At 39.5% G+C, this 143,416-nt stretch overlaps 1 protein-coding gene across 1 annotated transcript; it reads right to left on the bottom strand.

Annotated features, from left to right (window-relative positions):
* Positions 1–22,135: 22,135 nt before the first annotated feature.
* On the bottom strand, positions 22,136–72,692 carry LOC147463308 (uncharacterized). The gene is made up of 5 exons (XM_086496211.1): positions 72,409–72,692; positions 31,999–32,217; positions 31,250–31,551; positions 27,746–27,827; positions 22,136–22,409 (listed from the first exon to the last, which is right to left on the bottom strand). Exons 1-5 carry the CDS (start codon positions 72,690–72,692, stop codon positions 22,136–22,138), a joined length of 1,161 nt encoding a protein of 386 aa, XP_086352337.1.
* Positions 72,693–143,416: the final 70,724 nt, after the last annotated feature.

The following is a 143,416-nucleotide window of genomic DNA, read 5'->3' as shown; positions in this document are numbered from 1 at the left end:
AGCTTGGAGAAGAGGAAGGAAGCTCAAGGCACACAACAACAAAGAGTGTATTATTTAGTGTGCAATGGAAAGATAGTAGCCCTAGAGTGATGGGCATATATACAATGCACGTTTTTGAGGTTTATATGGAACTGTAAATTAGTGTTTTATCCCACGTCTAGCCAAAAATGCATTCAATTCATGAGACATATATCCCCCCCCCCCCCCCCCCCCCCCCCCCCCCCCCCCCCCCCCCCCCCTCCTCGATCAAAACAGAGGGTGTCCATAGTACATTTCGAGACATTTTTAGCCATAGCCAGAAATTTCTTGAAGCATAAAAACACTTCGGACTTTGCCTTAAGTGGATACATGAATCATCAATGAAAGTCACGAAGTAAAGGTAATTGCCTAAGGACGGAGTTTGCATGGGCCCACAAACATTACTATGCACAAGCTGCAACTTGCATGTGGCCCCAAATGAACCATCCTTTGGAAACTTTAAATGTTTCATCTTACCCAAAATACAGCCTTCACAAACATGTTTGACAAGTGCTTCAAGAGGCGGCAAAGAAGCAATCGTATCAGATTTCTATAACCGCAGCAAACTGGCAAAATTTAGATGTCCAAAACGTGCATGCCAAAGTTTTGCATCTATAACAGCCTTTGAATCCACAACAACATTTGCAAAATCTTACCCATAATTGTCATACAAAGTGAGCTTATACAACCCACAACATAAAATGCCAGATGCAACAATTTCATCACCAAAACTGAGATCATGTATTGTCATCCATAAATTTGACTACAAGACCAAGTCTAGCAAGTGAAGATACAAACAAAAGATTCTTCTTGATTCCAGGTACATACAACGCATCAACAAGTGTGAAAGAATTTCCATTTGCAACAGTAAGCACAATCTTTCCAACTCCCTTGACCGGATAAGAGGCATTGTTGGCACAAGTGACTGAATTCCCATGAGGGAGATCCTCGAGAGAGAGATAAACAAGTGAGGATGAGAGGTAATGTACTTTGTAGCACCAATGTAGCATCTGCAACAATTGACAAACATGCATCATGGACAGAAGGATCATAAGTGCACTTTGAACTAAAAGCCCATTCTACATTAGCATCAACATCACAGTCTCCTTTCACAAACAAAAGACCCAACAATAGCTGCATTTGTAGTGAAACCAACATTTGTGGTGGAACCAACCTCTTTCTTCTTAGGCTCTTTGGCCTTCAACTTAGAACAATGCTTGATTAAGTGATCATTCGCTTTACAATAATGGCAACACATCTTTTTTTCGCCCTTTTCACCAGAATTTCCAGACAAATTGCTGTCAGCAGAAGCATTAGGAACATATGATTTACCACTCGTAAAAGAACCATGAGAAGTGGCTACTACCACCTTTTCTTTGAGCAGCAATAAAGGCATGTTCAACTACATGCTATCTAGTCCTATTTTTTCTGGAAAGTGACTCTTGCAACAACAATGTGCATAATGCATCAAACTTGACAACTTCTGGATTTTCTTGGGTCATAAGTCTCCAAGCTCTAGCAAAAGTCTCGTAAGAATCTGGCAAAGCATTAAAAACAGTCTACATAAGGGAACCGTTCGAAATTTCTTCACTTACAAAAATAAGTTGCTCAATGATATCCTTAACACTAGCAAGGAAAGTGTCCATATCATCTTTCTCTCATGCATAATCTTCCACTCCAGCTCTTTATGTAGCAATGCAATTTTTGTTTCACTGCAACTTGCATAAAGACCAGCTAGAATATCCCAAGCCTATTTTCCAAATTTTGTTGAATGAATGTGAGGAGTAATAGTGTGCTTCACAAACAATGCAATCAACGCATGAACCTGTGCATCTTTTATATCCCAACGAGATTGCTCAACTGTAGGCAAAACAGCTCTGGCAGTAGCAATCCTGCCACCAAAACTTACAACATCCTCAACATTGCCTACATCCTCAGAACAAGACGTACATCAATGCCCTGCACAATATCCTAGATGCCCTTTGACACAAGAACATGTTGCATCATATAAGCCCACATAGGGTAATTGCCCCCATCCAATCTATCCTCAAACAATAAACATCTAGAACACATCTGTGTTGTTGTCAGCCATGGCAAATGCTGCCCTGATGTGAAAACTGCTCGAAAAGAGGATAAATAAAGCGGGAACAACACGTGCTATATAGCACAAATCATAGAAGAATTTAAGGGACATGTTATGCAAAAAATGGCACTAACAAAAACTACATAAAATGGCATAATTGCCTGCGTATCACTACTTGTAGTGGAAATGGAGACATAAATGAGCCGAATCAAAAATCTGAGCAGACCGAGCTCTAAGAGCTCACCCGGTATTTGTCGACCTGTTGACGCTCGCCAAAGCTCAGAGAAATCGAAGAAAGTGAGCAGGCGTGTGCTGGAGCTACTGGCGACTAAGCCCGGAGGACGCAACCTTCTCTGATACCAATTGTTGGAACTAGGGTTGTAGAAAAACACACAACTTGGAGAAGACAAAGGAAGCTCAAGGCACGCAACAGAGAGTGTATTACTTAGCATGCAATGAAAGATAGACAGCCTTAGAGTGATGGGCGTATATACAATGCACGGGGAAAAAAACCTCCTAGTGAGGAAAAATATGCCCCAATGGTCCTAAGTGTGTTCACACACATCACTACCACATATACATGGTAACATACAAGAGCATGTGTTGAATAAGAGCATAATTTTGGTCTTCCAAAGGTCCCCTCATGGAATTGGGGCTATTCTAGGTGCAGTTTGATAGCTACAAATGACTTTATATGTTGAAACCAAGAAACTACGTATTTTTTCGGCTCCTAACTCAGTTAAATCTCGTTGCTTGAACTCTATCTTGAATTTTTATTGTGCAAAAACTCTTAAAAATATTGAGTTCTCCAAAATAACATTGAAACCAAAGTTTAAGGAGTCCCAATTGTGTATGTACCACTCACGTACTTTGATACATTTAATTGTTCTACGTGGAAAGTTTGAAATTATTTGAGGTTTTGAATGTTTATATATCAAGAATGAAAATATCAAAGTTTTCTCTTACGCCGTTTTGAAGATTTGAAATGATCCAATAACTGTCGTATACCAAAGCCGTTCTACTTGCCACCTTGAGTCCTCAATGGAAAGGGTAAGCAATGTATCACTTTCTAATACTCACAAATACATCAAACATATTTTTGTTTGTATACAAAGATATGCTTGAAATGGCCATATGAAACACCTAGAAATTTCCATTTATTTTATATACTCTAAAGTGATTTTTTTTGCACATGAAACTTTCAATTATCTACAACACAATTGTAGAAAGTGATGTAAATTTTTCTACAAGGTCGCTTGATTTTTGTTGGAGCTTATGAAGTCGATTTCTTCAAAGCATCAATCACAGTCTTACGAGGGTCAACTTGATGAGTATAGTTCTTGATCATGGTAGATTCTAAAATGCAAGGCTATATTTTTAAAAGACCCTTTAGCTAACATATTTAAGCATATCAAGAGGGTTTTCTTAAATACATAGTCTAATACAAGTAGCATTTAATTTAAATTTGTAAAAAAAGGACATTTAAGTGTCCTGTTTTGGTACCAAACTAGTGTTAAGGACTTGTTATGTGTTTAATTAAGACTTGCATTATTCTACATGCCTTCAACCGTAGTTGGAGACAAGTCTTTGCTTTTCTTCCACAAAAAATAGTGCAAGCGTCTTCCATTTCCTTAACTAGGCATATCTTGCAAGCAATACATTCAAATTGATTATATTCTTGAATAGAAGTTTGTCAAGGACTTGTTATGCATTTAAACAACAACTTGCTTTGTCCTGCATGTCAACAAATTATAGTATGCCACATGCCTTCAATTGCACAACTCAAGAGAAGTCTTTGTTTAGCTTTCACTGAAAATAACCAAAAGCATCTTGTCTTGCCCCAATTAGTATAATAGGCAAGGAACACAATCCCATGAGATCACATCCAACCATACTTGGCATACAATGTGAGCCAAGTATTTCCAACAAGGTTTGTCCCCATTTGCTCTAGCATACATTCAATGTATCCCAAGAGATCACATATCAACCACATTTGGAATGCATGCTAAGCAAAGCAGAAAATCTACCTCTATTGGTCTCAAAGACATCTATGGGCATTGATTCTCTATCCTCAGCCTTCAAGGATAAAGGGGCTAACCATATATGATGACCTACAAGATTTGGATTCTTTTTTGTCAACCTAAGATTCTCAAGCTCATAATAGTTTCCTTCTAATGCTTCGTGACCATGCAGGCATGCTAGAGACAACATTCTCCATAGTTTCTCACATTAGAGGTGCAAGTATCTATGTTAAAGCACCATGTACCCTAAAAGAATCATGGGAAAGAATTGGATAAAAGATACCACATGTTGGGATTTGTGGGCTTTGTGCAATGTTTTATGCTTGTTGGTGCATATCCTAACTAATCTACTTGAAACATATGTGGCTGTCTAGTCAGTGAGAGTGATGTGCTTTATGCTTAGGTATATGTGAGGATTGATGAGATGGAGAAGGGGTCAAAGGAATCCCCTACAAAGAGGGACAAGTCCACATTCCTAGGAGGTAAGTGAGGAGGTACTTTGGGTCCACATTCTTTGTACTACACTCTTGATTCCTAATGCTAGCATAACGAGAAACTTTGTAGTTCATCTTTTGTGATTATCTCTTGCTCAATAATGTACTTATCAATGTCAATACCTCTTTTGCTCTCTCCACCCTAGCACTAGTAGACCACACATGCCTTATTTTAAGATCCTCTAGCCTTGTCCTAGTTTCGTATTGAAGGAAAAAGCAATGTCACATCCGTCAAGGTCCGAGGTCGAGGGGCAGTAGATCATAGACATCCAAGCCGCTTGCTTTCCCTCGCGGAATTGGGAGCTGCACTCGATGGATGGCAGCCAGCTCAGCCTACAAATGGAAAAAACACCGTTGACGGCTTGCTTTACAGCAGCATGTGCCACCTTAGTAGGCGGAATTTCTGCCACCTCAGTATTCGAAAAGTCCTCCAACCAGTTGCAATCAAACTACAGCACATAAGCACACAAAAAGCTTATGTGCTTCTACCACCTCAGCATGCATAATGCAAATTCTCCACCACTACGCAATCATGTGAACACTACAATTGATCAGAGTTTGCACGACTATGTGCACCTGATCCTCCTCCTCAAAATATCATGTTGCCTCTATTGGCCCCCCTCCCCCGGACCCTTGACGGTTGAGAATGGACACACTGTGTCTATTCCTTCATATACCTGCTCCCAAATGGCTCCCATTTTCTAGTTCCAGATGCCTTCTTGTTCTTTGATAGTTCATGTGCACTACCATGGAGACCAACACTCGATAGAATAGCCTCAAGTTCTCTTATACACTCTTCCCTTGTTTTTGCAAGCTCCATATTTCAAGAATAATTAATATGGAGCATTAGTAATTTGTCAAGAATTTGTAGACGAGCATGAAGGGTGTACACATACACATTTATCAGTGGAATATGCAGAATAGGATCCCAATTTGGATCGTCCATGTCTCGATTAGGGGGTACACTTTGGTCACAACTAATGATACCTTGAAACCATGTTGTAGTGCTATAATCACTGTTTGTGTAGTGGGTACACCTTTTGTAGAGTTGATGCAACTTTGCCATCCTTTCCTTTGCCACCCTTTGACTTGCTGGCCTTTGCACCCTTTCCTTCAGTTCCCATCGAGACTTTACTATGGCAACAATAAATGCATGGAAAGAGGGTCATCGCACTTTGCTTGCACCCTAACATACACTTAAGTTTCAAGTCTCTTGCCAAACACCAAAAAGTACCCAAACCTGAAACCTGCAATCTTTCTCCTTCCTACTGTTGCCAAATGATGTCAACTATTGGCGTATGATTGAAATACCATTTCAGGGACTCATGTGTCTCATGCGGGACATGAAAAGCTGCCAGCCACCAAATATTCTTCTTTGACTGAATCCCTAAATACATTTTTCCCTTTTTGTTAGCATTTAGCTCAACAACAACAACACCCACCAAGGCCTTGTTCATCAATGTAGTGCTTACTCTTTCGAGACGTTGACCTTTGATAATTTGACACTCACATCAAGCTTCATAACAAAGATAACTTTATCATCACACTCTTTTTGTGTCATCCCATAGAATTTGATCAATGACTCATTGTAAGGTTTTCAGTTTCTGAAACCTTAAAGATTGTATAAAGCTTAATCAAATTGATATGATTATTGAAAAAGCAATGTAGAATTGTCCGACCGTGGCAAATATTGGTATTTCTGAAATCTTAAGCACAACAAACCCCGGGCTAGAAATTTTCAGATTTAAATTCGGACAAAAACTGACCCCGCTAGTCCTTCCGGAAGATTCAATGTAAATTAAATTATTAAGAAAAATTGAAGGGTTGCAGTAATCATTTAAGCATAGACTTTATTAAAGGCCTCCCAGATATTTACAAGATATTTACCAATTTTAAAAAAATAGGTCAAAATATAGCAGAATTGATATTTTAAAAGCTGGCAGGTAATGGGAGGGTCATCACTTACCTGCCAGGGACTCATTTAGCAGCAAGGGGTGCCATTTGGAGCTGTAGGGCTGCTTGAGCTGCAAGCAACTGCTTTTTCCAGCCTGTGAGAGCTTATGAGTGCCAGAAAACTATAAATAGGATCCCTTGCTTCACAATTCCGGGGAGACTCGGAGCCTTGGCACACTCTCTCTCATCTAGAGAGACCTCTACGCAGAAATCACTAGAGATCAAGCCCTAGTTGGTTAATTAAACGATAATTAACCCTAATCTTTCTTAATTAGCAAAGTTAGGTTAACCTATTTTCTTAATAAGTTGAAGATTAATCCTATGTATACTAAAAAATATTTTTTTAATTAAATATTCTCTGCTGATTATTCTGATTAAGCTTAGGGATATTAAGCTAGTTAATTATTATATCATATTAGGGCTGAAATTATCCATTTTAATCATAAATTAATGGGAATTATACTAGTTAAGTTTAGATTAAGATGAGATAATTATCAGAGCTGTGTTAGACTGTAATTAATTAAGCAGAATTACACTATTTTTGAGAGAAAAATAAAGGGGAAAATGATCAAACTATTTCAAAATGCTTTAAGATAATTATCAGAGGTTAATTATATCTTAGGGAGCCCGTGATAATTATGTTAACCTCAGATAATTAGTTTACCTAATTATCTTAGCAGAATTACACTGTTTTTAGGACAAATTAAAAGGGGAAAATAGCAAATTTATTCAAAATGCTTTAAGATAATTATCAAAGGTTAACTACATCTTAGGAAATTCGTGATAATTATATTAACCTCAGATAATTTGTTTACCTAATTATCTTAGCAGAATTACACTGTTTTTAGAACAAATTAAAAAGAGAAAAATAGCAAATTTATTCAAAATTCTTTGAGATAATTATCAGAGGTTAATGACATCTTAGAAAATCCGTGATTATTATGTTAATCTCAGATAATTAGTCTACCTAATTATCTTAGCAGAATTACACTGTTTTTAGGACAAATTAAAAGGGAAAAATAGAAAATTGATTCAAATTGCTTTAAGATAATTATCAAAGGTTCTTAGGAAACCCGTGATAATTATGTTAACCTCAGATAATTAATCTACATAATTATCTTAGCAGAATTACACTGTTTTATGACAAATTAAAAGGAAAAAAATAGCAAATTGATTCAAATTGCTTTAAGATAATTATCAAAGGTTAATTACATCTTAGGAAACCCGTGATAATTATGTTAACCTCAGATAATTAGTTTAACTAATTATCTTATCAGAATTACATTGTTTTTAGGGATAAATTAAAGGGGGAAATTAGTAAATCATATGCTATGATAACATGCTATTTATGAGAGTTAGATTATAGGAAAAAAAGATCGTGATAATTATGTCAAGGTTAGAAAAGTAGTATAGATATTTATCTAAGTCAAATTATACTAATTCTAGCTAAAAACTAAAGAGGGAGTAAATCATGCTATATGATTACATGCTATTTACTAGATCTAGATTGCACAATGAAAAGGCCGTGCTAATTATGTCAAGGATAGAAACTTAGTATAGATATTTATTTAAGTCAAAATATACTAATTCTGGCTGAAATTTAAAGGGAAAAATTAGCTAATCATGTCATATGATTACATTCTATTTATCAAAGTTAGCTTATATTATAAAGAGGCCGTGATAATTATGTCAAGGTTAGAAAATTAGTATAAATATTTATTTAAGTCAAATTATCCTAAGTTTAGTTGAAAATTAAAGATAGAAATTATATAACTAATAGAGGTAAAAAAATATTCTTATCTACTTGTAATAATTATGCCATAATTTATTAGTAAGTTTACAAAATTATAATTGACCAAAAGTCCTATTTTTAGTAAAAGATTAATTAAAATAAATAGACTTTGCGGTCAAAAGTTTTTAAGAAAATTATAATAAGTATAAACCTATGATATAAGTGGAGGAAATGAACTCTTTGAGAGAAAATAAATAGAATAAATATTAAGCTCAAAATAAACAGATTCCAAGCTTAAAATTCGATGGAAAAATTAGGAAACAGATATACAAAATTATAAGAAAATTAGGATAGCTTAGAAAACCCTTACGGAAGCTATGGAAAAAGTTATCATGCCTATATAGGAAAATAAGAAATTACTAGGTCAAGAATTTACCAATTAAGACTATAAATGTAACTTAGATTTGGGTAAAATTGGATACAAAGGTTAAGTTTAGCTTTTGGATAATTTACCTAATGATTAGACGTCCTTTTTATAAGGAATAAGAAGTTATGGCATCTAAAAGGACCCGAGCCAATCCTACATCTGATGATGAGGGCAGAGCTCTAAAAAGAACTAGAGCGTCACACGACGATGAAGCTGGGCCTAGTAGTAGGCCTACAGAGGAGAGTCTTCAGGCGCCAGCGCAACAGCAGATGGACGATCAATCCCAGGTGGGTTTCCCATTATTCAATTAAGTCTTTTAATATTTTAAATTCTTTCATTGCATACGTAAGGAGTGAGTATGAATTGAAAAATGAATAATTAACCAAAAATGGAAGGTAACTTTCAACATGCATTTATTTATAATGTAGGAAAGAATTGTTTGGGTTAAAATTGGTTGAATTAGGAAAGATATGATTGATCATCCTTAAGACAACTTGTCTCAAGACACCTCCGACTCCTTGGTATATTTTGATGATAATGATGTCTTTCCAGCCACGAATAAGTCGGTTATCCCCATGAACGTTGAGTTTCTACTCCGTGTCATGTCTTAATGTTTCTACATAAGTTAGGATACCGTTTTTTATCCTAGGGGAGCCGCCCGGTTGTATGGGCAATTGGTTTGGTGTATGGGCACCCGGAACCTTTGGTGGGGGTTTATCCACTCCGGATTATGAATAAGGAATGGGTGCCGTTTTTTCACCCTTAGGTGATCTTGAGACATGAAGAGTACTGGTCATGGTTATTATGGACAATGTTTTGATTGACAGTACCCTGTCTTAAGTTTAAAGATGTCTGTTGCTAAAAAAATGTTTTCAATACTGTTTTCAAGGGCTGTTTTAATAAAATTTTGTTATGAAGGATAAAAGGAATCATTGTTTTCATTGTGATAAGAACGTGGTAGTAATTAAATAACAAAAGAATCATGTGTGAGTCCGGGGTGGTAAGTGGGGATTGACTAAGGTTGTCAATCATGGACGGGTGGACCTGATTAGTCAGGTAATTATCCATCCCTGCGCACTAAAATGTTTAGAAACTTCTTCACTTGGAAGATGAGTCTACCAGCGGTTGTGCTCTCACATCTATTAGGGAGAAAAAAGCGTTGGTTGAGGATACCTTAGCCCAATTGTGGTAGTTCTAGGGCCGAAATAGTTTTTTGGACTTTTAATACGTTGTCCCGTTTCCATGGCGAGACAGGACTAGGTCTTCTTCTAAGGCTATAGACCCAAGCCATTGTCAATGGTAAAGGTCCATTCCTTGGATTTTTCTTGTTTAGAGACTCTGATTGTTATCAGACCTAGAGACCTGTCAAGGATCCTATCCTGATCTTGGTATTGGCGGGTTGGGGATCTCACACTCATGGAGCTTCAACAAGTCAACATATACATTGCTGAACTTTTGGTAGCAAAAGGATTTGTCGTCTTCCATAGACATGACATCCTCCACATATTATAATCCACCTAACAAGCTTGCAAAATCATTAATGGCACGTCTTTTTGCAACAATCATAAAGTAAGGTGTTGGCATCAACCTAAACAATCCCTTTGCCATGTGTCCTAGCGTGAAAATTTTGTACAAAGCTTTATAAGCCTACATTGTCACATTGAAGAAAGATGAATACAATCTCTTGCAATAGCCAAATAGGTTGTCTCTTCCATCTCCTACAAAACGCGGTAGCTTAGTGACATTTTGAAAGGGTGGTGATGCATTGGTTAGAAGATTTCCCGGGTAAATATGGCCACCAACCAATAAGTTGATTTTCTTGCACCCAATCTTTTGTAGTTGATCTACAACATTGGGATTGTATGTACCAAGTTGCACAATAGCGTACTCCTGCTCCAAATCAACATGCAATTGATACCATTTGGCTTGTTAGTAATGTCTTGCAATTGAAGAGGATTGAATTGGATTTGGGTTATCTTATGAAGAAAATTAGAGAGAGAAGGTGTAATGGTGAGTGCTACAAGTAGAGGATGTTGGCTATGGAGGAAAGAAACCGAGAATACTCAGAGATATGAGAAAAGGATTATGTTGTAGAGGGAACAAAGAGAGGTGGTTGATCATGAGTGTGTTAGAGAGAGAAATGCTGCTGCACATAGAGGTAATGGAGTATCCCATTACTCTCAATTGGAGTTTGAGATGGAGAAGCATGAGAGAGAGAGAGAGAGCATATCCGCAATCTTGGAGGATCTCCACTTTTTGTCAAAAGTAGGCAACAAAGAATATTTCTTCAATGATTGGGAGAGAGAAATAACAAGAGAGAGAGAGAGAGAGAGAGAGAGAGAGAGAGAGAGAGAGAGAGAGAGAGAGAGAGTTGTTTCACATTTTAGAGAGAGAATACAATGAGAATGTGAAAAATCTACTTTTCTGACAGAGGGAGGGTTGAAAAGTGCTTCCTTTAATGCTCTCACTATGATTCCTTTAATGCCCTCAAAGTGAGAGAGAGTGATTTTAATGAGAGAGAGAGAGAGAGAGAGAGAGAGAGAGAGAGAGGACAATATTCACCTCTCTTTTGGGTTAAAATAGCCTATTTTCACAAACAAAATATATAAATCGTATTTTTTTAAAAGTCGAGTACACGTCGTTTTGCCCTGTCTTTTAGGATTGATCAAGCTTGGTTTAAGCCTCAAGAATTATCTTAAACTGCCAAATAAAGAGGCCCTCCTTATTGTTGGATTAGTGCCTGTGCCTTTCTTTGCGATGAATGCCTTCTTGGCAACAAGAGAAAATATGTGACCGACCAACCTCTTGCACTTCGGCCCACTAGGTGATACCGGGCTTGGACTTTGGCATCATGTTGAAGTGCAGTGGGCAATGTAGTGACGAGAGAGTTAGGGTCACTTGGGAAGCTGAGATCTCCTTATACTTTTAGGAGAAACCAGGAAAAATTACATATTGGAATACAACAAAATGACATAGCAAACTGGTTTCTCCTTAAACTTTTAGGAGAAACCATGAAAAATTACATATTGGAACACAACAAAATGACATAGCAAACTGCATACTAAATTGCAAGATTGTTTTTCAAGTTTCTTATTGTGATTCTCTTTTGCTATTGATTTAAATGAACAACATGATTTCCTCGTTTTTGAAAGCTTAGTATCACAGCTTGTTAAAATTTCTATTTTGTTTGTAATAAGCTAAAGATAAAAAGCATCAGTAGAATTTGTTAGGAATTTCTTTTTTCTTGTTGTTGCAAACATTTGAACTCAGGTACTTGCAGGATTGAAGGCTCTTGTGAGTACATCAACGTATCATTTTGATGCAAAAAATCAAGTTGCAAGTCTGATACTGGAAAAGTGTGGAACGTACACAAGAAGATTTAGAAATTTTCTCATGTAGGAAAACAGAGTCTTTCTCATTGATTTTCATACGCTGCATAGCATCATGAGCTTTTGCTCGAGAGGGACCGCATATCTAGCTAGGTACGATTGGGGGTAGGGGACCACTGGCCCCCATTGTGACTTACCTCAACATCATGAGCTTCTGCTCGAGAGGCACCGCATACCTAGCTAGGTACGATTGGGGTAGGGGACCGCCGGCCCCCCCATTGGGCCGACAGTCCCCTACCCCTAATCGTACCTAGCTAGGTATGTGGCACCTCCCTCACAGAAGCTCATGATGTTGAGGTAAGTCACAATGTGGGAAATATTGTGAGAATTTGTCCAAAACTTCTTGTGGTACAGCACGTTGATTTTTCTTAAATTTTTGAAAACAAGATGTAAACTACTCGTTCTTTTGATGTACCAATGATAGTGTGTGAGCTTATTAACATTTTTATTCAAAATTATATTGCATTTGAAATAGAACATTCAGTTGATGTTGTTACTTTTTGTCTGGATTCTGGGGAGAGAGAGAGCATGCACAAAGTTTGAAGTACTATTATCACAAGAAGATTTAGAGATTTTCTCATGTAGGAAAAGGGAGACTTTTTCAGTGTTTTTCATAGAATGCATAACATCATGAGCTTCTGCTCGAGAGGCAGCGCATACATAGCTAGGTACGATTGGGGGCAGGGGACCCCCGGCCCCCCCACTGGGCCGGCGGTCCCCTGCCCTCAATCGTACCTAGCTAGGTATGCCGTGCCTCCCGAGCAGAAGCTCATGAAGTTCAGTTAAGTCAAATGGGAATTATTGTGAGAATCTGTCCAAAACTTCTTGTGAGTGGTATCAAAACCCCTCCTCAGCTTGTACTAATATTAAAACTCTCCGCCCTGTTATCAAAAATAATAAATACATAAAAATAAATCACACTCCAATCGGGGAAAAAACAAACTAAATTTTTGTTTACAATTCAAAGCATTGGTCAGTATTTACAGTATTTCTTAAAGATAATCTTTAGAAACTGGCTAGCTTAAAATAAACTATACCTCAGTTTCTTAAAAATACTACGATTTTGCATGTTCCTCTCTGCAAAACTTTCCGTTACACAAAACTTCTTGTTCTAATGTTGGGACTCGACCCAATTTTGGTGTTTGAAAACAACACCATTGCTATAGATCGGGGCAGGGCTACAAAAATACATTTTCCCCAACCGATCAAGGCGAAAATTGAAATTCTCTCGGTTTTTAGGCAAAAATTTGAAGCTTTTGCCAGTAATTACACTAAAACTTGTGTAAATTTGCCGGTTTTCTTAAAGGCAAGCTCAAAATCTAACCGAGATTTTCTAGTTTCAGCCGATTAAAATACACTAGACCCTGGTCTTTTTCCAACACTGGATCGGGGGTGAGTTTGCCATTTTATATGCACCATGTCAATAATATAAAATGCGGAAGCATTTCTTTGAATAAAAAGAGGAACCATATTCTACACTGACTTCTTCATGCAAAGAACAAGACATGCACCCACACCACTTGGAAACAACCATTTTGGACATTTGGTGTTCACAAGCTACGCATGTTTCAACTACACTGTAAATTCACCGGTCCACATCTACACTCCTTGGAGAAAATCTTTTGTTCTCGTAACTCAAGAAAACGTTGTTCTTACACTATCTTTAGCCAATTTAAGTTTCTTCTAGACATCATATAAGAGCTCATAAGCTCGGCATTTGTAACAGTTAATGGCCTAGTAGCTTGTGTGTAGCGGAAAATAGCATAGACATAGTGAGCATTTCATTAGAATAGATTCCTAATGAGCATAGCAAGAGTGCTTGGGTGGAGAGAGCAACAAAAAGCATAACACCTAGTTAGATAGGCATGAACAATACTTCAAAAGAGAGAGAAATTAACCTACTGACAATAGTTGAGGACCGGATTTTCATGGAGCCGGTCCCCCCTCCAAAAGGCTTTGTAATATAGGTTTCCCCATCAAGAGAGACATTTTACTATACAATCCTTTGTGTTCCTTCAATAGCTAGCTAGTGCATTGAGGATGGAAATTTCAAGCACTAAGAAAACACTTATAAAACACAACATCAATTCCCTCACGGTCTCAGACCCAAGACCTCACACACCTTTGAAGATGGTGAAGCTAGCAGGGTATGAGAGTAAATTGAGAGGAAGAAGGAGTATTCTTACGAGAAAGATGTACATCTCCTCGCATAATCACTCATATTAGCATAGCATAGCTTAGTAATTAGCATGGTAGAGGAGATGAGCATGCATTGAATCTTGGCTCTTGGTTGGATTTGCATCACAAAGCCAAGAGTTGTTGGTGTAGGCCTCCCTTCTCACAAGCTTGGAGTAGGTGATAAGCTTTCCATTAAATCTTGAGAAGGAGAGATAGAGTCTTTTTGCTTCACACATGAGCTAGTGTGAGTGTGTGTGGAATTATGACTTGAGAAACTCAGTCCCCCTCTCTCTCTTCGTCGACCCCTCATGCAATTTACTCATGCTGACACCCCATTGGACCTCTCCCAGCTCAGCCAATGAAAATTAAGTAGCATAAGTGATAGCCTTCTGACATGTGTCCCCCTAACCCCTTTTGTGAGAGCTTTAGGTAATTAAATAATGCAACTATACCCTCATTGGACCCCTTTGTCTTCTGGCCAATAGGAATCAGGCAAGCCATTGGGCTGTTGAATGCTCATTGGACCCCTTGGGAGACTGTCCAATAGTCTTCTAGAGAGCTTAATTCTTATTGGTTCTTTTATTAAGTGTTTTTAAATTAATTAAACTAGATTTACTCTAGCATAATTCTCATTGTTCCACCTCCATGGCCATCCAATAGGATTTGAGTGCACCTTCTAGGCATCTGGACTAATAAGGAGCTGACATGTGTCCCTCATTCCCTTTGTGTAAAGGAATCTTGTGAGTGTGTGTGTTTCTCTCTCATCCCCTACATGCAAGGCTCACCCCCTCCTGTTTAGGACTCATGAAGACTTTTTGTACACACACAAAGCATCCAATTTTCCTAAGCTTGACCATTGGACATAATCTTTGAATTTTGAAACCTTAGCATTTTGGAAGTCTTAATGGGATGAACCTTAGGGTCTTTGAAGCCCATTGTTGCACATTGCTCTTTTGCAGATGACCCCCCCTTTGGATCCCTATTTTCCCTCCTTTGGATGCCTACTGTGGCCGGTTTGCTAGCTTAACCAATATTCTAGCCTTTTCTCCCTTGGCACTTCCCCATATTAAATGATCAATTTAACATGAAAAAATCATTTAGGAGAATTAGATATTAGTTATGACATTACCTCTCTCTTGAAATCATAGTCGTCCTCGACTATAGGGTAGAGAAGATAAAGCCTATTCATTAGTCCTTTTTCTAGCAGGTATAGGATCCCTATGTTACCCTACGACATCGTTCCAGAATGGATGACTAGTCCATTTGGTGCTTGAGAGCCTAAGCTGTCGCAATCATGTCTATACATTAGTCCTATCAATCTTCCATAGTAGAGTGACAAGCTCTACTTGGTGTTTGGGAGATGTCGTCTCCGTAAACTTGATTCTAAGCATGTATACTTCTTCACAATTGTGCACAATAAAGAAAAAGAGAGTCTTTTAAGACAAAAACTTTGTTCATTTTAAACATTTGTACATTTGATTACTCTAGGGAAGCATTGTAAGCACTGACAAGGTTTAGGTTATCCTTTAATTGTATGCCTTGCATCCATCTAGTGTCTTCAAAAGGATAATTCTTAAACTTAATAAGATATCATCGGATAGTCTTATCGCCTCTTAATACCTTGTCTTCATGTCGGAGAATGGACTCGGACTGCAACACCTCTTCTTGGTCCTCGATCTCTGGTGGGTCTTCAATAGTTGGTTCTCAAGGTGGCTCTCCTTTGTAAGGCTTTAGTAGGCTCACATAAAAAGCATTGTGTATGAGCCAATGGTTGGGCAACTTGAGTTGATAGGCCATCTCATTGATTGGTCTAAGAATCTAGAAAGGACCGTAGTACCTTTTTGCTAACTTAGCATAGTACTTTTGGTTTCCCATAGGATTCTTGCCCGTCGTGTGACTTAATCGAGCCTTGGGGAATTTAAGTAAGACCCAATCATTTTCTTTAAAGGCGTGGGCTCTTCTGTGCTTATCAGCAGCAGCCTTTTGACTTTGCTGTGAGATAGAGATAGCATCCTTAATCTTTTGGAAAGATTCTTGTAGTTCTCGTCTATACTCATCTATAGAAAAGATCTTCTCGTGTACCTTAAGTAGCAGGGGACTTTTTGATCTTCCTCAATTACCTCAAAAGGTGCTTTTCCCATGGAAGTATGTACAGTGTTATTGTAGGAATACTCCACTAAGGGTAAGTACTTCTCCCACTGGGACCTTTGATCTACTTCCTTTACATAGGCTTTTAGTAGATCAAGAATTGTTAGTTAGCTATTTCACTTTGGCCATCCGTTTGCGGGTGATAGGCCAAAGAGAAATTTAGCCTTGTCCCTAAATTCTCAAAAAACCCTTCCAAAAATTACTAGTCATTCTAGGATCTCTATCCGACACTATGGACATTGGCAAGGCATGGTACTTGAAGATTTGTGAAATGAAGAGAGTTGCCATTTGATGGGCTTTGATAGTCTTTTTGATAGGTATAAAATGAGCTTGTTTACTGAACCTGTCTACGATCGTCCATATTCCCGTATTCCCATGGATAGACTTAGGCAATCCAAAGATAAAATCCATAGATATGCTCTCCCATGGTGAGTTAGGGATTGGCAAAGGTTGAAGCAATCCAGGTTGCTTCCCTCTATCAAACTTCATCTTTTGGCATGTCACACATTTAGAAACATAGTCTTGTATGTTTGCTTTCATGGTAGGCCAATAGAAATATGTTTCAATCTCTTTTAGGGTAGACTGAATCCCTCTATGCCCCGCATAAGGAGGAGCATGAGATTCATACATTACTTTATCACGTAGTGAGTTAGTAACACATAGTCTATTGCCATAGAGAAGATAACCATCTTGTAAAGTAAATGGTTCCTCTTTCTTCCCTAATGCAAGGGCTGAAATCACATCTCTAAAATCGAGATCAATAGCATACTCACCTATCATAGAAGATAGGTGAGTTGCTATGGAAACCGCAATCACTCTTGGCCGTCTTGAGAGTGCAGTGACTACTTGATTATGCTTGCCAAAAATGTGAGCAATATGAAAATGAAATTGCAAAAGAAAATTTTCCCATCTCATTTGTTTGTCGGAGAGCTTGGTCTATGTCATGAAGTATTTAAGGCTTTGGTGATCCGCACAGAATGAAAGGAGTCCCCAATAAGTAATGCTTCCATGAGTCTAAGGCATGTAGAACTGCGAGGAGTTCCTTTTCATATATGCCTAGAGCTTGCTCAACAGGGTCAAGACTTTGACTCTAATAGGCTATGGCATGCCCTTCTTGGAGTAAAATAGCTCCAAGGCAATCACCACAAGCGTCACATTGGACCTCAAATGGCTTTGGAATCCGGTAGTGTAAGCACAGGTTGTGAGATAAGCTTTTCTTTAAGCTTTTCAAAAGCATTGTTCTCCTTGGTAGACCATGTATACCTAATGTTTTTCTTTTTTAGGTCAAGTAATGGTCCTGCTATTAGTGAGAACTTTTCTATGAAGTGTCTATAGTATGCACACATACCTATAAAGCTTCTTAGTTTATGAAGATTCCTTGGATTAGGCCATCCGTTTATTACCTCTAACTTTGATGGATCCATTTGGATGCCATCTTGAGAGATAATGTGACCTAAATACTGAATCTCTTGTAAGAAAAACTCACTTTTCTTTCGATTAACATAAAGTTTATTCTCTCTTAGAACTTGAAATATTACCTGGAGATGTTTCTTGCGTTCATCTAGTGAATTAGAGTAGATGATAATATCATCAGAGAACTCCTGTAAAGGTTCGGTGAGGGTAATCGGTTAAGGGCATACTAATGACTTTTTAGTACATGGATTTTGTAAACTTGCTAGACATGTATAATTACTTAAGGGGTCGGAGTTTAATATCGTACTTTGCTCTGGCTCTTGCAATGTTTTGAGCCCGGTTGCACCATCCGGTTGTTCTTACTACCTAATGGGCTAGGTTAAGCTATACATTGCATTGCCTAAAGGCTAACTGTGTTGTTCTCTATCCAGCTGCGCTGTAGTTTGTTTTTGTAAAAAATGTTGGGCCGATTGTACCATGGCTGCACTAAGGACTATACTGTATTCATTTAGGATATATTTACTTGGGCTAATGGTGCTCCTCTCATAAACTTTGAGTACTTAGAGATGGTAAATAACATGACATATGGGGTATATTCTTTTCAGTGAAAGAGAAAAGATGATTAAGTTGTAATGGTTTCTTCAGAGATCATTCTACCGCAATGGACTTCTGACCTGTTGTTTTTTTTTTACTAAAGTTTGAGAACTTGGATTTTTTTTTTTGGGAAAATCTTCTCACTAAATGATCACTTTAACATGAGAAAATCATTTAGGAGAATTAGATATTAGTTATTATGACAGTATTCCTTGACCTTCTCTAGGATAGCAAAATTGGAAGTTCAAGAAAAATTTTCCTTGATGAGCACTCTAACTTGTTGTTATGTATGCAAAAAAAGATGGTTTTCAATAGCACTTGTGAATATGATAGAAGCTACATCATGGAAGAGTTTTGCAAAGAGGAATATGAAATGCTCACATTGAAAAAATCATTCTCGGGAGTTTTCTACGGTGTACGCTCGCTATAATTTTGAATGTCAACAATCAATGTGCCTATTAATGATGAAGACTATAGATTACAGCTGAAGCAAATTACTGACTTCTAGGAAAAAAAGATTCAGGCGGTCAAGGAGGTATTAATACTCAATATCTTAATCTCCCATGGAAAAAAAAGAACTCAGAGAAAAAGAAACCGTGCTTATAGTTTATGATCCCCGAACTACATTAGATTTAATGTTAAATGACACAAACAAAACAATTGGTTTATGGAGACTCCTAAAGATCAAACCTCTTATTCTAGTTGAACTATGTGTTGGAAACTATGACATAAATGATGGACTTGTGATTGGAGCCGATGGCTACTTTCTAACCATAACCACTGATAATAACAAGAAAATCAAGTGGATTGAATTTTCTAACCAAATAACATGACAAGAAACATACCTAAAACATAAATTATTATATAGTTTAAACAAAAACCCACATGGACATGTACATTTCCAATAGCTAAAGAATTCCAAGCAACTAAAAATACAAGTAAAAAAGCACACAAAAATTAGTTCTCAATTCAACAACCCATTGCATGAACCATACACAATTTGCTAATGAAACCACTTGTCGCTTGCCAATGAATGAATGCCACTTTTCTTTGAAAATCACTACGTTTTTGCATCATCACCAAATCTTGGAGCTACGGTGATCCAAACGAGCCAGATCAATGGTGTGTTTTTCTCACACCATCGGTAGATGATATCCAACACCACTTGCCAAGATCGGCTTTCCTTATAGGCCGTCGCAACCTTAATCCACTCCCTCTGAAACACACTACATTTTTTCCTCTTTGATCAACATCTAAGGGTTCTAGAAGTCGAACCACCTTGACACTAAACATGCCTAATCAACACTCTAGAAACATGCAATGCATGTGATTGTTTTGCCAATGAAACCACTCCTTGGTTGCCAATTAGAGGAATGCCCATTTTCTTTGAAATTTACCGTGTTTTTTGTTGTCGTCGACTCTTGGAGCTACGGTGATCCAAATGGAGCTAGATCAACGACGTGTAATGCTCACACCATGGGTAGATAGGATCCAACACCACTTGACAAGATCTTATTTCCTTATAGGAAGACACAGCCTCACTCTAACACCTCTAAAACGCACTGCTTTTTTCTCTCTTTGACCAACATTTTAGTGTTCTAGATGTCTGACCACATTGACACTAAGCGTGCCTCCTCAACACTCTAGAAACATGCATATCATGTGCTTTGTTTGCTAATGGAACCACTTGTCACTCACCAATGAGAGCGATGAGTGGATGCCCTAGGTTATTATTAGACAATGGCTCTGAATCATGTTTCTAGGGTGCTTAGCATCCCAATCTGCTGAGGGGTTGGTACCTCATCCACATCCTTGTCCTCAAATTCCATCCCCACCCTATGGACCCCCTAAACATGAACCTCACTCCCATTCCCCCTACATGCCCTCTTTGATGAAACTCCTAGCCCCTAGTTGTAACTCATAACAAAGCTAGTAGGTTGAGGGAAACTCATGTCCTTCAGACGGACTTTCGAGACAAATTCACTATTTATTGCAAATTATACCTTTATAAATTTTTGAAATTGTGGTGGTATTCCTCGCTCATATATTGATGAGCATTGGATGGAGTTGTTGTTACTGAATTCTTGGAACTAGTATGTTTTTTTTGCCCGTTTATGTTCATTGTTTTTCAATAGTTTAACCCTTCTAATTCTAAATCGTGAGTTGACCGAAGACCTTGGTTTGTTGGTTGCGTTTCACACCATCTAGCTTAATCACTATCGATTCATCATACATATTGGAGAAGACCAAGCTCCAAATGCAGCCAGCTAGTGTTTAAAGAAAGTGGCTCATGTAGCAAATATGTATTGTGATTTACTCAATCAACTTCGAACCACCAATTGCGGCCTCTTTTCTTTGTTGTGTCTTGGTGGAAGAAGAGTTAAAGATTATTAAAAGTAGCAATATATGAGTAGCTCTTACGGCACGCCAATCGAAAGAGCAGGCAACATGCACATATTTTTTTTTAAAACCATTGTAGTGCAAAATTGTTATTCGCTTGAGAGCGCAAAAGAGTTTTTAGAGCTTCTCCCATTCAAACTATGATACAAATAGGTTTCATAGATTTTTTGTTCGTATTTACTTATACCTAGGTTTACTAATGCAATTTTCGATATATATATATATATATATATATATGTATATATACATATGTGTGTGTGTGTGTGTGTGTGTGTGTATATATATATATATGTATATATATATATATATATATATATATATATATATATATATATATACACACACACACACACACACACACACACACACATATATATATATATATATATATATATATATATATATATATATATATAGAGAGAGAGAGAGAGAGAGAGAGAGAGAGAGAGAGAGAGAGAGAGAGAATTAAGCTACTACAATCCTTTTGGGGGGAGGGGGTGAAATCCACAAATGCAAGAACATGTGAGTCTCTTTCTTTCTCTCTCTCTCTCTCTCTCTCTCTCTCTCTCAAATTACATTAATAAAGGTCTAAGTCAATAAAGACATACCCATACACACAGAGAAGCTTCCTCTTCACATATAAAACAAAGGAGTAGTAGCAAAAGATGCCCTTCAAGGAGACAAAGACATAAGGATGAGATGGAGAAAGAACCTACGCCATATTGAACTTGGGAGAGAACTTTCAAAGGAGCTTTGCAAGTGAGATTTTTTGGTTGGGAGTGAGCTTTTTGCAAGTGAGATTTTTTGGTTGGGAGTGAGCCACATGGCATGAGGAAACTCAGAAGCTTCCTCCACATCTCACTCACAAAGATCACTCTAAACCTACACTCTATCACATGGATTGACCCTTTTGAATGGTCTTGAAAGGAACTACTCTTCAAGTACCATCATTTTCTTCCCTCATATACATGGTGCTAGCACTATGGATTATGTTCTAGTTCCCACATTACTTCCACCATGCATTCTCAGCTTATCGATCTTGCCCATACTTGCTGGAGTGGTTGTAGATCATGCTCCTATATCTTTTGATTAGATCTTACTTACACTATTGGTGGCTCTCATCACCTACTTCCCTCATAGACGTGGTGATAGCACTATGGATTATGTTCTAGCTCCCACATTACTTCTACCATGCATTCACGACTTATCAATCTTGCTGGAGTGGTTGTAGATCATGATCCTATATCTTTTGATTAGATCTATGTTATACTATTCATGGATTTCATCATGTAGTGCATCGCCATCTAGGATACCACTTTTGCAGAGATATAGATAAAGTGTATGAAGAAGATCTATATAGGTTTCTAGCATGGAGGAGCCCCCATAGACCCTTGTTAGAGCCCACCAAAATATTGACAAAGATGATACACAGAGCAATAGGGCCGGTTTTTGTTTGTGTTTTGTTTTTTTGGGGGGGGGGGGGGGAGAGAGAGAGAGAGAGAGAGAGAGAGAGGAGAGAGAGAGAGAGAGAGAGAGAGAGAGAGAGAGAGAATTTACGACTATGTGGTCAAAGCTAAATGGCACCATTTTCAACATGACGTATATTCTTTGGCAATAAGGATCTGATTACATGGGGAAGAACCGAAAAGAAAGAGATTGGAATGAGCTACCTATATTTTCAACATGAGCACATTCTTTGTCAATAAGAAAGATATGCTTACATAGGGGAGAGATTAATAGTTAAAGCTTAATTCATTCCAATATGTGTTAGGATCAGTTTCTTTAGAAAATCTTTTTGTTTACACTAAGGTTTTGGAAACTTAAGTTTTTCTAATTATAAAAAAAGCTTAAAAAAGCTGCATGTAACCTAAATAAACTAAACACAACTCTGACAATCTGTTTTGACATTCATCCCCTATATTGACAATGGATGCCTTTCCTTCCTTTTTCAATGCACACATACAACATCCGCTGCAATCACAAAATACACATGGATTATGATAAAATTGGACTCCAAAACCCTAAACCCTAAAAAGATGAGAGGCAATAGATACGCAATAGTTGTGAAGTTGGGCATATCATAGAAGAGATTCCTAGTTGCAAGATCCTTCTATTCACCAATTTCCTTACCTATGAACCTTGCTACACTACAAGCCTTCAAGATATATTTGTTGATCAACCCCTTCCGTAATCATGCAATGCCAGAGCACAACTCATGCAAAAGACTCACCCACTAGCATAGCTATTGGTCTTCTTCTGTTTGTTGCACACATTGAAAAAACACATGAGGAGAGAGAGATAGATAGATAGATTTTATTATCGTCCTCGGAGGTCAAATATGACCTATGGGACCAAAGTTACATGTGATGTAGTATGTGTACGGCTGATGAGTGACTCTCGATGCTCCAAAATTGTAGTGATGAGAGTCGCAATGGAGAGCCCACACTTTGGCTGGGAGAGGAAAGTGTGTAGGTCTAAGTTATGGCTGAAAATGTGAGAGAAGCAAGTTCGGATGTGATCAAAAGCTGAGCACTCTAGTAGTGTGTGGTACTCAGACTCTCGAACTTGTAGTGAGCATAATGTGCACAATCGATTTGACTCTTCTCCATTGCCCCAACGCCCTATCTCGCATCGAAGGAAATGGGAGCTAAGCCGAATTGCTGCGATAGTGCGTATCGCGGACAAGGGAATAGGCTCAAGCATGTAAGTGTGAGTACGGTTTCCTCTCTCAGCGAAGAACATGGTTTTGTAGTTGGGGGCAATATAGGTGGTGTAATGTATGAAGCGTGACCCACCGGATTTCTCCCAAGCCGTAATACATTGGCGTTGTAGAAAAGCTTCATTCACTTGAGAGTCAATTGAAGCATCATGTAGCAAGTGTAATGCATCCCATCTCCCAAACCACTTCTTTATGTCTTGCATCCATCCCGTGCTCAAGATCTTGCTTTTATGCGTCTTTTGAACTTTTTTGCTTGCTTCCCATGCAATTGTAGGAAGTCGATGTGAGGGGTTTTGACGCATCTTTATCATGTACTCCACAACCCTTTCCATGCCCATAACCTCAATTGGAAGAGATCCCGACTCAAGAAGTAGGAGCATATATGGTGTTTGTGTCTTAACTTGGAGAAAGTTTGTAAGAAAACGCTTTTGGACATTCTCAAACTCTTTCCAAGTAGACTTTGAGATGCTCCCACCCCACACTTCAACTCCATAAAGAAGAACCGGTGTCACCAATGCATCAAAAAGATACTTCTTGAGAACCCAACACTTGATGTTTCCCGCATTACACATGTTCTCAAATGCATAATATGCTCTCTTTCCCGCTTCCAAACGATGCATAGCACATTCATGCCACTTGTGATTGGATGGAACCTCAAGGCCAAGGTACTTAAAGCTCTCAACAACTTCAAGTGTCTCGTTGTTGTACACAATGCATGGCTTCTCCTTATGGTTGGTTTTCACAAGCATAACCTTTGTTTTGGATTCATTTACAATCAGCCCACTATGCAAGCAAAAGTTCTCAAGGACAACCATAAGCTTTTGTGCATCTTCTAAAGTGTGTGCTAGAAGCACTACATCATCCGCATACAACAAAAGCATGATTACCGCATTGCAAATAGTGACCTTTTCAATGCCTTCTTCTTGCATAAAGTCAAGTACCATTTGTTCCAATTGATCGATGCATAGACCAAAGAGAGTTGGTGACAATGGACATCCTTGTTTAACCCCAATAGTGCTTACAAAAATTTCTGAAATTTCTCTTCCCATACGCAATTGACAAATCACCTTCTCATAGATTCGAGAAACCGCAAGCATAAACTCACTTGGCACTTGGAGTTCTTCCATCCTTCTCCACAAATTGTTACGTGGAATCATATCAAAGGCTTTCTTAAAGTCCACAAAACAAAATACAATCGCTTGCCTTTCAACCGACTTTCCTCCATGAGAACACGAAGAGTGACAAGATGATCAATGGTGCTATGGCATCGACCAAAACCCGCTTGTCCCTTTGCACGCTTGTCATTCTCTTCAGCCCAATCACTCAATTTCATCTCCATTATGCACCCAAATAACTTTGCCATAAGAGACCCAATCATTATAGTCCGGTAGTTGCTTACATTCTTTACATCCCCTCCTTTATGCAAAGGCTTAACCCAATTAGTACTCCAATCATAAGGCATACCATGTTGAAGTGCAAGGTTGAACATATCACACATCCACTCATGGGTAAAATCTCCCGTCCATTTGATCATCTCCGGCTTGATACCTTGAAGATCTCTCGCTTTGCGAGTGGCCAACTTTTCAAGCCCACCGCATACATCCTCAATAGTAAAAAAAGACGGCATACATGGGAGTGAACCATAAAATGGCATTTTTTCAGTATTTTCTTGCTCATATAATTGCCTACAATGTGTGTACATATCCACTAGACTCAAGTTACCAAAATTCTCAACCCGCTTGCCTCTCAAGTTTCTCCAAAATCTTCCACATGCATGTGCCTTTTCTTGGACTTGAAATTCTTGTTGCTTTACTTCCCATCTTCTTCTCTTCTTTTGAATCAATGCCTTGTATGTATGCAAATGACTTTGATAGTTGTATTTGTCCATAGTTGCATCAAGCTTTATCAAGGACTTTCGAGCATCTTGACATTCTTTATCAAACCACCTTTTGCGTGATCTATCTTTGTTGATACCATGGAGATGCTTTATGGCAAAGCATTCTTCCGCACAAGAACAAATAGCTTTCTTAAAAGCTTCCCATTTAGTTTCCAATGGTGCATCACATTGAAGCTTTGTCATCCATAATTTTTTCTCAACCATTTCAATGTACATTGGTGCCCGTTTGAAATCCATACATAGTGATAACTTCTCTTTCCTTTGGTTGAGATTATCATGCTTAGTTGCTTCTCCACATGAAAGGTCAATACATAAGGTGCGATGGTCGGATTCCGGGGTCCATTGACCAAACATAAAACTCTTTATGCGATACATGATGGCTTCAGAGAGTAGCATATAGTCAATCACACTATCCCCATTATGTCTTTTACATGTAAATCCATTGGTTCCACTCCACAAAGATACACCATTGGCAATGAGCATGCCCGTGCTATTACACATGTGTAAAAGTAACTTTCCATAGTGATCCGGCTCTTTCTCATCCATTGAAGTACGATCATACAAGTGAACTTCCTCCAACTCCCTTGAAATGTATGGCATATCAAATTGTTGAGTATCATGTTGCAATGTTTTTGTGCGAGCATTCATATCCCCAATACAATAACATCACCTTCACCTTTGAAATAAGCAATGTCCTCTTCCAAATCAGAAAATGGTTGATCTCTATCCATGCAAGCATAAAAGGGAGAATCATGATGAGGAATGTAGCAACCGGCTACAAAAATGGGTGCTCTTTTTGGTGTCATAATTTTCAGCCATACATAACGTTTGTACTTGTCATCTTTCACAATTGATACAAAATCTTCCAATCCTTTCTTAACCATACATGCTAACCCTCCTTGTCCTCTTCGTTGCTTGAGATTCTTTGACCACATCAATGAATGTACATTGTAATCCTCCAAGCCGTTAATCCTTTGTGTATCATGCTCCCAAGTTTCAACAAGAAGTACAACATCGGCTTTGCTTGTTAGTTCATCAATGCCAACCCCCGCATTCCATGGGTATCCATTACAATTCCAAAAGCATATTTTCAATTGTAACTCGGTCTCATAGGTCACGCATCCCTATTTGCTTGAGAGACTTGCCTCCTCCTTGGGCACATTTTCTTCATGAGAGATTTCCTTGTTTTTATTATTCTTTTCCTCATATGCCTTGCGACGCATATTTTGTTGCTTAATAGTGCGATCTTCACATACAAAACATTTTGTATTCTTCAAATAGATCCAACTATTATCAAGGATAATCTTTTGCTTGGTCTCATCCGACATGGTGCATACAATTGGCCGTTCTCCCGAGCGAGGAGCTCCTTGCTTCCCCACTCTATGTGCTCCATAGACCATAACTCCGGACATGCCAAAGTGGGTTTTGAAGAAATCTTCAATAACAATGGCAAGAGAAGGAGGTGTCTCTAACTTCTCTTCGGGAATTCCACGAATAACAATGTTCTTGGAACGTCGCTCCCGTTCCTTCAACTCCTCCACATCTACATTCTCAACATTCTTTGTTTGAACCATAGCTTGTGAACCATAGCTTGCATGAGTGAGGAATTAGAAACCACATTGCTACCACATACATCAGCCCAAGACTTGTTTGTGCATACATTTTTCATGTCGCATACATCCCGGCTCATAGTGTCAAATTTCTCCTCTTTCAATACATGGTCATGCTCTACTTTGCTCATCCGCTCCTTCAAAGCATTCAAGTCCACAAGAGAGCGTTTACATTCCTTGACTTCCTCTTCAAGTTGCATCAAACGTGTTGTTTGCATCTCAAGTGTCCTCTTGAGATTCTCATTCTCAACCACAAGTACCCTTAGTGTGTCATTCTCCATTGCAAGTGCTCGTAAGTCTTCGCCTTGTTTGTTTACGGTCTCTTGCAATGATACCAAGTACGCCATGATCATGGTTTCCGATGTCGTTGGTTGGGTGGTTGTGTTGCTATCTCCACACTTAGGAGATTTTGGATCATTTTCCACAATGGTTGTGGACCTTGTTGAAGAAGAAGAACCCTTGCGAGTGCCGGAAGACATTGTATGTAAAATAGGAGATGAGAATCAATTTTGTTGAACCTGTTCACTTCGAAAATGCTGCTACAGAAACGCCTTCCATGACTCTGAAAATTTCTGTGAGAGATGGCAGAATTGCCATTGCGAGTGATCTCAAGGTAAACCCAAGGTAGACCACCATATTGTAACTTATTATGTCCTACATATGTAAAACAATAGATGAACATGTGGAGAGAGAGAGAGAGAGAGAGAGAGAGAGAGAGAGAGAGAGAGAGAGAGAGAGAGAGATGGTAGGACTGCCATTGCATGTGACCTCAAGGTAAACCCGAGGTAATCCACCATATTTGTTACTTGTTGTGCTCTACACACGTTAAAAAAACATATGAACACACACACACACACACACACACACACACACACACACACACACACACACACACATTCCCCATGCCTTCACACTCTCTCCCACAAAAACACTATCTCTGACAGCTTAGGGTTACCCTCTACCTAGTTTATGCTATAGCTACTAGTATAAACACACTCACACTCACAACAACTTTGATTTAAACCATGCTTTTATAAAAGTTCTACCAAACACTGAGCAAGATTTATCGAGCAAAGAAAAAGTCGAGCAGATCCTATCAAAATAAATAATTGGAAATAAAGAGATTTAAGGAATTTGTGCAAAAAAAACTCTCAAAAGGTACTTTGGGCAATTAGGATGATATGTCTACAATTGCAAACTCCTTGAACACAATTTTTCTCTAGCATACTTTCCACCAAATTGAAGGATTTTTTTATAGATTGTTTCATGAAATATCGGAGTCCATTAAATCATTTATTAATACACTATGGTGTTGCTTGCATTATTGTGGGGCTTGTGGGGCATGTGAGGACAACAAAATGTGTTTTTTCTTGTATGGAGGCCTAGCTAATATTGGAGGATTTTGGCCTCAAACATATTGGCTAGGCCTTAAAAATACAGAATTCCCAGAATCTGATGTTGTAGTAGGCACCAACCACAAATAGGTGCAAGCATGCAAGAGTGATTGGGGTGCATTAATGTTACTAATGGGGGTATACCACTAGCACTAATATGTGATCATATTGGTTGCAGCAAAGTCAACGTGTTTGTTGCTGGCTAATGTTTCTAAGCTCCCAGAATTAAGGTGTTTTGGCACATCATCATGTAATCCTACAACTCCCACTACAACTAGCAAGTAAGCCAACTTTTGTTAGTGTAGGCATTTTGCCCTAGGCATTGCAAGTCAACAACTAATTAACATAGAGTGGCAAGATTTATAATGACATAACTCAACTACAATAAATGAGACCACACAATCTCCACCATTTAGGGCGAAATAATGTTGGTAATATTGAGAGCCATGAAATGCAAGAATGATCATGGTAACAACATTGTCTCCACATATGAGGTGCTTCTACAAGACATGAAATGAGTGCTCTATTAATCATTCTGCTAAGTTGCCTAGTGGCTCTACTTTTTAAAAACAACGTTAAATTCGCGTCGGAAGTCAATCTGTGACTGTTTGTGAGTGACGTAACCCAAAATCACCTCCCTCTGAAGTCTGGCTCTAGTTTGGCGGCACTCCTCATCGTACTAGCTGTTCTGAGGCATGCTCCCTGATCGGTGGCTCTACTCAGGCTGGGTGTGTGGGTATGCCTCTGCTGCTGCATCATGTAATGTCTGTGTCAGTATAGTAGTTAGCTCCTCCAAAGGTCGCCCCGGGTCCTCAGTGCATAGGCATCTGTATATCCCGTCCATGTATACAAAATCCGTCTCCCGTGTGAAGGTGTAGAGAGTAGGGGCTGCTACCCATGGCCTGTGTGTTACACTGAACTGGAAGGAGATGGTCATCGACACCAGAGCATGATCCATTGCCACCCCAACCGTTCTGGGCCCAACTGTGAGATCTTGGATACCGGAGATGAGATTCGGCTATGCCATGACATAGTCCTCTGTGCTGGCTCCATGTTTATGTGGGAAGCATGTAAAACCTCCCGCAGCACGAAATCTCTATAGGCCGTTCAAGATGGCCAATCCATGTGCGGTGCCCATGTCTATCAGGTGTCGCCCATACTCAGTATATTCCACATCTTGTGATACTCTGGACAGGCCCGTCTCTACAACATCTAGCTCTCTAAGCATCTCCTCTGAAGTATCATAGAACAATGCCTGGTGATGGGCAGTCCTAGCATTGAAGTCCCCTAGGATGATAATGTCACCATTCCTAGAGAACTCCCATATATCATCATCCAAAATAGAGAAAGGGGACTGTCCTCTGGGTGATGCATAAACTGATGTACTCGGGGGAAAGTAGCAAATAGCAAGGTAGAGATATCTGCCTGTCTCTGATTTCAATCTCACCCACATGTACCTAGCCTGCTCATCCCCGCGGGCTATATTTATCAATGGCTGCAGATCCTCTCTAAATAACACTGCCACTCCCCCCGAGCCCCTTCCTCTGTGCTTTGAGCGTGTCTCCTATCTGTAAGCTGTCCCACTTGTATCCACTGATGTGAGGCATGGATTGCCCAGGGGCCTGGTGTGTCTCAGAGTAAAAGATGATGCCTCTTCCAGTAAAGCTATCCTCAAAAGCACCCACATCAAGACGCATAGATCCATTACAGTTCCAGGTAGCCACTTTGAGTGTGGTCCCATAAGTCTCGCACCATCATGTGGAGCGCCGCTCTAATATTACCACTTTTCCATCTTGGTAAAAGGAAATCTTGCCTTTTCATCTTGACGCTCTAATCACCGGCTTTCCTTCCTGCATATGAGCGATCTGCGAGAGGGTGAGATCATCCCCGAGAAAGATGCCAGTCTCTTTAAGAGTTGGTCTTTTCTTCAAGAAGGACTTCTTCGCTTCCATGGAGGGAAAACGGAGGATGAGTGCTCTTTCTCTTGAGGTTTCTCCACTGCTTCCATTTTTCTTTATGTTGCCCACTCTCCATGCCCTTGTGTGCATCGGCTCATGAACCCCCATCAAGGCTGTGAGTTCTTTTACTTCATTCATCCACATTGGCTTTGTCTTTAAGACCGCAAATTCTCACATGTAAAGTGTGCACCTGTCTTCTTTGCTCCTCCTCTAGTGTCTGATTAATGATAGTGGGTGTGGATGTGGGTGTTATCTCCTTGCCTTTTCCTTTCTTGGCCACCTTGATCCATTTCTCGGCTTCATCCGCCTTTGGTTGAGTTTTGGTAAGAACATCCACCCAAGAAGTCGTCATTTCTTTGTGTTTCTCTTCTCCCTCTTTGATGGCCCGTACTTGCTCTTTGATCGTGTTGATTTCTTCAATTACTGAGGGTTGCAGCTCGCCCTCTTCCAGTGTGTTTCTTGATCGTGCTTCGGTGAGATCTTTCTTGAGTGATGCAATCTCTTCATCTTGAGTCGTCACTCGGTCTTCCAGCGTATTTATCTTGCTCTCTTGGATCAACACGCGTCCTTCGAGCATGTTTACTGTGCCCAAGAGATTGCGGTTCATCTTGGTAATGGTCTCCGTCATTTCCTCTTTGCACTTTTGAATGGCATCGTCTAGAGGGTCGGCTTTATCGTTCAGCTTCCTCATGCTTGATCGCCGTCCGAAAAGGAGTCACTAAACGCACGAGTGCACCCACACTAGCAACGGGCGCGGTGGCTGGGCGAGTGGGGGAACGCGAGGAGGTATGGCAAGGGAGGGGCAGTGATAGAGTACGGACGAGAGAGAGAGAGAGAGAGAGAGAGAGAGAGAGAGAGAGAGAGAGGAGAGAGAGAGAGAGAGAGAGAGATGAGAGGAGAGAGAGAGAGAGAGAGAGTACGGGAGATAGTGTTAAAAAATAGAGTTAAAAGGAAAGGAAGCGATAGAGATAGAGTACGGGCGAGACAGAGAGATACAGAGAGGGAGAGAGAGAGGGAGGGGGGGTAGTGGGGGGGGGGGACAACACGTGGGGTAGGGGGGGGGGGGGGGGGAGAGAGAGAGAGAGAGAGAAGAGGAGCAATAAAGGGGGGGGGGGGGGGGGGGGGGGGGGGGGGGCGATAGGCGATAGAGTTAAAAAGGGGGCGATAGGCGATAAAGTTACAATGCAGAAAATGTAAGGAGTCTAGGTGATAGGCGATAGAGTTAAAAAAGGGGGGGGGGGGGGGGGGGGGGGGGGGGGGGCGATAGGCGATAGGGTTAAAGGGTTAAAATGTAAAATGTAAAAAATATAAAGGTAAAGGGTTTAGGCGATAGGCGATTGGCAGCACGATAGAGAGAGAGGGGGGGGGGGGGGGCTATCGCGATAGAGAGAGGGAGCGGGGGGGCAGCGCTATAGGGAGGGGGTGATAGAGAGGGGGAGTAGGGGGCCGCGCGCGGGGTAGTGGGGGCGTGGGGGACGCGGGTGCGAAGCGGGAGAGTGGCGATGAGGGGGGCTGTCTGTAACAGTGCGCACGCAGCCGCAGGCAGCAACAAAGCGCGCGAGGGCAGCAGAGCGCGCGAGGCAGCAGAGAGAGAGAGAGAGAGAGAGAGAGAGAGAGAGAGAGAGAGAGAGAGAGAGAGAGAGAGAGAGAGAGAGAGAGAGAGAGAGAGAGAGAGAGAGAGAGAGAGAGAGAGAGAGAGAGAGAGAGAGAGAGAGAGAGAGAGAGGAGAGAGGAGAGAGAGAGAGAGAGAGAGAGAGAGAGAGAGAGAGAGGTTTCCAGTTTTCGAAACCTTAAAAATTGTACAAAGCTTGTAAAATTAAAGTGAAAACCACTGTTGAAGGATTCAAACACGGCTAATATTGGTATTTTTGAAATCATAAGCAGAGCTTTACTATGGTTAGCAATTTTTAGAATCAGAATCCGATAAAAACAGGAAAAGTTACAGACCTTGGAAGGTTACAATAGGAATTCAATTAGTTAATAAAAATTGGATGGTTTCAGTAATAATTATTAAGAAAGACTTCTAAACCCAAGGTTCTAGAATTAACTGATATTTCAAATTTTCATCATTAGAAATCTGCAAAATCAACCAAAATCGATTCTGGAAGGTATGGGGACTGTGTGGAGCTAAGGGGAACCTGTCAGAGACAGGTTTAGCAGTAGATGGTGCCATTTGCAAGCTGGGGGCCTGCTTGGGGTGTCAAAACCTGCCAGAAACTGCCAGGTGCCCAGAAAAAGCTATAAAAGGACCCCCTTCTCTTCATAAAAATTTAGACTCGGAGCCTTGACACACTCTCTTTCTCTCATCTAGAGAGAACACTACGCAGAAATCACTAGAGATTAAGCTTTAGTCGATTAACCTAAATGATAATTAGCCTAATCCTTCTTAATTAGCAAGGCTAGATTAATCTATTTTGTTAATAAATCAAAGATTAGGCCTATATATACTCATAAACCCTCTCCTAATTAAATATTCTCTTCTGATTATTGTAATTAAGCTTGGAAATGTTAAGCTAATTAATTATCCTATCATATTAGGACTGAAATTAGTCAAATTAACCATAAATTAATGGGAAATAGATTAATTAAGCTTAAATTAAGTTGAGGTAACTATTAGAGCTTCATTAGATAGTCATTAAGCTTTGAATATTATCTTATATTTTTTTGAGTAATTTTCATAATTAATTAGGTAAAATTACACTATTTTTTTGAGAAAATTAAAGGAGAAAATAATCAAATTGATTCCAAATGCTTTGAGTTATTTATCAATGTTTAATTATATGTTAGAGAATCCATGATAACTAGAAGAAGCTCAGATAATTGATCTACCTAATTACTTTAGCAAAAATACTTTGTTTTTAAAACAAATTAAATAGGGGAAACTAGTAAATGGATTCCAAATGCTTTGAGGTATTTATTAATGGTTATTTATATGTTAGGGAACCTGCGATAATTAGGATAAGCTCAAAAAATGAATTTATCTAATTACTTTAGAAAAAATACTCTTGTTTTAAGACAAAGTAAATATGGAAAATTATTAAATTGATTCCAAATGTTTTAAGTTATTTATAAGTGGTAACTTATATGTTAGGGAACCAGTGATAATTAGGAGAAGCTCAGATAATTAATTTATCTAATTACTTTAGCAAAAATACTCTACTTTTAGGACAAATTAAATAGGAAAAATTATCAAATAGATTCAAAATGATTTGATTTATTTACCAGAGGTAAATTTTATATTAGAGTACCCATGATAATTATGTGAAGCTCAGATAAATAATTTACTTAATTACTTTAGCAAAAATACTCTGTTTTTAGGATAAATTGAATAGGGGAAATTAGCAAATGGATTCATATTGAATTGTGTTATTTATTAGAGGGTAATTACATGTTAGGAAACCTGTGATAATTAGGTGAAGTTCATTTAATTAATTTATCTAATTACTTTAGTAGAAATACTCTTTTTTTAGGACAAATTAAATAAGGGAAATTCGCAAATAGATTCAAAATGACTTGAGTTCTTTATCAGAGGTTAATTATATTTTAGGAAATTGGTAATAATTATTTAAAGCTCAGATAATTAATTCACCTAATTAATTTAGCAAAATTACTCTATTTTTTGGATAAATTAAATAGGAAAAATTATCAAATTGATTCAAAATGTCTTGATTTATTTATTAGAGATTAATTATACCTTACTAAAATTGTGATAATTATGTTAATCTCAGATAATTAGCTTATCTAAATATCCCAATAAAATTACATTATTTTAGGGAAAAATAAAAGGGGGAATATAGTAAATTAATCCAAAAACCTTTGATATAAATATCAGAGGTAGAACACACCTTGGGGATCCATGATAAATATCCCAACATCAGATAAATAGTTTAGGTATTTATCTTCAATAAACATAACCGATTTTGCATATAAAATAGACAAGGAAAATTAGTAAATGAATTTATATAATTACAAAATAAATACCTGAGGTCCAAAATCACTATTGAAGGGTGGGAAAATTACCTCGGCATAAATGGATGGTATAACAAGTTACTATCAGTAAAATCTTACCTGATTTAGACCATAAGTAAAGCAGGGAAAGGTTATAAATCAAATTTATGAAAATTCCTAAAGATAGAACATATTCAATTACAATTTAGGGAGAGTAATCCATTAGCCATAGAAATTTATAAGTTACTAAGGTTAAAATGAAAAATAGACTAAGGAGAAACCTAGAAAAAGGGCTTCCCAAATTAAACGATAATTATGGCAAATTACTTATAGCATAAATAAGTTATCGGAGGAATATCTCATCAAATTGACTATTAAAGATACCTACTTACTCCAAAAATCTTTAGTTTTGGATAAACAAGGAAAAAGAAGATTATTCAATTAAACTTCTAATGGATTAAGTCTTTTTATAAGGCTACCGACATGGCTCCAAAGAGGACTAGGGAAAATCCTCTTACTGAGGAAGAGGATGTTAGCAACAAGTGAAACAAAGCCACTAATGACCATGAGGCTGGGCCTAGCCATAGGCCAATAGAAGAGAGTCTACGGGCACCCGCCCCACAGCACATGGACGAGCAGTCCCATGTGGATTTCTATTTTGTTCACTTAAAATCTTTTAAAGTTCATTTTTAAGTTAACATTGCATACATAAGGTTAGGAAGGATAAACTGGCTGTAAATGGAAGGTAACTTTCACGAAACCAACGAGCAATGATTTTAAATAGGAAAGAAATGATTGGGTTATGACTGATTGACCTAGGAAAGAAATGTTTGACCATCCTTAAGACAACTGGTTTCAAGACACCTCTAATTCCTTGGAAATATTTTACTCTACATAATGAGTAATGATGGAGATACCATCATAAAAGAGTCGGTTTCCTAAGCACGTGTGGAGTCCTTATCCCGTGCTTGTTTATGTTTGTGGATAGTACTTTCAAGTTTATCCTAGAGGAACCGCCCGATTGTATGAGCAACTGGTTTTGGCGTATGGGCGCCTGGACTTTGGGTGATGGTTTTTTTTTCCACCCCGGTTTTTATAAATAAAGAATGGGTGCCGTTTTTCACCCCTGTATAGGTGGTCTTGAGACAAGCCAGTACTGGTCAGAGATACTTCAGAATGACAGTACCTTGTCTTAAGTCTAAAGATGTTTGTCTACTGAAAGAATGTCTTCAAAGGTTGTCTTAATGAAATGCAGTTGTGAAAGAAAAGGAATCATTGTTTTAATTGTGAAAAGAATGTGGTAGTAATTAAACAACACAGAAATCATGTGTGAGTGCGGGGTGGTAAGTGGGGATTGACTAAGGTTGTCAATCATGGATGGGTGGACTTGATTTTGTCAGGTAACTATCCATTCTTGTGTACTAAAATGTTTAGAAACTTCTTCACTTGGAAGAGGAATGCACCAATGGCTGTGCCCTCACATATGTTTGGGGGGAAAAAGAGTTGGCTAAGGAAACCTTAATCTGAAGGATGAAGATATAGGGCCGTATTTTTTTCTATGGTCCCGTTTCCACTACGAGACAGGACTAGGTCTCTTCTAGGGCTATAAACCTAAACCATTGTCAATGGTAAGGGTGAATTCCCTGGAATTTTTCTTGTTTAAAGACTCTGACTTTAATAGGCCTAGAGACCTGTCAATAGTACCATCCCGTTTATGGTGTCGACGGGATTGGGGACCTTACAAGTGGTATCAGAGCATGGTTTAATAAAGTCCTAACCTTAGGAGGATAAAAGTTAAAAAATAGGCACAAGTTGTATTGCATTTCTAATTATGGTATATTGTGAAATGAGAATTTCCCTATCAACACAGGAAAATATCCGCCAAGCTTACCAAAAGTTTATGATTTTCAACATCATGTTCGAGGCTGCTTGCAGCTCCAATAACTTTGTACTTTGCAAGAGCATCATGCAATTGTTAGATTTAATGTTTTCCCCTCCTCCTACATGGGAAATCAGCTGGTCACAGTTTGGCGGAATTTTCCTGATTGATGCGGGACAGTTAGAAGGATTGACACTCAATCTGAAAAGACTCAAATGGGCAGAAACACCTCGGACCATCGAAGTTTTCTTTTTCAGTGGGATTGAAGATCCAGATGAGACCATTATTATAGATGGGGTAGAAGTGTCACAAAATCAATGGGTATATGATCAGGTAGCCACAATAATATACCCAAGTAGGATCAGGCCCATGAGGGTAGGCCCAAAGTTTAGGGGACCAAAGGATGTCATATTTTTTGATCCCCTGTCAAACCCACAAGTGGTGAAGAGAATGTTGATTTAGGGAATCACACATTGTATATAGCATGGGTCCATCTTGTATATAGTATGAGTCCATCTTGTATATAGTATGAGTCCCTCTTGTACATAGTATGAGTCAGTGTTGTAACAACCTTTGTATATACCATGGTTTTATGAAATTCTTGTGTAGTTTAATTGAGATGGTGATAATGATTGTCAGATTTCTGTTTTCACTGTTTTAAAAGTATATAGATTAGAGAACTTGCATGACAAAACAAAAGTAGTGTAATCACTAAAGCATTTTCATTAATTACAAACCCAGGGAAATGCAAAAAGTCTCTATACTCCCACCCAGGAAAAGAAATTACTGTTAAAATAAGTTCAACTCCCAATTTTCAAGGGAGAAGGAACCAACTTAGAACGTGATGCCGAAGCATGGCTCGATGCCATGGATGATTATTTCTTGGCAGCAAGAACTGCTTCAGAAAATCAAGCAATGTTAGAAATGTTTCGACTCACCGGAGATGCCAAACTCTGGTGGAAACAATACTGTAGAGATAACCCTTCCATTAGTCCCTCCTGGGAAAGAATGAAGCAGGTAGTGAAGGAAAGATATCTTCCTCCAGCTCACCAAGCTATCAAAATGAATGAATTCTTCGCCCTCAAATAGTTAGGGCTTACTTTGGAAGAGTACTGCACCAAATATGTGTCTTTACGATGTCACGTCCTACCAATGACTATGGAACAATAGATTGCTCGTTTCTGTCAGGGTCTCAAAAAACCTTTAAGTAACCGTTTGGAAGCTATGAGACCCATATCTATTCAAGATGCTCTTCTAAAAGCTAAAACACTTGCAGTTGAAGGAAAACCCCCTGCAAGGAGCTATTACAACTACAATAACTTTAGAGGAAGAGCAAGGGGAAATTATAACCAAGGAAATCAACGAAGGGCAGTGTCAGCTGCAGCCACTATAGAGCAGACCTTTCCAAACATTAGATGCTATGGATGCAATAGAATGGGACACTACAGGAGTCAATGTCCTGAGGGGAAAAATCCCCGAGTTGCTACCAGAACCACTCCTTAGACTCAGATAGGACAAGGAAATAATCAAAGAGGTAGAGGCAATAGAGGACGAGGCAGAGGAAGAGGTAGAGGAGCCAGAGCTTATGCTGCAGTAGGAGAGCCTACCTTACTGGATGAGGAAGATGAAAGAGCTACTCTTTTTGCCGCCATTGATAACCATGGAGCTCGGAAACAGTATGCTGTCATCCAAACCACTGCAAACAGAGAAGGTGAAAACTTTGAACTACTTATAGATTGTGGCAGCACACACTCTTTTCTCTCCCCTAAATGTTTAAGGAAAATTAAATTGAACCAATATCCCACCAAGAAATTAGTGGTAGAATTAGAAAATGGGAAAGAGGTTCTATCTCAATTTACAGCTGGGGAAGTTGAGTTTGAACTAGGGGGAACCCTGACTTCATCCTACTTTCAGACTCTACAAGTAGGAATCTATGATGGTATTCTAGGAATGGATTGGTTAATCAAAAATCAAGCCCAAAATCACTATGCTCAAGGGAACTTAACCTTCAAAAATCACTTAGGTGAAGAAACATTAGTACAAGGATTAAATGAAAAACCTAAGGCTCATTTAGTCAAGGCTAGTCGATTTTTGAAGGGGTTACGTAAGGGGCAACAAATCTTTGTAGTAAAACTTAATAAGGCAGATGATTCAAGGGATGACACAACTCCAGAATGGCTTAAAGAATTCTCAGATATATTTTCGAAAGATCTCTCAAATTTACCTCCTCCAAGGGATATAGACCACGAAATAGAAACCTTTCTAGGTAGTGAACCAATTTCAAAAAGACCCTACAAAATGTCCCTCCCTGAAGCTATTGAATTAAAAAAACAGCTTCATCAGTTTATTGAACATGGATTCATAAGACCAAGCATTTCACCTTGGGGAGGGCCTGTTTTATTCCAAAAGAAGAAGAATGGATATTTACGTCTCTGCATCGATTATAGGGGGCTTAACCAGGTATCAGTAAAGAATAAGTACCCTATTTCTCGCATTGATGAATTTCTTGATAGATTACATGGAGCCAAAGTATTCACAAAAATTGATCTCAGATCAGGTTACCATCAAATCCGGATTAAGGAGGCAGATATTTACAAAATTGGTTTCAACACCCGGTATGGGCATTATGAGTTCATCGTGATGCCTTTTGGTCTTACGAATGCTCCAGCTACTTTTAATCGTCTCATGCAAGATATATTTAGAGAATATCTAGATGATTTTGTGTTGGTGTTTTTCGACGATATCCTGGTATATTCCAAGGATGAAAAAGAGCATGAAGGCCATGTACGTAAAGTACTTCATCTTCTACGCCAACATCAGTTATATGCCAAGATGAGTAAATGTGTGTTTTTCACGCCAGAAGCTAGTTATCTTGGTTTTATAATAAACCCTGAAGGAATTTCAGTAGACCCCGCAAAGATTAAAGATATAATAGACTGGCCACAACCCAAAATGGTCAGTGAGATTCGAGGATTTTTGGGCATTACAGGATGGTATAGAATCTTCGTCAAAGATTATGCACTTATCGCCACACCCTTGACGCAGCTACTTAAAAAGACAGCCAAACTTACATGGGGAAAAGAACAGGAGGATTGTTTCCTCAAACTAAAACAAAATTTCACATCAGCCCCTGGACTGAAACTTCTCGATTTCACTCAAGAGTTTGAAGTAGTAACAGATGCCAACGGTCTTGCTATAGGAGGAGTTTTAAATCAAGAAGGCAGACCAGTCGCCTTTACTTCGCAAAAATTAAGAATCCACGAGCTGAATTATCCAACTCATGAACTGGAACTCCTAGCTGTCATCCATGCTCTAAAACTCTGGAGGCACTATCTTCTAAGAGGAAAGTTCCAGTTAATCACCGATCATTAGAGTTTAAAATGGATTTTCTCACAAGAAACACTCAATATGAGGCAGAGAAGATGGATAGAACTCTTATAGGAATATGAATTTGACATAAAATATAAACCAGGGAAAGAAAATGTGGTTGCTGACGCTCTTAGTCGAAAGGTCTTTCTTGGGGCTATTTCCACAGTGGACAATCCAATTCTAAACAAGGTTAAGGAAGCTTCCCTGGAAGACAAGTATTATCAAGAACTTCTACAGCTTATCAATCAACAAGACCTAAAAGAGAAAGAGAAAGACAGAATCAAGGATTATTCACTTGAGTATGGGCTTCTCTATTATAAGTATCATCTTTAAATTCCTAAAAATCCAACATTAAAGGAGTTAATCCTTTATGAAGGAGACAACGCTCCAGTTGCCGGCCATCCTGGCTATGCAAAGACCCTTAGTTCCATAAGGAAAAGCTATTTCTGGCCAGGGATGAAAGGAGATATACTTCGCTACATTAGACAATGTCTTTCCTGTCAAAGGATTAAGGCTGAACGAGTAATGATGCCATAAAAACTTCAACCTCTGGACATTCCTCAAATGAAGTGGAAACTCATTAGCATGGACTTTGCAACAGGCCTTACCATTGTTCAAGGGGGTTACGACTCCATTATGGTGGTAGTGGATATGCTGACTAAGGTCTCCCATTTGATGGCTGTAAAAACAACTTACACTGCATCATACATAAGCCGTCTCTTTATCAGCGAGATCTTCAGATTACACGGGATTCCGAAGAGAATAGTCAGTGATAGAGATGCAAAATTCACTTCAAAATTCTGGAAAGCTTTATTTGAATCCTTAGGAACTCAGCTATGTTTCAGTACATCCTATCACCCTCAGATAGACGGCCAGACAGAAAGAGTGAATCAAGTTATAGAAGAAATCCTTAGAGCCTATTGTGGTAGAGAACCCCGAAAATGGATCCAATTTCTTCCTCTGGTGGAATTCGCCTATAACTCTTCCTTTCATAAAAGCATTGGGATGTCACCATTTAATGCTCTTTATGGGCATGAATGTATATCACCCCTAAACTTTTCTGACCCTACTACAAGAGTAGAAGCTTCAAAGCAAATGTTGGAGGAGATGAATGCCCAGACCAAAGCCATAAGACAAGACATTCAGGAAGCAAAGGACCGCCAGAAACAGTATGCTGATCAAAAACGATCCGATCGGGTTTTTAAACAAGGGGATAAAGTATTCCTAAGGGTACGGCCGAAAAGAAGCACTCTATCCTTGGGAAAATACAAAAAACTAAGCCCCAGATATTGTGGACCTTATGAAGTGATTAAAGTAATCAGTGATCAAGCTTACAAATTAAAATTTCCTTAGCACCTCAAGGTCCATAATGTATTCCATATCAGTCTTCTAAAACCCTACATCCCAAATCCTGTTAGGAAATAAGACGTAGCTAAATAGATAATTGAGTAGATTACTTAATGGAGAGAGACAGATTTATATACACGAGATTATAGAGTAGAGAGAGAGAGAGAGAGAGAGAGAGAGAGAGAGAGAGAGTACACACGATATACGTGGTTCACCCAATGTGGGCTACGTCCACGGGAAAGCAGCCACTCAATGGCTTTAGTACTTCAAAACAAGAAGTAGTTTACAAAGGGATTATACCCTTAATGGAGCTCCCGCCTTGCTTCACTCTCACCACCTCACACTCACCTTGTTGCATCAACTTCACACTATCAAATGTGTGTAGAAATGGCCTCCTTTTATAGGCCAAAAGGGCTGCCCTCTCTTATGAGAGACAGCCATGTGTAGCCGCCCTTGTGCGAATAAGTCCAAATCGGACCCTCCAATCCGCCCATGTGTGGCCGCCCTTGAGAAGACAAGTCCGCTTTTGAATTCGGCCACCGGCCATTGACTTCCGACCACCGGCCATCGGCCATTGACTACCGGCCACCGGCCAACCGACCGATTGTTTTCCGACCACCTTCCGGCCGCCGTCCGGGCATAATATTCCGGCAAAAAAGAATATTCCGCCGTCCGGGCCTTTAAAGTTGCCCCTGATTCTTGTCCGTGAAAATTTTGGTTTCCGGTGAGTGATTTTCCTTCATGCACGATGGCTTCTCCTCATAATGGGGGCCTTACAAATGTGCACTTTTACCACAGAGAATTACAAGGGTAAATCAGGCTCCATACTTAACAATCTCCCACTTGGAGACTGATCTCCAAACCAAACCTGTGACTGCTTTCCATTCTGGCTTCTTATCCTTGAATGCCGATTGAAGATGAGCAAAAGCTCAACTTCTCCTTGTTGACCACCTTTGTAAACATGTCTGCAGGATTTTCACTTGTATGCACCTTTCCTAGCTTTAGTTGTCCCTCTTCCAAAAGAGTGCGTATGAAGTGATATCTCACCTCAATGTGCTTTGTCCTTGAATGAAAGGCTCAGTTCTTCGCAAGATGGATAGCGCTTTGGCTATCACTGTACAAGACACAATTGTCTTGCTTGAATCCAAGCTCTTCTAAGAATCTGTGAAGCCACAGAATTTCTTTGCTTGCCTCCGTCATTGCTACATACTCTGCTTCCGTGGTAGAAAGTGAAACCACTTTTTGCAGCTTTGAAGCCCAGCTTACTACTGTGCCTCCAACCGTGAACACATAGCCAGTAGTGCTCCTTCGAGTATCTTTGTCACCTGCCATATCTGCATCAGCATACCCTTCTAGAAAAATATCATACCCTTCTAGAAAAATATCAGTTCCTCCAAAATACAAAGCATTTGTTGTTGTCCCTTTTAGATACCTAAGTATCCACTTCACAGCTTGCCAATGCTCTTTACCTGGGTTGTCCATGAACCTACTCACAAATCCCACTGCATGTGCAATGTATGGCCTTGTCCAGACCATAGCATACATTAGAGAACCTACCGCTGCAGCATATGGAACTTTAGACATATAGGCTATCTCCTCTTGTGTCTTTGGACACATATCCTTCGTTAGTTTAAAATGACCAGCCAAAGGTGTAGAAACTGGTTTTGCATTTTGCATTGCAAACCTTTCTAGTACCTTCTTGATGTAATCTTCTTGAGATAGCTTTATTGTCTTCTTCGTCCTGTCTCTTGATATTTTCATACCAAGTATCCTCTTTGCAGCACCTAAATCTTTCATTGAAAAAGATTTGGACAGCTCCTCTTTTAGGTCTTTGATGTCCAGCATGTTAGCACTTGCAATCAACATGTCATCAACATACAACATTAGGATGATGAATTTCCCATCTCCCAAATTCTTCGTGTAGACGCAGTGATCGGAGTTGCATCTTGTGAATCCATGATTCAACATCCATCGATCAAACTTCAAGTACCATTGTCTTGATGCTTGCTTTAAACCATACAAGCTCTTCTTTAATCTGCAAACCATTTTCTCCTTACCTTTTACTTCATACCCCTTTGGTTGAAGCATGTAGATTTCCTCCTCTAAGTCACCGTGAGGGAATGCCGTATTTACATCCATTTGCTCGAGATTTAGATCATGAGCAGCCACAAGCCTAATTGAGTTCATTTTTACAACAGGAGAAAATATTTCATTGAAGTCAATACCTTTCTTTTGAGAAAAACCTTTTACCACAAGCTTAGACTTGACCTTTTCTTCCCACCTTCTTCTTCCTTTAGCTTGTACACCCATTTGTTTTGAAGTGCCCGCTTACCTTTAGGCAAATCAACCAACTCCCATGTTTGGTTGCGATGTAGTGAGTCCATCTCCACTTTCATGCTCTTCGTCCATTCTTCTTTGGATTCATGTTGCATAGCTTCTTCATATGATTTCGGCTCTCCAGAATCTGAGATCAAGAGATGGTTGAAGGAAGGAACAAACCTTTCTGGAGGTCTACTTGCTCTTGTAGATCTTCGGGGAATAGGTTGAGGCTCCTCATTTGGTTGACGTTGTTGCACATTGTCACCATTTGCAGTCCTTGAGTCTTCACCGTCCTCAAGCTCCATATACTCATCACCTGTTTCTTTTGTTTGTTTTCTTTCCAAGTAATCTTTGTACATATTTTGTTCGTTAAAAATTACATCCCTACTCCTTAAGATTTTACCATCTTCAAGATTCCATAGGCGATACCCAAAGTCTCCTTCTCCATAGCCAATGAAGAAACACTTTTTGGACTTTGCATCTAACTTTGATCTTAGGCTTCTATCTATGTGCATGAAAGCCTCACACCCAAACACTTTGAGAAATGCATAATTCACAGGTTTACCTGTCCATGCCTCTTCTGGAACTCCCCCATCCAATGCCGTTGAGGGTGACCGATTGATTAAGTACACAGACGTACTTATAGCTTCCGCCCAAAGCTCAAGCGGTAGGCCTGCATGTAGCCGCATGCTTCGTGCTCGTTCCATGATTGTCCTGTTCATCCTTTCCGAAATTCCATTTTGTTGAGGTGTCCTTGGGGTTGTCCTTTCCCTCCGAATGCCATTGCTAGCACAAAAGCTTTCAAAAGCTTGGCTACAATATTCGCCTCCATTGTCGGATCTGAGGCATTTAACCTTGGTACCTGTTTCATTCTCCACAAATGCTTTCCACCTTTGAAATATGGAAAATACATCGGATTTATTCTTCATGACATAAACCCATGTTTTTCTAGTCTCATCGTCTATGAATGTTACATAGTACAATGAGCCACCAAGTGATAGTGTACTTGCAGGACCCCAAACATCAGAATGAACCAACTCAAGTTTTTTATTTTTTCTTTCATTTCCTGATTTTTGAAATTTTACCCTTTTTTGTTTACCATAAACACAATCTTCACAGAACTCTAAGTCCACTTCTTTCAAACCTGGTAGAAGCTTCTTTGTTTGAAGGATTTGCATTCCTTTGGCACTCATATGCCCAAGTCGGTAGTGCCACACCGCACTGTCAACTTCTGTAGTTGCTGCACAAGCTGAAGGTTGCGTGCTAACGGTACACAAGTAAAGTGTACCGACTTTTTCACCCTTGGCAACCACCAAAGATCCCTTTGAGATCTTCCACCGTTTGTTTCCGAATGCAATGTTGTGACCTTCATCGTCCAATTGTCCTGTAGAGATCAAATTTTTGCGAAGAGAAGGAACATGCCTAACATCTTTAAGCTTCCATTCATTTTCGTTAGCAGTTTTGACAGAAACTGTACCTTTGCCGACAATCTCACAAGCTTCATCATCTCCCAAGTATACATACCCAAAATTACCTTTGATGTAATATTGAAAATGTTGCTTGTGTGGTGTTGCGTGACTTGCTCCGCCTTGAGCGATCACGACCCTTTTGGTTTTTGAACCTCTCCTTAAGCCTTCCTCTTGTTTCCACTGATAGTGCAGCACTTGATGATTCTCCTGTGCTTCTCCTTCGCATTTCCTCGCTTAGGAGAACACCCACAACATCATCAAACTTAAGAGTATTTGTGCCAGAGATAGAATTACTTACAGCCATCACAAGGCTGTCCCAACTATCTGGTAGAGATGATAGTATAAGGAGAGCTCGCACTTCGTCATCGAAATTGATTTTCACTGATCGAAGTTGACTTATGTTTGTGTTAAAGTCATTTAGGTGTTCTGCAACTGAACCATTCTCTGCCATCTTTAGATTGAACAAGCGCTTCATAAGAAATACCTTATTGGATGCCGATGGTTTCTCGTAGAAGTCGTCAAGTGACTTCATCAAGTCCTCCGTGGTCTTCATCTCCGAAACATTGAAGGCCACCGTTGACGCCAAGCTTAACCGGATTGTTCCCAGTGCCTTTCGATCAAGGACAATCCATGCTTCATCTGCCATTGTTGCGGGCTTCTTCGCAAGACCGCCTAGTGGCAAATAGAGGTCCCTCTGGTAGAGATAGTCTTCAATCTGCATCTTCCAATGTTGGTAGTTTTTGCCGTTGAACTTCTCAATCTTGAGCTTCCCTTCCTCCGCCATAACTCCCACTCAATTCAAGGAATCCTTTCCTTGAGATAATTTAGCTACGAGCAAACCTTGCTCTGATACCAGTTGTTAGGAAATAAGACGTAGCTAAATAGATAATTGAGTAGATTACTTAATGGAGAGAGACAGATTTATATACACGAGATTATAGAGTAGAGAGAGAGAGAGAGAGTACACACGATATACGTGGTTCACCCAATGTGGGCTACGTCCACGGGAAAGCAGCCACTCAATGGCTTTAGTACTTCAAAACAAGAAGTAGTTTACAAAGGGATTATACCCTTAATGGAGCTCCCGCCTTGCTTCACTCTCACCACCTCACACTCACCTTGTTGCATCAACTTCACACTATCAAATGTGTGTAGAAATGGCCTCCTTTTATAGGCCAAAAGGGCTACCCTCTCTTATGAGAGACAGCCATGTGTAGCCGCCCTTGTGCGAATAAGTCCAAATCGGACCCTCCAATCCGCCCATATGTGGCCGCCCTTGAGAAGACAAGTCCGCTTTTGAATTCGGCCACCGGCCATTGACTTCCGACCACCGGCCATCGGCCATTGACTACCGGCCACCGGCCAACCGACCGATTGTTTTCCGACCACCTTCCGGCCGCCGTCCGGCCATAATATTCCGGCGAAAAAAAAAAGCCTCGGGGGCCTCCGCCCCCGAGGCCTTTAAAGTTGCCCATGATTCTTGTCCGTGAAAATTTTGGTTTCCGATGAGTGATTTTCCTTCACGCACGATGGCTTCTCCTCATAATGGGGGCCTTACAAATGTGCGCTTTTACCACAGAGAATTACAAGGGTAAATCAGGCTCCATACTTAACAAATCCAAATCACACTCTAGATGACAAACAGATTGTGATGCAGAAGCAGGGAATTCTTGAACTCCAACCAGATTGTATTCTTGACACTAGGGAAAGAAGTCTGAGAAACAGAGTTATCAGAGAATATTTAGTAAAATGGAAGGACTACCCCACTGAAGACGCCACCTGGGAGGATGAAATATCACTTCGCAAAGATTTTCCCAATTTCGATTGAGATGAGGACATCTCAATTCCTTAAGTTGGGGTGAGGTTTCCAGTTTTTGAAACCTTAAAAATTGTACAAAGCTTGTAAAATTAAAGTGAAAACCACTGTTGAAGGATTCAAACACGGCTAATATTGGTATTTTTGAAATCATAAGCAGAGCTTTACTATGATTAGCAATTTTCAGAATCAGAATCCGATAAAAATTGGAAAAGTTACAGACCCTCGAAGGTTACAATAGGAATTCAATTAGTTAATAAAAATTGGATGGTTTCGGTAATAATTATTAACAAAGACTTCTTAACCTAAGGTTTTAGAATTAACTGATATTTCAAATTTTCATCATTAGAAATCTGCAAAATCAACCAAAATCGATTTTGGAAGGTATGGGGGCTGTGTGGAGCTAAGGGGAACCTGCCAGAGACAGGTTTAGCAGCAGATGGCGCCATTTGCAAGCTGGGGGCTTGCTTGGGGTGTCAAAACCTGCCAGAAACTGCCCGGTGCCCAGAAAAAGCTATAAAAAGATCCCCTTCTCTTTATAAAAATTTAGACTCGGAGTCTTGATACTCTCTCTCTCTCTCATCTAGAGAGAACGCTATGCAGAAATCACTAGAGATTAATCTTTAGTTGATTAACCTAAACGGTAATTAGCCTAATCCTTCTTAATTAGCAAGGCTAGATTAATCTATTTTGTTAATAAATCAAAGATTAGGCCTATGTATACTCATAAATCCTCTTTTAATTAAATATTCTCTGCTGATTGTTGTAATTAAGCTTGGAAATGTTAAGATAATTAATTATCCTATCATATTAGGACTGAAATTAGACAAATTAACCATAAATTAATGGAAAATAGATTAATTAAGCTTAAATTAAGTTGAGGTAATTATTACAGCTTCATTAGACATTCATTAAGCTATGAAAATTATCTTATATTTTTTTGAGTAATTTTCATAATTAATTAGGCAGAATTACACTATTTTTTAAAGAAAATTAAAGGGGAAAATAATCAAATTGATTCGAAATGATTTGAGTTATTTTATCAATGTTTAATTATATGTTAGAGAACCCATGATAATTAGGAGAAGCTCAGATAATTAATCTACCTAATTACTTTAGCAAAAATACTTTATTTTTAAGACAAATTAAATAAGGGAAATTAGTAAATGGATTCCAAATGCTTTGAAGTATGTATAAATGGTTAATTATATGTTAGGGAACCTGCGATAATTAGGATAAGCTGAGATAATGAATTTATCTATTTACTTTAGAAGAAATACTCTATTTTTAGGACAAATTAAATAGGGGAAATTAGTAAATTGATTCCAAATGTTTTGAGTTATTTATGAGAAGTTAATTGTATGTTAGGGAACCCGTGATAATTAGGAGAAGCTTAAATAATTAATTTATCCAATTACTTTAGTAGAAATACTCTATATTTAGGACAAATTAAATAGGAAAAATTAGCAAATAGATTCAAAATGATTTGAGTTATTTATTAGAGTTTAATTATATGTTAGAAAACTCGTGATAATTATGTGAAGCTCAGATAATTAATTTATCTAATTACTTTAGAAAAAATACTTTGTTTTTAGGATAAATTAAATAGGAAAAATTAACAAATGGATTCAAATTGAATTGAATTATTTATCACAGGTTAATTATATGTTAGGAAACCTATTATAATTAGGTGAAGCTGAGATAATTATTTATCTAATTACTTTAGGAGAAATACTTTTTTTTAGGACAAATTAAATAACGGAAATCAGCAAATAGATTCAAAACGACTTGAGTTATTTATCAAAGGTTATATTTATGTGAAGCTCAGATAATTAATTTATCTAATTACTTTAGCAAAATTACTCTGTTTTTAAGAAAAATTAAAAGAGAGAAATTATCAAATTGATTCAAAATGTGTTGAGTTATTTATCAGAGGTTAATTATATCTTAGGAAACCCGTGATAATTATGTTACTCTCAGATAATTAGCTTATCTAATTATCCTAGTATAATTACATTATTTTTAGGGGAAAATAAAAGGGAGAATATAGTAAATTAATCTAAAAACCTTTGATATAAATATGAGAGGTAGAGCACACCTTAGGGAATCCAATATAAATACCCCAACCTCAGATAAATAGTTAAGGTATTTATCTTCAATAAACGTAACCAATTTTGCGTATAAAATAGACAAGGTAAATTAGTAAATAAATTTATCTAATTACCAAATAAATACCTGAGGTCCAAAATCACTATTGAAGGGTGGGAAAATTGCCTCGGTATAAATGGATGGTATAACAAGTTACTATCAGTAAAATCTTACCTGATTTAGACCATAAGTAAAGCAGGGAAAGGTTATAAATCAAATTTATGAAAATTCCTAAAGATAGAACATATTCAATTACAATTTAGGGAGAGTAATCCATTAGCCATAGAAATTTATAAGTTACTAAGGTTAAAATGAAAAATAGACTAAGGAGAAACCTAGAAAAAGGGCTTCCCAAATTAAACGATAATTATGGAAAATTACTTATAGCATAAATAAGTTACCGGAGGAATATCTCATCAAATTGACTATTAAAGATACCTACTTACCTTAAAAATCCTTAGTTTTGGATAAACAAGGAAAAAGAAGATTATTCAATTAAACTTCTAATGGATTAAGTCTTTTTATAAGGCTACGGACATGGCTCCAAAGAGGACCAGGGGAAATCCTCTTACTGAGGAAGAGGATGTTAGCAACAAGCGAAACAAAGCCACTAATGACCATGAGGCTGGGCCTAGCCGTAGGCCAACAGAGGAGAGTCTACGAGCACCCGCCCCACAACACATGGACGAACAGTCCCATGTGGATTTCTATTTTGTTCACTTAAAATCTTTTAAAGTTCATTTTTAAGTTAACATTGCATATGTAAGGTTAGGAGGGATAAACTGGCTGTAAATGGAAGGTAACTTCCACGAAACCAACGAGCAATGATTTTAAATAGGAAAGAAATGATTGGGTTATGACTGATTGACCTAGGAAAGAAATGTTTGACCATCCTTAAGACAGCTGGTTTCAAGACACCTCTGATTCCTTGGAAATATTTTACTCTAGGTAATGAGTAATGATGGAGATACCATCATGGAAGAGTCAGTTTCCTCAGCACGTGTGGAGTCTTTACCCCGTGCTTGTTTATGTTTGTGGATAGTACTTTCAAGTTTATCCTAGAGGAACCGCCCGGTTGTATGAGCAACTGGTTTTGGCATATGGGTGCCTGGACTTTGGGTGATGGTTTTTTTTTCCACCCCGGTTTTTATAAATAAAGAATGGGTGTTGTTTTTCACCCCTGTATAGGTGGTCTTGAGACAAGCCAGTACTGGTCAGAGATACTTCAGAATGACAGTACCTTGTCTTAAGTCTAAGGATGTTTGTCTACTGAAAGAATGTCTTCAATACTGTCTTCAAAGGTTGTCTTAATGAAATGCAGTTGTGAAAGAAAAGGAATCATTGTTTTAATTGTGAAAAGAATGTGGTAGTAATTAAACAACACAGAAATCATGTGTGAGTGCGGGGTGGTAAGTGGGGATTGACTAAGGTTGTCAATCATGGACAGGTGGACCTGATTAGTCAGGTAGCTATCCATTCCCATGCACTAAAACATTTAGAAACTTCTTCACTTGGAAGAGGAATCCACCAATGGCTGTGCCCTCACATATGTTAGGGTGAAAAAAGCGTTGGCTAAGGAAACCTTAATCTGAAGGGTGAAGATATAGGGCCGGAAATTTTTTTTTAATGGTCCCGTTTCCACTACGAGACAAGACTAGGTCTCTTCTAGGTCTATAAACCTAAACCATTGTCAATGGTAAGGGTGAATTCTGTGGAATTTTTCTTGTTTAAAGACTCTGACTTTAGTAGGCCTAGAGACCTGTCAATAGTACCATCCCGTTTATGGTGTCGGCGGGATTGGGGACCTTACACACACACACACACACACACACACACACACACACACACACACACACACACACACACACACACACACACACACAGAGAGAGAGAGAGAGAGAGAGAGAGAGAGAGAGAGAGAGAGAGAGAGAGAGAGAGAGAGAGAGAGAGAGGAGCACGCACATCAAGGATTGAGGGGATTTGACGAGCAAGAGCTGAGCTAGGAAACAAATAGGTAGGAGATGGACAAGGTGGGAGCAAGAGACCTAGCAGTTGTGGGTGGTGAGCTTTGATGAGACTACGTACTGAAACAAATTCTACATTTTAAGCTTCCATGGTGGTGAGCAGCTCGGATTGCATGTCCATCGTGGGAGTTGTAAGTGCCTTGCAAGGATACCCATTAACATTATTAGAGGGATCATCTGCCAATGATAGTTTACAGATGTTGTCACTTCAATTGCAGCTTCCATGGAGACCTTTCCTACACCTACTTAGCAAATATCATGTGTTCCCCCATTCTATCCATGGGCCCACTCCTTCTCTCTCCTTCTTCTTCTCTAGCACGACGTTAAAATTCTCTTGTTCTTCTTCTTCTTCTCGATGCACCCATTGCTACCTTATGATGTCTTTGCATCTGCTCCTTCGTTGTCTGCTACAACAATTATTTTTTTGCACAACTCTCAAATCCCAGCCCGCCATCAACCTCACCTCTTTCTCACAGTCACAAATTTGTGCCTTTGCCATTCCATCAGAACTGGTTGCACACCATGCGTGCCTGCCACTGAGCCTCTAATTCATTCGCTTCCATCAAAGGGACTCACAACAGTGCATTATTTGCAAGATATGTCCAGCAACAGGGTCAGGAAGCTCTGTATGTGTGCGCATGTGCGCGCGCGCACACACACACACACACACATAGAGAGAGAGAGAGAGAGAGAGAGAGAGAGAGAGAGAGAGAGAGAGAGAGAGAGAGAGAGAGAGAGAGAGAGAGAGAGAGAGAGAGAGAGAGAGACAGATGGACTGTGATTGTTTGTTCCCTAAATGGAGTCTAGACTAGCCCCTTACCGTCTAAATCATAAAGGTTTCCTACTACTGCAATGCCCTCATGTGTGCAACAACTACTAGCCATGGTCAAATTGTAGCTCTCGGTTTGGATCTTTCTCTTTTGCCGCACTCACATGACTACCGTCTAGCATTGCAGGCAATGGGAAGTCTTAAAGGAGGTGTTGTTTCCGAGGCAATGATGCTAGCTTCCAACAAGGCATTAATGCACGCAAGCTAGCAGGTGCAACTAAAGCAAGAACTCATGTATTCTCCTTCCCTATTGGGGAGGTTGTTTCCATTGTCTCCCCGCTTGAGGGTGTAACGTACAACAATGTACAATTGTAAATACATGATATGTCTAAAGTTTTTCCCTACGAACATCACCATGCTCAATGGTTTTCTTTTTAAAAAGCAAGCACTCTTAGTCCCCCATATCTCTCTCTCTCTCTCTCTCTCTCTCTCTCTCTCTCTCTCTCTCTCTCTCCCAAGTGTGGTAGATTGGTATGCCATTTCCCTCTTGAATAACAAGTCTTGAGTTCAACTCCTCGTCGGCTACATCTTTAAGGTCTCTTGGGATAGTTTCCTACGACGTTAAAACTCTCTTCTTCTCGGGTGTGTGTGTGTGTGGGTGTGGGTGTGTGTGGGTGTGGGTGTGTGTGCTAATAAAAAGAGGAAAATTGTATAACCTTTCTATCACCCAAGTGTGATAGATTGGTTTTTCCATTTCCCTCTTGAATAACAGGTCTTGAGTTCAACTCCTCATCAGCTAGATCTTTAAGGTCTCTTGGGATAGTTTCCTACGATGTTAAAACTTTCTTCTTCTTCTTCCTCTCCCCCCCCCCTTTCCCCTTCCCCATGTATGACACCTTTATATTTACAAACAATATATTGTTTATAGATTAATGTAGGCTTGGGTCTCATTTTCTATTGTTTCCTTAGAAGTATGTCTAGGACATGATTTCGGTGCCATCACTAACATTCTCCCACTTTCCCTTTTGCATCCCTTCATGGGCTCATGGAAGGACTTGAATGTGTTGTTTGGCTCTCTTGCTTTGGCATCCAAAATATCCTCCGAATTCCTCCCAAATGCAAGCATGCCTTTCACCTAAAGTGTCTAGAAAGATTTCTTAGTAGCCACTCCACCTATTTATGTTGAAATAGAGTTAGGCTGACCATCTATTTACTCTATTATGAAGAAGCGGATACAGGGAGTCCACGTGGAGGATGGAGCCATCTCGCATGAGATTGGTGGAATGAGAGATCGACTGAGAAAGAAATCAAAAGAACCTCTCACTGGAAGGCAAAGAGGCATGTGAAGCCTACACAGGACCGGATCACTGGAGTGCTCTTTCTCTATTGTTGATATCAGCCCACCAACTCAATCTCTCTCTCTCTCTCTCTCTCTCTCTCTCTCTCTCTCTCTCTCTCTCTCTCTCTCTCTCTCTCATATACTTATTTGTGGAGTTGTGGGGAGCTCGAGATCTGAGGGTGAGGTGGTGATGAAAGATCTAAGTCCAATTGCTACCACCATGATCGCTCACTACTAATACAATTCCATCTCAAGAATGGCAACAATGATTGGAGAATATTGATCCCTTGCTATCGCCTAATCTCTCTCTCCCTCTTCCTCTCTCTCTCTCTCTCTCTCTCTCTCTCTCTCTCTCTCTCTCTCTCTCCTTCAGCTGCACAAGGAAATGATACCTCTAATGTGTGTGTGTGTGTGTGTGTTAAATCTTTGAGGTCTCTTGGCATTGTCTGAATGATGCTAAATTAAGTTAATTGATTCTTCTTCTTCTCTCCCAGTCTTTTGGCAAGTCACAAATCATATACACACTTAGAGTTCATATTGGCGAAGAGGCTACGGAGATCAAGTAGGGCTAAAAGTGGTAGGTCCACAATAGCTCTCAGCATAGAACATATGGCGATAGGAGACTTGGAGTTGTGATTCCAATTGCTCGGTGTCAACTAGGAGCATGCTTGCTGATATGCGCTCTACCCCTACCAAGTCAGCATGAGATGTGCAAAAACGCTGCGTTTAGTGGCTTCCTGTTTTGGGAAGAGACCACCCCTTCAAAGCTCAAAACCAACAAACATTGTACAAAATTGTAGCTAATTTTTCCTCCATAATTTTCTCCTTATATCTATCAATTCCCATAATGGAAATCCCTTTTCAAGCTTGCCACATGGCTCTAAGAAAACTATCCACGTGGCACAAAAAAGTTGGCGGAATCAAGAAGAGATGGGGTTGGTGAGCGGGTAGCTTGGGTGACCTATGGAAGCTGAAGATCCTATGGGTGGGAGGCAAAGAGGCACAACCTCTTGGGGGGGGGGGAGAGAGAGAGAGAGAGAGAGAGAGAGAGAGAGAGAGAGAGAGAGAGAGAGAGAGAGAGAGAACTATATCACCTACATGAAACGGCCTACACTTTGGTAGCCTAAAAAGGAGGCACAGAGTGTAGAGAATTTGCAAGAAACTCCTTTTGTGTGATCAAATTTCTATATGAGGCATGTGGCATCACAGAAGACATTGACCTTGGTTCACTTATGATTGCAATTTGAAGAGTTCAGGAAGATCTTGGCCATTTCAACAAATGGAGAGTCAGATGACTCTTCAAATGTGATCATCTATGCTTGCATTTTGAAGGCATGTGGCATTATGTAGGATATAGACATGGGAAAACACAAATTCATGCAGACATATGTAGTCAAGGATTGCTGAAAAACATTGTCCTGCTTGACAATGCTTTGGTAGACACGTATGCCAAGAGTGGTGTACAATTGAACAAAAAACTACTCATCGAGCTTCTTATCTAGGAAGTGGCCTCTTTGGACCCTACTTATTGTAGGGAATGCGCAACCTAGAAAGCTCTATTTCCAACAATATAGAGCAATTGGGTCCACGGGTGAGGAAGGTTTACTCTTTTCAACGATGTAGATCAAGGGAGGCTCACAATATTAGTCTCCTTGAATGTACATATGGGAGGAGCTACAAGCAAAAGCTAGCCGAGGAGGCTCTAGGTTGTTTTTGGTGGATGAACGGATTTGTTCATATGCAATCGCTTTTGTTTATTGTGTTAAAAGCATGTGTTGCTCATGTTTACAGAATGAGGGCAACTAGGTCTCTAGATGAGCTGTTTTCTTGAACTCCATTTATTGCAAGGTATGTCTGAAATGAACACACATGGGAATAACAAAGGAGCTCTAAGTTGTTTTAATCATATGCCAGGTGAGGGCCACTCTCTAAGTGTGATCACCTATTCTTGCATCTTGAAGACATGTGATAGTATGCAAGAAGGTAAAAATTTATGAAAAAATGGACAAACCATTTGTAAATGAGCTTCATATGTGTTTCATCTTCTGGATATGATCTCTTCCAATGCATTGATTGCTCAACTTGCATTTCCTCTCTCTCGCTCTCTCTCTCTCTCTCTCTCTCTCTCTTTCTCTCTCTCTCTCTCTCTCTCTCTCTCTCTCTCTCTCTCTCTCTCTCTCTCTCTCTCTCTCTCTCTCTCTCTCTCTCTCTCATTTGATGCCATCCATTTTCCAAGGAATAGCGAGACGTTTTTGGACTACTTTTAGTGGGTTCAATAGGAGGGCATTCCCAAGATGTTGTCAATTCTATTTGTAGTGCTCTTTACAAGTAGTTACTCATAGTAGATGAGGAAAAATATACTTGCTATGACAATGCTCATGATAAGGCTGTCTACATGTCACTTGCTGCCATCTAAGCACTTCAAGGCTTCCACTTAGCTCTCAAGGATGTGACATATAACATATCCTCTCAAAACCTGTGCATGATGATGCAAAATGTGGGCATGCAGGCCCATAATGTGCAAAATGTGATGTGCATGCAAGCTTATAACTAGCTGTTGCAATGCGTGAATCAGGTACTAGTGAGCACTCTTTGCGTTGCACAATTTGCATTGCAAAGAATGCACAACCTATGAGCAAACCGCTTGGAAACAGCGCACTACCTCATCGTTTGGGAAACACGTGGATCAAAAACCAAACATACAGCACAATCACCAGCTACTTGTGGTTGAAATCGTCGTTCAAAAGTCATGCCCATGGGAAAAATTACTTCAAAATGGTCCATTAGAGATGCTATGCATTGGTGTGTGTTGCCAAAAAAGGGTTTGTCAAAGCCGAAAATGCTAATTGAGGCGGGCATGTCGGGGAAAACCATCATAGTCAAATTGATCTAGATGAGTGTGGGAGGGAAGTTGTTGGCAAAGCTATGCTATAGTAGAGACAAATTGCTCTCACCTCACTCTTGCTATGTCGAAGCCAAGAAAAACCTGGTCAATGCCGTCTTTCGCCACCAAACGAAAGCGATCGATGATGCCGTAGCCGTCGATGCTCGAAGCCAAGGCCAAACCGCCAATGCAAAACTAAGAAGAAAACCGTTAAGAGCCGAGTCGATGTTGAGCCATAGAAGAATGCTGAGAAGAAGAAGTCCGGGAGGATCTCTCTCAACCAGGATGTTTGAGCTCTCCGATGCCAAGAGAAAATGCGAATTGTAGATGCTAGTCCAAGGCGAAGCAAAACCACCAAATCACCGAGAAGAGGTCAGTGTCACCTCTTGCCTCCAAACACGAGTTTACCCATCCAAGAGCTACACACTCTCTTACACTTTATCCAAAGCCGGGGGAAAAAATCCTCCTCTCTGATAGAAAGAAAAACGCTTTGTTTGCTTCTTGATGTCGGTACTTTACCTATCTCTCGCTTGTGTGTGAATGCCCTCTTAGAGAGGTTTTAAAAGAATGTTTAATTCTTTCTTTTTTCTTTGGCTCTCTATTGATCTCGCTGCTCCAAGGCCCATGATGGTGGCTGTACATACCACCACACAAGAAATTTGTTGTCAAATTCAACCACTCTAGTCCCCAAGTGCTTTTGATTTCTCACTCAAACTATGCAGCACTACTGCTGCTCGATTTCCACACACAACGTGTGTGTGTGTGTGTGTGTGTGTGTGTGTGTGTGTGTGTGTGTGTGTGTGTGTGCGCGCGCGCGCATGCGTGCACCATCACAAGAATTAATTCCCACATTATGACTTACCTCAACGTAATGAGCTTTTGTGAGGGAGGCACGACATACCTAGCTAGGTACGATTGGGGGCAGGATACCACCGGCCCGGTGGGGGGGCCGGTGGTCCCCTTCTCCCAATCATACCTAGCTAGGTATGTGGTGCCTCCCGAACAAAAGCTCATGATGTTATGTATGAAAAACACTAAAAAAGGCTCCCTTTTCCTACATGAGAAAATTTCTGAATTTTCTTGTGCATTACACACACTCAAAATCTTAATAAAAGTCACAACGTTGATCTGCTTGGATTTTTGAGGCTACCAATTCTCACTACATTCTAAGCCTTGATTGCCTAGTATTGCATGATCAAAAACTTGACTTGCAGAGATTCAAGCTTTGAGGCTTCTTGATGCTCTGCTTTATAGCGAGGCTAGCTTTACTACAATTCTATATAGTGCTCTTGTCATGCCTTCAACTCTGCTTCATGCTTCAACTTGCTCAGTCTTGCTCACTTGCTACAAGATTTGCAGTGTGTGTGTGTGTGTGTACACACAGAACCTCAAGCTCAAGATAATGACTCCCCTTTGCTCAATTTCCTTGCTTGACGAGCTTGATTCTTTGTTCAAGAGCTGCTCATTATAGCAGAGCTCCAAGCATTTGATTTTCCATGATCTCCTCAAGGACCACACACACAATGTGTGTGTACTCCCCAAGGTTTGCAAGTTTTCCCCTTCTCTATTCTTGCAGATCCCCATATCCTCTATAGATTCCCTTTGATATTCTCCAAGCCCGAGAGGGGTTGTGCAAGCTGGGACCTCTGAGATATGAGATCCACCACGATCCAATTTTTCCATGTCAGTTCTACATTGCCAAGCTCAAGTTTGAGCTCTGTCACTTCTGTGCCAATCACCAGGAAGCCATCGCGTGCACGCCAATCACTATCATTGTTGCTATGATACTAGTTAAAGTGCAGTTCACAGAATGCATGCGTGCGGTGTGGTGTGTGCATGGGAAGTGGAGAAGGAGAGAGTGCAAGGTGTTGTGTGGGTGGAGCAAGTCTCAAAGTGAGCTACCCATTATTCTATATATATGTACAAGAATAAGGTTATTGGGCGATCGAACACTGGATGTTCGGCCCCGTGCAAAGGCACATTGCCTTTAACCCCAATAGTTTTGTCAAGGAGGTTACATCAGGGTAGCACCCAAAGTAATGACCATCTTCATGTAGTAGGTGTACCTTATGATTGAATGGGATTAGCTTACCATATTGCATGTGATAAGACAAGTTGTTCTTTTGAATAGAAAACCATAGCCTCTTCTTTTAGTGTGGCATGTTTGTGATTCAATCACTTGTCTCCAAAAGGTGTAGCGATAGGTAAATTATCGGGGCAAGATCCCATGTTTTTACAGAAGGAAATGAAAAGACTGAGGGTATGAAACAATTATTGGGGGAATCAATAGGTAAATCAAGTTAAGGTAGTTTCATCTTTGAAGAAATGAGCTTAATAGTTCAAGGGGTTAGTTAACCAATAGTTTTGATTAGGAATGGATTTTGGACATGTCACTTAATACATGGCCTAGTCTCTAGAGTCTGATGTTGTCTTCCTCTTGAGCATGTGTTCGTCTTCTTTTTTTTTTTTTTAAGTGCACAGTTGAGCTTGAATTGCATTAATCACAGAAAGCTACAAACAACCATGGCATACCCAGGTCGCACCTCCCCGGCTACTCTTTCTTGTGTAGCTTGCAATGCTAATTCCTTGTACTAAGGAGTTGCCACCAAAATTTTTCCATGACTAAAATTTTGTCCAGAGGCTCACACCTCTTTTGAAAGAGTAATGCATTTTTGAACTGCCAAACTGATCTCAATACTGTAGCTCTCACTATACAACTGTCATCTCAAGATCCTCATTGTGTCAATGAGGATCTTGTGAGTAATGCATTTTTGAACTGCCAAACTGATCTCAATACTGTAGCTCTCACTATACAACTGTCATCACAAGATCCTCATTGTGTCAATGCGTCTAGAGCCCATAGCAAGGGCACGGCTAAAGAAGCCTGAGTTTCTAAATGTGTATACACCCACCTGTAGTATTGTTAACTGAGTCAACGTCAGTTAACAGAAGGTGCTAAAGACGAAAGACGTGCGAATGCACATCGAGGATGAATGCAAAGAAGCAGTAAAGATTGGAGTTACACATTTTCCACGTTTTTCAAGCCATTGTAATATCTAATGTGTTACGGGCTCAATGGGAGTTCCAAGTTGTAAAGAATAGGTCACTTACTGTCCCTAGGTTGCAGATTCGGTAAGTGGTGAGCCCTAAACGCCTTGGGCGCCCGGACATTGCATATTTTTACCCTAGGTATATAAGGTAGTGTGTGAAAGAAATTAGGGTTCTCAAGCTCATTTGTTGAGAGCACTCTTTGGTGAGAGCTCTTGAGGTGTGTGGCTATGGAGTCCTTGAGATTCTCTTTGCTCATGAGACTTGATTAACACTAATCAATGATTCATTCTCTCTCACTATGCCTCTCTCATGCTTCTTTATGATTGCCCATGATGCTTAGATTAGCTAGATCTACACTAATTAGTGGTTAATCCCTCTCTAATCTTGTGTGATTGCCATCTTTTGCTTGTGTGTGCATGTAGGTTTGATTGGAGTGTGGTGCTCGATAGATCTATGTGTGTGTGTTTGTGATTAGTGTATTGCATGATAGGATTAGTGTTGTGTGCGTCTTGCAATCATAGTATGTGTGATTGGGTTGATTAGAGGTGAAGAGAAGTGGATATGGAGATTGCCCTTCATTGCAGCTTAGCTCCTCCATAGGCCGAGAAGCTCACCTCGTAGAGTTAACCATTTGTGTTGCCATGATTAGCTCACTAACCGTGTGAGTGTTTCCATGCCCTAGCCGGGTAGCTCATCCCTCCGGATTGATAATTTTGTTGGTCATTGGAGCTATTGTAACGATGGGACCCCCGACATTTGGCGTCGTTGCCGAGGACGGTGGCCTACGCTAGTGTAATTGTGGCATAAACAAATGCGTTCCCTCACTAATTTCACTACTAATTTCACTTGTGTGTTTATGTTTTTGTGGATTTTGAATGTGTGTGTGTGAAGCATTGTGTTCATAATTCCCTAATGTGTGACCATATCTTGCCAATTGTGTGTTTACACACTCTAATTTCTCACTAATCCCTTGCTAATTTGACTAATTTTTGCTAACTTACTAATGTGCTATGAAGGATTGGAGCATTCGACCATTCAATTAATCTTCAACGGAAAGGTAATCAAGGTCGTATTCGCAACCTCCCTAGAATCTAGATATGTGTAGAATTGTGTAGAAATCCCACCATGATGCAATGTAATACTATGCTACGTTGATGCAATGCAATGTGATGTTAGGGATTGAAAATTTTGCGATTATTCATTTTCACGCCGTCGTAATGTCGAAATTTTTAAGAATTGGCGGTGCATGAATTTGATAAGTTTCAATTGCTAGTTGATGAATGTGTGTTGCTAATTGGGTGCCTAATTGAGTTAATTGCATGCTTGGATGGTCAATTTCAAGTGTGTGTGCACTAAAATCAAGTGTGTGTGCATGCTAATTTTACGTGTGTGTGCACTATTTTGCCTATGAGCACCTAGAAATCAATGTGTGCGTTACCTTTTTTGAATTGTGATGATTGATATGTGTTGTGCACATGCCCAACTATTGATTTGTGATTCATATTGAAAATTCGACAAATTTCACCCTTTTGTGTGCGCACCTAAAGATTGGCAAAAACTACCAATTTTTTAGTGTGTGTCTGCCTAAAAAGTGTGTAATTTGCATGGTTAAATCAATGTTTTGATTGCATAAATGATGTGTGTAATGATGAAATGCTGCGTTTTTGTGCTCAAAACAGGGATTTACACACTCTAATTGTGTCAATTTTTGACCTTATTTTGTCGGTAATTTTGCCATTTTCAATTGCCTAGTCTTGAATTTTGATAAAATTGTTGGCAATTGAATTGATGTGGTTTTGGCAATTTTATTTGGCTCACCATTCCCCAATGTGTGGAGAACTTATAGAAAAATTTTGGGTATTTTTCGGATAATTTTTGACCATTTTTTGCTAATTTTTGCATTAATTTTTGGATAATTCCATCAAAAATTGATTTTGCGATCTTTACGAGCTATTTAGTGTGTGCAAATTTACGGCATCATTTTGTTCGCATTTGTGCCCCCCGTGGTTGAGCTTTGAGCGTTTTACCATTTTCGGGGGCAGGGTGGACAATTTTGTTGAAATTGGCATTTTCGATAAAATCTCCTATTTTCGGTGTGATTTTGCGTGTCAAAAATGCTTTGTTATGAATGAAGATAATTTTCTAAGATTCCTAGAATTTTTTGGGATTTTTTCTGACGATTTTTGGAGTTTCCGGCTAATTTTTTTGTCTATTTTTGGAAATAAAAATAAAAAATAAAAATAAAAAAAGGAAAAGCTGGGTTCGGCTCCCGCCGTGCCTTGCGGTGCATAAAAAATCTCCGATCATTACGGTCCTTGGGGATAATTTCCTGCAGCGTTAAAACTTTCTTCTTCTTCTTTTTCTCTCCAAGTGAACACCACCCATCTCACACACACACACACACACACACACACACACACACACACACACACACACACACACACACACACACACACACACACACACACACACACACACACACACACACACACTCCCGTCACACTCACTCTCTCTCGTTGTCCGTGCGTGACCAAGTTTTTTTTAAAAAAGGGTCCAGTGTATTTTAACCGGCTGAAATCCTAAAAATCCCGGTTAGATTTTGAGCTTGCCTTGAAGAAAACCGAGAAATTTTCACAAATCTTAATGTACTTACCAGCAAAAGCTTTAAATTTTGACAAAGAAAAAATTGGAAGAATTTCAAGTTGCCCTTATTTTCTTCGGTTAGCACCTCTCCCATCTTTTCCTTCATCTCCCTCTAACCCTCACTCTCTCTCCCCCTTATTCTCTCTCTCTAACTCTCCCTTCTTGTTCATTGCTAGCCCGCGTAAACCCTCCTCCTACTTTCTCTCTCTTCTCTCTCTGTCTCTTTTTCTCCCTCTTACTCTCTCCCATCTCTCCCAATCCGTGTGAACCTTCCCCCTCATCTCTCTCTCTCTCTCTCTCTCTCTCTCTCTCTCTCTCTCTCTTACCTCTCCCACTCTCTCTCTACTCTCTCTCTGCCTGGGAATCTCTCTTTTTGCTACACGCCAAAGCCACACACGCGCTGTTGTAACTGTATCTAGCGCGCCGCCAAGTGAACCCCGCTCTGCTCTCTCTGTGCCTGCACGCCAGCGGCCACGCCCTGCCCTTGCCAAGGCGTTGTCCAATCCGTCTCCCTCGCCCCCTACTGTGTGCCATCAGGGCTGCCAGTGGACGCGAAGTATAATAAAGTTTTTATTTGATTATTTATTTATTTATTTTACTTTGCAAAAAAAAATCATTAATAAAATCAATCAAATAGAATAGAAAATCTTATAAAAAAACTCATAAAAAGGAATTATAAAATTGAAAATTTTAAAAAAGAGAATAGAAAACATTCACAAAAACATAAAAGAAGATATCACAGAAAATTAAAAATTTCATAAAAACTCCACAAAAAATTTTGTCATAAAGAAAAAAAATCAATAAAAGGGATTAAAAAATTACAAAAAAAAACAGAAAACTATATAAAACTCACAAATAAATAAAAAAATTCATAGAAAAAGGAAAAAACAATCAAAATTCACAAAAAAAAACCTAAGTAAAAATTACAAAAAATCAAAACTTTATAGAAAAATCATTAAAAATAGAAAAAAAACATAGAAAATCCACAAAAAAATAAAAAACACAGAAAAATCTAAAAATTTGCAAATAAATCATAAAAAATAAAAAACTGACACAGATAAATCCCTAAAACATAAAAAATTTGTAAAAACTCAAAAAATTCATTAAAAAATCTAAAATTGATCGGAAAAAATCCCAGAAAATCATAAAAATCAGAAAATCTTCTAAATGTTTTTTTAGAAAATTCATTGAAAAAATAAAAAAAAAATTAAACTTTCCCAATAATATCATAAAAAGACCAAAAATTTTAGAAAAGTCAAAATTTCACAAATAGTTAGAAAAAATAAAAAGGAACTCACCGGAAGTGCCAGAATGAACCAGCAAAACCTAGAAAGAGCCGAGTAAACTTAGAAAAGCAAAAAATCACCCACGAGCAAATCAGAAGCCAAAAAGAAAATCCGAGAAGTACATCGCAAGCGAGCACAATTGAGAACAACGACTGAAAAAAGCGAGCAAAATGACCAACCCGAAGCCATGAGGGGCAGACAAATTTCTAAATTTGTCAAAATGGAGCTGAAAATCGACAAATCAAGCTGCATTGCAGATTAATCTGTTCAAGGCCCAGTTTTTCATCGTTTCAAAAGGTTGCAATCAATTTTGAAACTTTTGAGCTGGAGTTAATCAAACTCTTGTGAATCTGAAGAGCAAGTCAACTACAAAAGTTCTTTGGCTAAAGCAGTTTAATCAAAATCGAGCAAGAGAAATTCTGTTAAGCAACGTCTAAATCTGCCAATTGACAGTTTTTGTGGATTGAGCCAACATGGACTCAAATCGAGCCGAGAGTTCAAGTAAAACAGAGCATGCTAGTAGCAGTGGCAACACGTACACAACTGCAACCGACCAGATTTTACAGCTATATGGCTACAATGGGGATAAATTTTTGTACACAGATTCAGAAGGCCATAGATACTTGATGAGCAACAAAATCAGCACAGGAGCCAAGATCCTATTGATCAGAGTAAAGCCAGATTCAGAGAACTCCCAAATGTTCACTGACTTCAGTGGAGCCAGGTATTGCAAGCTCAAAGATGAGGTGCAGATAGAAGTGCAAAAAATTGATCCAAGTGGTTATCTAGAAATCAGCACAAGTCCGCAAAGCATCCATTTGGTGCATATACAATCAGGGTCATTGTACATGGATTACAGTGGTCAGATCTAGAACCGAGAACCAGAATTGCAAGATCCAACAGATCAATCAATTGAAGCCAATCGAATTGAAGAACCAAGCCAAAGACGGTACAAAGGTCAAGATGAAGCAATCTATAGCTTGATGCTCGATGTTTTAAAAGAAGATGTTGACAACTTGGCCAACATAGAAGCTGAAACTTCTCAGCTAGAGCTTGACATGACAGAGCCAGTTGGAATACCACCAGTCATGGCGTATTGCCCAGATTGTGGACAAAAAGGTGGACATTTTCTTGAATATTGTCCAAGAAACCCAGAAAACAAGGACACATCAACCACCAAGCAAGGTACATAGAAAATTGGAAATGCAAATCTTGATGTAAGTGCATCAAACCCGTCACTATTAATGCAATCAGATGATTCTGCACTAACATTAGAAGCACTAGTGAAAGCATTGCAAGTTCAAAATCAACATAAAGATGCACACGCACCTGAAAAGCTTAAAATTGATTCTTTGAACAACAAATTCTTACATGAATTTAGTAAAGGTATCGACATATCACCAAAGGTTGAAAAGACTGTTTAATTTGCAAATGATTCTGCATCCACAGCCCCAAGTATGCAATCATTCACGATTCTAAGGGACACATCAAACAGAATGATGTTAGCATTGTACGGCACACATACTTCGTATGCACACTATGTAGACCAAAAGGGGAAACTGTACAAAAAGGATCAACCTGTGTTTGAATGGCCCGCATACCAGCTCATAGAAGTGAGTCCAGTGATAGATCAGAAAGGATGGTTCATTTCAGAGGAAAGAATCTATTATAGCCCATCCTCTCTAGAGATGAAGGATATTACCCGAGTGAACCCATAAATTTGTTCAGAGCCGAACTCTCCTCCAACGAAAATCAAGCTTCGATGTTGTGACCAAACGAACATATACTTTGACCAAAACTGTCGTAGATATAGACGAGAGTCTAGCATTTATGATGCCTTGGGTCCTGAAACCACAGAATCTCATATCATAGGAGACCCATGGGATAGAAAATATCAGGGCAAAGATAATGCTATCTACAGCTTGACTTGGGGAATAATTTGTCATGTTTCTCTAAGATACATAGGAAACTATGCAGAAGGGTTACAGATGCCAAACATCAACAGTGCTACCCAAAGTGTGCCTTCACAGTCCCAAAAGGTGAGACTAAACCAAAGCCAAACAACTTTGAACTCTTACAATGAAGCAGGCTATTAGTGATCACCCGAGGAAGGGGGGAGCTGTAAATCCATCAAGCTCAGCTTATGTACCATGCAATGCTACAATAGTTAGAAACCCTAGAGCTTCTAGCCAACAGACCCCTTCAAAGAAAAAACCATTGAAAGATCATATGGTTGTTGGAATTTTCCAATTGACCCAGATTCCATCAGAGTCTGCAGACAAATGCTTACATGAAGATTATCAGGGACAAAAGTTTCAACTGATCTCCACAAGTCAGAGTCAAAAGCCGACAAATCCAATAGTGTTCAAACAGTTATATGTGACCAAGCTCACATATGCATATCAAGATGCACATGGTAACGAATATCAACAAGGTCATGATCTTGTACAAACCCATATGGATGCTCCGACTGAAGTCAAAGACTATCTGAAGATGATGCAAAGCCTCAAGCTGCCAGAACAAGTGACAAAAAAGTCAAAGTCAACAAAAGCTAAAGTCCAGAAATCTACACAAAGGTCACTACCAAAATCTCCTCCGAAGAGACAAATTCTGTCAAAAAGTACAGTGGATCTATTAAGATCAAGAGTTACTCAGATGGAGGTAGACAATGCTCAACAATTGCAAAAAAGTGCAGTGTCACAGCCAATGGAGTCAACCTCAATTGCAGGTGATCAAAGCAAAGAAGTTGAAGATAAAGCTCAACCGAAGGATACTACCACAACAAAAGCAATCAATTCAGACACGGATCCTGAGAAGATCAAGTGCAACCATGGTTGGTGAAAACGAAGAAAAGTTGTCAAGTGAAGTAAAGCTAGATTTTCAGTTAGACAAGAACCTTATGTCTTTTCGCACTTGGAAAAGATGTGGCCAACCACTGTTGGAAGATGCTCTCGAAATTGTGAGCATATCTGGAAACAAATGAGCAAAATACTGGGGAATCATTTCCACCACCATTGAAGTAAGTTCACAGATCATCATAGCTCAATTTCATGTGATCACAGCAAAAGATATGCCAGACGACATCATAATGGGAATGCCAATGGCCCAGAAGATGTCAGAGATACAAAATGCAAACATAACGGAGTCATCACAGACAACAAGGAATGAAGACCAGGACTGGTCACCCGCGGACGGATGCCAAAGCAAATCTTATTGAAGATAATTCATCTCCATCAAACAGAACTTCAGAAGAGCTTAAAGAAAATCAAGAAATATCAAGTGCAAATCAAACAGAGAAAAGAGCAACCACGAAAGCTATTGAGAAAAGGATGCCACCTAAGCTAGAAGTTAAGAAGAACGAGGTTGCAGACAATCAGAAAGAAATACACAGTCCAAAGCTCAATCACTCATTGCTAGCAGAATCAGCCGATGCAAGTCAGATTGGAAAACAAAGTCTCAAGTCACCCTCCATAGAGACACAGTTAGATCAATATGAGACAATGACAAAAGTAGGACATAGATCTTCAATAGCACCAACAATGAGAATACCTGTAGTTCTTAGCAGTAGAAAAGGAGCAAGTGTCAGATGCAATGCTCTACTGGATAAAGAAGGAAATTGCAATATGGTTGCAGATAACATTCTGAGAATTCTAGAGACTACTCAGGACAAGCCAAGTAACAAAGAAATCATGGGTAAGTCTACAAGTCAAAAAGAAGTGGTTGCTACCCTTAGCATCCAAAATCACGACGAGCAGGTAAAGTTTCAGGTGAAGCCTTCAAAGGATATTCTTGCAAATGTCATCATTGGACATCAGTGGTTAGACCATCACAAGGCCTACAAAGAAAATAAAATGCTAATACTCTCTTTTCCAAGAGGTAGCCAACAACATTTACACGTACCGTTAATGCTAGATTCAGAGTTGTAGAAGTCACAAGAATCAAAGACAAATCTTGCAGACAAAGGTAAAGCTAAAGTGGATCCTCCACCGACTAGCAAAGAAGGTGATAGCATATGCCTCTACATCAAAGAACCCTCATGGATTAGCTTCTTCAAGCAAGTCAGGCTTTCAAAATGTCAAGTCAATTGCTGACCCAACTGAAACCTCTAAGGAGACACCCAAAAAAGCAAAGATATTTCAGCCAAAGTAATCGGGAAAGCAAAGGAAATTCAAGCAAGTGTTTGTTTAGAGCACTTAAGTCAAAGTCAATGATCCGGTTTGGATTAAAGGCGCGACATTAACACAGAAAGACAAACACATGGGATGGATAGCATCACAGTGGAGCTTAAAAGAACAGGAGTACTATGAAGGTAACAAATAGATATGGGTGCCAAAACCGCAGGTTAGAGCATATGAAGTAACATCAAGACCCTCCCAAGATAGAAGGCCCACAAGATATCAACCTCGACAATATCCTAGGACACCTAAGAAGCAGGTATACAACATAACAACATTGAATGATGTTGAAGTCTACCACAACTCACAAGAGGATACACAAAAAAGAAGGATCTCAAAGAATTTTCCTCTTGGACAAGGATTTTACACAAGTTATGTAAAGATTTGGCTACCAGTCAATCACAAGCCAACTGCAACTACACTAGACCTGCATGAAGATCTCAAGCGCTCAACAGGACCTAGAGCTCAACAAAGTCAACAAAGGAGATACAAAGGTCATCAAGAGATTTGGATTCCTAAGTCTTCCAATTCTCCTAGTCAAAAGCTAAATGCCAATAACCAGCAGAGGCCTACAACAACATCAAGACTCCTATCAACATGCCTAATTGGAAAATCAAACGGATAACGGAGTCTTCACAATCAAAGAAGGACAACCCAACCTACGCGAATGTAGATTCAAAGATGATAAAACAGGTATGGCAAAAGAAACCTTCAATGCCAGCTTGGTCCTTCAGTAATCCTCTTTTTGAGGATTCAAGCTTACTTTTACTTGAAGAAATTATTGTAGTAAGCACAAGAATGTAAAAGTCAAGTCGCCAGGGTGCAAAAAACACTCTTTGACATAGTCAGAGTCGGGTTGATGAGCCATAAAATGAGCAAAGCATTAGTCCCAAAGCTTCAAGTCATATTAAACTCTATGCTAAGAGTTGTAGTTATTACGCTTACGCTCAAGCTGGAATAGTTGAGCATATCTAAAGTCATGTCGCTCATGCTGGATGAGATGAGCATAAGAGTCGAAGTCTATTAACTTACAATTGGTGGAGTGTCGTAGAGTCCAACACTCATGCACAGTGCACACTATCTTCATCAACAAAAACCATTCTTAAAGGGGTGCCAACTTGCAAAGCCATGTCATATACTTTTATAGCTACACCATCTTTCTAAATTACCCCTCAAAATCATTCTTGCACAGCATATTGTTTCCCATGCATTTCTGTGTATGCATAAATAGGATGTCCCATCATTGGACATATGCATTAGACACTCTTTTTTGCTTCCACCTATGCACCTTGAGTAGACTACAACAGGCAAACCAATGTTCCATCATGCTACCCTTTCATATTTGTTGTCTCTTTATGTCCATATCTATCAGAAAATAATCTTCAGTACTTTATTAATATTTCCCATGCTAATAAGTACTCCAATAATGTGCTTATTCCAAAGGCACTTTTTTCCCACTGGGTTTTTTTCCTTTGGTCATCCAGTTTATAGACCCTAATTTAGAACCTCATCATTCTACTTCTCTTGTACATACTTTTCATAAATAAACAGAAGCCTCATCATTATGCTATTACAACGGACAAATGCAGCATCATCTCACAACAGACATATTCGACCAAGAAGATGCTGCAACAAATTGAACCTCATCAACAAATTCAATGACAAAATGAAGACAATCAGGCCATCAACAACCAATCAAAACCTTCCACAGCCTCCACGGACACTTTTCGACAGTGCCCGAGGAGACGGACACTAAAATAGGAAGGGGGGAATGTTAACTGAGTCAACGTGAGTTAACAGAAGTTGCTTAAGACCAAAGACGTACGAATGCACATCGCAGATGAATGCAAAGAAGCAGTAAAGATTGGAGTTACACATTTTCCACGTTTTCCCAGAATGGTCACGTAGTGTAAATTCCCGACTTATTTCAAGCCATTGTAATATTTTAATGTGTTACGGGCTCAATGGGAGTTCCAAGTTGTAAAAAATAGGTCACTTACTGTCCCTAGGTTGCAGATTCAGTAAGTGGTGAGCCCTAAAGGCCTTGGGCGCCCGGACATTGCATATTTTTACCCTAGGTATATAAGGTAGTGTGTAAAAGAAATTAGGGTTCTCAAGCTCATTTGTTGAGAGAACTCTTTGGTGAGAGCTCTTGAGGTGTGTGGCTATGGAGTCCTTGAGCTTCTCCTTGCTCATGAGACTTGATTAACACTCATCAATGATTCATTCTCTCTCACTATGCCTCTCTCATGCTTCTTATGATTGCCTATGATGCTTAGGTTAGCTAGATTTACACTGATTAGTGGTTAATCCCTCTCTAATCTTGTGTGATTGCCCTGTTTTTCTTGTGTGTGAATGTAGGTTTGATTGGAGTGTGGTGCTCGATAGATCTATGTGTGTGTGCTTGTGATTAGTGTGTTTCATGATAGGATTAGTGTTGTGTGCGTCTTGCAATCGGAGTGTGTGTGATTGGGTTGATTAGAGGTGAAGAGAAGTGGATATGGAGATTGCCCTTCATTGTGGCTTAGCTCCTCCATAGGCCGAGAAGCTCACCTTGTGAGTTAACCATTTGTGTTGCCACGATTAGCTCACTAACCGTGTGAGTGTTTCCATGCCCTAGCTGGGTAGCTTATCCCTCCGGATTGATAATTTTGTTGGTCATTGGAGCTATTGCAACGATGGGATCCCCGACAAGTATAGAGTTTGTGCCCATGAAGACTCGGATTTTTGGACATTCCCAAAGTAGGTGCGTGAGGCTTTCATTTGGGTATTTGCATATGACATAGGTACCATCACCTAAGCCTCTTACTTTTTCTTTATCTCTAGTTGGCAGGACTTTCCAAAGGAAGACTTTGTCATGCTCTTCACAATTGGCATTCCAAATGATTCCAACTACTTGGCTCCATTTGCTTGCAGCCCACTGTTTGGACCAAATCTTGTTGAGGTGTTCGATCCAATCCTCTATAGAGAAAAACATTTCATAAATTGTTTTAGTCTTGGGAAAATTAAAATGCCTTTCTCAATGCCACTTCCAAGCTTTCCAATCCAATGGTGTGGAGCAAGGAAGAAGGGTTAGGTTTGAGAATTTTTCAAGTAATCTTCCGATGAGAATCTCCTCCTGGAGTAAAAGATTAATGCACAACTTTAGATGCTCCAAGGATTTCCAATCCCCTTTTTGATAATCCCAAAAAGAAGCCAAGGTGTCAAAGACCTTGTTGTTGAGATTCTTGGATATTTCAATCCAATAAGACAAGATTAGGTAAAGTGGGAAAATCCCAATTCCCAGATTAGACAACTTTCAATATATCATGTACAAGGTGTTGACGTTTGGTACTAGACTAAACATTTGAAAGAAACATTGGCTAGGAAAAATTATGGTTTTGGGTGGTTGCACCATCAAGAGACTAGTACATTGATTTCATTTTCATTGTTGATACTCTATTGTCCTACCTACAAGTTCTCTTAACATGGAAACATTTGTTTGAAGGCCCACAACTTGTTCAAGCTAATGTCAAATGGAGTACCTGAATTTTTAGTTCAAGGTCCACCACTTGTCCAAGTTAGCACCCATTGAGAAATAAAATCCACTTGTGCATGACATCAAAACAACACACACCTCTAATCTAGAAATTCTTCACTTAAGGTACGAGCCATTTATAAATTGTACAGCATATGTCAATTGCAACATAGGAGGGCTAGTTTCAAGGTGCATTTGTCTAGGATAGGCTATGGAGGAATGCAAAGTCCACTTCTTATCTAAGCTACAATTTGTGAAAGGGTAAGCAAACGTGTTTACATAAAAATTTCTCTAAGTACTTCTCCATTGCAACATAGAAGGTTTAATTTGAAGTTCAAGAAATTAGGCTAAAAACATATAGAATGAAATAAATACTATCCACAAGAAAACATTAAATATGTTATTTTATGTTCCTGGAATATTCCACATCATCCTATATGGACTATCATAAAAAATCAAGGTATTCTTTGCATCCAAGTCCTCAAACATCTTCCAAATATTGCTCAAGTTTTTATGATAAACCCTTCTAAATCCTAACATGATGTTTGGATTTTGGCAACACTTGTTACTCATAAAGATCTTGACTTGCTATAATGCTTTGGGAGACATTTTTGTGTGATGTGGGTTGCACTCTTGTTAGGTTATAGCAACTCCATATCCACAACTCAAAGTATTCACCATAGAAATCCAAAAACATTTCTACGTCTAGGCGCACCGCATGATAAACTTCACCTTTTTCCTCCACAAGACGCATGTGTTGAGCCCAAGATGGCATAAAATCTCCATGTTTTGTTTCAATTGTCTTCAAAAGTAGTCATTCAAGGTCCAAAACAAGCACTCTTTTGATATTCTTGACAGCAAGTACCAGGTGACACGGAGGTGATTGATATATATCACAAGGCCTTGGATGAGGTTGGTTGGGTGCTTCAAAACCTTCCTTCAAATCATGCCTACAGATAGTTGACCCACTTTCTTTAGTGATGACTCTGCAATTGAAAAACAAGAAATTTATTATATTTCAAAGAATACAAACAGTTTCTACATTTTCTACACTATGGTATTATTAGATGCCAAAGTCCATCTTCAACTTACTCATTGCTATAAACAAATCCCAATTGAAAATCTTACAAAGCTTCACCATTTCTCCAAGCTGTGCTTATTTGAAGCATGGAGAAAAGTAAGGTCTACCACCTGGCTAGGCTAGTCTCCGCTCTAAATGGGAGAAAAGTAAGATCTACCATAGGTTCAAACTAGGCTTGATGATGAGGGGTATCTTGTTTCAAGGTCTACCACTTGTCCAAGCTAGATTGACCATAGGTCCAAACTATGCTTGATGATGAGGGGTCTCTTGTTTCAAGGTCTACCACTTGTCCAAGCTACACTTCATACAATATAGTGGTGGATATCTAGGCTCGATTGGAAATGGGAGAAAAGGTGCAAGGTCCACCACCTGTCTAACCTCTTAGGCTCTTTCTTAAATTTTTCCCTTCTCACTAAATTGAGGACTTGTGATATGTTTCCCATGAGAGGCTTTACCAAAAGGTCCACCACCTGTCCAAGCTTGCTTCATGGAATATCTAGAAATATTTTGCTGAGATTTGCAGAAGAAACAAAAAGAAAAGTTTGATACCATGCACATGTATATTCAAGTATGAAAAACAAGGTTCAAGTCATAAAAGGTACCTTAAGGGTGTGTTTTATTTAGCCTTAGAAGATTGTTCTCAGCTTTGACCTTGTTTATATATGCCTTTGCAGTGGTTGCCTTCAATGGCCCCTTTGTAGTACATCCCAATTGCATAGCTAGATTGATCAATTGTGGTGCCTTCATGCTTTCAACAAATGTACCTTCCTTTTCCAGTATCTCTTGTATTTGGGCTCGTCTGATGTCATTGTTGTCGGTTTTTTCACTTGCTCGATTGTGTTTGCCTTCAAGGATAGCATCACCTTTGTCATATTTTGCGGGAGTTATCCTTCTTGTAAAGAACACCTTGGTTGACCAAGCATCATTTTTTTGTTTCCAATTCTCTTTGATTTCTTTATATTCACTCTCATTTGTCAAGGTTGGCTGTCCGTAACGATTAGAGGCAATGAAATTCCGCACATCCCTTGTCTCATCCAACTCAAATAAGTAGGGAAGCAACTCCTCCAAGAGCATATTGTCAACCAGTTTTTCACCATCAAATTGGGATGGAAAAATACAATTGTTTGCAGGGGAAATGCATCCCTTGTAAGGAGAGTCATCAATAAGCACTATTCTTCGTGGGTCACATTCATACCCCATGGCAATTTTAGCCAGAGGCTTGAACATTGCCTCAACGGTTGGATTGTTAGGTCTAAATATTTTATTGCTTTGACAAGTGTAGAAACCTTATTGATTTTAAATTGCAAAGAAAGGCAATGTACCTTTTGCTAAGCTCTCTAGTGCTTTAAGAATTTGAAGCACATTGTTCCTAGTAGCCGTCGACCAAATTGCAACATTATACCTATGTAATATAGTCTTCAAGAATTGGATGAACCTGGCCTAAGTATAATATATCTTTTTGGATCTAGTTGCACTGAGTGGTTGTGTGAGGACGGCTGAGGGGAACGTTTCAATAGTAGACCATTTAAGTCCAAAATAATTGTGAGCATGTATTTCTCAACATGTGCACTAGATGAAGTAGCAACAAATGGAAATGGCTCTTGAGCAAACGTTTTAGTCTCTTTTGAAGTAGGTTGTTGTTGGGGGTCCCATCATTGCAATAGCTCCAATGACCAACAAAATTATCAATCCGGAGGGATGAGCTACCCGGCTAGGGCATGGAAACACTCACACGGTAAGTGAGCTAATCGTGGCAACCCAAATGGTTAACTCTATGAGGTGAGCTTCTTGGCCTATGGAGGAGCTAAGCCGCAATGAAGGGCAATCTCCATATCCACTTCTCTTCACCTCTAATCAACCCAATCACACACACTACAATTGCAGGACGCACACAACACTAATCCTATCATGCAACACACTAATCGCAAGCACACACACATAGATCTATCGAGCACCACACTCCAATCAAACCTACATGCACACACAAGCAAAAGAGGGCAATCACACAAGATTAGAGAGGGATTAACCACTAATTAGTTAAGATCTAGTTAATCTAAGCATCATAGGCAATCATAAGAAGTAAGAGAGAGGCATAGTGAGAGAGAATGAATCATTGATTAGTGTTAATCAAATCTCATGAGCAAGGAGAAGCTCAAGGACTCCATAGCCACACACCTCAAGAGCTCTCACCAAAGAGTGCTCTCAACAAATGCGCTTGAGAACCCTAATTTATTTTACATACTGCCTTATATACCTAGGTTAAAAATATGCAATGTTCGGGCGCCCAAGGCCTTTAGGACTCACCACTTACTGAATTTGCAACCTAGGCACAATAAGTGACCTATTCTTTACAACTTGGAACTCCCATTGAGCCCGTAACGCATTAAAAGGTTACAATGGCTTGCAATAAATCGGGAATTTACAACGTGACCATTTTGGGAAAACGTGGAAAATGTGTAACTCCAATATTTACTGCTTCTTCATGTTGATCTTAAATGTGCATCCATACGTCTTCGGTCTTAAGCAGCTTTCGTTAATTGACGGTGAATCAGTTAACATTCCCACTTCCTATTTTAGTGACCGTCCTTGGGCACTGTTGAAAGGTGTTTGTGGAGGCAAGGGAAGGTTTTTGATTGGTTGTTGATGGGCTGATTGTCTTCATTTGTCGTTGGATGTTTTGATGAGTTTCAATTTGTTGCATCATCTTCATTGGTCCAAAGTTGTTTCATGTGAGAGATGATGTTGCATTTGTCCGTTGTAATAACATAATGAGGAGGCTTCTATTTACTTATGAAAAGTATGTACAAGGGAAGTAGAATGATGAGGTTCTAAATTAGGGTCTAATACCTAGATGATCAAAGGGAAAAAACCCAGTGGGAAAAAAGTGCCTTTGGGATTTGTGCATTATTGGAGTACTTATTAGCATGGGAAATATTAATAAAGTAAAGGGATTATTCGCTGATAGATATGGAATTAAAAGGAAGCAAATATGAGAGGATATCATGATGGAACATTGGTTTGCCTGTTGTAGTCCACTCAAGGTGCATAGGTGGAAGCAAAAAAGAGTGTCTAATGCATATGTCCAATGGTGGGACATCCTATTTATGCATACACAAAAATGCATGGAAAACAATATGCTGTGCAAGAATGATTTTGAGGGGTTATTCAAAAAGATGGTGTATCTATAAAATCATTTGACATGGATTTGCAAGCTGGCACCCCTTTAAGAATGGTTTTCGTTGACGAGGATATGTGCTCTCATCTTACTGTGCATTCTGCGTGAGTGTTGGGCTCCACGACTCTCCACCAATTGTAAGTTAATAGACTTCAAGTCTTATGCTTGTCTCATTTAGCATGAGCAACATGACTTTAGATATGCTCAACTCTTCCAGCTTGAGCGTAAGCCTAATAAATACGACTTTTAGCACATAGTTTAATATGACTTGAAGCTTTGGGACTAATGCTTTGCTCATTTTATGGCTCAACAGCCCGACTCTAACTATGCCAAAGAGTGTTTTTTGCACCCTGGTGACTTGAATTTTTACATTCTTGTGCTTACTACAAATATCTCTTCAGTTAAAAGTAATCTTGAATCCTCAAAAAGAGGATTAGTGAAGGACCAAGTTGGCATTGAAGGTTTCTTTTGCCATACCTGTTTTATCATCTTCGAACCTGCATTCCCATTGGTTGGCTTGTCCTTCTTTGACTTTGAAGACTCCATTATCTGTTTGATTTTCCGATTAGACATGTTGTAAGAAGTCTTTGATGTTATTGTAGGCCTCTGTTGATCGTTGACATTTGACTTTTGACTAGGAGCATTAGAAGACTTAGGAATCCAAATCTCTTGATGACCTTTGTATCTCCATTGTTGACTTTGCTTCGTTCTAGGTCTTGTTGAGTTCTTGAGATCTTCATGCAGGTCTAGTGTAGTTGCAGCTGGCTTTTGGTTGACTGGTAGCCAAATCTTTGTATAGCCTGTGTAGAATCCTTTCCAAGAGGAACATTCTTTGAGATTCGTCTTTGTTCCATATCCTCTTGAAAGTTGTGGTAGACTTTAGCATCTTTCAATGTTGCTTTTTTGTATACCTTCTGCTTAGGTATCCTAGGACATTGTCAAGGTTGATACCTTGTGGGCCTTCTTTCTTGGGAGGGACTTGAAGTTACTTTATATGCCCTAACCTGCGGTTTTGGTACCCATATCTGTCTATTACCTCCATAGTACTCTTATTCTTTTAAGCTCCATTGTGATGCTATCCATCCCATGTGTTTGTATTTGTGTGTTGATTTCTTGTCTTTAATCCAAACTGGATCATTGACTTTGACTAGATTGCTCTGAACAAACACTTGCTTGAATTTCCTTTGCTTTCTTGAGTAATTGCTGAAATATCTTTGCTTTTCTGGGTTTCTTCTTAGAGGTTTCAGTTGAGTCGGCAATTGACTTGAAGTTTTGAAAGCCTGAGTTTCTTGAAGAAGCTGATCCATAAGGTTTCTTTGATGTAGAGGCATATGCTCTCACATCTTCTTTGCTAATCGATGGAGGGTCCACTTTGGCCTTACCTTTGTCTGCAAGATTTTTCTTCTTTACCTCTGGTCTCAGTGGCATTCTATGCTCAATAGCTTCCGTGGTTTCTCTTTGCTCTATTTGATCTGCACTTGATATTGCCTGATTTTCTTTAAGCTCTTTTTGAAGTTTTGTTCGATGGGGATGAATCATCTTCCATAAGATCTGCTTTGATATCAGTCTCCATTCTAATTGTGCTTGAGGACTTTGTGCTGTCATCCGCGAGTGACCATCTTCATTCTTTGTTTTCTGTGATGACTCCGTCATGTTTGAATTTTGTATCTTTGACATCTTCTGGGCCATTGGCATTCCTAATATGATGTCGTGTAGCATATCTTTTGTTGTGATCACATAGAATTGAGCTGTGATGATTTGTGAACTTACTTCAATGGTGGTGGAGATGATTCCCCAACATTTTGCTCGTTTGTTTCCAGATATGCTCACAAATTCAAGAGCATCTTCCAGCTGTGGTTGACCACATCTTTTCCAAGTGCGAAAAGATATGAGGTTCTTGTCTAACTAAAAATCTAGCTTTACTTCTCTTGACAGCTTTTCTTCATTTTCACCAACAATGTTGCACTTGATCTTCTCATGATTTGTGTCTGAACTGACTAATTTTGTTGTGGTGGTGTCCTTTGGTTGAGATTTATCTAAATTTTCTTTGCTTTGATCACCTGCTTCCGTTGATGTTGGCTCATTTTGCTGTAATATTGCACCTTTTTGCAACTGTTGAGCACTGTCCTCCTACATCTGGGTAACCCTTGTTCTTAGAAGATCCATTGTACTTTCTGGTAGAATCTATCTCTTCAGAGGAGATTTTGGTGGTGAACTTTGTGTAGCTTTCTTGAGTTTACCTCCCATTGACTTTGACTTTTATTTCACCTATTTTGGTAGCTTGAGGCTTTGCATCATCTTCAGATAGTCTTTGACTTCACTCGGTCCATCCGTATGGGTTTGTACAAGGTCATGATCTTCCTGATATTTGTTACCATGTGCATCTTGATATGCATATGTAAGCTTGGTTACATGTAACTGTTTGAACACTATGGGATTTGTTGGCTTTTGACTCTCACTTGTGGAGATCAGCTGAAACTTTTGTCCCTGATAATCTTCATATAAGCATTTGTCTGTACATTCTGATGGAATTTGGGTCAATTTGAAACTTCCAACAACCATATGATCTTTCAGTGGTTTTTGCTTTGAAGGGGTCTGTTGGCTAGAAGCTCTAGGGCTTCTAAGTGGTGTAGCATTTCCTGGTACATGAGTTGAGCTTGATGGATTTACAGCTCCCCCCTTCCTAGGGTGATCCCTATAGCCTGCTTCATTGTAAGAGTTCCAAACTGTTTGGCTCTGGTTTAATCTCACCTTTGGGGACTATGAAGGTACACTTTGGGTAGCGTTGTTGATGTTTGGCATTTATAAGCCTTCTGCATAGTTTCCTATGTATCTCCTTGAAACATGACAAATTATTCCCCAAGTCAAGCCGTAGATACCATTATCTTTGCCCTGATATTGTTTATCCCATGGGTCTCCTATGATATGGGCTTCTGTGGTTTCAGGACCCAAGGCATCATAGATGCTAGACTCTCGTTTATATCTACGATTGTTTTGGTCAAAGTATATGTTCGTTTGGTCACAACATCGAAGTTTGATTTTTGATGGAGGAGAGTTTGGCTCTGAACAGATTTCTGGGTTCATTCAGATTATATCCTTCAACTCTAGAGAGGATGGCTATAATAGATTCTTTCCTCTGAAATAAACCATCCTTTCTGATCTATCATTGGACGCACTTCTATGAGCTGGTATGTGGGTCGTTCAAACACTGGTTGATCCTTTTTGTACAGTTTTCCTTTTTGGTTTACATAGTGTGCATATGGATTATGGGCACCATACAAAGCTAACATCATTCTATTTGATGTGTCCCTTAGGCTCATGAATGATTGCACACTTGTGTCAGTGAATGAAAAATCATATGCAAGCCTAACAGTCTTTTCAAACTTTGGTGATATTTAGACACCTTTACTAAATTCATGCAAGAATTTGTTGTTCAAAGAATCAATTTTAAGCTTTTCAGGTGTCTGTGCATCTTTATGCTCATTTTGAACTTGCATTGTTTTTAGTGGTGCTTATAATGGTAATGTAGAATCATATGATTGCATTAAAAATGACGAGTTAAATGCACTTACATTGAGATTCTCATTTCCAATTTTATATGTACCTTGCTTGGCAGTTGATATATCCCTGTTGTCTGGATTTCTTGGACAATCTTCAGAAAAGTGTCCACCTTTTCGTCCACAATCTGAGCAATACTCCATGACTGGTGGTATTTCATTTGATTCTGCCATATCAAGCTCTAGCTAAGGAGTTTCCATTTTTGTGCTTGCCAAGTTGTCGGCATCTTCTTTTAGAACACTAAGAATCAAGCTATAGACTTCTCCATCTAGACCTTTGTACAATCTTTGGCTTGGTTCCCCAATTAGACTGGCTTCTATTGGTTGATATGTTGGATCTTGTAATTCTAGTCCTCACTATAGATCTGACCACTGTAGTCCATGTACAATGATCCTGATTGCATATGCATTGGCTGTATGTTTTACTGGCTTGTGAAGATTTTGTGGAAGAACACTTGGGTTGATTTTTTGAACCTCTATGTGCACTCATCTTTAAGTTTGCAATACTTGGATCCACTAAAGTTTGTGAACATTTGGGAGTTCTCTGAATTTTTCTTTACCCTGATCAATAGAATCTTGGCTCCTGTGTTGCTTTTACTGCTCACCAAGTATCTATGACCTTTTGAATCTGTGTACAAGACTTTGTCTCCATTGTAGCCATAAAGCTGTAAAATCTGCTCTGTTGCAATTGTGCATGTGTTGCCATTGCTGCTAACTTGCTCTACTGTACTTAAACTATTGGTTCGATTTGAGTCCATATTGAGTCAATCTAAAAACAATTAGCAGATTCTGGTATTGATTAGCAAAATTTCTACTGCTTGAACTAGATTAATCTGCAATTGTGTGTGAGTTGTGCTCTTGTTTGTCCAATTGAAAGCTAATTGTCAATGCAATATAAATCTATCGAGCACCACACTCCAATCAAACCTACATATGCACACAAGAAAAAAAGGGAAATCACACAAGATTAGAGAGGGATTAACCACTAACTAGTTAAGATCTAGTTAATCTAAGCATCATAGGAAATCATAAGAAGTAAGAGAGAGGCATAGTGAGAGATAATGAATCATTGATTAGTGTTAATCAAGTCTCATGATCAAGGAGAAGCTCAAGGACTCCATAGCCACACACCTCAAGAGCTCTCACCAAAGAGTACTCTCAACAAATGACTTGAGAACCCTAATTTATTTTACACAATGCCTTATATACCTAGGTTAAAAATATGCAATGTTCGAGTGCCCAAGGCCTTGAGGGGAATGTTAGCAGTGGCTAACACAGGCTACACCAATTATGCACCAAGCTGTGGATGTGCTATAGTGCATAATATTTCCTTTTCATTGTATAGGGCCTTGGGATCATTTAGGAGTTGCCAAGTTGTATAAGTCTAGGCTAAAGAGCTCAACTTTATCCCATAGTTGAAGGGTTTGAGACCCAAAGCTATAAAAGAGCCCTATGCTTAATGAGAAGTAATTCTTGGGTGAGTTCTCCTCTTTGTAGAGTGGATGATCATGAGGCTCATGGGCTTTCTATGCCCATGTAGCTCTTGATTTCTAATAATCAATTACACTTTATTTATTATTAGTCTTTTTGGTTTGATTATGTGGAGTGAGATTATATTAGTGTGATGGTAGATCTCCTAATCCCTTTTTTGAGTTAATCTATTCTATCCACACTATTGGCCATGGTGTGTGAGGGCTATGCCTTCCTTCTCTTCATCTCTCTTTACAAGGTGTGCGGTTAGTGTGTGTGCATACGTAGTCACATTGAGAGGTTGTGCCGGAATGGACACACTAATGCAGAGTAGGTATGTTAATTGCATTCTTGTGTAGTTGTGTGATTAAGAGTTGTGAATAGGGTGATTGATGTGAGAGGTTAATTTCAACCACATGATTGTGTGCAAGTGATTAGTAAGTAGGAATGTGTGGTTGATTAGAGGAATCCCTTTCCATGGCTTCTCTCTATGATGAGTAGAAGGATTCCTTGAATCCTCTATGTCTATACATCCTAGGCTCGTGCTTCCATGCCCTAGTCGGGTTGCCGATCCACGATTTGACAATTTTGTTGGTTGCGATTAGGTCGTGCTACAGTTCCTCCCTACATTTGGCGCGGTTGCCGAGTATCGTAACTTAAGCTAGTGAGTTTAGGATGTGTAGAATAGAGTAATTTCATTACTAATTTTGTTGGTTTTTGAGTGTGTGACTCAATTTTTGGTTTGATTTGATGATGTTTGTGTAAGAAATTGATGCTTATGTTGAGTTATGAATACCCCAAACCCCCAATTTCACTAATTTCATGCTAACCTTTGCTAATTCGCTTCTTTCCATGCTAATTTTACTAATTTCGTGCTAATTTCTACTAATTTTGACTAACCTTGCTAACGTAAACACTAACATTTAAAGTGTAAAGTATGTGAAATACCCTTCCAAGAGGTGGAATCATCACTCTAATCAAGTTATAATTATACCAATTTATGCCCAATTTGATAATTTGGGTGTTTGATTTTGACCTATAATTGTACCAATTTATGCCTAATTTGATGATTTGGGTGTTTGATTTTGACCTATAAATGGTCAATTTTGGAGCCGATTTGATGGTGCACACACTTGTCTGTGCAATGATGCGACTTTGCGTGGAGCAAAGGAATAGCTTGGAGTGTAATTACAATGTAAGTGCACTCACTTGTTATGTCAATTTTTGATTGATCAATGTGATTCAATTTGCTAATCATTTGCTAAAATTAAGTGTGTAACACAAATTGACCTACACGTTGCACCTAATTTGATACACTTGGAATGAAATTGATAGTCAAATTGTGACCAATGAACTTTGTGTGTATCCAAATAATGCTTAATTCTCATCAAGAATTCATGTGTGTGCATAAAAATCATTGTGTGTGTGCATGCACCAAAGAGGGAAAAAACATTGTCAAACATTTCAAGTGTGTGTGCACCTAATCTTGAATGTGTGCATACATAAAAATTGATGGAATTGATGATACATGAGTATGCAATCATGTAAATGATGTGTATGTTAGGCATTGAAATGCCACTTGATTTTCAATGATTGATGGTCAATTAGGACACCTAAATGGGTTTTTGTGAAATGATCATGAAAAGTATGTGCAATCATTAGGTTAAGCCTAAATTCATTGCCAATTGAGCCAAATTTGAATTTTTGTGCTTAATTTTTGAGTGTGTGCATTGCTTGATTGGGTCAAAATAGTGTTAATTTTTAGAAATTGAGCATGCATGGATTCACTTATGCTTGATTGAATTTACAATTTGTGCATTGCAATGTGGAATTGATGTAATTTTTGCATAAAATTTTGGCCTAAATTTGGGTGTGTGTGCCTACTCAATGGCATGTACAATCCAATTTGTGAATGAATAATTGGTATTTTTTACCAATTATGATGATTAATTTGGCCAAATAGCTACTGTGTGTGCCTAGGCAATGGCATGATCAATCCAATGAGGAATGAATGATTGGTTCCATCACCAATTATGATGATTAAAAGACCTAAAAAAATGTGGTGTGTATGATTGATTGACTAGGGATGGCTCAATTGATCAACCATTGGGGATGATTTGATAAAGATTACCGTTGCCTTGTATGAAAAGTGTATATAGACTTACAAACCAAATCCAATTGGATTTGAATGATTGAGAATTGGGAAATAAGCAATAGAAGGTTTAAATTCCAATTCATTGCAATCATCAAATTGAAGCAATACAAAAGAGATGTTGAATGGTGATGTGCATGAAATGTTGGACCTAATTTTTCAATATGTGTAAAAATTTGAGATCAATTGCACCTTGCTTGGAACCTAATTTAATTGTAACTTGAGCTTGGCATTGTGAACATTTTACACTCAAGTCCACGTGTGTAGATATGCAAGCTTAATGACTTTTTGATCGGGTTTGGGAATTGGAATTGAGCAATAAGATAATCAAGGGTAGAATTGAGCATTGTGTGCATGACTGGATTGAATTAAAAGCCTTGATTTGTCTATGACAATATATTGTGATGATTTTGGAGGGGGATAATAATGAACTAGCCCCATCATTGGGAAGTTAGCTGGACAAGGGCATATGATTCTTTTGAATGGAACCTTTGTACACCTTACTAAGCGCTTGGGTAATTCATAATTGAGACCCTATATACACACACTAAAAGCCAAACAAGGTCGTCCTTTACAGTCATGGGCCCTCCACTTGCCTCAATTTCCCCCCTTCTCGGCCACTTGCCCCCCTAAATCGGCTGAGCCTAACATCCAACCCACCTTTTTTGTCTACAGTCGGTGCACCATACACTCAGGATAGGCCTCGTCTGTTTGTTGAAAATGAACGTGCTTCGGGCCTGAGGCTCGTAGCACTATCGGGAATTGTGTTGACTCACACGCGCAACACACACACACACACACACACACACACACACACCCATTTTCTGCCTGGAATTGCTCACAACAACCCACACACTCACACGTGGCTTCTGATGCACCATCGTGGCTTTCAACACACCCATACACAATCTCTGCTACTGACCTGGCTCACAGGCTTCAACCACATAGGTTCGCAGGCCCGCCTTGCTTGCACACATCAAGCTTCACACACAAAAACATACACTCTCTCTCATCCTCAGTTGAGGCCCAAGCTCCCCACGGGCCCACATCTCCTAGCTCGCTCTATCGCCTGCACGTCGTCGCTGATTCCAAGGCGTTGCCATAAAATTCTAAAAAATAAAATAAAATAACAAATTGATGATTTGGGGGGCTCGTTTCCACCTTTTGGCATGGCTCCCAGCTCCACCCAAAGTGTTTCCTGGAAAAGGGCCCATCTCCTGCATTTTCACCACCCTACAGCTCTATCATCTCGACTCTTGGATCAATTGCATCAATATTAGCTGCTTAACTCGACTCTTGTGGGTGTATATTGCATTTAATATTTTGAGCTCATTTGAATGTCAATGAATCCCTCTGAGCTAGGAGCTTATGCACACATGCTTTTTTTTGTGTAGCCAAAGATAGACAATCTTTGCATGGATGTGTTCTGTGTTAAGTTTTGTGTTTGGGCTAAATGTCAAATGATTTCCAAATACTGAAATTGATTGTTTTGAACAAGATGTTGGACTGTTTCCAAAGTGTGGAGCTTCCATTGAAGGGCATCTAGTGCACTCAATTTCAAATTTTGCCTTCAAAAGGCTACATCATTTTGAGTTTATGAGCTTATTGCTTTGCCGAATTCCCACTAAACTCATAAATGATCATGACTAGTTGCACTCTATGACTATTATACTCTCACTCTTTTCTTCACTTGTGCTACATGAGAGCAAATTTCTAAAATTTGTGTGCAACTATTTGGCAATTGGGCATTAGACTTTTAGTGCTTTGCAAAATAAAATGAATTCTTTTTCATGCAAACCATTGAATGATTCAAAGATGCTTGGTTGGGAATGTGCATTAAAATTTGAGCTTGGAATCGATTGAGCATATTTTTAGTGCTTGCTTTCAATGACAAATGCTTAAAATCACTAACAATTAAATTGTTTTGAAGGTTGTGGCAGAAGTGTGATTTCCATTGATTCAAGAAGGGGTCATCATTGCAATATATTGCAAAATTTGGCTAATTAAAGACAAACCATTTCTTTGGACTAAAAGTTGTATATAGACTAGCTCATAGCTTGGTCTAAAATGTAAATGTTTTCATTTGAGCTAGTGTTTAGCCAACTTTTTGAGCTTTCAAGTACAAATTTGGCTATTGAGAGCCATTCATTTTCAATTCATCAAGTTGAATTCATCTCTTGCTTATAGATTGCTCTTAAATTGAAAATTTCATGTGAGCTAGTTGTTAGCCAACTTTTTGAAAAGCTTTAAATTGTAAAAATTTGGCTATCGAGAGCCACTTCATTTCATTCAAAAGTTGCATTATGTTCATCTCTTGGCTTGTTTTTTCCATATTTCATTGAGCTATAAATTAATCAAACTTTTGAACCATGCATAAGAGGTTGTAAAAAAATGAAAATTTGCTTATGTAGAAGCATTTTACCTCTCTCATTGTTGTTATGTATGCATAAATTTGCTACAAAGAGCATCATGTGCATAACCAAAGGAAATTTTTTCCCTTGGATTTTTTCCCTTTGATAAATTTGGGTTCGCAAGACCCTAGCATTAGGTTTTCATTAATGTTTTTTGTGTGCTTTTGTTTTCAATAAAAGGCTTTGGAGCTTGTGTTTACACTTAGCTTCAAAAAGCTTCTTTTGCAAATATAAAGGATCAAGAGGCTTCTCTACACGAAGGGGATGCTTGCTCAAGGATGCTCAAAGAGCATGAATAGGTGTAATCCTTCCATGATTTTGCTCCTTTGTTCATCTCTTTATTCTCTTGCTTGGCTTAAGTGAGATTTTGCTTCTAAGCTATGGTTTTTTCATGTCAAAAGCTAAGCATCCTAAAGTTTTAACACTTTGCTTTGTGAAAATTAACTCATCAAAAAATTAGGTTTTATGTGTGTTAATCATAGGTAATTGGCCTTGACTTTAGGTTAATGTAGGTTCATTTCTCATTAGTTCTAGACTCTTAGTGATAGTTTTAATACTCAATTCATTTTCAACATGACCTAGGGCTATGATTTGGCTTTATCCTTTAGTCCAACTGCCATTAGCATCTCAAATTGAAAGCAAATAAAAAGTTGCTAAAAAATGAAACAATGAAGCGAAAAAGTGTCAAGAAAAAGTAGCAAAAATGCTACTAGACACATGAAAAGAAAATTTATATGTTATGTTGTTTCTATGTGAGGCCTAGAGCCTTATCGGCACTTAGCAGGCGAGGGGAGTCACCTTTGCTCGCTTGGTCAAGGACCTAAACCGATGCCTTGGGTTGATAGGGGTTAGCCGTCGCCTTGGTAGGCTAGTAGGCTTTTGGAACACCTTCTTGAGGGTTCAAGAAGCCAAAGTCGCACCTAGACTTGCCTTGGGCTGGTAGCCTTGTGATTGTGCTTTACTTTTTTCAATGAATGACAGAAACAAAACTTCCATGATCTTATAGCCCATAGACATGATAGACTTGAATGATTTATTAAGATTGTTCACATAGTTTTTAGGCTAGTAAGTTTATGAACTTGCATTAGCCTAGGGTCATAATTGATTGCTTGTGTTTCATGCATAAAACGGTAATTTCAAGTGGTTTAATCTTCACAATAGTTTAGGTGTTTTTTTGCTTTATGTTGTCTAGTTTTTGACTATGATTGGCCCATCTTTTAGAAGCAAAAAATCACTTTGCATGATTGTTCATTTGTGATTCATGTTTTATTCATTCTTGGTGGCCTTTGATGCTCATTACTTGTTCTTATGTTTTGTAGCTCAACATTTCTTCCATGGACTTCCTTTCTACCATGTCACCGTGTCTTGCTTCACCGGCACACGAGGACGTGCACCAAATTAGGAAGGGGGGAATTGTTAGCAACGGCTAACATAGGCTACACCAATTATGCACCAAGTTGTGGGCTATAGTGCACAATATTTCCTTTTCATTGTATAGGGCCTTGGGCTCATTTAGGAGTTCCAAAGTTGTATAAGACTATGCTAAAGAGCTCAACTTTATCCCATAGTTGAAGGTTTTGAGGCCCAAAGCTATAAAAGATCCCTATCCTTAATGAGAAATCATTCTTGGGTGAGTTCGTCTTTTTCTAGAGTGGATGGTCATGAGCATCACGGGTTTTCTATGCCCATGTATTCTTGATTTCTAATAATCAATTACACTTTCTTTCTTATAAGTCTTCTTTGTTTGATTATGTGGAGTGAGATTGTATTAGTGTGATGGTAGATCTCCTAATCCCTTTTTTGAGTTAATCTATTCTATCCACACCATTGGCCATGGTGTGTGAGGGCTATGCCTTCCTTCTCTTCATCTCTCTCTACAAGGTGTGCGGTTAGTGTGTGTGCATACGTAGTCGCATTGAGGGGTTGTGCCAGAATGGACACACTAATGCGGAGTAGGTATGATAATTGCATGCTTGTGTAGTTGTGTGATTAAGAGTTGTGAATAGAGTGATTGATGTGAGAGGTTAATTTCAACCACATGATTGTGTGCAAGTGATTAGTAAGTAGGAATGTGTGGCTGATTAGAGGAAGCCCTTTCCATGGCTTCTCTCTATGATGAGTAGAAGGATCCCTTGAATCCTCTATGTCTATACATCTTAGGCTCGTGCTTCCATGCCCTAGCCGGGTTGCCGATCCATGATTTGACAATTTTGTGGGTTGGGATTAGGTCGTGCTACAATGCCTCCCTACAGTTGTAATATTGAAGTAGGCGTTTCTTTTTTCTCACTATTGCAAGCTTGCTCAAGGTGCACATCACCAAACTTTGCTATAGACGTATCATCCACCTTGGGCATGTCAGAAATAATAGAATCAAGGGGTTCAACAATTGCGGACTCAACCACAGGGGCTTTATCTATCCCAATTTGTGAATCTCAAAAACACAAATAACATTGGTTCCTCAAAAATCACTCACCAATTTTAAACATGTGGAAGTCAAACTTAGGAGTTTATTCAAGTTAAAATCAATATAATAATCCTTGCAACTATTGGTACACAAGGCAACATTAGTCTAGACTAAAATCTTTTGTGAAAAACTTGTACACCCTACACTTTAATAAAAATTAGTACTTAAGTGAATACTGAAGTCCACATAAAGTTAACAACAACCATGATTTACTTGATTGAGATTTGATCCATTAAAAGTCATATTAACACGTGTAATTAAGACTTCTATCTATAGAAATACTTGAAAACATCAAATAAAGTCATAGTCAACAAACTATGTGTCTCCTCATTCAAGTCGGCCAATAGTCTCAACACATGCATATCCAGAAGCTCTTGATTTAATGTCTAAAGATAAATCTTTATCCAAAGGTGTTAATTTTGGATGAAATATATAGCTACGTTTTGGACACTCGTACAATGAGAGGTATTTTTGTAACCCAACACGTTTCCCTTTTCTACAAATTTACAAATCTATGCCTAGTTAATCTCTTTCTTCTTCTATATTCAATTCTTCTCTCAATAGAGACCTTAATAGAAGCAAGTTCTACTACTTGTCCAAGCTAGTGCAAGGAAATGGCTATTGTTTTAAGTCTACCACAATTAGACTCCATAGAAGGTTCACCACCACACTTGTTTGAATTAGCCTCCATGGAAGGTACACCACTTGTCCAAGCTATATGGGGTTGTTTGAAGGTCTAACACACTTCTTGAGATTGGGCGATCTATGTATGGTTCACCTACCCATACTAGCCTTGAAAGTATAAAATAAGGGGATAGTACGAGATCTAAAACTCATCAATTCAAGCTCTTAAGTCTAGGTTAGTGTTTTTTTTAAAATCTAAGGGTTCATCACTCAAAACTATAAGATTATCTCTATATTTAAATCTTTAATTCTTGAAGATGAAAAAGATGGACTCAAAAAATACTACATAAAACAAAACCTAACATTAAGAGTATCAAATCAACAAGAATAGATGTTAACATATACAAGAAGTTCAAAATATATGTCCTTCCATTTCCAAGTAGGCCTCCATTGACAAAGGAGGTTGGTCTTCTTCTCCTTCTTGTTCTTGCGGAGAAATCTCTTCTTTGATGGGCACATCATCAGCTAATTGCAAAGTAGGTTGTTGACTTGAAGGACAACCCACTTTTCTATATCAGCATGGGCCTTAACAAATTTGAGAAGCTTGGTTGCTAAGGTTACTTGCTCTTGCACGCTCTCAACTAAGCAGATGACGTCTTTTTTTTTGTTGTAATCCTTCTTGTGCAACCAGAGAGCCATCACTAAAGAGATCTACAAGGTTGCGATCTTCAAAACAGTATGTATGAATGTAGTGCTTGACAAAAACTCTTTTTTTGGCCTCCAAATATTGCAAATGACAGTTCATTTTCTACTTGAAGCAAAGAACAATCAATTGGCATGGATGTTGTTCTGATCTCCTTCTCAGGTCTTCAAATGCATTACCTTGTCCCATGAAGGAAATAACCACAAGGAATTGAATTGCTCCTTTGCAAGGTGCTAATGGAAAGTGATGCAAGACACCACAACAATGGTAGCTCACATTATCTCCCATACTCTGGAATGCACATTGCAATTTTGTGAGTTTAGAGAAATCTATAAATGCAAGAAACACAAATCCAGGATCAATTGAACCTCCAAAAATAGCCAACATCCCATCCAAATCATTGCTAAATATATCCTCACTCCACTGCAAGTTGCCCCCATAGTGTTTTGTCAAGTCTAAAATGCATAAGCCAATAGGAATTTGGTTATTGAAGTGGCGTTTCAAGTAGAGATTTCCTTCCATTTGTAGGTTCACCACATAGATGGACCATGAAAAATTAAGAGACTCAATTTTCTCCTTGTGAAGGTGAATTGCCCATTGCATGTATTTTATTGCTTCATTCAAAAAATCCATTTTCTTTGTTCCACGCTCCAAGCTAGATTTGATCCATTGCTCGCATAGAATTAGAGTGATTTTATAAAATGCATCATTGATTTTATACATGCTGACTATTTCCTCCCTATCTTTACATGGTGAGGACTCATTCAAAGCATTGAAGCCTTCAAGAAGTGCGACTTGAATGAGTTTGTCTTGTTTGAGTTGCTTGATTTGATCATACATATCAATTACATCACCATCTTTTGCACTCTTTGATAATAAAATCTTCTCATCTTTAATTTCTTCTTGAATGATCTTTACATGTCAATCAATCTTTGAAATATCTCATTGTTTTTTTGTTCATTGTGAAGCAAAACTTTTGCGGCATAAATTGAATGTTGGCCATTAAGAATCCAATAATTATAATCTTGTAGTTTGCCCTCTTGTACCTCTTCTGTTGCCAAAGGTGTACCATGCTTTGCCTTTGCATTTTGAATAGGCATGCACGCGATGAAGGCTTAGTTGTACTCCAGGAAAATCCAAATAGCATGCTTTCAGCATGTTTTCCATCAATAGTATGTACATTATAGTGATCAGGAGCCACCAAACAATTTTGAATAAGGATATCAAACTCCTTATATTGGAAAGAAAAATAGCTTATATACTTTTTATTCCACCTTTATCTTTTTCTTGTCCTTTCATGGCCTTTGCCTCTAGAGCTTCTGGATCCACGATTCTCATCTTGGACATTGAACCTTGTGTTGAGGATGCTAGAGATGCATTGTCTACATCCAAAATAGAACTAGTCTCCTTAGGTGCTACTTTTTACACTTTGACTTTCTTGTTTATAGGTGGTCATGAAGCTTTCACTTTCTTTCCTTGTAGTGTGGCTATGATAGAGGTTTGAAGTTGATTTGCTGTGACACCTTGAGTTGACTCTTCAATCTTCCATCCTTGAGAAAATATTGTCTCGTCTTTCTTTTGAGACATGCGTGAAAATGCATATGCTCCTGGAGATAATTGTAGTTCTTGATTCATTGGGACTACAATATCAATGCATTCCACCTGTGGATGACCATCAACTGTAGAGATAGAGGCTTCCACTACTTGGCCAACATCTTCAAATAGTCTATCATTCTCTTTCTTTGCAATAAATAAATGCACCTTATGAAATTGTGCACCCTCCACACCATGTATATTCATATACCAATTCCTTTGATCATTGCAAGTATAGTCAATTGAGACAGCCACCCTTGTAACATTTCTTTTTGGTGCCATATCTTCCTCGGAAAAAAACAAATTTATTTGTTACTAAATAATATAGTCCACCACTTGCCCAACCTACTTCCAAGATGGTTTGTAGGTTTACCACTTGTCCAAGCTATCTCTATTGAAACAAGCTATCTCTATTGTTTCAAGGTCAATGTGTGAATGGAGTGTAGCTACTATGTCTATTAGCATAAATGGTATGTGGCAAAGGTCCACCACTTGTCCAACCTACTATCCATTGTGTTATGGAGGCTTTAGCCCAAGGTGGCTTGAAGGTCCACCATCTGTCCAAGCTAGCTCTATTGAAACAAGTTATCTCTATTGTTTCAAGGTCAACGTGTGAATTGAGTGTAGCTACTATGTTTACTACCATGGATGGTTTGGGGCATAGATCCACCCCTTGTCCAACCTACTATCCATTGTGTTATGGAGGTTTTAGCCCAAGGTGGTTTGAAGGTCCACTACTTCTCCAAGATATTGAAACAAGCTATCTATGTTGTTTCAAGGTCAATGTGTGAATGAAGTGTAGCTACTATGTCTATAGCATGGATGGTTTGGGGAAGTGGTCCGCCGCTTGTCCAACCTACTATCCATTGTATTATGGAGGTTTTTTCCCTAGGTGGTTTGAAGGTCCACCACCTGTCCAAGCTAGATCTATTAAAAGAAGCTATCTTTATTGTTTCAAGGTCAATGTGTGAAAGGAGTGTAGCTACTATGTTTACTACCATGGATGGATTGGTACACATGTCCACCCCTTGTCCAACCTACTAATCATTGTGTTATGGAGGTTTTAGCCCAAGGTGGTTTGGAGGTCCACCACCTATCCAAGCTAGATCTATTGAAAGAAGCTATCTCTTTTGTTTGAAGGTCAATGTGTGAATGGAGTGTAGCTATTATGTTTACTACCATGGATGATTTGGGGTAGAGATCCATCACTTGTCCAAGTTAGCTCTATTGAATAGTCCTATCTCTATTGTTTGAAGGTCCATTTGTGAATGGAGTGTGGCTACTAGAATTACTACCATGGATGGTTTGGGTCAGAGGTCCACCACTTGTCCAACCTACTATCCATTGTGTCTGGAGGTTTTAGCCCAGGTAGGTTTGAAGGTCCACCACCCGTCCAAGCTAGATAACTTGCACAAAGCTATCTCTATTGTTTCAAATTCAATGTGTGAATGGAGTGTATCTACTTTGTTTACTACCATGGATGGTTTGGGGCAAAGCTCCACCACTTGTCCAACCTACTATCCATTGTATTATGGAGATTTTAGACAAAGATGTTTTGAAGGTCCACCACCTGTTCAAGCTAGCTCCATTGAAAGAATCTATCTCTATTGTTTCAAGTTCAATGTGTGAATGGAGTGTAGCTACTTGTTTCATGGATGGTTTGGGGCAGAGCTCCAAACCTTGTTCAGCCTACTATCCATTGTGTTATGGAGGTTTTAGCCCAATGTAGTTTGAAGGTCCAACACCTGTCCATTCTAGCTCTATTGAAAGAAGCTATCTCTATTATTTAAAGTCAATGTGTGAATGGAGTGTAAGTGCTATGTTTATTACCATGGATAGTATGGGGCATAGGTCCACCACTTGTCCAACCTACTATCCATTGTGTTATGGAGGTTTTAGCCCAGGGTGGTTTGAAGGTGGACCACCTGTTCAAGTGATCTCTAATGTTTCAAGTTCAATGTGTAAATGGAGTGTATCTACTATCTCTACTACCTTGTATGGTTTGGGACATAGGTCCACAACTTATCCAACCTACTATCCCTTGTGTTATGGTGGGTTTAGTCCAAGGTGGTTTGAAGCTCCACCACCTGTCCAAGCTAGCTCTATTCAATAGTTGTATCTCTATTTTTTGAAGGTCAATGTGTGAATCTAGTGTAGCTATTATGTTTACTACCATGGATGGTCTGGGGCAGACGTCCACCACTTGTCCAATCTACTATCCCTTGTGTTATAATTTTTTTAGCCCAAGGTGGTTTGAAGGTCTAAGCTAGCTATATTGAAGGAAGCTATCTCTATTCTTTGAAGGTCAATGTGTGAATGGAGTGTAGCTACTATGTTTACTACCATGGATGGTTTTGGGTAGAGGTCCACCGCTTGTCCAACCTACTATCCATTATGTTATGGAGGTTTTAGCCCTATGTGCTTTGAAGGTTAATCTGTGAATGGAGTGTAGCTACTATGTTTACTACCATGGATGGTTTGGGGCAGAGGTCCACCACTTTTCCAACCTACTAACCATTGTGTAATGAAGGTTCTAGCCAAAGGTGGTTTGAAGGTCCACCACCTGCCCAAGCTAGCTCTATTGAACAGCCCTATCTCTAGTCTGATCACGTCAATGGTTTGGGGTAGAGGTCCAACACGTTTCTTAGCCTACTATCCATTGTGTTATTGAGGCTTTAGCCCAAGGGTTTGAAAGTCCACAACCTGTCCAAGCTAGATCTATTGAAAGAAGCTATCTCTATTGTTTGAAGGTCAATGTGTGAATGAAGTAGAGCTACTATGGTTACTACCATTGATTGTTTGCGACAGAGGTCCACCACTTGTCCAACCTACTAACCATTGTGTTATGGAGGTTTTAGCTCAATATTATTTGAAGATCCACCACCTATCAAGCTAGCTCTATTGAAAGAATCTATGACTATTGTTTGAAGGTTAAAGTGTGAATGGAGTCTAGTTATTATGTTTACTACCATGGAGGGATTGGGACAAAGGCCCATCACTTGTCCAACCTACTAACCATTGTGTGATGGAGGTTTTAGCCCAATCCCTCTTGGAATCCCCCCTCTCCTTCTCTAGAGTCTCTTAACCTTACCTTTAAGAACATTTTTTCTTTTCTTAAACCCCTTCTCTCTCTTACCCCTACCTTCCACTTCAAACCCTTTTTGTTTGAAGCCATATCCTCCTTTAAAAATTGACATCAGCATCACAATCAAACGGCTGATAAGAATCTTGAGCCGGTAATCCTCTCAAGGGCTTGGTATGATAATGAGGCACTTTGACAACTTTCGGATCCACTCACCTACTCCATTATTTCTTCTCCCCCCTTACCTTTTGTCTCTTCCCTCCTCGCCTCCATTGTATCAAGTTATCCCCTTCTTCCATACAATGAACAATTTTTTATCCTCTCCTCCTCTCTTGGCAAACCCTTACCTAAATCGTGCCCTTTCTTTCTCCTACCTAAAATCCACAAACCCACCCTTGTTGGTCACCCTATCTGTTCCTACAAAGGTTACATCTTGGAAAATGCTTCTAAATGGCTCCATGTGCAACTTTATCCCATCCTCTTATCTAAACCCCAACACCTCCAAGACTCCCACTCCCTTATCTTGGACCTAGCCACCAGTTCTTTTCCTCCCCACATTTTTCTATTCACTTTTGATGTGGAATCCCTATATCCAAGCATTCGCATACAAGAGGGTCTTTTTGCTCTCAAAAACACCATCCAGAACATATTCCCCCTTCCCAAAATCCACTTTATCCTATCCCTAGTCTCCCTTATCCTCAACCATCACTATCTTTCCTTTAAAGGAAAGTGTTGGCACCAATCAAAGGAAGGGAAATGGGCTCCAGCTTTGCCGTAGTCTATGCATGCCTCTTTCTTTGCTCCCTAGAAGAAGGCATGAACCTCCTCGCCTTTCCCTCCCTTCTCTACTTTAAAAGATTCGTGGATGATGCTTTTGGTATTTGGGATGGCCCTGCTTTGAGTTTGGGCAAAATGCTGCAAAACTATGGACACCTCTCCAACAACATATAAAGATATCTTCCCTTATCTCCTTACAAGAGGCTGTTATTTTAGATATCCACTTCTTCAAGGGAACCTCCTTTTCCACCCGTGGGATTCTTGATTCCAAGTGTCATCAAAAGAGTCTGAACTCCTACAATTATATCCCTTGGCAGTCCTGGCATCTAGCACACCAAAAGATTTTCTTCATTCTCCAAGGAATCAAAAGGTACATCATTCGAGAGAGCTCCCTAGAGGGTTTTATCAATATCTGAAACCTCTTCTTTTCCATGCTTAGGGCTAAAGGTTACCCTCCCTCTCTCTTGGAAGCATGCTTTTGTTTTGTCTCTTACCACTCCAGACCCTCCCTCTTACAAAAAAAACACAAAACCAAACCACGATTCACCATTGTAAAAATTCCTTTCTCACCCCTCACCTGCACTCTTAACCCCTCCCTCTCCATTAACAAACCTCTCTCTAATCTTCTCAAAGCTAATCCTGAGCTGGCACACCTCCCAAAACCAATCGTATGTTGGCGCAATGCACCAAAGCTTGGATCTCTCCTTTTAGAAAAACCCAGTCCTACATAATTTCCCTTTCCCTCCCCTTCCCCCCCCCCACCCCCGAAGGTCGTTCTCCATAAAACCTCACACCTCATATACTCCTTCTCTTAATAATCCATGATACTTTCCACCTTCTCTAGCCTCCTCCTTGTAACTCCATTACACCCCATAACCCTCCATTAGTATTTGGTGCACTCCATTACACCCCCTAACCCTCCATTAGTATTTGGTGCACTCTCCAACCTACTATCCATTGTGTTATGGAGGTATTAGCCCAAGGTGGTTTGAAGGTCCACCACCTATCCAATCTAGATCTATTGAGAAAATCTATCTCTATTGTTTGAAGGTCAATGTGTGAATGGAGTGTAGCTACTATGTTTACTACCATGGATGGTTTGGGTAGAGCTCCACCACTAAGCCAACCTACTATCCATTGTGTCATGGAGGTTTAATTCCAAGGTGGTTTGAAGGTCCACCACTTGTCCAAGCTAGCTCTGTTGAAAAAACCTATCTCTGTTTTTTGAAGCTCAATTTGTGAATGGATGGTTTAGGGTAGAGGTTCACCACTTGTTCAACTTACTTTCCATTGTGTTCTGGAGGTTTTAGCCCATGTTGGTTTGAAGGTCCACCACCTGTCTAAGGTAGATCTATTGAACAAATCTATCTCTATTGTTTCAAAGTCAGTGTGTGAATGGAGTGTAGCTACTTTGTTTACTACCCTGGATGGTTTGGGACAAAGGTCCACCACTTGTCCAACCTATTATCCATTGTGTTATGGAGGTTTTAGCCCCATATTGTTTGAAGGTCCACCACATGTCCAAGCTAGCCCCTTTGAAAGAAGCTATCTCTATTGTTTCAAGGTCAATGTGTGAATGGAGTGTAGCTACATTTTTTACTACCATGGATGGTTTGGGACAGAGGTCCACCACTTGTCCAACCTACTATCTATTGTGTTATTGAGGTTTTAGCCCAAGGTTGTTTGAAGGTCCACCAAGTGTCCAAGCTAGCTCTATTGAATAGTCCTATCTCTAGTCTGATCATGTGGATTATTTGGAGTAGAGGTCCACCACTTGTCCAACCTACTAATCATTGTGTTATGGAGGTTTTAGCCCATGGTGATTTGAAGGTACATCACCATGGGCTAGATCTATTGAATAGTCCTATCTCTAGTCTAATGAGGTGGATGGTTTGGGGTATAGGTCCAACACTTTTCCAACCTACTATCCACTGTGTTATTGAGGTTTTAGCCCAAGGTGGTTTGAAGGTCCATCACCTATTTTTTGAAGGTCAATGTGTAAATGGAGTTAGCTACTATTGAGTGGCATAAAATGATAACCATCTTTTTGCAACATTTGTCAGCCTACTCAACGTCCTCTTCCTCATATGTGTATATATTTTTCTATGCTATTAAGTTATCTAGAGTAAATTCCCCCTCTTCGTTTAACCTTTGTGGCGACACATACATTATACTCTTCCATGTCACCTTAGTCATATATTTATATTACCACCCTTTTCTTTTTTGATTTGTAAATAGAATAAGCATACAATAACCAACTATATACCCCCAAACTTTCTTAACTCCTGTGAATTAATAGTAGAAAAATAATATATCCATCTTCCACCCCATATAGATAAATTCCCATGGATTTTTGATTTGTAAATAGAATAAGCATACAATAACCAACTATATACCCCCAAACTTTCTTAACTCTTGTGAATTAGTAGTAGAAAAATAATATATCCATCTTTCACCCCATATAGATAAATTCCCATGGAAATCAACTCTCCACTTGTCTTTACCAAAGATTATGGTCCCTCTCTACAAGTCTTCTATGCCCCCTACATAGGTGGCCCAATATCTCTTAAGAATATACATATAGTTTCTCTCCTTTCAAAAAGACTCCAATTGTATATTCTTTTCACAAGCAAATAATATTGGGCCCTCCTCTATTTGTTTAAGCATCATAGCCTTTTGAAAAAGCATGATTCCCCTTGGATGCATACAAGCAAAGGGCCCATACAAGAAGACTTGGAAGCAAAAGGTTCCCTAGCCTAGTGTGGACCTTCCAAACCGAATTCCTTGGTGCATGGGCATGAAGAATAGTCCAAATTCATATCAAACATGTTGAGAAGGTCAATTTTGCCTTTTGAAGCATGTCATTCCGAGCTACAGGTAAAAAGTTATGGTCAAAATAGTGTAAATCTGTCAGATTCACAGCAAAAGGGAACTGTAAATCAAGTAAATCAAGAGGGTGAGATCTTATTTTTCCCCTACTCATCTTCTAGAAGAGCAATGAGTGTTCAAGGTCACTTGCATGTGATGGGACCAACCTAAAGATGCTTTCTAAATGCCAAGACAGACAAGTTGAGATACCCCGCAGGAGCCACCCGTAGGGCCTCATGGTGGGGCCCACCTACATTATGCACCCCTATGGATCCTTCACGGTCTAAAATGATATTTTTGGTGAATAAATAGTCCCTTTTATGTCCAATATTCAATGAGTGATCAAAGGACACTTAATTAGGTCTAATCACTTACTCTAATTAAGTGTAGCATAATCCCACTCCTACACAACTATAAATAGCCCCCCTTGGAGAGACTCAAGGACACACACCTATATTTTCAACTTCATGTTGTTTCTTGATCAATAGTAGAGAAAACCCCAACTCTCCCTCTTTCACATCCTCCCTCCTAACCCTCCTCTTTGGAGGAAGTGCAACTCTATTCTCCACTCTTTCCATTCTACAATCTCTTACTCCATCAACCCAATAAATCATTTGTAGCACCTCAATAACTTGTAAATACATCATGATCTCTCTCATGGTTATGTTAATGATCATGAAATCATCTTCAAAACTTTCAAGTGTCGCAATTCGTGATGGTTAGCCAGCGTCTGTCCTCCCCTTAAAAGGTGTGTGAGAAATCAAGTAAGTGTTCTATTCTCAATTTACCATTGGTTTGTTTCTCCACACTTATTCAATTGGTCTAAAGAAATTTCTCACTCCAAATCTCTTTTGCTTCATTACATATGCATGTGGCTACCTCTCATGGTGATTTTATTTGTGTCACGGCATTGCATAGATAGAGATGAGCTCTCTATGCAAAGTGTGTTACTTTGATGTAAGTGATTCTCTTGTGTGTTTGAGAGGCAAGTCTTGTGCGCATGATTTTTTGATGAGTGCTTGAGAGAGGAAGAGTTTGGATGTATTATGGGTATTCTTATGGGGAGAACGTGAATGCGATTCCACATATTGCATATTTCATTTTGATGCACGGCATTGGGTTGCATAATCGTTGATGGTGTTCAAGTGTCCAAAGTGTATATAGAGTAATGGGGTTTTCAAAGTGTGTTGCTTGAGTGGGTGAGTGCAAGTGTTATTTTGATTGGTTTCCTTCTCCACTCCCAAAAGAAGGTGGTGCCCCAAGTAGTGTGCGTACCTCTTTACGAACATTTTGTGAGGGTAGGCCCATTGGTTTGGGTTTAGAGGCCCCATTTCAAAAAGCTCGCCCTCATAAAATGGTGCGCCCACTGAGGAACATATTTCCAAGTTACCTTCAAATTTTTTAGTGATGAACAATGGAGTTCCCATCTATCCATTTCATTTTGCACAACACATTAGAGTAAATGTTCACATAGATAGAAAAGTCTTTTTCCAGCAACGCATTGTTTTTATGTTTGGTGCATAAAGACTTAGAGAAATACTGGCATCACCCAATCCAATTATACTTCCAATCATCAATTATGAAACTTCTTTTGATGTTCACGTTTTCATTTTGTTTTAAAGGCAGGAACAAGGAGTGGTGAAGGGGTGCTCAAGGGCCATATGAAGGAACGAGGTCTTCAAACCAACAACGAGGAGTAGCACATGAATCGCGATCAAAACAATGAACCTTTTAGGCCTATTGCTCGGCAATCCATTCATATAATCATTGCAACTAAGTTTAGGTTTCAATCTATCATAAGGAGGATATTTGGATCCACTCGCCTCAATGAAATCAATGCTTCAATTAATCCATTTATTCTACCTATGATAAAGTACGAATTAACAATGAATGTGTACATCTTCATTTTAATGTTATCAGATTTATAGTGTCAATAATCTTGTGCGGCCCGTAAGAGAAAAGTTTCTTTAAAAAAAAGAAATTTCAAAAAGTCTAAACAAAATGTCAAGTTCTTTTCCCACGTTCTATGCAAGAAGTGGGGAAGATGCGCAAGAGTTTCTTGACAACTTGGAGATGGCACATCTCATATCCGGGAGAGATGAAGAGGAAGTAAAGCTACAAGCCTTCCCGTTGGTTCTAAAAGCAGAAGCTAAAGCATGGTATGAGACCTTGCAACCCCAAATCAAGTCCAATTGGGAGAGAATGCGAGCAAGCTTCCTCTCCAAGTTCGGACAAGGTGATACTTCTGAAGGACTATGGAAATGTCTTATTGGACATAAGCAGGTAACACTTGAAGACTATCCCTCTTATGAAGCAACCTTTGTCAATCTATGGGGTAGGTGGGAGGCTACATTAGAAAATCATGGTGGTTCACCTAACTTTCTAAAAAAAGAGAGATTCATGGTTGGCTTGTATCCACTTTTAAAGGCTAAAGTAGAGCTAAAATTCCCATCCACCTTCGAAGAAGCATGTGAGGTAGCCATCATCAAGTTTAGAAAACTACACTTCCAAGCACATAGAGCAAGGGGTTTGAATGAAGTGAGAGAGGGAGTCTTCACAAACCATGGAAGCACCAATTAGGGCCCCTCTTGCACAATCTTCACAAATAGGAGATAACTCTCAACAAGAGGTTTTACAAAGGCTAACTCAACAGCTTGAGAACCTCACTCTGAATCTAGTACAAGGCCTACCTCAACAACGACAACCAAGAGAAGGGAATCGCAATCAACGAAGACAAGCTCAAGAGTTGCGATGTTGGAATTGCAATGAAATGGGCCATGGCATGTACAATTGTCCACATCCAAGGCGACTTCCGGGAGACATATATCCCCCCAGACCGCCTCCTCTCACTGTGCAGCAAGAACAAGCTCAAGGCCCACAAATCCTTCGTCGACCACCACCACCAGAAAATATACCTCCCGTCCCACATGAGGAGGAAGAAAGAGGAGTCAACATCATCAAGCTAGAAGAGGTAATAGATGAGCATACTCTAAACTTTGATGTTATGCCGGCAGAAAAACGCACAAGAGCACATGATAAGGATGAAGACATGAGAAGTGAAGGAACAAATTCAGCCAGAAGGGACAAGAAGAAGAAGTTAAAGATGGAAGAAGCTGAAAGTAGCAGGAAGAAAAGATCAAGGCGAAGGGAAATTGGTATCAATGACTTCCCATTCGGAAAGGAGCTAGAGCCCTACAACATCCTGGAGGATTTACAAACCCAAAAGCCAAACATTTCATGGCCTCAAATTCTACACCTATCAGCCAAAGTAAGAAGGCAATGGCCAAAGTTGGTAAGTACAAGAATTCCAAAAAAGAAAGCAAATCTTTCCATTAAGGTTGTGGCCTCAAAGCTACAAAAAGATGTGGAACCCATTGTAGATGCTTACATAAGGGGTAAAAAGGTGTCTAATGTATATGTTGATGGTGGAGCTCAAATGTGTGTGATCACGGAAAAATCAATGAACAGGTTAGGGCTTGAAATTACAAAGTCCTCTAATTGTCAAGCTAGGCTAGTCAACAACTCAAGTGTGAAGTGTTTGGGGATCATTGAAAATGTAAAAGTCTCTGTATGTAACATAGATGCACGAGTGGATATGTATGTCATGCCAGCTAAGGGGGAGGGCTATCCCATCATCCTAGGGAGGCCTTGGCTCATTGCTGTGAATGCAGATCAAAAATGGGGAAGTGGTCGTTTGATTCTTAAGAAGGGTCAACCGGTGGTGTATGATTGGCGAGAAGGAAAGAAACTAGATATCAACTATGAAACCACGGCAGATGAAGAGAGCGAGGAGGAGAGTCCTTACTCAAGTGATGAGGAAGCATCAACCAGTGCATCAACCAGTGAAGAGGAGTCTTCTTTGGAGGTAATGGGAATTATATTCAACGCCAACACTCAAGATGTTCCAGTAGAAGAAAAGCCAACAGACAATCACACACAAGGGGATGAAAGATGCCACCACCTTGAAGAAGGATTTGAGAAGATGCTTGCAAAAGATCTTACTTGTGAGGATAAGAGGTCCTACATCAATATGTTAAGGAGGTATCCCAATTTGTTTATCAGTGACTACTCACAAATAAGAGGTGTAGATGTAATAGAGCATCGAATTGAATTGAAACCAGGGACCAAACCCGTGGCTCAAAAGTTAAGGCGACTAGGATCTGTGCAACAAAAGGCTCTCCTACAAGAAGTGAATCGACTCTTGAAGGCTGGCTTCATCTATCCAGTATCCAACTCCGAATGGGTATCACCTATTGTAGTCACTCCCAAGAAGAATGGTAAGTGGAGGGTCTGCATGGATTACAAACCCCTCAATGCTGCGACAAAGAGGGACCACTTCCCTCTCCCTTTCCAAGATGAAATTTTGAATGAAGTAGTAGGTCACGAATGCTACATTGTGTGTGATGGGTATTCAGGATATTTTCAAATTAGAATAGCAGAAGAGGACCAACCAAAAACCACCTTCATCACACCTTGGGGATGTTTTGCATTCAGAGTAATGCCTTTTGGGCTCACCAATGCTCCTAGCACCTTCATGAGATTCACAATATTTGTATTTCATCCATTCTTTGGAAAATCTATAAGAGTCTCTATGGATGATTTCTGTATTTATAGTTGTAGATCACTTCATTGCCAAAAGGTTGAAGAGGGGCTTAAGAGGCTCCATCAATTTGGGGGACAACTCAACCCAGAGAAGTGTCATATCGGTGAATCTCAGGTGGTTTTGCTAGGCCATGTGGTTTCTTCACAAGGAATTCAAGTGGATCCCTCTAAAGTAGAGGCCCTTTTGTCATTATCTCCACCAACAACAACTAAGGAGCTAATGACCTTCAACCACAAAGTGAGGTACATGTCTCGCTTCATCCATCTCCTAGTAGAAGCCATCGCCCCTTTGCATAGGTTGGCAAGCCAATCTACATTTGAATGGGGGAGGGAACATGCAAAATGTTTTGAGGAAGTGAAGAGCATTCTTAGCTCTCTTCCAATCCTAATGCCACCAGATCCAAAGGAGACCTACTATGTCACTCCAAGTGTAGGTTTCGAAGCAATTGGTGTTGTTTTGATGCAAAAAGATCCTAAAACATCATACATGAGGCCGATCTATTTTGCAAGCAAGGTGATGACTCCGGCCGAGAAGGGATACACTGAAATGGAGAAAGTGGTCTTTGCAATCTTGTTTGCCGTAAGGAAGTTTCGATCGTATCTTCTCCCTGTGCCATTTGTTTTTCTCACCTTAGAGCACAATCTACCATATGTAGTACAACACATGAGCCTCTCATCTAGAATAGCAAAGTGGGTGCTTGAACTCCAAGAATTTGAATACACTTTCCTTGTAGAAGATAGCACAAGAGCAGGACTTGCAGACATTCTCACCTACAAAGTGAGAGAAAGGGAAGGATCACGACTACAAAGAGAGTAAGGCTCAAAACAGTTCAAAGTAAAGGAGATTGATAATGCCCATACTTTATGCTTTGACGGAGCTTATCAACGCCAACAAGACAAAGCAGCAGGGGGAATCATCATTTCGAACCCACAAAAGGAGGTAATGGTTAGAAAAGGTATCAATCTACCCAGTGTTCACTCTAACAATGAGGCTGAGTATGCTGCTCTAACCCTTGGGTTAGAAGAATGCAAAGAATTAGGCATACAAAGACTTATTATAAAAGGTGATTCTTTGCTAGTGGTCAGGCAAATCCAAGGGACTTGGAGGTGCAAGAATCGTACATTGTTTGAGTGGCTTAGTAGTGTAAGAGCTTTGATGAAGGGTTTTAAAGCAACACAGGTACAACACATTGTGAGAACTCATAACAAGGAAGCAGACTTACTCGCAAATGAAAAGCTTCAAATGGCGGTAGGAGGTGTGAAACTATATGAACCCAAATATCAAGGTCAAGAGGAGCTAAAAGACATCATCTTCTTTCTACAAGCAGGTGAGTGTCCCAAACACTTAGACAAGGTGCAAAGACATAGACTAGTTAAGAAGGCCACACCTTACCAGTTGATCGGGGATGATTTATATCACAAAGGGAAAGATTTGGTCTTGAGGAGAGTACCAGGTGTGCAAGAGATAGAGAAAATTCTTCTTTCATGTCATGATGATGTCTGTGGTGGTCACTTTTCTCAAGATATTACAAGTAGGAAGATTTTACAAGCAGGGTTTATTTGGCCGAGCTTACATCGTGATGTCCAATATTGGTGTAAGGCATGTAAGCCATGCCAAATTGCTGGGGATAGACGACTAACATATGAGCCTCGAGTCCCAATAATATCTTATGGCCCTTTTGAAAAGTGGGGTGTGGATGCAATAGGTCCCCTACCTCGTACTTCTACAGGGAAGGTTTTCATCATCATGGGTGTTGACTACATGACATGATGGGCGGAAGCAACAAGCACAACCCGAATCACAGCTGAAGAGGTATCAAAGTTTATTTTTGATCATATTTGTAGTAGGTTTGGAACACCCCTAGAAATCTTATCAGATCGAGGCCCGGGTTTTAGGGCTGACCTTCTGAATGATCTCTTGAGGAGGTTAAAAGTGAAACACCTGCATTCCACACCCTACTATCCTCAATGCAATGGATTGGTGGAAAAAGTGAATGCAATGATATGTAAGATCATTTCTAAGCAGATTGTGGACCGGCCTAATGATTGGGATCGCCATTTGACGGCTGCTCTTTAGGCGTATAGGACATCTTTCAAGGTATCTATCCAATTCACCCCTTTTTATCTAGTTTATGGACAGGAAGCACTTCTCCCCATTGAGGTAGATCTCTCAAGCTTGCGCGTTCTTGCAAGAGTGGCAAAAAAACCAAAAGAGGTTCTACATGAAAGGATCTTAGATCTCCAACGACTTGAGCTAGATAGAGAAGAGTCCATTGATCACTACATCACCAAAGCGACAAGCCAAAGGGATAAAATCAACAAGAAGCTCAAGGGGAAAGGATTGAAGGAAGGTATGTTAGTTCTTCGCTATGATAACCGACTTGATACTCGACTTGACAAATTTTTTTTGCAAAGATGGGAGGGACCTTTCATGATAAAAACAAAGTTTGGGAATGGTAGTTACAGATTAGCAGATTTATCAGGAAAACTCCACAAGACTAGAGTCAATGGATGGAGATTAAAGCCCTACTTTCAACGTATCAATCCGTTGATAGGCAGTCATCTGCCTACATCGTCAAAGCTCCAAATTGACATGGCTCCCTTCGGCTTGGCAAATGGTCCACCTATGTTTAAAGCTTTGATGTGCAAAGAAGAACCAGCCTTGGAATCTTAACATACCCAAGGCAACCCTCCCATCTCCGATTTATGGGATTGAGGTAATGAAAAGCAGGTCTAATGGAGCAAAAGAGTGCATGACACTCCTCCTATTGGAAAAAAAAAAAGTGGAAAAGGAAAAATGACCAAAAAAAAAGAAGAAAAAGAAGAAACACCGTCCTCCTAAAGATATGAATATCTCTAGGCTTGGGGGAGGGCTAATATGAGGGGCATAAAATGGTAACCATCTTTTTGCAACATTTGTCAGCCTACTCAACGTCCTCTTCCTCATATGTGTATATATTTTTCTACGCTATTAAGTTATCTAGAGTAAATTCCCCCTCTTCGTTTAACCTTTGTGGCGACACATACATTATACTCTTCCATGTCACCTTAGTCATATATTTATATTACCACCCTTTTCTTTTTTGCTTTGTAAATAGAATAAGCATACAATAACCAACTATATACCCCCAAACTTTCTTAACTCTTGTGAATTAGTAGTAGAAAAATAATATATCCATCTTCCACCCCATATAGATAAATTCCCATGGAAATCAACTCTCCACTTGTCTTTACCAAAGATTATGGTCCCTCTCTACAAGTCTTCTATGCCCCCTACATAGGTGGCCCAATATCTCTTAAGAATATACATATAGTTTCTCTCCTTTCAAAAAGACTCCAATTGTATATTCTTTTCACAAGCAAATAATATTGGGCCTTCCTCTATTTGTTTAAGCATCATAGCCTTTTGAAAAAGCATGATTCCCCTTGGATGCATACAAGCAAAGGGCCCATACAAGAAGACTTGGAAGAAAAAGGTTCCCTAGCCTAGTGTGGACCTTCCAAACCGAATTCCTTGGTGCATGGGCGTGAAGAATAGTCCAAATTCATATCAAACATGTTGAGAAGGTCAATTTTGCCTTTTGAAGCATGTCATTCCGAGCTACAGGTAAAAAGTTATGGTCAAAATAGTGTAAATCTGTCAGATTCGCAGCAAAAGGGAACTGTAAATCAAGTAAATCAAGAGGGTGAGATCTTATTTTTCCCCTACTCATCTTCTAGAAGAGCAATGAGTGTTCAAGGTCACTTGCATGTGATGGGACCAACCTAAAGATGCTTTCTAAATGCCAAGACAGACAAGTTGAGATACCCCGCAGGAGCCACCCGTAGGGCCTCATGGTGGGGCCCACCTACATTATGCACCCCTATGGAGCCTTCACGGTCTAAAATGATATTTTTGGTGAATAAATAGTCCCTTTTATGTCCAATATTCAATGAGTGGTCAAAGGACACTTAATTAGGTCTAATCACTTACTCTAATTAAGTGTAGCATAATCCCACTCCTAAACAGCTATAAATATCCCCCCTTGGAGAGACTAAAGGACACACACCTATATTTTCAACTTCATGTTGTTTCTTGATCAATAGTAGAGAAGACCCCAACTCTCCCTCTTTCACATCCTCCCTCCTAACCCTTCTCTTTGGAGGAAGTGCAACTCTATTCTCCACTCTTTCCATTCTACAATCTCTTACTCCATCAACCCAATAAATCATTTGTAGCACCTCAATAACTTGTAAATACATCATGATCTCTCTCATGGTTATGTTAATGATCATGAAATCATCTTCAAAACTTTCAAGTGTCGCAATTCGTGATGGTTAGCCAGCGTCTGTCCTCCCCTTAAAAGGTGTGCAAGAAATCAAGTAAGTGTTCTATTCTCAATTTACCATTGGTTTGTTTCTCCACACTTATTCAATTGGTCTAAAGAAATTTCTCACTCCAAATCTCTTTTGCTTCATTACATATGCATGTGGCTACCTCTCATGGTGATTTTATTTGTGTCACGGAATTGCATAGATAGAGATGAGCTGTCTATGCAAAGTGTGTTACTTTGATGTAAGTGATTCTCTTGTGTGTTTGAGAGGCAAGTCTTGTGCGCATGATTTTTTGATGAGTGCTTGAGAGAGGAAGAGTTTGGATGTATTATGGGTATTCTTATGGGGAGAAGGTGAATGCGATTCCACAAATTGCATATTTCATTTTGATGCACGGCATTGGGTTGCATAATCGTTGATGGTGTTCAAGTGTCCAAAGTGTATATAGAGTAAGGGGGTTTTCAAAGTGTGTTGCTTGAGTGGGTGAGTGCAAGTGTTATTTTGATTGGTTTCCTTCTCCACTCCCAAAAGAAGGTGGTGCCCCAAGTAGTGTGCGTACCTCTTTACGAACATTTTGTGAGGGTAGGCCCATTGGTTTGGGTTTAGAGGCCCCATTTCAAAAAGCTCGCCCTCACTATGTGTACTACCATGGATGGTTTGGGAAGAGGACCATCGCTTGTCCAACCAATTAGCCACTGTGTTATGCAAGTTTTAGCCCTATGTGGTTTGAAGGTCCATCATCTGTCCAAACTTGCTCTATTGAATTGTCCTATCTCTACTCTGATAGCGTGGACGGTTTTGGCTAGAGGTCCAACACTTGTCCAACCTACTAACCATTGTGTTATGGATGTTTTAGCCCAAGGTGATTTGAAGGTCCACCACTTGTCTAACCTCGCTCTATTGAATAGTCATATCTCTATTGTGATAGCATGGATGGTTTTGGGTGGATGTCCAATCTACTATCCATTGTGTTATGGAGGTTTTAGCCCAAGGTGGTTTGAAGGTCCACCACATGTCCAAGCAAGCTTTATTCGATGGTCCTATCTCTATTGTTTGAAGTTCAATGTGTGAAAGAAGTGTAGCTACTATGTTTACTACCATGGATGGTCTGAGGTGGAGGTCCACAACTTCTCCAATCTACTATCCCTTGTGTTATAAAGGTTTTATCCCAAGGTTGTTTGAAGTTCCACCACCTGTCCAAGCTAAATCTACTGAAAGAATCTATCTCTATTGTTGAAGGTCAATGTGTGAATGGAGTATCTACTATGTTTACTACCAGGGATGGTTTGGGGCACAGGTCCACCACTTGTCCAATCTACAAACCATTGTGTTATGAAGGTTTTAGCCAATGTTGTTTGAAGGTCCACCACCTCTGTAAGCTAGCTGTATTTAAAGTTCAGTTATCTCTATTATTTGAAGATTAGTGTGTGAATGGAGTGTAGCCACTATGCTTACTATCATGGATGGTTTGTGGTAGAGGTCCATCATTTGTCTAACCTACTATCCATTGTGTCATGGATGTTTTAGCACAAGGTGGTTTGAAGTTCCAACACCTGTCCAAGCTAGCTCTACTGAAACAAGCTATCTCTATTATTTCAAGGTCAATCTGTGAATGGAGTGTACCGACTATGTTTACTACCATGGATGGTTTCAATTAGACATCAACCACTTGTCCAACCTACTGTCCACTTTATCATGGACACTTTATCCTGAGGTGATTTGAAGGTCCATCACCTATCCAAGCTAGCTCTACTGGAACAACCTATCTCTATTGTTTCAAGGTCAATGTGTAAATGGAGTGTAGCTACTATGTCTATTAGCATGGAAGGTTTGGGGTAGAGGTCCACCACTTCTCCAACCTACTATCCATTGTGTTATGCAGTATTTAACCCAAGGTGGTTTGTTGAAGTTGCACCACATATCCAAGCTAGACATATTGAAAGAAGCTATCTCTATTGTCTTAACGTTAGTGAAAGAATGGAATGGAGCTACTATGTTTACTACCATGGATGGTTTGGAGCAAAGGTCCACCACTTGTCCAACCTACTAAACATTGTGCTATGGAGGTTTTAGAAGAACGTGGTATGAAGGTCCCCCATCTGTCTGTTGAAAGAAGCTATCTCTATTGTTTCAAGAAAAATGTGTTAATTGAGACAAGCTACTATGTTTACTACCATGGATGGTTTGGGGTACAAGTCCACCACTTGACTAACCTACTAATCATTGTGTTATGGAGGTTTTAGCTCATGGTGGTTTGAAGGTCCACCACCTGTCTAAGCTAGCTCTATTGAATAGTCCTATCTCTATTCTTTAAAAGTCAAAGTTTGAATGGAGTGTAGCTACTGTGTTTACTGACATGGATGGTTTGGGGTAGAGGTCCACCACTTGTCCAACCTAATATCCATTACTATCCAAGCTAGATCTATTGAAAAGTCCTACCTCTATTGTTTAAGGGTCAATGTGTGAATGGAGTGTAGCTACTATGTTTACTACCATGGATGGTTTTGGGTAGAGGTCCAACACTTGTCCAACCTACTAATTATTGTGTTATGGAGGTTTGAGCCCAAGGTGGTTTGAAGGTCCGCTACATATCCAAGATACCTCTATTGAATAGTCCTATTTCTATTATTTGAAGGTCAATGTGTGAATGGAGTGTAGCTACTATTTCTATTGTTTGAAGGTCAATCTATAGGTGGAGTGTAGCTACTATGTTTACTACCAGGGATGGTCTAAGCAGAGGTCCACCACTTGTCCCTACTCACCATTGTGTTATGGAGGTTTTAGAGCAAGGTGGTTTTAAGGTCCACCACCTGTCCAAGCTAGCTCTATTGAAAGAAGCTATCTCTATTGTTTCAAGGTCAATAGCTGAATGGGGTGGAGCTACTATGTTTAGTACCATGGATGGTTTGGGGAAATGACTACATGGACACTAGGAAGCAGGTTTATGCACTAGTTCACCTTAGACATTGAGATGTAAAACTAGGTCCACCACTTGTCCAAGCTATGCCACTTAAATAGAGAGAGGGTTCTTGAGACAATTTGCACCACTTCTCAAACATTGCGTCCATTGAAATAATTAAGGCTTACTTAGACATTGATATGCAAGTTCTACAGTTGTTTAGTGATGACATTAGAACTAGGTCCACCACTTGTCCAAGCTATGTTGTAATATAGTAAGTGGGTCACCATTTGTCCACTTTGATTGGGGCTCCTCAAATTAAAAGTCGTCATACTTTTCTCAAAGAGTAGTACGTATGAATATGACAACATATTTTTTTCACTTGTAAGATGGACTTCGAATCTGGGGAGAAAGTACATTTGATTCTTGATGATTGAAATTTTTGGTACTAATTGTGTGTGTAGAACAGATCCAGATTCCACATGTGGTGGTACAAAGATAGGGCAAGGAAATGTATCTATACTAGTGGAGGAATGTTTGAAGAATTTGGTGCTACCTTTTCCTACAATGGATACTACATCTCTCCAAAGTTCCTTATGGAGTGTTGTTCAATGACCCAAGCTTCTTTTGCAGTCTTCCATGATATATGAAAACCCAATTGACGCAAATGAAAGTTAAAGTGGTCATGAACAAGGGGATAAACCTATCCTCTACTTACAGATGCAAGACCTATAACAAGCCCAGAGTTTGAAACATTGATATCAGAATCTTGGAGAAAACAAAGGGTACTTTTAAAGAATGACACAATGATGTAGATTGTACATGAAGGGACCATCTTATATGTATTTCCAAACGATTATGTTAACTTCCATGTACTTGGTGATGATTTTGTGGGTGTGGGTATTGAAAGGGAGAATGAAATTAGTTAGAACATGCCTGATGTGGCTAGCATCACTTTGGAAAGTGGCCCATCAAGCAGACAACCATGTTGGATGGGATCCCATTACAATGCTTTGTCTTTATTAATGCGATGCATGCTAGATGTGCAGAATCTGATCTATTCAAAGATAACAATGCTAGAAAATATGGTGATGAGAATACCGTTGCTACATTGTAGGAATTGTCACTACACTTTTATCAACAGATCTCGGACCACTTATCCAACCTACTAACCATTGTGTAATGGAGGTTTTAGCCCAAGGTGGTTTGAAGATCCACCACCTGTCCAAGCTAGCTCTATTGAATAGTCTTATCTCTAGTCTAATCACGTGGATGGTTTGGAGTAGAGGTCCACCACTTGTCCAACCTACTACCCATTGTGTTATGGAGATTTTAGCCCATGGTGGTTTAAAGGTCCATCACCTGTCCAAGATAGCTCTATTGAATAGTCCTATCTCTATTTTTTGAAAATCAAAGTGTATGGAGTATAGCTACTATGTTTACTACCATGGACGGTTTGGGGTAGAGGTCCACCACTTGTCCAACCTACTATCCATTATGTTATAGAGGTTTTATCCCTAGGTGGTTTGAAGGTCCACCACCTGTCCAAGCTAGCTCTATTGAAAATTCCTACCTCTATTGTTTGAAGGTCAATGTGTGAATGGAGTGTAGCTACTAGGTTTACTACCATGGATGGTTTGGAGTAGAGGTCCACCACTTGTTTAACCTACTAATCATCTATTGGCGGATACACCGCGACGAACGTCAGCACAGCGAGAACTCACCTAACAAGATTTGTCAGCTAAGGATGAAGCTCGACCCGTAGGTGCGTGGAAGCAAGAATAGGATGTCAATCTACACTCGACCGACTCTCGACTAATTCCTACAAAGATCTCTACCCAATGTCTAAGTTGCAGCCTTCAGGAATGCATAGGAGGAGGTTTCCTACAACGTTTCCAAGATCCAAATACCCATCAAACGTTCTCGAAATGCCACAGAACTTGAAGGAGACCCTACTAACACCAATAGTTCACTCTCCCTAAGGTCCATGAACCAAATCCCAACCCTAAACACGTGGTGCAAAATCGCGTAGGATATCTGGCCGAAATTTGCAGGTTGTCATTTCCGAAAACTAAAGTGCCTAATGTGTAGCTCTACTCAATGCAAACGCGTGGATATGTTGAAATGCAAAAACGGATAACGTATGCTCACCGAATCACCAGATGAAGCTCGTAGGTTGAGCTTGCAAAACTAGATCGTACGCCCGCAATGTAGGTAACGGTACGTAGCTCTCGTCGAGGGCAACACACTGCACTTCTCCGCACTCGATTCCGACAACCGGTGCGCGTAGCGTCAAGATGAAACTCTCACTCTCTCTCTCTCTCGTACACAGTACGCTCACTCACAGACAGAACTTTTTTAAAAATGACAAAGGTTTTTTCATCAAGGTCAAAAGTGGTATAAATACCTTACAATCTCAAACCCTAATGTTCCAATTTTACCATCTACTCAATCTAAATGTCAAAAATGAGATACAATCTGGAAACTTCTGTAAGCCCCAATATTTACAAAGGTGAAATGTCGGTTTTTCTCAATAAATGAATAATTACAAAAAAGAATATTCCGTCGAGCAGTCATTTTCCGTAGGGTGTGTCGAGCCGCTAACACTCCCCCCCTCCTTGTTCATGTCATCCCCGACATGGTTGTTGAGCTGCTTCTTCAATGTAGGCTTTCTCTCATCTTGAGAAGGGACTCATATCTTGCATGTTGAGCCAGTAGCATCGGGCCGCATATATCTGTGTTGATTGTGAAGAAGCCGGTGTAGAAGGCTTCTTCAAAGGCCTGGAGGTGATAAGATGGCAAAAACATAATCCTTTGATACAATGCATGTATCACCTCATGAGAAGACTGACCAGACGGATCGTATGCACATATGTATGTATCTTGAAAGAAGAAGATATTGTCTGTCGCCTGGCATGGTTTGAATGTTTCGAAGACTCCCAAAAGTGTTTTACATATCTTTCTCATCATGATGCAAGATAGGTCAGGCGAGCCAGGGAACAATTTGATGGTGCCCGTTAGGGTTTTCACCATGTATTGCTCACTTATTATCTCGCCTACCTTCGAGCCTGGTAGCTTCGGGGTAATTTAGCCAAGTGGGTTGGCTTCTTTGCAGCAGCTCGTGGGCTTTCCACGTCCTCATCCTTGGTAGAGGGAAGAAACTGAGGTTATCTCTGATCACTTTAGGTGCCTCTACCAGATGGATTAGATATTGAGGATACTTTGTCAGCCATGCCTTTCTCCACCTGGGCTAAGAGTCCACTATCAGCTTGACTCCTTCCGGTTTGGAGATATCTGCTTTGTAGAATGGCATTGTTGGCTCCTCTTTGATTCGTTTGTTGATTGTGGCAGCTTCATATTTTAGCAGAGGATATGGGAGAGAGGGCTGTAGCCATTCACGCCGAAGGTTACTGGCATCTATCTTCTGAATAGTCATCGACTTAAACACTCTCTGCTCCCACTCCAATGCTTCTCTGGCTGTGTCTTTGACTGCCGCTTCTATGGCCTTTTGCAGCTTCTCTTCTTCTTGTTGTGTCAGATCTTGTGGCTCTTGTGAGGGTCCTACTAGGATGTCCTCTTGAAAATTGGTGTCCACGGGATCTGACACATTTTCTATGTCAATTCCCTCCATGGATGCTGGCCCGGTGCTAAACTACTGCTTTTCTGTTTACTGCTGGCCTCTCAACTCTTCTATCTGCTTCTGAAGTGTTTTCTTTTCCTCTTCCGCTTGCTCTCCCATGCTTACTAAGAGGTCGTTTATATCTACATTTATCTTTTCTGCCTCCTCAAGCTTTCTCTTGATGGATTCTAGCTCATTCTTTGAGGCCTCATTTTCTTCTTCTAGGCGGTTTTGCATGACCAATGACCCTTCGGCCAGCATCAGCCTTTTTCGCTTCTCTAATGTTAACTCCTTTTGGAGCTCTTTCATTTGTTCTTCATAAAGCTCATTCTGTGAAGCGGTGTGAGTCAAGCTAGCAGCTCTGACTGTGGCCCAAGATGCTCGTAGCCGTTGGATGGTTTAATCTTTGACTTTAATCTGATCTTTCAGCTCTATTATCTCATCCTTACTCGCTTCATGCTCTATCTCTACCTTTCCTTTGGCATTCCTCAGGGCTTCCACTTCTTTGGATTCTTCAGCGAGTTGTAGGGTTCGGTTGTCCCTTTCTCTGTCTGCATCTGTCAATGACTTTCTGATTTTCTTGTATTCTTCTTCAACTCTCTCAAGTCTTTGATCTACTGCGTAATTTTCTCGTTCCATCTCCTTGCATCTTTGTAATGCCGTGGCCAGACTGGATTGCAGCTCTTTTTGTTTCTCTATATTCTCTTGTCTTTGTTTTTGTAGTGTGTCGACTTCAGCCTTGATTTGAACTTCAGTAGTTTTGAGATTAGCAATCTCACTCTCCGTGGCCAATGATTTTGCTCTGAGCCTGGTTAGCTTGTGCATCACCACATCCCAGTCATTGGTCAGTGGCTGTAGGTCCACTGTATCAGTGGCCATCTCTTTCAGTTCCACTAACCGCAGGCTCTGCATCTGTTCCTTGGGCCTTGTGCTTGCCAACTCAAATGCTACCGTAACTGCCTCTTCTCGAGAGTAACCCGCTGCTAGTAGATCAAGAAATGTGCTAAAATTTATTTCTTTTGGATCTAGCTTCTCCTCTTTCGGTTCAGCCTCTTCTTTCTGCTCTTTCTCTTGCCTCTTCTCTTGATTTGAATCTTCTTGTTCATCCTCCTTGTGTTGGGTTTGTGGAGGGCTAAGAGGAGGTGGTGATGGCGGTGGGCTGGACTCCGTGCTTGACGGTGGAGTTGCTGGCTTTTTCTTGAAATCCCTGTCCGCCTTGGTTTTTCTCTCCCTTTCTTGGCCTTGCTGCTCTCCTAGCAACTGTCGTCATACTTCATCCACTTCTTCTTCTGTAAAAGGGACATTAGGGATATTCTTTGTCATAGCATCTAGGATCTCAAAGTTTTTGATGTAGTCTTCAAATCGATCTCGGTGCACCCTTTGAGACGATCCCGACATGGCTTCAAGGGATGGCTTCCACAGCTCGTTCAAATCCCCCTTGAGTGCTCTTTCGGCTCTGAAGCTTTCCTTGAGTGCTCTTCAAGGGACGGCTTCCATAGCTCGTTCAAATCCCCCTTGAGTGCTCTTTCGGCTCTGAAGCTTTCCATTAATCTTTCTAGCCGCACCTCTTTCTATGATTTGGTCTCTTTGATCGGCACTTGTAAACTTTCTTTCTTTCCCTTCTTCGACTCTGGCAGCTCTTCTAGCACGGTCTCTAACCGGCGCTTCAATCGTGTGGCTACTCTGGGTGCCTTGGGCGGTTCTTCCTCCTTGTCTTCCTTTAGCTTTAGCCAATCATTCTGTGATGGAGGTTCTGGTCAGTTTCTCTTGGCATGCAATGCTCCATAAACCTCTTTTGTTATCAGCTCACCAGGTACAATGTAGGTGGGATTTTTGTTGCCCATCTTCACCAGGTTGTCATGGATGTAAGCAGCATAATTTATCACTTTTTGCTTGCTCTTTTGCATTGCCCAGGTGAAGGTGGTAGCAATGGCTCTAGGCGGCATTCTGTACTTCTGTGGACACTTTGTACACATGTGGAAGTACTGGTTGTAGTGTTGGCTCATGACAGCCACTTTAGGGTTTGCAATATCTTCAAAAGTGTAGTTGTTCTTCTTTTCGGAGTAGACTTTGACTTCATCTCTTCTCTTGGTCACACTATCTCCCTTGTTGGAGATGTCTAGTGCGGCTGCCACCACCCTCTCTGTGGTGACAATCATGGTATCCGGCTTGCCTTGCAGATCAGTGACTCGGGCCACTCCATCTTCTTTAATAGTGGTTACAAATTCCCACACTCTTTTGATGTCAATCCCCACTGGCAAAGCTTCAAAGTAGTTATGGAGGTCCAGCTTTTCCAGGTAATCCCCCATCTTGCTTCTGACAAACTCATTGAGCTCTCGTGATATCATGGGTAGCTCTACTACATTTCCTTCAGGATCTTTGAACACGCCTTGGTAGATCTTCAAATCATTGGACTCTAGCAAATCATCCTGAATCCATGTGCTGGTTGGCTTCAGGGTTCCTTCTGGGATCACAAATGGCTCTACTTCTTCCAAGTAGTCTTTTATTTTCATCCTCTTCCTTTTTGCCGATGATTTTGCGGCTGCCATGGATCTTGTTGCACTCAGTAGTCCGAAGTTAGCGTTTTTTCCATGTCAGCTGAGAAACTGAGTTCTAACTATCCAAATGACTTGAAAATTGAAAATAAAACTTAAAAGGAACTAGGGAAACTCTGCATGTGCTCAGAGTATCATTCTGGCCAAAATTTATCATTTAGACATCCTACGTGTAGGATGTCTATTTCATCAGTTTTTGGTGAAACTTGGTATACTGGTGGCCCTTGACTTGTGCAACATGGCTATATGGTTGGAATTGGGTTTGGGCATCAAAAGGTGCATTTTTGGGTAGATTCAGGCTTTAGGCTCACAAATTGGGCAGGGTCCTCAATAGGTGGCAAATGATATTCAAATGGGTTGAAAGTTGATATACAGGCTTCTTGCACCATGGTAATGGCTCCCATGAGGTCATTTCTTGTATAGAAGGTCAAAGTCACACTTGAGACATCCTACGCATAGGATTTCTATTTCATCAAAATAGCTTGAAATTGATTCTATGGGTAGCTCTTGGCATGTGGAACATGGCCCTGCTCTTGGATTTTGATTTAGATAAGAATTGGTGTTGGTAAGACCATGTGTAGTGTTTTTGGGCTCAAAAAGTGCATCTTGGAGGTGTTGGGGGCCAAATGTGATGGGAATGGCTTGAAACTTGATATATGGGCTCATGAAAGTGTCAAAAAGAGATCTGGAACTAAAAAATACCATCTGGGGGCCAAAAATGTCATTTAGACATCCTACGCATAGGATGTCTATTTCATCATTTTTCACATATGACCACACAGATAGCTTGGCAATGTGCTCATGAGTGTATTGTGCAAGTTTCATGTGATTTGGACAAGTTTTGGTAGGTCTATGGACCATGATTGCCGCTATGCCTTGACTTTCCATTTTTTGGTGCACATGAGGTCAATTTTTGTTCAAATGTGATGAAACTTGGTGGCTAGCATGTACAAGCTATTCAAAAGCTGTGTGTGATGAGAAATGTTAGGGTTGGTTGCTACTGGTACCTGCCCTGAGTCCCCCTGAGTCCCTTTTAAGCATTATTTCAATAAAAAAGTCAAATTGATAGAAAGAAACTCCTTGTGTCGATTTTAGAGCCTCTTGGAGTGCTTTTTGATGATGAAATTTCCTGATGTTGGTCTCCATAGCTTCACGGTCCCTTGGGGATCCTTGCCATATGGTTTTTGTCGACTTTGGCCTCACTGGGGCTCCGTATGGAAATTTGTCGCTCTAGAAGCACCCATGGTTGCATTTTCATGTCTTCGATGACTTGTGGTGGTCTACCACCATAGGACTTGCTTGTTGATGGTCTAGGAAAGCCGCTCGTGAAGTTTGGTGGCAAACGGACATGCGGTTTGGCCGCGAGAGCTCTTTGACGCTTTGTGTGTCTGATGCCGTTTCTGAAGTTTAGTGCCGCTTCCGGTCACCGTATGGCCATGTGGGCTATATAGACTTGTTGAGCATGTCGAGATGCTCCTACCCATAAGTTTTGGTAGCATTTGGGCGCCTTTCGCCGACTTCCCATTTGGTGGCCTCTTGCGGGGCTCTAAGAATTAGGGTTTTTCCCGATGGTTTTCTACTGCCTTTGGTCATCCAAAAGTGGTCTCCTATGCTAGGGTAAGCTTCCGATGAAGCCTCATTGCTTTTGGGTTAGCCGTTAGGTGGTCATTTCTACCTGTAGGTCTCTACTGCCCTCTTTCTGTGTGAACCCTATGCTAGTTTTCACGACAAAACAACAAACATGTGCGAAAAGCTCAAGGTGGTGAGCCTACCTCTCATGTTTGGATCCTGTCGGGTGGTTGTGCGCATCGTAGAAGCTGCTGGAAGTCCCGTTCGCTCTAGGTGGCAAGAGCTCTCTCTCAAAAGTCAATAGTAGAAATGAGCCTAAAATGACGTGAAAATTTCTTATAATGGGGGTCCTCCAACCACTTTACATGAAATTTGACATGTGCTCCCAACTTCTTGCGAGATGCGGTTTAGGCTCAAAAATTTCTCAATTTGGACTCCATTTACCCAGTTTCTGAGAAATTTGACGTTTCGATCAAAATCTGGCCAAAACACGCTTTCCACTCCATTCACATAATTGTACCCCCATTGTACCATAGGTTGTCCTATAGTCATTGATCTTTCCCATATTTTTTGTTTTTCATTACGACCGTTTTTCATCTGCTTTTTGTATTTTTAAAGTATTTTTATCAAAAATTAGTAAAATTAAAAGTAAAATAGAAAATTAAACCCAAAAAATCCCCAAAGATCATAATAAATCAAAAACATCAACGCAAAACACTATATACACTCACATGCAATTTTTATGGCTGGATTTCTCCATTTTTTCGATATTTTGTCCGAAAAATGGCTATTTTTCCTTAATTACACACACCTAGGGGCTTGATTTGGCATTTGGCCCCATATACTTGTCTATTCATGCTGTATAAAGGCATATGTACTTGGGTTAGTCCAAAAAAATTTGCAATCAAATGACAACCCTTAAAAATAGTCAAAAAACATGCCCTTTTTTGCTCTTTTCTTCCATTGGGTCTGCATTTGAGAATGCCTCCCCCCCCTCCTAGCCGCAGTCCTCCCAGACGACAAGGTATCGCCTCGGTGTATGTGACGTGCCTGGGTTAAAAAATTGTGCTAATGCTTGGCTGTGTAATGTGGCCCTACATGATGCATACTCGATCAATGCATGGAAAAATTAATGTTGTGCAAGAGGAGGGTATAAGCATTATGCTTATTGGCATTCGCCGTCGAGGTTTCCTGTTTGTTGTTGATTTTCTTTGCAAGTAAAAGTTGTAACCCTACCGCTCTTTGTTTGATTGTCTTTCTTGCAAAAGTCGCTTGGGTTGCCGCTATTGTCGATATGGCCGTAGTCGTCTCCTTGGAGAGAATTTTCGTGGCGGAATTGGCCATAGACTTTGTCTCTTTTGCTTTTCATTTGTAGCTTTGCTTTGGAGGTTTTTGTAGGCTTATTGCTACTTCCACGGTTGTCATTTTTTTGCTGCTGATTGGCACCCACATAGATCGGTTTGCCGGTTTCATATGTAGTGTGTGTCTGCCTTCCGATGGTCTTGTATTGAAGGGAGTTCCTGTTGCTTTGGTTTCGGGATCCAAATGCGAGTCGCACTTAAGTTGTTACTGAGCATTCTTTTGGGGATCCATATTTGTTTTATTCCCTTGGTTTTTGGTTGAACGGTATGCTTCTGTTGACTTCTTCTGTTGTATTGTGGTTTGTCTACCATGTCATCTCTATCCTTCCGCACCCATACTTATTTTTCTCGTGTTGCTAATCTTGATCTTTGCACTTTGGTAGGTGTGGTTTTATGTTTGTACTGAACATGGCACGCAGTTCCCTGTTTGTTCGCCATGTTGTTCTTTAGTGGTAGCCATCCTTTTGGCTCTTTCTCCCTTGATTGTGTTGCTCCCAGCTGGTTCTTCCGGGGTTGCTGAGCAAAGGCTACCACCTGTTGTTCTTGTGCATGCTGAATTTTTATTGCATCCGCATTCCAATCTATCTGCACATTATATTCTTTTTGCCAAGGTTGTCCCAACAACATGGGGTGTTGTGTGCTTTCATCCTCAACCACATAAAACTTGTGTGGGTAAATATATTGATGTACTTGTATATGCAATATAATCCAGCCCAATGTTTTTAGCGAATGTGATGTACTACTTTCCAGCACTTGTGGAGTAGGATGTAGTTGACCTGTGGGCTTGAGTTGTTTGTATAATTTGTAAGAGATTAGATTTGCTTGAGCTCCAAAATCAAGAAATGCCGTCGATTCAACTTGATTGCTACCCACTTTGATTGCAATTATTGGCTCCATTGTTTCTTCATTAAAATTCGTTAGTCGAATGACATTGATTCGCAACGGTGATCCACATTGTTGTTGTTGTCGTAGAAGCCATCTTTTTGCAATGCGTTCTTTTGCTTCTGCCTGAGCTTCTTCTCGTACCCTCTGTTTCTCCTTCATCCGTTGTTTTTCTTGATGGATTTGTTGAAGCATATCCTGTGTTAGTGGCAAATGATACTTTTTTAATCGACACCCACTAATCCAATTTGGCATTTCTTCACCTGCTAATGTAGCAAGCTTGACAGGTCCACTTTGTGATAGGTCACTAATCACAAAGGGTCCCATCCCTCACTTTTTAAGTTTCTTGGCATGTTGCTTCAAGGTATAAACAAGTACATAATCACTTGTTTTGAACTCTTTCGTGCGCACATGCTTGTCAAAAAATTCTTTTTGTCTTCCCTTTTTAGCATAGATCAAAGCTACAGCTTGTAAGCGAAGTTCATCTAGCTTTTCAAGATCATCTATTCTTAAAGAGAGCTCATGCCCTGTCCATTCTAAGCGTTTCACTACTCGTAGAGTTGGAATTAAAAACTCTATGGGTAATATAGCGTTTAGACCAAACACCATGTTGTACGGTGTTGTTCCTATGGATGTTTTGTAAGCTACCCTTTATGCCCATAGTGTTGAGTGTAGCTGCTGATCCCAGTCTGTTCTTGACTCTGATACAATTTTAGTGAGAACCGTGCATAGTGTTTTATTTGTGGCCTTAGCTTGTCCATTTGCGTGTGGATGATATGGAACAGATTTTCTATGTATAACCATGAATTCCTCTAGTAGATATTCAATGACTTCATTAAGAAAATGTGTTCCTCGATCACTGACAATTTCTATTGGTAAGCTGTATCGTACAAAGACATTCTCATACAAAAATTGTGCAGTGGTTCTTGCGTCTGCTTTTTGTGTTGCCTTGGCTTTCTCCCATTTTGTGAGATAGTCCGTAGCCACAATGATATATTGGGTATGGGTGCGATATGCAGGGGGTGAAATAGACCCCACAAAATCAATGCCCCATTTTGCAAATTCCCTTGCTCCCATCATTGGCTGTAGTGGCATCTCATCTCTCTTTATCGGCACCTTGGTGCGCTGACATGCGTCACAACGCTTTACAAACTCCTCAGCATCCATATGAAATGTAGGCCACCATATTCCTGGGTTAAGACAATTTTTGCCGTCTTATCGCCTGAAAAATGGCCTCCACTTATGCCTCCATGTGCGTGTTCTAGAATTAGCAGGTATTCACTTTCACTTGCACAGATTCTAAGTTGATTGTCCTTTCCTCGCTTATAGAGTTGGTTCCCAATTAAATTATAGTCACGAGCCTCCAGCTCTATAGCCCTTTTTCGTGCTTTTGTTATATTTTCAAGAAATGTACTTGTGGTTAAGAAATCAATGATATATTGACTCCATGCAGGTGCAATGTTTACCTGAAACAATGTTGCGTGATGCACTGGTCGTTTGGCACTACATATAGTACAATTGTTAACATAAGCATGTGTATCAGCATACATAGTTGGCCAATAAACCCCTAATTGCTTCAGTCTCTGGTGTGTTTTCATTGTTGAACAATGAAATACACAATCCTGGACGTATGCTTCTTCAATATAACACTCGAATTCCTCCGGATTTATACATAATCGTAGAATTTGGTCTGAGCCTAGATGATACAGCCTTCCTGCAATCAACTGGAAGTTTTTTGTTTGTCAAATTGTTTGATTTTTGGATCTGTCTTTCTTGTTACCAAATCTACCTCCAAAGGAAAGAATGCTAACAATTTCATGAGTTATCCCTTATGGTGGCTGCATTTACCTTTTTGAGGTTCACACACACTCGCAGCTTTCCGTTCTTTTTGGGGACAACCACAATGGGTGACACCCAATCTGTATGCTTGATTTCATAGATGAATTCAACATCCATCAGCTTGTCAATCTCCTCTTTGATTCGTTTAGCAAATGTGTCATTATATGTATAAGGACGCTGTTTGCTAGGTTTGGCATCTGATTTCAAAGGAATTGTACATTGCATATCGATGGATCAACTCCTTTGAGGTCCTTGTAGGACCATGCAAAAACATCTTTATACTTCTTGAAAAGTTGTGTTAACTGTTCTTCTTCTTCAGGCTCTAAATCAGTTGCAATATAGACCGGCTGAGGCTTTTCTCCTGGTTCAGCGAGGTCTATCCATTTTGCATTTTCCGGACCATCGTAAGATTCCTGGTTAATTCTTTCCCTGACTGGTGGTGTCATTATGATTTTTCTGTCCTGGATGGTGAGTTTCTGATAGTGGACAAGAAAAAATCCAAGGAATAGACCTTTACCATTGACAATGGCTTGGGTCTATAGCCTTAGAAGAAGACCTAGTCCTGTCTTGTAGAGGAAACGGGACAACGTATTAAAAGTCCAAAAAAATATTTCGGCCCTATAACTTCCACAAATTGGGCTAAGCTATCCTCAACCAACGTTTTTTTTCCCCTAACATGTGTGAAGGCACAGCCGTTGGTGGACTTCTCTTCCAAGTGAAGATGCTTTCCCAACGTTTTTAGTGCGCAGGGATGGATAGCTACCTGACTATTCAGGTCCACCCATCCATGATTGACAACCTTAGTCAATCCCCACTTACCACCCCGTACTCACACATGATTCTTTTCTTTTCTAATTACTATCACATTGTTTTAACACTTAAAATAATAGTTTTTTTTAACTTTCCGTCACAATAATTCCTTCAATCAATTATTAAAGACAGCATTGAAAGCATTCTTTTAGAAAACTGACATCTTTAAACTTAAGACAGGGTACTGTCAATCAAAACATTGTCCATAATAACCATGACCAGTACTCTTCTTGTCTCAAGACCACCTAAGGGTGAAAAAAACGGCACCCATTCCTTATTCACAATCCTGAGTGGATAAACCCCCACCCAAGGTTTCGGGTGCCCATACAACCGGGCGGCTCCCCTAGGATAAAAAACGGCATACTAACCTATGTAGAAATATCAAAACATGACATGGAGTAGAAACTCGTCGTTCCTGGGGATAACCGACTTATCCGTGGCTAGAAAGCCATCATTATCGTCAATTTATACCAAGGAGTCGGAGGTGTCTTGAGACAAGCTATCTTAAGGATGATCAATCATATCTTTCCTAATTCAAACAGCTTTAACCCAAACAATTCTTTTCTACATTATAAACAAATGCACGTTGGAAGTTACCTTCCATTTTTGGTCAATTATTCCTTTCCTGATTCTTACTCACTCCTTACGTATGCAATGCTGACTTATAAAAGAATTTAAACTATTTAAAGACTTAATTGAATAATGGGAAACCCACCTGGGATTGATCGTCCATCTGATGCTACGCTGGCGCCTGAAGAATCTCCTTTGTAGGCCTACTACTAGGCCCAGCTTCGTCGTCGTGTGACGTTCTAGTTCTTTTTGGAGCTACGTCCTTATCATCAGATGTAGGATTTGCTTGGGTCCTTTTAGGTGCCATAACTTCTTATCTTATAAAAAAGACATCTAATCATTAGGTAAATTATTTGAAATCCAGACTTAACCTTTGTATTCACCCGTAACCCCTCCAAGGTTAAATTTGTAGTCTTGATTGGTAAGTTCTTGACCTAGTAGTTTCTTATTTGTCTATATAGGCATGATAACTTTTTCCACAGCTTCCCTAAGGGTTTTCTTTACTTTTAGTTTTGTATATCTTTTTCCTCATTTCCCCATCGAATTTTAAGCTTGGAATCTGCTTATTTTGAGCTTAATATTTATTTTATTGATTTTCTCTTAAAGATTTCATTTCCTCAACTTTATATCATAGGTTTACACTTACTATAATTTTCCTAAAAACTTTTGATCCCAAAGTCTATTTATTTTAATTAATCTTTTAGTAAAATTACAACTTTTGGTCAATTATAATTTTTTAAATTCACTAATTAACTATGGTGTAATTATCACAAGTAGATAAGGATGTTTGTCACCTCTAGTAGTTATATTTTAATTTTTCAACTCAATTATCTAGTTTTCATCTTTAATTTTTTGCTAAAACTAGTATAACTTGACTTAGATAAATATCTATACTAATTTCTAATCTTGGCATAATTATCACAGTTTTTTTTATCATGTAATCTAACTCTAATAAATGGCATGTAATCATATAACATGATTTACTAATTTCCCCCTTTAGTTTTCAGCTAGATTTAGTATAATTTGACTTGCATAAATATCTATACTACTTTTCTAGCCTTGACATAATTATCACGGTCTCATTATCATGTAATCTAACTCTAATAAATAACATGTAATCATATCACATGTTCTACTAATTTCCCCCTTTAGTTCTGAGCTAGAATTAGTATAATTTGACTTAGATAAATATCTATACTATTTTTCTAACCTTGACATAATTATCACGGCCTCTATTCTGTAATCTAACTGTGATAAATAGCATGTAGTCATATCACATGATTTAATAATTTCTCTCTTTAATTTATCCTCAAAAATAGTATTTTTCTACTAAGTTAATTTAATAAACTAATTATTTGTAGTTAATATAATTATCATGGATTTCTTAATATGTTATTTACCTCTGATAATTATCTCAAATATTTTTAGTTTAATTTACTATTTTTTTCATTAATGTTTTCTTAAAAATAGTGTTTTCTTATTGAGATAATTAGTTAAACTAATTATTTGAGATTAAAATAATTATCACAGGTTTTCTAAATTGTATTTTACCTCTAATAATTATCTCAAACCATTTTGAATTAGTTTGCTATTTTCTCCCTTTTATTTTCTCTTAAAAATAGTGTAATTCAATTGAGATAATTAGTTAAACTAATTATCTAAAATTAAGAGTATTATCACAAGTTTCATAAGATGTGTTTTTCCTTTGATAATTATCTCAAAGCATTGTGAATTAGTTTTCTATTTTTCCCTTTTTATTTTCTCCTAAAAACAGTGTAATTCTATTGAAATAATTAGTTGAACTAATTATCTGAGGTTAAGATAATTATCACAAGTTTAATAAGATGTGTGCTTTCTTTTTTAATTATCTTAAAGCATTTTGGATTAGTTTTTTATTTTCCCCCTTTTATTTTTCCTAAAAACAATGTAATTCTGCTAAGATATTTAGTTTAACTAATTATCTCATATTAAGATAATTATCATGAGTTCTATAAGATGTGTTTTACTTTGATAATTATCTCAAAGCATTTTGGATTAATTTGATCATTTTTTCTTTTACTTTTCTCTTAAAAAAAGTGTAATTTTGCTTAAAATTTATAAAAATTACTCAAAAAATTAAAAGATAATTTTCTTAGCATAATGACAGTCTAACATAGCTTTGATAATTATCTCATCTTAATCTAAACTTAATCAGTATAATTATCATTAATTTATGATTACAATGAGTAATTTCAGCACTAATATAATATAATAATTAATTATCTTAATGTCCCTAAGCTTAATCTCAATAATCAGCAGAGAATTTTGAATTAGGAGAGAATTTTAGAGTATACATAGGTTTAATCTTCAATTAATGAAAAAAAAATGTAAATAAGTTAACATAGTTTTACTAATTAAAAAAACTTAGTGCTAATTATCATTGATTAACCAACTAGAGCTTTGCTTTCTAGTGATTTCTACGTAGAGGTCCCTCTAGATGAGAGAGAATGTACCAAGGCTTCGAGTCTGTCCTAAATTGCGAAGCAAGGAGTCCTATTTATAGGTTAGGCACTCACAAGCTCTCATAGGCTGAAAACAGCAGTTGCGTGCAGGTCAAGCATCCCCCAGGCTCAAGATGGCATCCCCTACTGCTAAAATTGGCTTGGGAAGGTTCATCATAGCCCCACACAGCCCCCCCCAGATTCCAGAATTGACTTCTGCTATTTTTTCTGACTTTTAATGATTATCTTTGGAAATATCTGTAGTTTCTAGAACTTTAGGATAAAAAGTCTTTAGTAGTAATAATTACTGAAACCTTTCAATTTTACTTAATTTACTCAATTCACAGTGTCAACTTCCAAGGGCCATAACTATGCCAGTTTTTATCGGAATTTAATTCTGGAAATTTCTAGCCCGGGGTTTGCTGTGCTTAAGATTCCAAAAATACCAATTTTTATTGCTTTTGAAATAGTGGTTTTACTTGATTGTCTGATCAATGCTTTCTCCTAAAGCTTAAGTTAATTCCCGACAGCTAGAAAGGTGGAGACCTTATAACTATGTTTACTACCATGGATGGTTTGGGGTAGAGGTCCACCACTTGCCCAACCTACTAATCATTGTGTTATGGAGGTTTTAGCCCATGGTGGTTGGAACGTCCACCTCCTGTCCAAGCTAACTCTATTGAATAGTTCTATCTCTATTGTTTGAAGGTCAAAGTTGGAATGGAGTGTAGCTACAATGTTTACGATCATGGATGGTTTGGAACAAAGGTCCACCACTTGTCCATCCTACTATCCATTCATGTCCAAGCTAGATCTATTGAAAAGTCCTACCTCTATTGTTTGAATGTCAATGTGTGAATGGAGTGTAGCTACTATGTGTACTACCATGGATGGATTGGGGTAGAGGTCCAACACTTTTCCAACCTACTAACCATTGTGTTATGGAGGTTTTATCCCTAGGTGGTTTGAAGGTTCACTACATGTCCAACCTAGCTCTATTGAAAAAATCTATCTCTATTGTTTAAAGGTCAATGTGTGAATGGAGTGTAGCTACTATGTTTACTAGCAGGGATGGTCTGGGCAGAGGTCCACTACTTGTCCAACCTACTAACCATTGTGTTATGGAGGTTTTAGCCCAAAGTGGTTTTAAGGTCCACCACTTGTCCAAACTAGCTCTATTGAAAGAAGCTGTCTCTTTTGAAAGAAGTTATCTCTATTGTTTCAAGGTCAATAGTTGAATGGGGTGGAGCTACTATGTTTACTACCATGCATGGTTTGGGGCAATGACTACTTCGACACTAGGAAGCAGGGTCATGCACTAGTTCACCTTGGACATTGAGCTTTAAAATTAGGTCCACCACTTGTCCAAGTTATGCCACTTAAATAGGCAAGGGGTTCTTGAGCCAACATGCACCACTTCTCAAACGTTGCTTTCATTGAAATAATTAAGGATTACTTGGACATTGAGATGCAAGTTCTATAGTTGTTTAGTGATGACATTAAAACTAGGTTCACCACTTGTCCAAGCTATGTTGTAATATAGTAAGTGGGTCACCATTTATCCACTTTGATTGGGGCTCCTCAAATTGAAAGTCTTCGGACTATTAACATTCATAACCCTCATGTCTTTTATAATGGAAAGTATAAAATTTTGTTCAAAGAGAAGTACCTTAAAGTATGAACTTTACAATGTATTTTTTTCACTTGCAGGATGGACTTCGAATCTGGGGAGAAAGTACATTTGATTCTTGATAATGAAATTGTTGATATTGGTTGTGTGTGTAGAACAGATCCAGATTCTACATGTGGTGGTACAAAGATAGGGTAAGGAAATGTATCTATACTAGTGGAGGAATGTTTGAAGTATGTGGTGCTCCCTTTTCCTACAATGGATACTACATCTCTCCAAAGTTCATTATGGAGTGCCGTTTGATTGCCCAAGCTTCTTTTGCAGTCTTCCATGATAAATGACAACCCAATTGACACAATTAAAGCTACAGTGGTGATGAACAAGGGGATCAACCTGATCCTCTACTTACAAATGCAGTACCTATAACAAGCCCAGAATTTGAAACATTGATACGAGAATCTTGGAGAAATCAAAGGGTACTTTTAAAGGATGACACAATAATGCAGATTGTAAATGAAGGGACCATCTTATATTTATTTCCAAATGATTATGTTAAGTTCCATGTACTTGGCGATGATTTTTTGGGTGTGGGTATTGAAAGGGAGAACGAAATTAGTGAGAACATGCCTGATGTGGCTAGCATCACTTTGGTAAAGTGGCCCATCAAGCAGGCAACCATGTTAAATGGGATCCCATAACAACACTTTGTTCCTATTAATGGGATGCATGCTAGATGTGCAGAATCTGATGTATCCAATGATGATAATGCTAGAAAATATGGTGATGGGAATACCGTTGCTACATCGTTAAGGAAGCGGCGCTACACTTTTATCAACAGACCTCGGAAAACAAGAGCAGCACCAGCTTCTACTTTTTATTTTTCAACTGATTCAATTCAAAGGGTTTCATGTATTGATTATTGTGGGCAAAAAAGCTGTCAGTTTGTAGATCGGGATATGGTGACAAGGTTACGGCAAGAATTTTGAGGAGAGTCGCAAAAAGCACGCATTAATTATGTATATGATTTCCTATCTATATGCTATCAGAAAGATGAAAATATTCCATACCAATTCAAGATAAATGGCTCTGTTGTTTGTTGTAGAGCATGGTATGAGCTACATGGAATGCCAAAGATATCATTTTACCGCTACAAGGAAATTTTTGAAAATGGTGTGTGCCATTATGTGCATGGTAACAAATGCACATTGAGATGAGGAATTCAACATACTAATTTAGCAAGATAATTGCTAAATGAGTTTATGGATAACAACTCTGAGAAGATGCCACACAGAAGTAGAACACTACTAGATGGCTCAAGAGACACTCAATTAGTGATTCCATCAATGTACAAACAGGTTGACATTTTAAGCGAAATCAACACGACACTTGACCAAATGGGTTATGAGAAGAAGTTATCTCAGTCTTCTTTTGGTAGTATGTGGAACAAAGAGTATCCACATGTCACTTTAACAAAGACAAGTGAGTTCTCTAAGTGCAATGTTTGCAGTTCAATCAAGGCAAGGGTAGAAGCTAAACCTTCTCTTGATGAGAGATCTCTTCGAGAGAGAGAGAGAGAGAGAGAGAGAGAGAGAGAGAGAGAGAGAGAGAGAGAGAGAGAGAGAGAGAGAGAGAGAGAGAGAGAGAGAAGCTCACATGGCACAACAAAAGAGTTGTAGGAGCCTATATTATGCATGGTGCACATATTCATAAACTCAACCACAAAAGTATGTATCCATAATTCATGATAAGATGGATCAAAAGAAGACTACAATTCCTAGATTATGCATTGTTCCTAAGGGTGTGGACTCCGGATACAATCTCTGCAAGTGGCATTGTTAGGTATGATCACTCATGGACATGGAGAAAGTCATTACGGTCATTTTGTCTTGAATGGTTTGTGGCTATCTGATCCAAATCTTACAATTGGCTCAACTGCTAATTGTTTACATAACCTAGAGAGGATAGATAAGCATCCTCTTGGTGATCTAGCAACCAACGGACTACCAAGAGCTCTATCACACTACTAAATGCTTTGAACTCAAGGGATGCTTTGGACTACCACAACTTGAGTGACAAAAAAGAGCCCATTGTGCAGACATCAAAAACTATAGAAGAGGAATAGGGTATTTGTCCATGCTTGTTGCAAGGGGCATTTTCAAAACTATTCAACTAGGATTTTTGATAGTTGGGCATACACATGAGGACATAGATTCAATGTTCAGTAAGTTTTCAAAGAAGCTGAGAGTTACACAAAATTATACTTTGCCTCATTTGATGGATACACTGAGGAATAGCTCATCTTCATCTCCAGGTCCATTTATGCTCACAAAGGTCCCTGATTTCAAGCAATATTGTGATGGCTATCTTTGTGATGGATAAGACATACTTGTTGGCCATTCCAAACCTCTTCAATTTAGGTTTTTTATGCAAGATGAGACACCCATGATGCAATATAAGGCACATGTAGGTGTATCAAATTGGAGTGGAAGTATTCGCCTTTGGAAAACTGACATAGAAGGAAAACTAACACCTTTGGTACCAATGGCAGAGTATGTCAAGCCCATGAAGAAGTGATTTCAGGGTTGAAGAATTATATAAAATTTTGGAAAAATTTAGGAAACGGTTCAAGTGTGCCACTATATTATAGGTCCGTGATAGATTACTGGACTGAGGTTATTGACAAGCTTGGAAGACCAATCATATCAGAGGGAGTATTGTACGAACAATTTTGGCCAAAAACACAAGAATCTCGTCACGAACAATGCACCACAATGAGCTTACAACAAGGAGCCAAAAGATTCCTAGGTCTTGAAGAGCTAAATGATCATTTATGTGTTCCTCAACACGATAGACCAAGGGAAGAGTTTGACCCTCTATCTAATGTGCACCAAGGTGACTTTGCTATGATACTTCCAATTGACATGGATATCTATCCAGTTTGTCTTGCAATGGCTTTATCAAACATTGACTACGAGCCTACATCATCGAACTAAAAAAAAGTTTTGATTCAATATTGGGCACCTTGTGCAAGAAAGAGTGGGATGAATGATACTCAAGCTTACACTAATTGCTGGAAGGGTTTTTGGGTTGCCAACTATAAGGACCCGCAAGTGTGGGAATCTGTAGATGCGTTTTTTTGGTCTTGGGGACCCAACAAAGAAGGTCCATTTTCAAGGATAAAGATTCCAAAAAGGCATGCTCTAAAAGCTAAAACTAGCCTTGGTCGTGCACATCATCAACCACACTTGGATCAAGTTTAGACATGGCATCCAATTTGGAGTAGATTATATGGAGCTTCCACTGTTACTATAATGGTTGTAAACAAGACGTTTTATTGTAGTTATCTTTCTTTCTTTTATTTTCATTACTAGTATTTATTCAAATTCATGCTTTGTGCATCCTCAAATTTTGGTGTTTATCAATACCACAATTCTTTAAGATTTCACTCTACCCCATCAGCAAGTATATCAACATTTTTCCCACTTTAAATGGAAAATTCCCAAATTACATTAATTTAGTCAATTTGGAGATTCCCATAATGAGGGATTTTTACCATAGTACCTAATATGGTCTTCAATGGTTATTAAGGCCCAAACCCTCCACTATGGGTCCCTAAGGAGACTATTGTCAATTTCCAATTTTTCATCTCTTCCTTCCACATGAGTGTATATGTGGCTTTACAAAAAATTTCAACAAACTTCCCAGTAAATCCACTTGATTGATCCCTAACACCGATGGGGAGGAGAATTTTTGTTTTTATGTTGAGGTTAGACCATAAGCCACCTTTAGACCTCATGCGAGCTCTCTTCTGAATTGGCAAGGGTGCAAAAGAATTTTGTACATAATGCCAGATCATGAATGACAGGGTCAAGGATGCCTAATCCACCTTGAGCTTTGATTGACTTCAATAAGAAATTCCAATTTTTTGGGATAATTACAAAAAGGTGACGTGAAGATTATGTACAAGATGAAAAGGTGTTAATCATTATAGCCTTGTAGTGGAAAGTAGTTAGGATGAACTCCCAGCGTTTCATTTTCTTTTAATTCTTTCTTAAACCTAGTCAAAGGTAGTCTTGTGAGTGGGCTTTTCCCTGATGGGAGCCCCTAAGTGTCAGAAGATGTTACATCTCCTAACAACCTCTCTAGTCCAACCTGAAGAGTCAAAATTATCTTCCTTTGACAAAGAGATAATTCTTGATTTTCTATGTTACATCGAGATCCTGACGTTGTGGAAAACACCTAGACAATCTGCAAGGCTTTTCAAACATTAGTCCCTTCCTCTTGCAAAAAAGTAATGAATCACCAGTGAACATCTTAATAAGAAATTGTTTATCTCTCTGGATTTGAACCCCTTTAATTGCTCCTTTTGTTGTCGCTTGATCCAACATAGCAATTAGAGGGTGGGTGCATGCGGCACTAAGGGTCACCCTTGGTCAATGGACCTTTTGACATCAAAGTAGCCAATTATTCTTGGATTGAGCGATTCTAATGTTCTCCCTTCACCAAGAGTACTTACTGCTTGACAGACTCGAGGACTAAACCCCAAGGGCTATAATGTTTTTTTCACATATGACCATGTTATTTTATAATACACCTTTTCTAGGTCCAATTGCAATAAGATACATTCCTATTTCTTGAGCTTGACATATTCCATACGTATCATGGCTGCCAAGATGTTATCATATATTGATTCACCTTTAATAAATCCATGTTGATGGGGAGATATAGCATCAACTAACACATGGGTCATTCTTGCGGCAATGAGTTTAGACAATACCTTGTACACCATGATCATCATTGTGATTGGTCTCTAGTGTTTGAGTTAAGAGAATGCTAATTGCTTGGGGATGAGATTAATCATTACTTTCTTCACACTGATTCAAGAACACATTTGGTAAAGGCTTTATTGACCATATGCAAGAAGGATGGGCCTAGAACTTCCCAGAACTCTTGACAAAACTCACACGTGATCCATCCCATCCCGGAGACTTTTCTTTGCCCAAATTTTTGAGTTTTATGTAGTATTTGTTCAAGGTAAAGGGCCTTTCCAGGTAATTTTCTCAGTGAGAGTCCACTAATGGTTGTGGAGATGGGAGTGCAAGATGCAAGAGAGGGAAGGAGAGAAGGGGGAAGGAGAAGACATTGTACACAGTAGCTTGGTGGAGCACTTGAGAGTATTATACTCTCAACTCCTTATTGGAATTATAACAAATAATCAATATGGGTGGCCGGCCATTGCCTTTAGGCAGCCACTTGGCCTAAAACCCTTACAATATCCCACTTGAAGGCCAACGTGGCCCAAGTAGCTAAAGCATGTAGAGGCTATTATATACAACTATACAAATGGGAAGCATGACCATAGATTCACCTACACCCATTGTCTCTATACAAATGGGAAGCATGACCATAGATTCACCTACACCCATTGTCTCTATGCAATGTGTGAATGGCTCTAAGGATAAGTTCTTCATTAGAGCATCCATTGGGTTTTCATCCATGTGAACTTTGGATAACTCAATGCATTTGCTAGCCAAAATATCCGTACCACATGATACTTGACCTCTATGTGTTTTGAATTGAAGTGAAACATGGGGTTCTTTGCTAACACAATCTCTGATTGTCACAATGTAGCACTGGAGTCTAGTGTATACCAAGGTCTCCCACTAGACAAGATAACCACACAACTTCCTTATTGGAAGTGGAAACTGCAACATACTCTGCTTGAGTGGTGGAAGAGGAAGTGAAATTTGGGAGACATGATGTCCTTGAAACTGCCGCTCTAGCGAATAAGAAAATGTAGCGAGATGTGGATCTCCTAGTGTCCACACAAATTGCATAATCTAAATCACTGTATCCAACTATGGATGCATCACTATTCTCAAAGCGTAAGCACTTTCTAGTTTAGCCCTCGATGTATCTCAAGATGTGCTTCATTGCTTCCCAATGCTTTCTGCCTAGATTTTCCATAAACCTATTGACCACTCCCACTACATATGCAATTCTTGGCCATGTGCCAACCATGGCAAACATGAGACTGCCTGCTCCCAAAGAATACGACACCTTTGCCATCTCTACCATTTCTGCATCTGATTTGGGACAATCATGCTTGCTACGTTTTTTATATGCAGCCATTGGGGTACTCAATTATTTCCCCCCTTGCATATTAAAATGTTGCAAGACCTTGTGAATATACTCTTCCTATGAGAGTTCAAGTATATCACGTTTGCAATCTCTCTTGATATGCATACCAAGAAAATGATGTCCATCACCCAAATCTTTCATAGAAAACTTCTTGCTTAAGACATCCTTGAGAAGTGCAATGTCAGCTTTTGACTTCTCGACTATGAGCATATCATCCATGTACAAAATCAGAATGATGAGGGAACCACCATTCAACCTCCTTGTGTACAAGCAGTGATCTTCTTGGCTCTATACATAACCCTCGGACTGAATGTACTTATCGAACTTTATGTACCATTGCCTTGAGCCTTTCTTTAACCCATACAAATCTTTCTTGAGTCTACACACCAGTTCTACCCGTGTTGGCTTCCTAGGCTTTATCGCAAAACCTTCTTGTTGTTTCATGTAGACATCCTCTTCAAGATACCCATGAGAAAATGTTTTCACATCCATTTGGACCAATTCCATGTCCTCAATGACTATTATACCAAGCACAAGATGCAGCATAGTCATCTTGACTATGGGGGAAAAGATTTTATTGAAATACATGCCTTTTGTTTGATTGAATCCTTTAGCAACCAATCTAGCCTTATACTTAGGCTCAAGTTCATTTGTGATATACTTCTTCTTGTACACCCATTTGCATGGCAATGCCACTTTACCCACAGGTAACTTTGTCAATTCCCAAGTTTCATTTCCTAAGATCAAGTTATACTCAAATTGTATAGCCTCTTTCCACTTCACGATGTCGTCCATTTGAATGGCCTCTTTGTAGCAAGTGGGTTCACTGTAGTCAGTGACTAGCAAATGTCTAATCCTGACTCACAGCACTAAAGTGCACGAGATGTACAAGTAGATATCTAAAGTGCCTGACTATTGTTTCTCTCTCCTTGGAGCAACATGTGTGTGTGTGTACTAGTGGAAGGCGCATCACTAGCATGTCCAACATTCTGTGTAATTGGTGGTGAGGCAACATCCTCAAATTGTACTCTGCAATACTCAATTTCTTTCATTGGCTTTCTATGCATTTTAGACTAGTTGAATATCACCTATGAGCTGCTCTAGCTTTTCTCTAAGCGCTTTTGGCACATGTGAGAATGCCTCATACCCAAATATACATAATCTATCATAATTGGGCTCTTTGCCTGTCCACACCTCCTGTGGAACCTTGTGCTTTAGTGGTGTACTAGGTGACCGATTGATCAAGTAAGCAATCATCGTAACAACTTCTCTCCAAAACATTTGAGGTAAGTTGGCCATAGACAACATAGAAGTGACACGTTCCTGAATGGTTCTATTCATCCTCTCAACCACACCAATTTTGGTAAATGTGTGTAAGGCATGGTAAACTGTTTTCTAATGCCTCGTTTACTACAAAATTCCTTGAACTCTAAGGAGATGTACTTGACTCCATTGTCACTTTGTAAGCTTTAAGCTTTCTACCTGATTAAGAACTTCTGAGAAAGACACTAAAGACATCGCTCTTCTACTTCAAGGGGTAAACCCACACCTTTCTAGTAGAGTCATCTATGAATTTCAAGAAGGATAATGCTCCCCCTAGAGACTTGACTAGCATAGGTCCACAAAATTTTCTATGAACAAGATCTAGAGGACTCCCTAAATCCTTGTCAAAAGGTGCTGATGTCAACCTAGTCTATTTGCCATATATGCAATGCTCACATAATGAGAATTTAGAGTAATCTAACACAAAGATATAACCAAAATGCTACAAGACTTTCATTCCCTTCTTAGTCATATGACCTAGCCAGCTATGCCACAACTCTGTAGACAGAAGCTCATCTATACAAATAGAATTCTCTTTCATGGAAGAGACATAAAGTGAGTACAATGAGCTAGAAATATGGCCTTTAAGCATGACCAAATTTTGTGTCTTGATAATCCAAGAACCATGAGCGAATGTGGTAGTGTAACCCAAATCATCCAGTTGTCCAACTCTTTGTCAATTTGGGTACATGCCTGACATTGTGCAGCATAAAATAAGTGCCATTACACATAGAAAACTTAATGCTACCCACACCGCATATATCAAGAATTGTCTAGCTTCATTGTGCCATGTGTGGAAGTTTATGTAGAAAACCACTCCATGTGACGAGTCACGTGAAAGCTAGCACCTGAGTTGGAAATCCAATTCTGTGCTACATAACACTTGTCAAGAGCTAACAATGCATCAAGACTCAAATCAGATGTGAAAATCAACACATCATTTGGCACGTCAGAAACTGTGTCAATGGCTAGAGACTCAACCACATTAATTTCTTCAATTTTTACAATGCTTTTAGGTTTGTCAGACTTCACTTTGTATTTACCCTTGTCACGCTGCAATGTGCGACAATCTTTCTTCAATTGTCCCTTTTTATGGTAGTACTAACACTCAACATTTCTCGTGTCTTTGCCGCAATCTTGCTACGAACTTTCCTGCAATCCTGAGAATGACCGCGGCTATGAATACGCTATCTTTGCTTGTCATGATTTCCACTAGCCACATACACATCACCATGCCCGCTTGCATCAAGAGATTGACATTGAATCTCCTCAAGGAGCAGTGCACTAGCAACATTGTTGAAAACTAGCTTGCCATTAGGTGCAGAATTGCTTATGGATGTATTGAAGGTATCCCATGACGACGGTAGCAAACATAGCAAGAAAATGGCTTTCATTTCATCACCAAAATTGAGACCTTTTGAAGTAATCTATGAAAAGATGTTGTTGAACTTGTTCAAGTGAGAACTAACATTAGATCTCTCTTTCATATTCATGCCCATAAGCTTCTTCATCAATAAAACCTTGTTCGAGGCATTGTTGCCATCCCATGTTGCACAAAGAGCATCCCATTAATCTTCAGCATTGGTCTTATCCATTATAGTAAATTAAATGGATTCACCAAGGTGCATGCAAATGGTTGCCATGGTACGCTCATTCAAGTCTTCATATTGTTCATCAGTGTACGCATTCTCTTTTCTTTCAGGCAAGGGTGCTATCAAGCCTATGTTTGATTACAACATCTTGCATATGATGCCACCAAATAGCAAAGTTTGTGCCATCAAAATTTTTGATGTAGTACTCTTCTCTTTTGGAAGCACTACTCGCAGCCATGACTCAAAAGAATGTGGCCAAAAACTTTATGGAAGATTTTTTGGCATTATGAAGAGAATGGGGTGTAAGAGGGCCTCTTTATTTTCCATGAGCTTATGGATATGATTAACATTTAACAAATAGGTGTATGCCATGTGTGCAAGAATGGTGGGTTTGTAAGAGATGTGTAAGATTGGTCAAAGGATACACTTTTCTCCCCAAAAAGGAGGTGGACGATTTTATAGTTTTCGGCCTTCCATAACTCTCACATTTGATCTCTGATTTGAGTGGAGATCATAGATTTTCAACCTACACATCGATCTCTTTCCATAGATATACTACATGATATGGTTTTACCCGCTAGATTTTGATTTCCATTTTGGGGGGAAACTTTTAATTCAAATAAACTAGCCATTTTGCCTGTTTGAATTCAAAAGCTGTCCTTTGATTACTTCCTTAATACTAAAGGTTTGACTTCCTGAAACTGCCAAATAAAGAGGCCCTCCTAGACCCCATTCTCTTCCTAATGGGGATAATTTTGGCTGAGTTTTCCCTATAGCAAGAGTAAAAACTCAAAAAAAATGTAGTAAAATCACTATGTAAGAACAACCAAATGTGCCAAGAATGCATAAAATGGACACGAAAAAAATCCACCGACAGAGTCTCCTCTTTATAGGGAGCAAACTCTCAACCCCAACAAGACAAAGGTAAGCGCATAAATTGCTCAAAACAAACATTGGGCATAAACTTCCCAAAATCATTTTTGTGTGACTGCCAACTCGATGTCAAAAGCAAGAAAATGTTGAGATACATATCCTATGACAAGGGTATCGTAAGACGGGAACTCCAGCTACTTGCATCACCGAAGGTATCTCAACATTTGAGAATACCCTAGCTCAAAGAGAACCTTAAGTAATGACCCTCCTAAGGCTAAAGCAAAGACAAAACGCCTAGCCACAGTCTCAGAAAGGTCTCTTCCGGTCCGAATCTCAAAAACGGTCAAGAAATTGGCCAAAATAGCCTTTAAAAAATGGCTCCACACGAAGTACAATAGGTAGTGTCCGCAACTCAACGTACATGAGTGACTGTGCACGAGCAGGCGCCAAGAAATGTTTCGTGTAGAAAAAAGTATCCCTACAAAGATATCTGCTCTCAAAAGAGCTCAGTAGCACTAGGTGTGCTCAAACAAATATACATCTGTCAACGCATCTTTCTGCAAAGAAGCTGTTGTTAAAATCACCTGAAATGCGTTGTGCATATGAGTGTTTGGAAACCTGGAGAAACTGGTGTGTGTGGGCCCTGCGTGTCGGTGTAGGATGGGAATGTCAGTGCCAATTTTGGATGCCAAACAAAAATGTGCAAGTTGAATAGCCGCCAAAGAAGTCAAAGCTAGAAACTGTGTCGTAGAGTGTAATTGGTGTGCTCGGTGCCAATTTCGGGTGTCACTCCTCTTCGATAGAGGTACCTCACTCATGCATGTCGCAAGCATAGCCTTCCACAAAAAAATACTTTTCTGTGAGAACGCTCGTGTCGGTGGGATCAGATGTCTAAAATCCGCCAAGTTATGAGAGGTTTCGTCGAAGAATGCCTAAAAACCAAGTGGATATCAGAGACTAGCCAAGAGCTGATTCTTTCTCAATGCTAATTTTGACAATGAATCATCGATGTTGTGGTCGCTTCCCACCACCGGACAAGAGTCTCCGATGTCAAGATGAGTGGTGCCCTCTCTTGATGTTTGAGAGTGGTGTCAAGATGAGCGGTGCCCTCTCTTGATGTTTGAGAGTGGTGTCAAAGCCCTGTTCTCTCTCTCTCTCTCTCTCTCTCTCTCTCTCTCTCTCTCTCTCTCTCTCTCACACACACACACACACACACACACACACACACACACTCGGTTGTGTGTGAGCGGGGATCGGATTGTGGAGGGTCTTTGCGAGAGGTGTTGAAATTTTGTGTACCTCTCTCTTTAAAAAGGGCCATTGATTATTGGGTCACACACAATCTTTCTTTGCCTCTTCCACCTTTTCTTTCGTAAATTTGCTATAATGCTTTCAAGTGGTTTTCCAAACATTTTTTTAATGTTTTTGTAATATATTATAATCTAAATAGTTTATTGTTACAAAAAACATAATATTTATTTGTGATAACAAATGTTTTAAAAAGTTAGCGTCACCTTCTTGTTTCCTCTCACAAAGAAACTTTTATTATTATATTTTTCTCACGGTCTCAACCTTATGTAGGCCATAGTGAAATTTCACCTTGTTTTTTTTTTGTTTTTCATCTTTTATATGTATATGCATACACACACACACACACACACACACACACACACACACACACACACACACACACACATATATATATATATATAAATAGATATATTGGGGGGGGGGGGGGGGGGGGGGGGGGGGTATGCCTTGTCAATTTGTAAGCAAGGAAGAAGGACTAGAAATGGACAAGCACCCTTACCCATCCTACGGAAGGGAAAATTTTAAGAGCGCCTGTCTCATGGGAAGGGCTACCATCCACTTGGACCTTTGCCATGAAGGGCAGCTTTTTTCTTGTCCTTCTAAGAATTTTTGTGAAAAGCAACTTGGTAACGGCGGTAACATGTAAACCAACATTTAAATACTAAAGTACACTAGAATAGAGGTGGAGCTCAACAGGGCCACAAGAGATTTGTGCCAGTTTTGAGATAGTAGCAATAGAAGTGGGAAAGGATCAATTGGCCTAATTCCACCTCAGTGGGAGTGAAAGTTTGCAGGCTAGTAGAGCTTTGGATCAGCTTGAGAGAGGTGGGCCACCTTCTTGTGAGTCCAATTTCGAGTGGAAGGAGTGGCACTGGCCCAAGAATAGGAATTTCTTAGAAACACAAACAAAGGAAGTGTAAAACACCCTTATGATCTTGAAGGATTTGGTTTTCCTTTTGAATAAGCAATGGGGCAAGAAATGGCAAGAATCAAGATGGGTGTCAATCACTAATCCCACATTTTCCTCTTAGTATGAAGGTGTCTCTTTGGAAGGTGCTAGGGGGCCTTACCAATGGGTGTGAAGGTACAAGTTAGACGTATTGGTCGTGACAGATGCTTGCAATGCAAAATGGCTAGGAAGGACCTCCTGCACCAGTTTAAGGAATGTCGAACAGTCTACAAAAGGCTGCAAAAGACCTAGAAGATTGGATTCTTCAAGAATGACCTTTTCCTCGGTAGGATGGTTTGTAAGATCCAGGTGCTACTCATTGGCATGCAGATTGTCAGATTCTTCTACTTCTAGCACGTGTGGAAGAGTAGGAATTTTTGAGTTTTTGAGAACACTTTGGAAACACCTAGATGTGAGATTATACAAGAAATCAAGGAATTATTTGTCACCATAGGGAAATGGATGGACTCTAATGAGTGGAATAGGGATATTGATGTTGCAATGACCAGATAGATTTCTAGGTCCTTGCTTTATTAGAGGTCCTTTTTCTAAGTGTTACAGGGTCCTCCCCTATCATCCAATGTACCTATGGTTGTTGGAAGACATCATGGCCCGGATCGACCATGACTTGAATTCATTGGTTATGCTAATATAATTCACTCACCATTGTGAGTTTTGAAAAACAAAAGTATGCCTTAAACAAGTTGATTTTTTATAGAAAGCATACCAAAAAAACTACTAAAAAATGATGGGAACCACACTTTAATTTAAAATACTTTAATTGAAATTAACCTTTTTTTTCAAACTCACGATTGTGAGTGGGGATATGTATTGAAATCTTGAAGAACTGTACAAAGTATCCTCAAGCTCATATCAAACCTTGAGTTGTCTCTCGATCTCTCTAAATATTAGAAAGAACCAACCCTAACATTAGGGAAAGTTTGGACTAAATTTGGTCCTTTTAGCGCTAGAGAGAGAATGCAACGCAACCAATGGATGGCGGGCTACCATAACAGTAGCTCAAATTTTCCTTGTTTTTATCTCAAATTTCAGCATCTTCAAAAAACAACTTTTAGTTGCATAAAAAACCTTAACACTAGTATATGTTTTGATTTCCTTGAATCTTTCTTGTTAGGACCAAATATAGGAAAAATCTACCATAACTCACACTCAATGCAGTTGTCTATAATTTTTCAATAGGAGAGACTTAATACTATTCTCGCTCATTCTCATTCATTTGCGCTCGACTAACTATTTTTCTCGCATTTGACTGTATTATTTTTGCGCTCAAAAACACTCCCCCTCTCACATTTGTGTTGTGCATATTGCCATAGAAAGAATCACTAATGGAGAACAGAAGACCTCGACGACCATCCGCAAGTATTAAGTCTGTCAAAAATTTTGACAGTTTCAATTTGGACAAAGGTTGATGGCTTTTCACAACCATTACATTTGGAAGTTGGCTTCTCCTGCAGATACCCGAAAGCGCACGGGCAATGAGTTTGTAAATAGTTATAAAGATAGGGTGAAAAACTTTTTCTTATCACAAACGGGGAAAACAGTCAAAAAGGTTCTCATTGAACATGCATATATGCACTCATAGTTGCATCTACAAACAACGCCGATAAGATTTCCAACAAACTGACCAAATTGTAAGTTTTCCTACATCCACAATAGATTTTACTCTTCGCTCGTGTATTGTGTGTTTAACCTGCCAGTTGCAAATATTTATCCTTTCAACAAAGAAGATTGGCAGCCAGTGGATTGCATTATTGGCACTTTTGATGCATTCCATGCAACTGTGGGAGAGCTACTTTATAACACTAGCGCCAGAAGAGTGTTGGTTGCAAGGGGGGATTTCTTCTTCGACCACTTTTATAATGACTCTAGAATATCTCCCGGTTCCTTCAAAGGACAGTCCAGAGTGGGGAGTCCCTTCATCTGAAACCTCTGAATGTTTCATACTAAAGCTCCAGTAGGAAATATAAAAGTGCTTAAGACCAAATATTGCTAGTCGACTGGTCATGTTTCAATCATCATGCCCATGCATGTGTTCATTGACTTTTTCCATGATGAAGAGATTAGGAAGACTAAAACTATGCTACTCTGCAAGACATAGCAATGCCTTGATTTTTTGGATGAATTTTGGGATTTCCATGATTCTTAAGGCATCTTATGCAAGGTAAATAAGAAGTCTATATTGTGTAAGTGCATGATAGCTTCTCAAAATTTCATAGCTTTCTTCCACTACATAAGGTGGCATCGAGTGAATGGTCATCTGGTAGCTTTGGACCACGATTTAACTAATGACCTAAATAATCCTTTGAGAATGCTTGAGACCTTATGGTGTGGACCTCATCTGCTAACTATTTTTAGCATTCGAGGCAATGTGACACTACGACAAGTGCACAAGGATTTAGAGAACGAGGTTGACCTCAGCCTGCCTCCAAAATTTCTTTTCTAGTGCAACATGCGCAAGGTAGTATGTTTTATATGTAAACATTAATGATGTGTTACTTATTTTCCTGTTGGTTATCATCACAAAATATTAGTCTAATCGAACTGTTTGATTAACTGTTGTACATGTGCCTTAGAGAAAGGAAAAGAAGACATTGTGCGTAGAGATAAAGGATGGCCAACTGTTTCTAGTGCAATGCAACTCTTGATTAACGAAGGCAACTCACACAGTATATCACATTGCTCTGAACTGCAAATATCAAAGAAAGCTATTGATGCAAAAATGCATTGTTAATAAAGTCTCAGAATAATTTCTTTTCAAAATTGACTCAACTTGTCTTTACATTGGGTTTAATAATGTACATTGTGATGTCCAATTAAATCCATTGATTAGTAGCTTTCATTTACAATTGAGGGAAGCTCTCTTGGGCTTGATTATCATGACTGAAATGTAAAGGCTCAGGTGACGGTCTATGGGTTGGGTGAGGGGTTTGGCATTGAGGAAAAGATTGTGCAGTGGCATTGTCTTCCTCAGTAAAAAAATTGGGTATCACCAAAAAGACTAGATATTGAGTGGCCAAAAACACGAGGGGAGGCATGTCCAGGCGCTTGGTCTGTGGTTGGTTGAGGCTGTGCTTTGTACCTCCAAGGTGGAGGCTGAGTTTGTGGTCGTGGTGCTGGCATGACAAATGCATCGACGACTCTTAGAGGACGTGTCTCTACAAGATTGATCATATTCTAGATCATCGTCATCCTAAATGCCTCCACAGGGACATTTGAATAATCTACCAGGTTCCTTACCTGCAAATAAATTCCCTAGCTTTGATATGTAATTCTGAGAATTCATGTGTGAAAGGAATACAAAAGCAAACATTGCATTTACACTTCTACACTCCTTAGCATAAATGCGTTCCACAAGAATGCTCGTCATCTTGTTTTGGGACGTTGCAACTCAAAATCAGCATATCTTTCCAAACACTATCTTGGGTCAATGCTTCCCATGAAGCAACAAGTTTCTAAACAGACCTGCAAGACATAGCATATGGTGACCATACATTGCATCAAAATTGCAAAATCACGAAACAAGTAACTATGTACCTTTGAACATTCCCATGAAAACCATGCACAGAATTTGCAAGGTAGCAATGCTTGCACTCAATGTTTAGTCCAACAGCGGCTCTATTGTGAACTGATTGCACAAAACAAGGAATTAGTTTTCTATTCATAGTATACAAAATATTGAAGAATAGCAAGATAAGAAACACTTACTTTTGTTGTAATCTAAAAGTAAAACTTTTGTCGTGTCCATGTTGACTCGTTGAAACCAATCAATGACTTCTATCAGGGAAGTGGACTTCGAGGTAAGCACGACTAACAGTCATGACTCATGAGTCCAAAATGGCTACCTCAGATTGTTGATTCCATGCAAGGTTGAAAACCAACATACTGTGAATTGAGAAAATTAAGTGATGAGGATCTCCAATAAACCAGAATCAAATAAATACCTCTGCAAAAATAATATAACGTACCAGAGACCAAAATTTGTAATTTGGTTAGTAAGCTCCCTCTCACTATTTTGAAAACAGCTATCTCGTGAGGGTTGAAACAAAAATACAAATTTTGGCCCCATACCAAAAGTGCTACGTCGAAAGTTGGGCAGAGGAAACCTAGGGTCTCAGTGTTAGCTTGGTCAATTACTGTTAACATCTCCCGTTTACTTTGAATCGATTGAAGGTTCTTCCACGAGTAGCTCTTGGGTTTGCTCCACATTCAAACGTGTGCCATACTTGTGTTTTATGGTGCTCACATTGTACACCTTCACTTTGGTGACTGGAGGGATTGTCAAAATGTTGTCCATTCTCTTATCAAATAGATGGACTGGTGCAAGTGTCTTGTCGTACCTGAAGCATAACATCCTAAGAGAATTGATATCTCGGGGCATCACTGTCACTCTGTGAGCATGAGCTGTGAGGACGTAGCTGTCTTGGAGCAGCTCAATCAATAAGTCCTCCGCTGCCTCATGGAGGCAACCCATCGCACTTCTGGCCCATCAAAAATACAAATTTGCATTCTCACAAATCTGACAAACTACTATTTGGAAGGGTAACTTAGGAATAGATAGAGAGATATGCCTCTCGAGTTTGTGCATCTCAAGCAAAATGTTTGGGTTTTTCTCGTACCTCCAACTACACATTGTTAGCCAAAGATTAGGCATATTTTTGCCTGAAAATCTTGAGGATGAAGGTTGTTTGTCTTGCGGGTAAACCTTTCTTGTGGTCTAGTTTGTGCAAGCCATGGAAGCAAGTGTTTACCTTGGAAAGCATTGTGGGAAAGAAGAAGAAGAAGATTGAGCAATGAGAAGGTTAGGTTACAAAAACTGACTCTGGGAGGTGAGGATAGAGGTCAAATAATAGTGGGATATATGGAAATAGAAACATTATATAAGCACCAAGGACATCATCATCATTACTAAACGTGGCATATGCATGTGGTGATGGCCACAATTAATTGAGTCTCTCATCATCATTGGAAAGAGTGCATCACCGCATGAAGGACACGTGGCATACCGCATGTTGAGTGGGGCACCAGGTTGACTATGTGGTTTTTGTGGCACAATGCAATATAGGATGGGCTTTGATCAACCAAACCCTCTCCTTGTGACACAACGTGAGAAGCGGGAGTGTACTGCAGCCAAACCTCCTTATCATGTTGTGACACGATACTCTTGATGGCACGCCACAACACAATAAAGAGTGTCGCTCCACAATGCGATAGGGACCAACCATGTTGTGGTGATGCCTTCCTATCACATTGTGGTGCAACATTTGGATGTCATGTAACAATGCGATAGGGATACTCATATCGTGGAGATACTCCCTATCACATTGTGGTGCGATATTTGGATGTCGCACCACAACACAATAGGGATCATCCATATCGTGAACACGCCTCCCTATTGTGTTGTGGCGTAACATTTGGATGTTTGTCACAATGCGATAGAGACCACCCATATCCTAGATGCACCTCCCTATCGGATTGTGGTGCGACATTTGGATGTTGTGTTACAATGCGATAGGGACCACCCATATTGTGGATGCATCTCCCTATCACATTGTGCGCGACATTTGGATGTCGTATCACAACACGGTAGGAACCACCATATCGTGAAGAGAGCTCCCTAGCACGTTGTGGTGCAACATTTGGATGTCGCATCACAACGCGATAGGGACCATCCATATCATGAAGAGAGCTCTCTATCGCGTTGTGGCGCG

The sequence above is a fragment of the Adiantum capillus-veneris genome, chromosome 2 (assembly GCF_014529385.1).
Source record: "Adiantum capillus-veneris isolate H3 chromosome 2, ASM1452938v2, whole genome shotgun sequence".
In the NCBI taxonomy this organism is placed as follows: Eukaryota; Viridiplantae; Streptophyta; class Polypodiopsida; order Polypodiales; family Pteridaceae; genus Adiantum; species Adiantum capillus-veneris.
Note: the sequence above shows the minus strand (reverse complement) of the source record. Positions and strands in the feature narration are given on the sequence as shown.

Coding starts and splice junctions, on each gene's coding strand:
- LOC147463308 (XM_086496211.1), bottom strand. CDS start 72,692: ATGGGGTATGAATGTGACCCACGAAGAATAGTGCTTATTGATGACTCT. Junction 32,218..72,408: donor AAACAAAAAAATGATGCTTG/GTCAACCAAGGT, acceptor ACAATTTTTAAG/GTTTCGAAAACTGGAAACCT. Junction 31,552..31,998: donor TCTCTGCTGCCTCGCGCGCT/CTGCTGCCCTCG, acceptor CCCCCCCCCCCC/CCCCCCCCCCCCCCCCCCCT.